The sequence below is a fragment of the Dromaius novaehollandiae genome, chromosome 1 (assembly GCF_036370855.1).
Source record: "Dromaius novaehollandiae isolate bDroNov1 chromosome 1, bDroNov1.hap1, whole genome shotgun sequence".
NCBI classification, from domain to species: domain Eukaryota; kingdom Metazoa; phylum Chordata; class Aves; order Casuariiformes; family Dromaiidae; genus Dromaius; species Dromaius novaehollandiae.
The window spans coordinates 125,456,915-125,598,193 of record NC_088098.1 but is presented as its reverse complement, the minus strand read 5'-3'; the positions used below and the strand labels follow the sequence as shown (position 1 = coordinate 125,598,193).

General features: G+C 53.3%; 1 protein-coding gene and 3 long non-coding RNA genes across 13 annotated transcripts; 3 read left to right on the top strand and 1 right to left on the bottom strand.

Annotated features, from left to right (window-relative positions):
• Positions 1-22,461: 22,461 nt before the first annotated feature.
• On the bottom strand, positions 22,462-104,159 carry BCOR (BCL6 corepressor). Of its 8 annotated transcripts, none has more exons than XM_064497552.1 (15): positions 103,961-104,159; positions 61,845-61,974; positions 60,204-60,282; positions 56,406-59,228; positions 55,667-55,720; positions 55,043-55,226; positions 46,681-46,962; positions 45,930-46,283; positions 40,374-40,702; positions 39,769-40,038; positions 33,801-33,967; positions 26,479-26,624; positions 25,231-25,308; positions 24,869-25,019; positions 22,462-23,585 (listed from the first exon to the last, which is right to left on the bottom strand). In XM_064497552.1, exons 2-15 carry the CDS (start codon positions 61,928-61,930, stop codon positions 23,291-23,293), a joined length of 5,298 nt encoding a protein of 1,765 aa, XP_064353622.1. In that variant the 5' UTR covers positions 61,931-61,974; positions 103,961-104,159; the 3' UTR covers positions 22,462-23,290. The 8 variants fall into 8 exon arrangements, with proteins under 8 accessions (XP_064353622.1, XP_064353635.1, XP_064353618.1 ...); XM_064497565.1 differs by lacking the exon at positions 103,961-104,159 and adding an exon at positions 89,205-89,606; XM_064497548.1 differs by lacking the exon at positions 103,961-104,159 and adding an exon at positions 80,010-80,697.
• On the top strand, positions 67,308-77,787 carry LOC112985469 (uncharacterized). Of its 2 annotated transcripts, none has more exons than XR_010385117.1 (4): positions 67,308-67,442; positions 74,593-74,684; positions 74,808-76,839; positions 77,525-77,787. It is a non-coding gene; the product is annotated as an uncharacterized LOC112985469 (long non-coding RNA). The 2 variants fall into 2 exon arrangements; XR_003259751.2 differs by lacking the exon at positions 67,308-67,442 and adding an exon at positions 68,211-71,929.
• LOC135323637 (uncharacterized) lies at positions 88,845-90,617 on the top strand. Its single transcript, XR_010385119.1, has 2 exons — positions 88,845-89,225; positions 90,132-90,617. It is a non-coding gene; the product is annotated as an uncharacterized LOC135323637 (long non-coding RNA).
• Positions 104,160-118,265: 14,106 nt separating the features above from the next.
• LOC135323631 (uncharacterized) lies at positions 118,266-133,027 on the top strand. Of its 2 annotated transcripts, none has more exons than XR_010385114.1 (3): positions 118,266-118,455; positions 122,651-122,776; positions 132,870-133,027. It is a non-coding gene; the product is annotated as an uncharacterized LOC135323631 (long non-coding RNA). The 2 variants fall into 2 exon arrangements; XR_010385113.1 differs by lacking the exon at positions 132,870-133,027 and adding an exon at positions 123,441-126,152.
• The last annotated feature ends 8,252 nt before the right edge of the window (positions 133,028-141,279 follow it).

The following is a 141,279-nucleotide window of genomic DNA, read 5'->3' as shown; positions in this document are numbered from 1 at the left end:
ACGCAAGTCCTGAGTTCATGGCTATGCTGCATATATCCCAAGCACTTCCTACCTAGCTATATACCTGCATACTTTACAGGCAGTGCATACCTGTATGGACATCTCAAATACAGCCCCTAAACCTCCACAGCAGTAACTTCCCAAACTCTCTGTTCAACTCAGGCACCAAGTGCACACTCACATATCCCATATGGATTTTCATGCTGTCCAAGTCAATAGTGCTTTGTTGCTGGGGCAAGTTACACTGTGGTTACCAAATCAAGAAACAGATCCCTTAAATCTTCATTAGAGGTGGATGCAATCTGCCCAGAATGGAGACTCAGGCTGCCTGGGGCTTTATTCAGCATATTCATTTGTCCACTTGTATTTAATGAATTAGCAAAAAGTCATTCTAATATTTATTTGCATTTTTGAAGCAAAACATATCTCAGGATCCCCTTGTACCTGAGTGCTGTATGAACAGAGATGGAGTTGGTCCTTTCACCAAACAGAATACATTTCGAGTGAGAAGACAACAGTGAGCAACTACTAGAGAGGATGACATTGTACACAGCTGTTCTCTTCTCTCCTCTTGCCTTATTCCATGAATTTACTTTCAAAATTTCTTATCATTCTTAACATTACAATAAACTGCTTTACACCTTCCTGCCCTTTGGACACTACAAAAAAACATTTTTCTCTCTCTGTTCACTGATGGCATAATCAGCTCCACCTTGGTTTTCCCTGGCTTCCATCTCCAGTTTCTGGCCAGGAGTGCCTTTGGCGAGATTTAACCCCACTTTTTGCCCTTTTCATTGCACAAGGTCAGGTCACTTCCTTGCAAGCGACCTGCTGTGGTCAAGGTTGTTTTCCTTGACTTATTTTATTGCCTTTTTAATGTTCTTGTGTTTTCACTGTTTCTCAGGTTGAGCTCAGGATGTTTTTTGCGCTGGTAAGAGGTTAGTACTGTAGAGCCTAGGGAGTGATATATGGATGGTTCATGCTTTCTTTTGGATTTAATTTTTCATCCTCTAGTGCTCTGTGGTGAAAGAAGTGTTTGCTGCTTGCCTAGGGAGACACCTGACATTTAGACTTTATCTTCTGTAAAGACTTGGGCCAAAATTCTCTTCTCTGACTTTGGGAGTGGCAGAAAAGGACTCACAGTGAAGGCGAGGGAAGGGATAAAGGTTGTTTTGCATCCTTTTGATCCCAGACTGCAGTAAGGAACTGTGCAGCCCTCAGACAAAAATCACTTGCTCCAATATATAGGGGTTTCTCATTCCTCTGGGCTCCCTGCAGTTTGCACTGTAGAAATGTCTCTGGTTCCATGCAACTCATGAGGCTAGTGGTGTAGAAGGAGAAAAGAAGAGCAGCTTGGGATATAATTTCCTAACGCAGTTCCAACACCAAGGGAGTCCCCAGTGTCCACTTTTTGGAGCTTTCACAGCCACTGCATAACATAACAAAGTAGAATTCAAGGGCTGATGAAAAGGGAAAGAATCTTTCCCTTGAATATTCTGTGCTCAAAGCACTGAAATGCATAGGTTTTGGGGGTGTTTGGGTTGTTTCTTTGGGTTTTTGTTTTGTTTTGTTTTTGGGTTTTTTTTGCCTAGACCTAATTTTGTTCTGTCCTAACCTGATTTGGCTGCGCCTGCCTCTGGCTCCAGCTCATGTCCTGAGTCAGTAATGTTGATTTATCAGAGAATGATCTGACAGGACTGAAAAGAACAGGGGAAGGAGCCATTCCTAGAGATAGCCATCCAGTGGAAAAGCGACAGGTGAATAAATCATCTAATCTCCAGTGGCACTGGGGAGCAATGATCTCTCCCTCCAGAACACTGACACCTCCCCCCCCCCCAGGAACCAAGCACACTGGCTTTTCCTTAGCTGTTGACTTACAGCTGCTTTGCTGGATGGGGCTACCCCCTAGAGACACTATGAGGGTGGCTGGCTTTCTGCTAGCTCTTCAGCTCCTGGTAGCTGCTTTCCCTACCCTGACCAACTGCAGCAGCGGAGACACTTCTGAAAGGCAGGGCAGCTCTGTGAGGCATATGAATGGTGGATGGTCAAAGATGCAGGGAGAGGTTTCTTCTGTGAATGAAAGCTTGAAAGTTTGTGTTTTTTCCTACTGCTGTGATACAACCATGCGTGTAGTCTGTACTGCTTGTGCCCACATCTGTGCCCTCCCCATTATTCAGATATCTGATCTGTAATGACTGATGTTCCATTAATAGCTAAAAAAACTTTGGCATGGTTGCTAAAAGAAGTATGAGCTTTCTGTAATTGGTACCATTTTACAGTTGCAGGAATAAATGCTGCTTAGCTGGTTTCCCAAGTTTAGACAAGGATTTTGTGTCTTCCTTGATGTGCTTAGCATGAGAAATCATCAGTCTAGTTGTGTTTTGTGGCTGCCATTGCTGGCCTGCCTATGGATAAGTAGTAACCATTTGCAGAATTGTAGGTGACAATCTTCTGGAAAAGTCTTTTGTTTCATCAGGTACAATAGGCTGTAAAAGTTAGACCTCCAGATTTCACTCCTACACAAGAACAGAGACTGAATTATGCTGCCCAATCCTTTTTAGCAGCAATTTCACTGGTGGGTTGTGTCTATCCAGTGGATTCTTCATAATTCAGAAAGGTTGGCAAGCTTTCCTTGTCACACTTGAAAGGAGGCCTGAATGTCCTTGGTCTGATAGAATTTAGAGTGTGTTTAATTTCCATGTCTCTGAAATAAAATAGTATTTATTTTAGAGATTTTGTGCAATACTGTTGTTGTTTGCTAGGCTGACCTTTAGAGGCTCTGTACTGCGTGGCGATATGTTGCCATGGGGATCCCCTCACATAGGTGAGAGCATGAACCAATTCATAAACATATACTGCGCGCTTTATGCTGAGCCTGTTCAATGGCACTGTAGAACTGGAAATTGCTCCCAGAAATCTGGAAGGCTGACTCATGAACACATAGGGAGAGCCTGCTTGAACTTACATCCCTTTCTTCCTACATGGTTTCGTTAGGGTAACTTCTTCATAAGTCACTTTTTTTCTGGTGGTGTCATACATTTTCTTCTACCAAATACAACTTCTAGTAAATTGAGGTTTTAATCTATATATATCTATGGTGTAATCAAGTACTTTCTTCTTTTTTTTTACTTTTCACATCACCTGCAAGGTAGAAGTATGTCAGTGGTTAATTCCTCCTGCAGAAATCCAATACAGCATTCAGAAATACTTTGCTGTTGGACAGATGGCTGAAAGGAAATGATTAATCTACTAACCTTGGATTTAGGAGATACGGATTCAAGTCCCTGCTTGCTGCAGACTTTCCATGCGACACTGCTGTGTAAATATCCTAGAATATGGGCATTAGCCTCTGTGCTTGAGTTCTCTGCCTGTAAAAAAGCATCACCCTGTCTCCCAGGGCAAGGTGAGAAGAGTGAAGTGAAGGCACATGGCCCCAGTCAGGTAGTCCCTGCTTCCTTGTAAGTGTTGCAGGCACAGCAGCAGGGTGAGAAGATGACTGGGGCAGCATCTGGAGTGCGTGTGAGAGAGAAAGGGATGTCAAAATACTTTGTTACACTTGGGGGGGGGGGCATACACATATATTACAAACTGTGAGGCTGTGGGTATGAATACCATACAAGTGCCTGGCAAAAGCAAGCCTATTTTCAGGAAGCTAGAGCATAATTTGCAGCTGCTCATGCTGACACAGATTCTTCTATAGTTTTGTGTCTTGAGGACACTTCTATTCTGTATGGGCATAATTAGTGTCAGTGACCGTCTCCCGAGGGAGTGTCTGAACTGGAATACAGCCATTCTGAAGATACAATATCACGAGAAGGTTATCTGAACAAAACAGGCACATCTTCCTAATCCCCCTACCTGTTCTCTTCCTCTATCCCCATCTCCCATATGCACCCTCTTCCACACAGACCAAGTACACATTAACTCCTCCTTAACACCTCTGAGGGAACAGGCCCAATGTTTGACAAAAAACTCTCTCCTTCCTCGGCACCCTACATGCAACATGAGACACATCATAGGCTGCCTAGGAGCACCACATCCACTCTTCCAACCCCCCTGTACAACTCAAATGCACAAGTCCCACAAAAGGAGTGTTTTCATGTGAAGCATGTTTGCTAAATGTGTGATGGCCCCTCCAGTGGCTAATCTACTGGGAAAAATGGTCCATGTTTGTTGTTAAAAGTGCTAGCTTCAGACCATCCTGAAAAGCAGAGTTGAAAGCACATAAACACGTTTCATGTAATCCCTCACACATCGTCTGCAAAGGCACTATCCCCCTAAACAGACTTTCTCTCTGCCATTTTGATGAAAAATCCATCATCAAAAGTATTTATCTGGTTTAAGTGAATCCAGAAACCAAGTCCCCAAGCTGCTGTCTTTTGCAATTTCCTGAGCCGACCCCACTTCTCTACACAATTCATCATCGCTTTCTTCGTGCTCCGCCTGTCGTACCCCCAAGAAACATTCAAAGACTTTGAGTACAGGCCTTAAAAATATACATGCCCGCACATGGCTGTCTCCACAAACCCTGAGGCTATATAGGCTGAATTCTCTAGGATTTGGAGTTTGGGGGAGAAATGCATCGAATGGACATGTCAGGAGCAGGGACTGAGAAAGGTATTGCTGGGGCTGTGTTTAAAGGTTGATTTGTTGGAGAGAAAAATCACAAACATTCCCCAGCAACTGGGAACATTACAGTCTACCTCCAAGAAGGGCTTCACATCTGGGAAGAAACTGCCTGTGGGTAATTGGGTTTGCTAGAGTTGCCTCTCTAATTAATGAGTGATTTGACTTGGAAATTGAAAATAATAGTTGAAATGATGGCATAAGCACAGGGGCATTGGGGCTGTTGCTGCTGTACTATTAAGAAAGGACTTTCCTACACAGTCTAATGACACTATATGGCAGTTTGAGGAATGTGAAGTTGTTTGCCCAGGAGACCAACAATGTGATAATATTGGCATATAACCTTCTAGTATTTGAGTAATTAGTTGCTTAGCTACTTTGGATAGGTCATTATTTTGCAAACTGGAAACATTTGCAAGTGGTGATATTTTCCTCCGGTATGGTGAAAGAGCTAAACCTATTCTGGCAGTGTTCAACTCCTAGAAATATATATGCATAAATTGTTTCTAATGAGACCATCTGCCTTTTATAGCCCCTTTGGAACTAAATAGTACCCAAAGACCACTCTGTCTTTTAGATATCTATGGTCAGAAAGCCTACTCCTGGCAATAAAAGTATATAGGTTTTTTTGCAGATAGAAAAGCTTCTTGATGCCTACATTTGAGGAGGGGGTGTGTGTGTGTATGTGCGTGATACTGCTTGTATTTGTTAAAATTATTAGAAATCACTGGCCCAAATCTCTGAAGAGATAGGATCTGGTTACTCATCAGCTAAATCAGTATTTTCAAAGACAACAGAAATTCTGATCTTTCAGTTACAGGGCTAGGGGGAGCTTTGGAAGGCTCCGTTACTGCGTCGGCATCTCTCCCTCTTTGCAAATACAGCAGCATTACTTTAAGGGACCATTCCCAGTTTAAAATCGCAGCTCCATCTCTGGGGCTGGGCACCTCATGTTGAAGCAGTCCCACTTGGCCCTGCAGTGCGGACGGTGACTTGCAGTGGGGGCCTCGGCGCACCTACCGCCCCCACCAGGGCCCAGGCCAGGCGTGGGCAGGCAGGGCGCCAGCGGGGGCCTGGCACCTTTGAATCTCAAAGCAGCTCCTGCTGCCTGGATTGGGCCTAGAGAACAAGCTGTTCCTTTTGCGTGTGCTCATAGCCACACACCGGTTAACACCAAAATCATAGGGTAACTCACAGTTCAGCGCTTGCCTCCCCCTGCCCTGCCCTTGGCTGGGGTGGTGCGGATAGACCTGGTAGACCTGGTAGACCAGGTGCTCTCCAACTTGCAACTAACTTTCAGTCCCTTCCCCTTCCAAGCCCTTATGTGGCGACGCAGGCCTTTAAAAAGCTTCCACTGCATGTTTGTTTGTTGTTTTGCTTTTTGACCACAGGGGTGTCTTGGCATTAGTCTGAGGCTTCCTGAAGCCATGCTCTGTGTGGTTTCCCTTTAAATGTTCATTGTGGTTTCTCATCGAGAAGATGGCCCCGCATGCGTGGGCTCTATCGTGCAGAGACCATTGGTGAAGGGGAACGCAAACAAGTCGTGCAGGTTTACAAGCAGCGCTGAGGGGGAGCTAATGTTGGTTTTCCAGGCGTGAACGCGGCATTCTTGCTTGGGCACTTAAAAATATGCGGCTTTTTTTTCCCCCCCTTTAATCCTGTTAACTTGAATGTGTACAGCATGGGCCTTGTCTGCCTCAGAGGACAAATACGACCAACCGCCCCTTGCCGCCATCCCTGTCTGCCACTGTCCCCATGGCACCAGGCCCAGCCATGGCCTCCCTGCAGCCCCACCTGGGCCTGCCACCTGGCTGGCCAATCACAGCACACATCCTGCCCTACTGGCCAATCACACACCCTGTGGGGCCTCGTGCTGGCCAATGGGAAGGCTCCGTTGGCTGGCCAGGGGGCAGGTGCCGAGGGAGAGGCAGGAGGGCTGCCATGGCAGTGGGGAGGGGCGGTTAGCTGCACCAGCACCCCCTCCTTGGGGACAATGGCAGCTGTAGCGAGAGGAGCCTGAAAATCCAGTGGATACATGGCCCTGGAGGCTCCATTATTTTTTTTCAGCTCAATTAAAAGCCGTTGGTGTCCCTAAAAAGGCGAGTGGGAGGTTTTTTAGGGTGCACCTGGGCGGTGACCAGCCCCGAGTCAGTCAGGTGTTTCCATGATAGTCTGTCTCGAATTAAATATTATCTGCCAGGTCACGTTAATTAACATTGCATCTGTCATAACGCAGCGGGGTACTGAACTGAGGAGGGGAGGATAAACACTTTCCTATTCACTACCCGCTGCTAATTAGTGGAAGAATTAAAAAAAGAAAAAGCCGCACTCTTTGTAAGGGACTGTGAATCAGTGCTTTATGGTAACTGAGCTTCTTTGGGTGAATCTGGGATATCAACTGCAGCCAAGATTAATCCAGAACTTTAGTCAGCGAACCTAGCACATGTCTAGTCTTAATTAAGGCCTGACATAGTCATGCTACAGCTCAGGCCAAATGCACATTCAAGAGGCTTCAGGTTGGAGTTTTTTCAGACATGATTTCTGTACACCAGGAAAAAAAAAATCTCTCCCTTTGAAATCTCACTTGCCCTATTTCCTCTCAGAGCAAAGTTTTTCTGGGAAGTTTGATAAAACTCCTTTGGTGTTTTTAGAGCTGTAGTGCTTTGAAATATACCTGAGAACTTTTTCTTTTCCTCAGCTCAAGCACACTCCACAATAGCTTGGTTTTGTGTACCGTGTGAGTAGGTTAACTAGCATAATAAGAATATCGATGAGTTTATGGTTTATCCTTTTTTATTTCAAAAGACAGCGAAATCTCATTTTCTGTTCTCAGATCAAGTGTTCAGTAATCGCCACGTAATTTGTTATTTTAACGTATGTTACTCCTAAATATTTCTACACACTTACAAGGGATAGTATTACATGTGGCAGTTCTTCTAAGGCAGACAGCTCTGCACTGCCTGCGTCCATCAATGCAGCCGTGTCAGCTGGGGAGAGCATCAGTGTGATCATGCCTTGTGTAAGTGTGCTGGCAGAGCCCACTGGTAGGCACCATTAGATTAATGGTTGCTGAAGCTGCTCATTTCCCTCCTTGGCATGGTTTTTATTGTAGTTTTATGCAGCTCAGCTTTACTGCTACACCTGCATTCACGATACAAGCACTTTGCCTGTACAGGACAGGAGTATTGCACTGCCTACCAAGCACCCCTAATGTAGATACAGTGCAACAGTGCTAAGAGGACAGCTGTGAGAAAGAGCTCAGTTACTCTTACTCTTTGTTCCAGAGATAATGGGATTTATAAGATACAGAGAATGAGGAAAGTTTACTCTTTTTTTTTTTTTTTTTGGTATAATGGCTGGACTTGATTTTGACATGGTTTCCAGTGAAACACACTTCAGAAGGCAACTTTTCTTTTTTTTTTTTTTTTTTTTTTTTTTTTTTTTTTTTTGTCAAGCTTGTTTGCAAATATGAGGCCTCTATCAGCAGGTTAGGTCTTCTGCAAATGTGTGTCTTAGTGTGGTTAAAGGCCATCCATACACAAAAGTTACCATCTGGTTTGTAAACCACAACTATAGGGATCAGAGAGGGACTTCTCTCGCAGCTTTTGTCAGAGCTCCAAGTCTGGACTCAGCTACAGCTCCGAGCAGTCGAAATGTCATTGAACATCTTTGTGCATTGCAGTAAAAATAAACAAAAATACACATCTTAATCAAGAAAAGACACCAGCTTTTACAACAAATCCACATCATGAGCAAATTGCTTCTGTTTCATTTAGAACAGTGTGGCCAGCATCAGCATTACGTACATGAATGAAATGCTATGTGCATGAAATGGCATTCAACCACAGGCAGGAAAAATAAAAGTTCAAAAGAAAATTCAAGATGTAGTCAGAGCAGGGAGCTCGCTCTCTCTTCCTGTGCAAAAGTGGATCGTCAGAGATCTACAGCAGGCAAGAAGCAGGGATGGGTCTGTGGGAAGTCTGAGGAGATGCTGTTTTAGCCCTTTTCATTCTAATTGTAATTTCCTTACGTGACAGATCCCCTGGAGAAGGAGGGAGAAGTAACAAGACAAATGACTACATTCATTTTCATAGGTTTCGGCGCTAAGGGGCGGAATCCAAATTCGCAGAGTAATCACTATCTTGTGGTATTTCACAGGTTAGTGGTGCAAGTAAGAATTTTCACTCCTTACCATCTCTATTATGAGGTGAGTTCACCAGAAAATACTTATCAGAGTGTCACTAATATCAGAGGTGGACAAAGTAAATACATTTTAGAAAACATTTCTTCTTTGTGCTGCAGTGTACCTTGTCTGTAATGAAGCTGAGAGGTTGATACGGAGAAATGTACACAAATGCTTGTGACTAACAGGCTGGTTTGGGGCATACATTTTTGGCAGTGTGTGACAAGTTCACCACTCTACCTGCAAGCAAGTGCTGTGCACTTGTTTGCCTGGTCTCACACCTGGTGTCTGAACACTGACAGGTGAATTTCAGCCATCAAGCAGAGAAAGATCCTAGATTGCTGAACTGTCTTGAATACCATTCCTACCAAGACCCAAATTTCAGGCAGCAGACAACGCAAAACGGTTTTATACAGAGTACGTCTACAGTTCAGCTTTGCTAGTTGGCCAGCTGTGGCTAGCATAATGCAATCACAATCCCACTAGCAGTGTTAATGGGGAAATGTTCTTGCAAACAGCTTTCTGAAGGTTACACTGGTAATCTTCCATCTTATATCCAGTCATGAGTAAACTGTAAGGAAGGAGGTGTATGCATTTTTGTGTGCATCTGAGCACAGAGATTTGCCTTTACTTTATTTCCCCTTCCTCAAGCATCCCCTTTCTGACATGTAGTAACTTAACTAGCAGCTTTTCAAAAGGAAAATTATATTTATTTCTGGCATCACAATATGGTCAGGAGGGAAAGTGGCTTAATCCCCACCTTACAGTGCAGGCAACATTCACAGACTACTGGAAACAGCAACACCTCCACTAAGTCCTGGTGTTAAAACGCTACATAAAGTACAATGACTGGCAGGATTTTCTCTTTGTATTCCCCTTTTGCTTTTTCTTCCTCGTCTTCACTTTTAGCTTTACCTCAGTAGTGCTGCTCTAGCTTCTCCTAGCCTCTTTACACAAAGAATGTTTTATTTTAGGACTTGTCCTTATTCCCCTAAACTACTTTTACCAGTTCCATCCCAGTCTTTTCCCTCTCTGACTCACTGCTAGGAAATCTCTCTTGGATCATTCCTCCTTCCCTAGTCACTACAGCATCACTCCTCCTCTGCCAGAGGTCAGAGCACGCTTCTCAGTACCTGTCTTCAAAAAAAGGGGCATCTCAGAAATCAAATGCCTGAGGGTGGGTCTGAGGTTGTTCCTTCCAAAAGCAGAGCAAACAGGCTTCCCCAGAATACAAAGGTTTTAGCCAAACTTCTCAAAACCTGCGACTGCCAAATAGCTTCTCTGCTGAAAGGAGAAGCGTTGTTAGCTTTTCTGCTTGGTCTATCTGCATTGTCCTTCAGATGCTAGAAATCTGACAAAAAGGACTGGGCACTGAGTGGGAGCTGGCATGCTTTTGACCACTACGTGCTCAGGGACAGGCTACCAGCTTCTCCCTGGAGCAGACCTCCTTCAAAGGCAGAACTTTATTTCTTGCCCTGCCTCCTGACATTGCTGGTGCAGTTACTCTCCATGTCCCACTAGTAAATTTTTTAAAAGCCAATAAATCCCCACTTCTTTTAATAATTTATTTTCATCTGAACAGATTCCAGGTGGGTGTTTAGACTCTCACTTTCTCCTGGGACTTTGTGGATGGCAAGGAATCTGGAAACTGCACCATTTAAAAATACCCATGCTGACACACCTGCTCACAGTCTCCATAACTGTCTGGTAATTGCTAGTTCGTCTGGCTGGCTCAGGCTGCCTGTCAGTAGAAGTGCTCAGTGAATCTGTGTCTTTAAGAGCTGCATCCTTTCCCAATGCCATGCCTTTGGGGCTGTGCTCTCCCTTCCCCAGACCTTAGATTCTCTCTCTGCAGGATGTCAGCCGTCCTCCTTGTCTCCTCCCTTCAGTGGGATGGCTTCCTCTGCTCTTACTGTGATAAGAGTTTGTTTTCTTCTCCAACACACCCTGGGCTACTACCGCTCTCTGCATTTTTCTGCTTTGATACCTGCATTTATGTTCTGATTTCTCTCTCTCTCCTGGGGCCATCCTGCTTTGCTTTTCTCACCCAAAGCAGCTCCGCTGTAAAAACAGGTATAACTAATAGCACTGGGCTCTGTCAATGAAGCAGAGTTCAATTTACCCTTTACAGAGATCATATGGAATCTGGCGCAGGCAAGAAAAGTTGGGCTAAGATTTATGTGGGACTGTTTGTCTAAATGGGTTCCTTACTTCCTTATTTCCATGGAGCAAGGAAGCTGTGGACATCTGCTCTGTGCCTGATACTGCTTCTGATTTCACTGGTAGAAACTTTCCCCAACAGACCATAGCAGGTAAATTCCCAGACTGGCATTTTTTTTCTATCAGGGGCTCCATTTCCATAAGGGAGATAAAGGCAGGGTTTGGGTTTGCTGTGCAGCATCTCGTCCTCTGCAGCTTACATGGGCAGTGGGAATCCTTCACTCTAGGCAGCTCACACACCACTTTCTCTCCGAAGGAAAGTGGAGATGGGTACCTTGAGGTCCGTGCTGTCAGAAATTGCCCACACCAGGCACAAGTGCAGAGCAGTTCTTGCTCTGCTCAGGCACTCTGTGTCTTGGCACCTCCGTCCTCCCCGGAGAGAAACCCCATCGTTGTTTTCATTGTTACTCTCGTGCTGTGCCAGAGGCTGATTTGAGATCTGCCAGGAAGCACTGATGTTTCCCTTACCCGAACCATGGCAGCACTTCCTCCTCCATGACAGAGCGCAGCTACTGGAAAACAGCTGTGGGGTCAGGGCAGGCTCTTGGCTTTTGGACACTTCATGGATTTGGGACTGAAGTAAGACAACAGCAAACCACAGACCCACAGAGACACCCAGGCTCCAATTAGAGATAGATCCAGTTTTATGCCTAAAGGTTATTTACGGCTTTGGAAATGTGTGTGAAAGCTCTTCTGTGTCACTTGTGGCCTTCCACACTGCTGTGAAATAGACCCAGGATTTTGCTGTGCAGATACTCGTGCCTTCAGACAGAAAGGGGTGTTCAAAATAATGAGAAATAGACTGACTGCATACGAGCCCTGTAACAAAATAAATTGAGGGGAATGCTTTAACTTTTGTTTTATTTAACTTTGCCAACTTTCAAGTCAGCTCTCAAGCACCCAGAAGGTTTTACAAAATGTTTAATCTAGCTCAGACAATTTCCTGAACTCCCTAACTGGACCACCCCATTTTCTGAAACACTGCCAAGAAGCCTTAGTTACTCACGGGCTCTGGCGTGCTACTCTTTCACAACTTCTTGCTATCCTCTAACCCCCACCCTCGAACCGTTGCACGCGCCTTAATATAGTCCAGAAAGAGGAACCTCCTCGACCTCGCTGTAAATGCCTGATTAAGCAAGCCATGCCAAAAGCCAGCAAGGGGCCTGTCAAAAGGACTGGCCCAGCGTGCCTCCGGGCTCACACACAGTGTGAGCGCGAGCCCGCAGCCTGCCTGTGCTACCGCACCTGCTCCAGGTGCGCTCTGCCCACCTCCCAGTTCCCCCTGCCCGTGGCAAGAGCTTTGTGCCTGTAGAAAGTGCACTGATGCTGTCTGGCACAGGCATACGGGGCCGCGGTATAGTCTCGCTTTGCCCTGGCTCATGTGCCAGGCTTGCTGTCCCAATGCCTGCTTTCAGTGGTGCAGTGTGGGCCCCTTCCAGCAGCCACTACCTGTGTCCAGCAAAAAGCAGCAGGGGCTCTTATCTCAGTGTCACAGGAGAGATACCATGGTGAGGGTCACCTGCCTCCTCTCACCTCCACCACTGCAGACTGAGTCTAGGCTGCTTTTCTGGGGCAGTGAGCAAAGGGGGTCGCGCGTGGCACACAAGGATGCTGTGCTGACTGCAAAAGCCCTCAAAGATGCAACTTTCAGGCCTTAAAAATGAACTTATTTCCAGCAGATCCAGAGCATAGTGCTGCTTTGGCACAGCTGCAGCTCGCTGGGGTATGACTAGTTTTAGTCACTCTCCCACTAAGCAGTGCGTGCTGTTTGGGGGCTCGCTATTGTGTTTTATCACTGTGCGATAAAAGTTTCCTCCAGAAACGAAGTTTCCTGCTCTTCTCCTCTGCTTCCCTCTGTCGTCCACCCACGCCGCTGTCTCCAAATAAGGGCAGTGAGCTCCCTAGAGCACTCCACCACCTACTCATCACCCCGCTGTCCTTCCTCCCCTGCCCACTTGTCCTGTTCCTTCCTGGTCACAGAGGAGGCGGGAGGACAGCAAAAACTGGCTGGGCTTTTACAGGGATTTCTGAAGGGATTTGCTCTCTTTCTCTCCCCAGATCTGAACCTGACTGGCCCATCTTTAAGATTTTTACTGAAAGAGGTGTCATTCAGCCACAAACCCAAATGATATAAGAAGATAGGGGAAAAAGGATAAAGACAGCAGTAAGAAAAGTGATGAATTAAACCACAAGGAGCACGTGTCTGTATGCAGCTCCTTGCTGGCTACAACTGGCAGAGCTCATCAGAAACCTAGCCCCGTGGTGGCACCCAGGGGCTGCCCGCCATGAGGTGCTCGCTCCCAGCACCTGCAGGAGGTGGGGTGGTGTTCCCAGCTCCCCAGGCAGGGCCTGACAGAGCGCTGAAACCCTCTCATGCGAAGGGCTTTCCTCCCCTCTACCCAGGCAGGCAGCGCTGCTGCAGGGGAGACCCTGCCGGTAGGGAACGGCAGCATCGGTAGCTTTCTAAAGGCAAATTTTTGCCAGGGGCAAGGAGGTTTCTGGGGGAAGAGCCATCTGGGACTAGCAGGGTTCAGTTTCATGTACTCAAGACGTCTGACTTGCCTCGGGACTTGTAGCTGGCATGTGGCTCTTAGGAGGTCCAGCCTCTTGCTGGAGATCTCTGCTGTGAGTGATGGCATGCAGGGTCTTATACAGCTTCAGAGTCAAGGAGTTATTGCTCAGGTATTATTTCCCTATCCTTCACAGAATTATTGCAGGAGAGAGAGGATTAACAGGTATGCAAATCATAGTAGAGCAAGGGAGGAAGATCTATGATAAAAAAATTAATAAATGCCACTGTGGCATTGCTTTGCAAGCTCTCAGGTGCCTTTTTTTTTTTCTTTTTTTTTAAGAGGAAACCTAGTGTGTTTGCAGGATGACTGCAGTGCCGATGGGAACAGGAAGCAAACATTCCCCTTCTGGCTCACGTGCTGGGTCAGGTAGCAGGATCTCCTGCAAGGCTGTGGCTAGGCATAAGCAGCCAGCACACATGCACGCACACGCACACACACCTTGAGGAATGGCAATGTCTCCTTGACACCCTGCATCTGGTGCTTGGGGCTGAGAAAGATCCCCGGCACTATGCTGCACACTGAGGAGGAGAGGCAGCAGGTGATGGCAGGAGCACAGTGAAGCCTCCCTGTTAAACCAGTGCCCAAGGGAGCGAAGGAACGGACTCCCCAGCATGTCCATCGCTGTTGGGACTGGCTGTGGTCCCTGACACGCTGGGCTGCACTGAGACCTTATGGCGCGCTGCAGCCCACACCGCACGCCTGCTCCTCCTGCTGCCGAGGGCCGGCACCAGGCAGCAGCCTGGAGGGAGCAGGCAGCTGAGTCCCTCCTTGCTTTGGGCACCAGCCCAGTCCCTCATGCCACAGCACCTTGCCCTCACCTAGGCCTGATTTAAACAGGAGGCAGCACACCTGCAACCTAAATCACCTAACATAGGAGCATGCACCCTGTTGGCTGGGGCTCACAGCAAGCTAGTGTTTTGGTAAGTCCCTTAGTGCTCTATCTCAATTTCTAAAGAAATCTGCTTTAAATTACATTGATTTATGTTTCAGGTATTTTTATTTGAGCAGTCAGCAATGCTGCAAAACCTTCAGGCACTTAAAGTGTTTCTAATCTCCCTGTCCTGTCAGATGGAGGCTTGTTTTTAACCCCTGAATCCACCAGCCTCTCAGCCAAGGCTCCCAGCACTGCCTCCAGAAAAGAGCCCGAAACATGTGTCAGCCAAGACCTAACACAAACCTGTCTCCTGGCCTGTTACTTGGGGCCTTCTGTTTTCCTGGCCCTTGTATATCACAGTGTCCCAGTGTGACCGGTGTGTAAATTACCCTGCATATCTGGGGTCTCTAGATGTCATGTGAGGGTCCCCAGGATTTACCTGAATCTAGAGTGAGGGTTTTTAGGACACTGGCTGTGACAGTACACAGCTCTGGGAATCTAAATTTTAACATTTGTACCAGGAAATCAACTCTCAGTGTCACAAGGTTAGACAAATACCTGATAAAGAAATAAACCTGTCAAATAAATTTACTTTACAAAAAGACTGAGCCCTGGAGAAGTCTCCACTGTGTACTTTAAAAAATGTCTTACACCTTCACTTACGGACTGGCTGAGACAGTGCATTCCTCCGTTCACGAGCGAGTGGTAACCAAAGAGGGGCAAGCTCAAGGGGACTTCCTAGGGGCCATTGGGTTGCGATGCAGCCACGGGTGAGGAGCAGGGACTCCCCTCGCTCTGCCTCTGAGGCGATAGCGGGGGCCCCGCCAAGCGCAGAGCACGCTTGAGCTTAACGCTGTTAGAAACTTAGCCGGATGTTTAAAGCTCTGGCAAGTCAAACAGGGGCTGAGCACAAAGCTGTAGTTTTGACCTGAGCTGTAGACCAGCAGAAATAAACATCACCTGGAGCTGGGCCTTCTGGAGTTTTCCAGTCTGCGCTGCCCCTGCTGAAACTCCTGCTGCGCTCTGGAAATAACCGAAGTACAGGCGTTTCAATCGGGCTGATGCAGAAGTGGGTTGATTTCCTTCTGACAGCAGTTGTTTACTATTAAATAACCTTGAAGACAGAGACACTGCTTTGTGTCCGCAAAGCCGAGAGCTGGTCTGAGCCACTGGTTTCTCCAGAACAACACACCCTTCCTTCTTTTAAAGCTTCCCAACATCAACAATTGTTGCTTGCTGCTACCGAGGGCATTGACTTGAAAACTAACAGCGCACCTTTTTGATGCAGCCTATTTGCATCTCTTTGTTGACTTTGCTAATCAAGCTTTGAAAGCAGCGGTAATCAGAGGCACGCTGGCTCTTTGGGCATGGCAGCCATTTCAGCAGAGGTAACCCCTTGGGGACCAGACACTTTTGGTCACTGGGCTGCTAACAGCTACATCAGGAGCTCGTGGCTGCTCCAAGCATCCAGGTTGCAGACACACACAACATGCTCGCCCATCTCTCTGAGGGAAGTTACGGGAGACAGCAGAGCCAAGCTAATGCCACACTGCCACCAAAAGGGCAGCTCAGCGCTGCCCACCCCTCCCCTCTTGCCCTGTTCCCCTGGCTGGGCAGATCGGCCTCCTTCCCATGGGCTGGATGCTGGGGGGTTCGCGGGCCCTGGAGGCCAGCGGGAAGCTCTCCTGGGTCCAATTTCTGCCCGTCAGCAAGTGCAATCAGCTCACGAGGGGAGCAGAGGACATTTGCAGCGGGCACTGCCCCCGCCCCGCAGCGGCAAGCCCTATCCTGCAGAGAAATCCCATAGGAGAGCAGCAGCTGCTGCAGCTAGACACCCGAATCCCTACATGCTTCCAGCAGCACCAAGGGTATCACAGGGAGGGTCCCCATGCTGGGGACTCAGCCTGGCAAGGCAGCTCAGTAGCTACAAAGCCACCTCACACACCTCGGAGCTGGAGAGGCAAAAGGATGAATTCCTCACTTTGTGCTCAGCTCCCATCCCACACTTTCCTCTGCATGCCGTCCTTGAAGGGGAAACCCAGAGCAGAGCTAAGCTTAGCTCTGCCTGTGAGCTGGCTTACCTCAGAAATGGGGGTTTTGTGTAGATTAGCAAATCTCAAAGTTATTCAAAATTGGTATTTCTCCTAAGATGTCAGGGAGTGGAGGCAGGTATCCAGCTTCAAACTATTCAGATTAGTACCCTCAGTGCTCTATACCCCTAGTTTCAGCAACACAAGGTTAATGGAGAGGCTGTACCTGGGCCCACCAAGCAGTCAGATACCTAACACCCATTATGTTCCTGTGGTCTTTGAGGAACCTTTCCTAAATGAGCACTCACAGACCTCTGATCTAACACGTGGCAATCAGAGCCCCGGTCTCCCCATTCCCGGTGATGGGTTCTGCAATTAAAATGTGGTGGTTTCTGAGCAGCCAGGCCAGGTTGTTAGAGCTTCTCTGAGTCCCTTCTGCACATGTTGGCCCCAGTGTTAAATTTGCATGCTGTATTTGCCAAGGGTTATTAGTGTTGATCAGCTGTTAAATAATCTGCCCTTTTCATTTCAGGAGGCCTGTCAGGACTTGCCTTCATGTAGGCTTTACTTAAACAAGAGTTTTCTGGCATATTGGAATAGGATTTTCATTAGGGAGCCTTTTCCTTGAAATTTTGACAGCTACAAATACTAAACACCATCTCTGACATCAGGAGTGTCTGCCACTTGTGTTGACTAACTCCGTACATCCGCAGCACATTAAAATGGCCCCAGCCGAGGAGCGGTGGCAACGGGGCTTTAGATCCGCTGACAATAAACAGGCTGGATTTCCTCGTTCTGCCAGTGAAGGACCTGACAGATGAGATGAAGATAACAGATCCCATGTCAGAAAATGAAATTGTTCCCTGTTAGAAAAGGGCGCTGAAAGGCTGGAATATACAGTCTTTAAAAACTGCTTCACCTCGTGCCTTACCTTTGGATAGTCTTTGAGTTTACAGCTGTGTCTCGTGCCCCTGGGAGAAGTTTTAGCTGTGTCTCTTCAGGGCCATAAACCCTTTGCGACTAGCCAGCAACAGAAACCCCTCAGCCTCGGGAGGCTGGGAGCACAGGGCCAACATTTCGGAAGGGGCGGCTTGGGACTCACATGGAAACAGCGGGACGGGGTAAGAGCTGCGTTTGGTCTCCTGGCTAGGCAACGCTGTTGAAGGCCACTGGAAAGTCAAGCCAGGAAAAAAATAACTTGAGGACTGACAGAAACTTTGCAACAACCAGCTGGTTCCCACACATGCAGTTATGCTCAGTAGCCTATAAATTGTTAAAAGAGCCCAAAAGGAATGAAAAACATGAGTGTAGCAGGGAGGCGAAGAGGGTTTTGATATGCACATGGGCTAGCCTTGAATAGGCCTGTAGGGGAAAAAAAAAATAGAGTTACTGTATGAGAAATGACCGTCACAGTCACCAGCAGGTAAAGGAAACCGCATGCTTCCAACACGGCCTCCGCCGCCCCCCTTCCTCCCGCTTCAGGGTTTGGACCATGGAGGCTTTCCCCCGGGCTCTGCGCAGCCCGGGCACCTCCCACCGCAAGGCTGCTGGTGCAGAGCAGCAGCACAGCGGTCAGTGGAGGAGACAAGGCGGGGCGGAGTGAGGAGGGCCCTGGGGAGCCGCGAGAGAGATGTTTCGCTGGGTTTCCCGGAGGTGCGAGCAAAGCAAGGCAGTGGGAACCAGCAGCGCCCGCTGCGCCAGGCGGCCCCGCAGCACGCTCATCCCTGGCGGCTCCCAGTGCCCTGCAAACCCCCCGGCCTGGCGGGGGGGAAAGGGCTTTGGCTTCTCTCCAACCCCTCGGTCTTGGGGGCGGACAGCATTGCAGCCCCAGGACAAAATAAAAGCAGCCGATTATGAAAAATAAACACTTTGACTCTAATTTCAGTTCTTGGGCATGACCCGTAAAAGACGTAAAAAAAGAAGAAGGAAAAAAAAAGCTCTCTGTTTGCTGCTTACTTCACTGCTAGGGTGACTCAGCTGTGCCCTTGCAGGTACTCTGCATTACTAGGCGACGAAGCAAGAAGTTAGAATTGATTAATTGATTCGTACATTAAACAGCTATTCCTGTTCAATTATTGACAAGTTTGTTAATGGATTACTGTTTAAACGATTCTGATGTTTTAAATTACCTGTTATTTTATAGCTGCGTATTTACTAAAAAGGAGCACCCCTTGCATCTATTAACATATTAAAGGGAAAATAAAACAGCCAGGCTGATATAATGTACAATGTGGCATTACTCTGGGTGCTTCCTAAGCTAGGAAAATCTTATTTGTTTAATAATAAGTTAGTCATGAATATGCAAATCTGCATCAGTGCAGTACCTCACTTCTGTCACTATTAATGAGTTGCAAATTAATGTGACAACAAAAGGAAAATCTATTTAGTGGCAGAATTGTGGCTCATACCTGGCTCAAGAGAGCAACCATTTACAGTCATTTCAGTCTGGTAGAGAAAAATGTGCACATGGTGTGGAGAAGGTTTGCTTCTGGGCTAGCAAACCAGAAATAACCAATATGCTGCCTTCAGCCCCAAGCCCTGTAGGAAGCACTGCCAGCCCCATTTTAGCAATCAAGGGAACAGAAGAGTAAACATTAGTGTGAGATGATGGAGAAGAGTGGTTTATATTTAAAGTCTGAACCTGTAACTTTGGTTATGTTAAGGATCAGAAACAACAGAAACGTTCCTAAAATAGTCTTTAGTTAAATCAAGGGTAAAAGGGAGCATCGCTGGTAATGATTCATCACACGCTTAACTTGCAGGGAGAGGCCATCTCTTCACGCTGCAATCAAGGTAAGCCCATGCAAAGCATGCTAAAGTGTGAAATGCAGAACTAGCAAGACTGCTGTAGGAAAGAAGACTCCCTGTGGGGACCTAGTTGCATTACTTGCAAAGACCCTCATCTACTTCAGATCTGTTAAGAGATTTTTTTTTCGCCTGACAATGCTACAGGCTTACAGAGTGAAACCTGTTGGATTCAAGCTGCTTTCTTCTCCTGACCGTCCTCCTAGCAGGGATGCAACAGCAAACAAGCAAACTGAGAAAAGACCAAATATATGTCTTTGTAATTGCAGCATTCAACTCACATCTTGTGTAGTGATGCCAAGCCCTCTCCTACCAACACTGGACCTGTACTGGGTCCAGTTCACAGGAAGTGAAAATATGATGCTCTGCAAACAATTTTAAACTGCTCTATTTGTCAGCTAACTTGCATCTGTACAAGTTTAAAGTAGTGATGCATGCTTTTTTTCCCGTACACACTGAAGTAGTGGTGCTGAATAGTTAACAGCAGTTCCACAGCGCGGGGAATGGCAACTGCCTGCATTTACCACTCCCTGACACCTTGTTCGTATTAATGCACAAGCCGTGGGTCTCATCTCTAGTTACCAAGTTTAGCACAGAAATGAAGGGAGGAGTCAGCTTCAAACTCTTTGATTCCTGGGGCGAGCTTGGCCCCTGGGAGCGGTTTAAGGACAATTTCCTTTCTGCCTCGTGATCCCGCAAACTAGGAGCTGGTCCAGCTTCCAAAGGGCATCAGGGCTCTCCCTTTAGCAGATTTACCCATAGAGAGCACAAAGTTCAAGTACGAACAAGGACCAAGCAGCTCCGGCCCTTGCCTGCCACGCTACCAGCGTCCTTGGCACAAGTTTCCAGCTAGGCCACTGGAGCAAAAGGGGGAAGATAACAGCAAACCAGAAGAAACAAGAATAGCACCTGGAGGGAGAAATAACCCAAATGGGAAACTTTCAGGGCTGCTCCCACTACGCAGAATCCAGCCCTGGTGGGTAAGGCAAGTAGGCAAAGGAGGTGTTCAGGATCTTGCAGTCCTCAGCAGTACTGCTTATCTCAGGTGAAACATCCTGGCACTGCCCTCGCTGTGACTTCTCTCCCCTGCCGTCTAGCCTGCCTGGAGCGGGGTATTTCCTGGCATTTCCCAGCCAGTATCAAGTAAACATTTAACAATGGAAACTCCCTCGAATGAGGTTCACCTGCCTGCTCGAGCCAGCAATGGGTCTTTCCCCGCTGCACCAGTGATTCCCCAGTACCTCCGTGGGGCTGCACAGCCCCCCACTCAGCCAAATCCAAGTAATAAGCAGGAGGAATTCAAGGAAGCCCCTTGGCAACAGCACGGTACTTCTGCCCTGCAGAAGGCAGCACGCAGGCGCTGCGGAGTTTTACCACCTCCAGAGGCTGCATTTCTAGTTCCTTATTTTTAATGAACCTGGAGCAATGCCAGCGGCGAAGCAAGTATCTTCGGCCCACAGAGGATGCAAGTGGTTTAGAGTAGAACAGCTCGAGTCCAGAGGCTGAAATGGTGAGGTGGCCAAGTCCCTGGCTCTGCCACAGAGCAGGATGCAGCCAGAGCTGCCCTAGTCCCCAGTGCTGCAAACGTGGCCAGCGCTTTGCCTTGCCAGGGGTTGGCTGCCCTGCCTACACTTGCTGTCACCAAGAGAGCTCCCTGGGGTCACGCTGCCATCTCTCCTCTCCCCACGGGAACAATCCCCCGGGCTTGCCAACTGCAAAACTACCTGCACAGAAAGCTTCTTGCGTCACAGTCTCTCCCAAACCACCCACAACGGGGTCAGCCAAGCTAGCCTCCTACGACGAGCAGCACAGGACGTAGCCCTGCTCTGTCTCCTAATCTTCCACACTCTCCCAAGCACCCTCGCCCAAGCTTAGACACAAGGAAGAAAAGCACATCCTAGAAGATAAAATGGTTTTGTTATGTCAAGGGACAGCACTGCAGTCAGGTGTTCCCCGCCAAGGCCCTATTTATAGAGAGCAGACGGGCCCTGGGGCAGGCACACACTTGCATTACAACAGCATTAGCTTGTTACTGTATTTGAGCACCGATGCAAGTGCCAGCATGGAGGAGGCCCAACTGTACTCGGAGCGCCTGTGGAGAGATAGTGGAAAGCTGACTAAGCGGAGACATTTGGGGAGCACGTGCTCGCAGTCGTTTGAGGAGGAGCTGGCCCGAAAGAGGAAGTTACGTCAATCTTCTGTTCGCCTGCGGGGCATGAAGAAAAGAAGTGAGTATCTGCCACACACTTGTGAAGTGGTACAAAGCTGATTTATGCTCGGCTCAAACCAGCCAAGCAGTATGCAGCAATCAGATAAACATGCCTGTAACAACTGCTTCTAACGTTCTCCCTTAATTTTTCTGATTCACCTCTCATTTCTAGGAAAACTAGGGAATAAAAGCACCCAGCGTGGGGGAACAAGGATGGCCGTGGGCGCTCAGTTATAGACCACCGGCTAAAAAGGGACTCCAGGAGGTGCATGTAAGCTGGCAGGAGAGAGCATCGCCTTTATCCAGAGTCTGGAAAAAAAATGTCGGTGCTCAGGTACCAGCTTTACTTCTTGTTCTCTGGGGCACCTTCGGGAATGAAGCGTCCTTCTCCCTTAGCTCCCATAATGAGCTGATCAGACCCTTAAGAAAGGGCCTGTCCAAGCCTAGGGAGTCCAGTCGCTTAGATTCAGAGTTCAGAGTGAAATTCTCTTCCGTGAAGAATTCTCCCTTTAGATATGCCCAAAGTGTGCTCATAGCCCTAAGGCTTTATATTAAAACTAAAGCATTTACCCTCATACTATTTTCCCTGCTCTGTAGGCACCGCTGAAAAGAAAATTCAGTCAATTCAACTTAAAAAGATGACAAAGGAGGAAAAATAATTGAACCTATTCACAATTCTTTAACTAAAAGGTAATGCAAAAAGTATTGTTGAATACTCTTTTAAGCCTCTGTCCCATAAAAGGCTCCCAATGTTTTCTTGTAACCTTGAATTTAGAAGGGCAATGTAGATTCTACATCAGATTTCACAAAATGCTCTCCAGCACCTGTGCCAGCTCTACTCTGCTTCAGGAAATGCAAGCAGAGCCTCCTTTTATAAACATTAACAAGTCAGAGCTCATTTCACAATCGTGCACAGAATTAATGGAAGTCACTTTAGCATCTTCATTTCTCAACAGTTTTATTGCCTTTAAGAAAATTTTTGTAAAATATAAATACAAAGGCAGGAGATTTACTTACAAAGTTAAAACACAGATCTCAAACATAAACACACAATTCAGAAAATTTAGTTTATGTACAGTTTCAAGCAACTTCAACATATGTTAGTTTTTCAATATTTTACAAGGTACAGAAAAAATAGTTCAAAGTCTTCTTTAAATAAAGAGCATAAAATGTTTAAACATATATAAACAATCCGGTTTGATGTGTGAAAACTAAATTTCACAGCTTTTAAATTAGGATATAAAAGTTCTTACAATTAGTTGATGCATATGGATATGGTTTAATTTATATTACAAACTATTGAATTATATTCAATAGTGCTTACCTGGCCAAAGCAGGTAATTCTGTAAACAAAAAACAAAAATAATATCACGAAGTGCCTTACCAAATTCTATCTCCCAAACAAGCCACATGACTTTGATCACATCACCTATAAAAAGTATGTTCTGTGTAATCAGTGCTTTGTATGAAACAAAGTCAATGTGTGGGTGTGTTCTTTAAAAAAAAAAAAAATGTGTTCCAAGTAATAACAAACTTATCCCAAAGCCTGTGTGCATTTAAAGAAACATTATATAACAATTTTGTAAAAACTGATTGAAGTTAAAAAAAAATTCTTCCAAAATCCATCCAACTGGAATTCAGATCTCTTATATAAAGGAAAGATATTTTCATATTTAATAGTGTCCTTTCTTTACAGAAACAATCGTGTTTGAACACATATACATAAAGAAGTAACTGTATATAGTACTGTACATTAAACGGCCTGATGGTTCACCAAAGGATATCGAAGGGAGGGTCCTCATGTGGATGCAACCAGTGAAGCGAGGAGCCGAGCAAAGTCTTGAGTTCACTTGTAAATTCTACCAAGTCCAACAGTTCTTTGCTTTCGGGGTTGAAAGCTTCGAGGTCCTTAGCACAAGAGAACAGCTGACTTAGAGAAGTCTGTTTGTAAAACTCTGCCTCTGTGATTGTGACAACTTCCAGATTAGGGAAGTTGCAACGGAAGATGCGAGATGACATTTTTAGCCTCTTCACCACGTCTGAGAGCAAAAGCCAGTTTCGTGGTCTGTGGAAGCAAAGGAGAAAAGGGCTCAAGTAACGGACACTAAGTTACAGGCTCCTCGACTAGTCCCCACGTCACAGTGCGGCCAACCCCTCCTGCAGCGCTCGCACAAATAATCCCGCTGAAATCAAGAGCGCTGCCCATGGGCTGGAACACAATGCATTTTGGCATGCACGTATTTACTTATTTACTACCGTTACTAACAGCTTTGTGCAAACAGGAGGAAGAGGCATGCACGGTGCTGATAAGAGACACTGGTTTCGGTCCCAAGCCTATAAACCCAGGGCACACGAGTGGGTGTGACAGTAGCCACACTGACAGCTAGTCACACGTCTAAGGGATCGCCTGACTAAGCCCGACGTTGCATGGTGCAAGCTAGGAGACAGCCAGTAATTATAACTGGAAATTTCAGCATCTCTGCTTTCAAAGGTGTCTGCATTAAATTAAGTCAACAGAAGATTTCTTCCAGATTAAGAATACATTTTTTTCCATTCAATCTTTGAACGCCCAAATCTGCACTTTTGCATGATTAATATTTTAAACTGTTTTGCCCACACCTATCATCAAAATTGGTGCAAATGGCAAACAGTAGTTGTTTACTGAACTGATTTATGTATTGAAAATAACATACAATAAAACTTTTCAGGTCTTTGCTTATTATTAAGTATCTCAGCATCTTCTGTACGATGTTTCTTTATTTGTTTCATCCAAATCAGGTGTTAAAACCCATTCTGCTGCAGAGTCTTGAACAGCAGTAATGGTGCCATTTTGTCATCCACAAAACCGTGTCCAATGAGCAAAACAGAAAAGAATATTAAATAAAATTAAGAACACCCTAAAAACATTAGATTCAAATTAACGTGCCAGAAGCACGTGTTTTGCGGAGTCTTATTATCAAGGTGTCTGTCTAGATAAGGGAACGGATTCTGATGTTTTGTGTTAAACCATCATTCTTTCCTCTCCGGAACAGGCTGCCCCAAAACAGCACTTTTTATGCTACTGGCATTTTGTAAAGCATATACAATCACTGGAAGTTAGTATGAGCACAACAGTTACAATCAAACTTTTTTTGTGCATTTTATACACTTAAAGCTCTGTGAGCATGAGTGAGTCAGCTGCCTCCCCTTTCACCTCCTGTTAGGTTATTTCCAAAAAGCCCCGCAGGTATGTATTGATATCTAATTTATATTAGATAAATAAAAATGTGTTTCCCACAGATGCAACAGCTGCCATTCTAAATAGATCGGTTCATCCATTTTTACCCTCAAACTTGTATCTGTTCTTACCCCTGAGAGAGACACACTTGAATGTTGTAACACGGCAAGGGAGGCTCATCTGAAAATTCAAATTCAAACACATCGCTAAAGCCGTCGTCGTCTTCATCACTTGGGCCAGGAGGATTTGCCAAGATGTCAAATCCAGATTCATCTTTTGGATCTAAACAAAAAAAGAATACAGATACCAAGTCAGCATTTAAGAGACTGCCGCAGGTCTTGCTTTTTCTTCTAATAATGTGATCTGTAAATAAAATCACTTTACTTCCTTTCTAACTTCCTCTACCATAAAAACAAAACAGCTCCCACCCCCATGTGCTGCATGTTTTGAAACTTCTCCACGTATAAAGAAATAAAGGGTAACATTTGCTCACCGCACACAGAGCTGCCATAGAAATCCCAGTACACACCAGGGTCATCAACACTTCGACCTTGCAGGTCAGTTAAATACTCTGGAGAGGAAAAAACAACAACAAAAACACACTGATGAGAACAAAAAGCTGGCAAGTTTAGCAGACTGCGTGTCACAGGGAGTCTTGCTATGCATACTTCATACCTTCCATCAAAGAAAATCCACAACATATTCCTGGTGTACATGCTACAAAGAACCACATGCACATACTCGTCTTGCAAATATTCCTGGAATTCACTTCTCCCCTGCATCCCTTCTCCCATCACATAAAATAACCACTCATCACAAAAAATAATCACTCAAGGTCTAACAGGGACTGACCCAACCTTAAACTTCAGAAACTGAGAGCAGCACTTTTATTTTCCCGAAACACAAGATAGGCCACACTTTTTATCCTGCACAGTTCTGGACACCAAACTTGGGGGAGAAACAGTGGCCTTAAAGCAAATGACAGAAAAGGTTTTTCCACAGAGATACATTCAGAAGCTGAATTTTCTACAGACTTAATTTGAGAAATTTGCTAGTGGAGTTGATTTAAAGATACTGGGATTCAAGGCACTGACAAGTCCAAGACACTGAACTTTACTGGAGTCCTGATATATGTATGTGTTTTGCAGACTGTACCATTTTAAATGGATACGTGGATGAGTATTTAAACTCAATGACTGCGACTATTACAAACATTTTTGGAGGTAAAATTATTAGGGAGTTCCAGTATCTTTATCCAAAACAAACACAAAAAACTAGGAACATATTAGAATACGGACATGTGTAAGACAAGAACATTTAATACAGTTTCACAGCACTTCAGGTATAAAATGAGGCTGAACTTGCAAAAAGACAAGTACTACAAGGATAAAAAGCAAGACCACAGGAAAATATGATTATGCTGAACAAACAGCTATGAGATTTGGCAAGTTTCTTATTTTAATTTCAAGCAGAAAATGAAAGGCACTGAAACAGCCCAATGACCTCCTACCTACCAAATCTGATAGCAGCATAACCCTTACATCTAATTAAAAGTTTCAATTAGAAGGAGTCAACACCCATAGCTGTGCTTCCCTTCTCAAATCGCTGGGGTCTCACACACAAAGACAAAGCTACTTAAGGATGCTCTAACGCTTGCTTGCACGGCCGAAACAACCCAAAGTTGGGTCATTTGGACTTTGGGGGCCAGGAAACATCAGCAGGAGAGCCCTGGCGAACACACCTGTGAGAAACGTTTCCATGAGCTCGCTGTGGGTCATCTTCACAATGGTTCTCCCAGAGTACGTAGCAAGCGTTGGATCAGCACCATAGGACAGCAATAAGCGGACAATTTCTAAATGGTCGTTTTCTACTGCATCATGGATTGGTCTAGGGAAAAAAAGAAAAAAAGATCCCAGTGTTACATTTTGGCACAATAGTATTACACAAATGTGTTTGAGAAGTAATTTCTGACTTCAGATCAAGGTTATTTATAGCAAATAACACTATTAATACAGCTGTCAATCCTCTCATTGTCATTTTTACTTGCACATCATTCCCTCCCCCTCTTGTCTTTTCACAGACAGGCTGCTTGGGGCAGATATTTGTGTTATATCGATTCACTGCTTTACATATTTCTAGGGCCACTACAATAATTACACCACTGTAACAGAAGGCAGGAGTTTGTGTTAAGCCTCAAAAATATATTTTGCTTCAAGTCACTCCACCGTTCCAAATCTCTGCCAATTTAACATGTTGAGGAGTGAAGGCTCATTCAGCGAGCCTCTGGGCAGACATGCAAACCAGTTACCCAAAGCTTCTAAATTATGTACATAGAAGTAAGTTATGAAAATTTGCTAGGAATTAAACTACCACGCTATATCCTCTTTAAATAGTACTTGTGGAGATATTTGCAGCACAATTCAACCATTCCATTTGGAGAATATCAGAACATGTTATTTTAAGTTTAGTCTTTACAGAAGTCCATACATATTTTATGTTAGCAAACATCAACAGTATATATATACAAGCTTAGCCATACACACTGTGAGCCTACAGCAGGATTATTCATTAATACACACGCCTGCAATTCCAGGGTTAGAATTCCTTACAACTAATTATAAATTTCATTTACTTTTGCCTTAAAATTGATTATATATAACTGGAAGTTGTCTGGAAGTAGAGCATATTAAACTTCAGACTAATGAAGACATGTTCAAATCCCATCTTTTCCTTAGAAGGCAATGAGCTGGGGACTGAACACTCAAAGGGGAGTCAAATTCAACAGCCAGGGCTTATGGCAATTCAACTCAATTCTATAGTTCCTCTTCCTTTAATCTGCCAAGCATAAACACTGCTGCCCCCCAAAAAGACTTTCAAGTCTGCTCAAATAGACATATTGGCACACAAGAAAAAATAAGGAAAGACAGAAAAATAAGGACAAGAAGGAAAGAAAATACTGAAAAGTAAAGTAATAAGGAAAGTAAACTGAAAGCATATTGAGTGTACCCATCGACTCAGCACCCCAACCTGCCAAACAACGCTTAGAAGCAACTAGGGATGAAATTCCCTCCTGCACGGAGGGCCGTGTCCCACCAGTGCTTCTTCTGCTCCACACAGCAGCCTCCCCCCAGCTGACCACAGCTTTGGTCTGGATTGGCATCCAAGTGAGCTCAGGACAGAGCACAAGAAGTAAAGCGAAGCAAAGCAAGATCAGGGTATAGGAGGAGCGAGAAGAAAAAGTCCACCACTGTTTTCCCCTTCATGGCACAGCTTTGCACTTGAAGGAGGACTCAGTGATCCAACTTAAAAAGAAATATGTTCCAGGTGTGTTTATTCCAAGTACTTTCCAGTAGGCTGCGATTTAGGGTGATTAACGTTTTCCACATGCAAAGCACTCGCTCCCGTCCTGCTGGAAAGCTGTACGTAGTTTTGCTTCTAGCATGTGCGCACTAAATACTGACATGAGGATGTGCACTTGGGGAGCCTAAGGCTTGTTCCCTATGGAGAGAGGACTTACCCCACACTGCCTCCCTCCTGCGCATGCCAGGTCACCAACACAGTAGACAAGCAGATGATCCCAGAGCTGCTGATCGCCAGTTCGTGCCATTTACCAGACCTCCTGGGCCCAGACACCAGAGCAGGCAACAAGTGCACGCCTGTAAAGCCCACCTTGGCATTTCTTGGAAAAGCAGTATCAAATTTTAAGACCAGAAAGGTCCAGGAGGATCATTTGCAAAGGGTCAGAACATCTTAACGATTTCTTAGGGAAATGTGTAATGTAACACAAAACTATGTGACGTGCTCAAGCAAGCTTCACATGCTGGAGAGACGGCGCTACGTTTTCTCGCGTTGAGAACACTGTATTACCACAGCCCTCTTGCACGCCTTACCCTCCGGCATCTACCTGTTCTCTCAGTTCTCCAGCACAGGGGTTGTCTCAGTATTACGTGTCCGGGTGTGCAGCACCTAACGCACTGGGATCTGGCCTGTGCTAAACATCCCAACCGATACGATAAAACGAGTAACAAATAGGGGTGCTGACACAGGAGCTGACGAAGTATCAGGTGTTTCTGGCTGTCAGCAAGCATCCAAGGCCCGAGCTGTCAGGTCACAGCACTTTGTGCATTTATAGCAGGAAAGGTCACTCTTGCTGAAAACACTCGTGTCCCCCACTGGGCATGAAGCATCTCTTGCTGAAAGTCTGGCAGCGGGCACAGAGAACAGACGAGAGTTACGGCTGTCTCCAAATGTTGACGATGCTTTTCCCCCCCTTTACTCTCTCATTCTATTGGAGTCTTTAATTTTGAATCGTTTTCCATTTTATTTTAGAATGAGGATTTTCTGGTTTCATCTTCTTAGGGGGGAGGATTGCGGGTTTATTGGTTTGTGGGTTGGGTTTTTTTTTTTTTTTTTTTCCTTAAACTGACTTACCTAAATAGCTTTCAAAACAGTAATGAATTCAAGATGATCCCTTAATTTATTAAAAACAGCATCTGCATCAGCACCCAGCGTTTGAAGTGACTTAACAGGACCCGGCCAACTTTCTCCAACAGAGCTTGTGCCTTGCCAAGGAAGGAAAGTCACAGCCCCACCGGCTGTAACCCCCGGGCAGGACCCCCTTCCCTGCTCTACAGCTCACCCCGACTGCAAGAGCACGTGTGGATGGGGCAGAGGCCGGGGACCCCCCGCCACGTGGCAGCGCCCGGCTGCGATACTGCAGCAAGCAGCTGCCCTTCGGCCCCGGCTTTTCCGTGCACGAGAGCGCAGAGCCGCGGGGAGCAGGCTCCTGCCCGGCCAGAGAGGCAACTTAAAAAAGGGTTAACGGGAAGGAAAGGCACAGCAAAGCCGCGAGGAAGGAGGAAGAGCAATAAATAGAAGGAAGTGAAGGAAGGAAAGAAAACAGAAATAAAAAGAATAAAGAGGCAGAACCCCACCTGCAGATAAGACAAGGGAAAAAAAGCAATAATAAAACACCGACAGACTCTTTCCCCCTGTTTTACTGGCTAGCATGGCTTTCCAGCAAGCCCGTGAGCAGGACCATCTAAAAGCACAGCCAGGCGCCAGCGCTCCCCCTGCCAGGGCAGGCAGCGGAGGGGATCGTCTCAGTCGTGGCAGAGCTTAACCCCCCTCCTCGCAGGGCGCAGAAGCGACCGTGGGAGCTGGTAACTTTTCCGGATGGTGAGGAGGATGCCTTGGAACCCTCTCCCAGGCTTCTCTGCCCAAAAATCCCCCCCTCCCCCAAGCATCCTGGAAAGAAACCATCTCCGTGCCCGAGGGTACCGTTAAAGGTAGCGCAGCTTGTTTTTAAAACAAACACTTTGAAAGGCCCCAAAAGGATCTGGGCGCATTCGAGAGCTGTAATATCCTACAGGAGACACACATCTCAATCCTCTCCTGTATATTGTCAAATTCTTACTACTATTTTTACCGCTACTAGAATTAGGGAAACATTTCACTAGGGGTTTATCATTTCGCTACCAAAATTATAAACTATTCAGACCAGCCAGGGTTTGCTCTCAGCCTTGCGGGCACCATCAAAATTTTCCTTGCTGCAAGGAGAGGCCTCACGATGCATCAAGCAACCCGGTGTCTCGGCGTTATATTTTTATTCCCACCTCCTGCGTTACACAAGGCTGCCCCATAGAAGAGGCCAGGCATGGGTTGCAGGAGGGCAGCTCCTCCAGCTGACTCGTCTTTAACACAGTTAGCTGCTAGAGGGTTATCGCTCTGCCAAGACCAACGAAAGGACACAGGAAGAGAGCCGTTTTGGCATGGTACTCCTTGAGGGGGGAGGAAAAAATAAAAATAATAATTAAAAAAAAAAGGCTGAGCTCATCCGCCGCCAGAGAGAAGAATAAAACAAAACGGGCTGCGGAGAGAGCTCTCGTGCAAGGAGCACAGCATTCGAAGCGAGGCAGAGACCTCGATAACCGGCAGGAGATGCCTGCATTTTCAGCATATGGCTTTGTTTTTTAAAGCAGCGTCGTTTCAGCTAGGGTGTGCTGAGTAGCTACAGGATGAAGAACGAGGCAATATGGCCAAATACACCCGCAACCACGCTTGCTAATACCAGGCACCGGTCTTACTCCCCCCCGCCCTTGGTGAGCAACTCCACTTAACCAGCGTTCAGTCAGGGGAAAAAGCGTTCACCTCTTAAGTACGGTCTGCTCTTATTTATAGGTAAGACGATTAAGAGCCCTTAGCGACCGCAGCAGCTTTGAGACAGGTCTTAAAGCTCTCGCCCCGCTCGGCAATAATCTTTGATGAGCCGGTAATTCAGCAGCAGCGCGCTGGCGCAGGCAGAGCCCGCACACGCTGCTAACAATGGCCTCGCGCCTGCGGAGCACGGCCGGCGCCAAGCCGAAGGGGGAAAGCGTTGACGAATGCTGTATTTAGCCCGGGCCAGATGCGCTGTGAATAGGGCCGACAGAAGGATATTGTGCTCCGCGGGAAGCATTAGGTGCGCGGGCAGAGCGACAGCACCGAACCAGGAAGGCGGGGGAGAGCGGCCACACAATACCTCCGCCGCTGAAACGTGGCCGCTTCATTTCCATTTCACTACGATCTGGTGCTTTGTGAGGTGCTTTTTTTTTTTTTGGAGTTTGCCAAGATTTCTGAGAGTGGCTCCTGGGAGGCTGAAATTCTCACTTATCTACTGCCCGCTGAATGCAACCTAGACCGGTGATCTAGGTGAACAACCTAGATGAACACCACCCAAAGGAAGAGGAGTGAGAGGGCATCTCCCACTCGGTCACTTGAAGTAACACAGATCTCCACTTCGCGAAGCTAGGATCAAACCGAAAGACTGTCACGCTAACAAAAATGGCATATGCAGTTACATCACAGGTCTTCGACGATTTACAGTGACAGTCTGAGGGGAATTCTAAATAAATCAGTTGTTACTGTCCAGAAACTCGAGAACTCCCATCACAAGCAAAAATGTCTTTGGCTAGTGGTCTGGTGAGGTGGCAGAGGGGACAATAAGGCATATTCAGTGTAGCTAAAAAAGCAGGGGAGGGACACAAGGCTTTTTTATTATTAAAAATCTGGATATCTTTCCAAGTGGGTAACAGGCTCAGGAATTCCAATTAAAAAAAAAAGCAAAGAAGTTGAGGAAGACTGACACTTATTTCCTTCCCCCTAAAAGCTAAAAGGAGAAAAACTTATTAAGGCTTCAAGAGAGAAATGGGATTTGTCTTATGAATGTCACAATTTATTCCACTGAGATACTGAAGTCTGGTCACAGCAAAAGGCAGGGGATAATGCTGATCTGAAGTTCCCTATGGAAGCCTCTGTTCTCTATCCTGCTAAATTCTGGGCAACTATACCATCTTTCATCTGTATATTAGACGTGTTTGGGATTCACGCTGTCCGTTGGGCAGCTTTTCAAGAAATTAAGTCTGCTATCAAAAAACAAAGGGAACCACAAGCTGAGTTCTGACATTACCATCTATGATCAAATTATTATGATGTTTATTTCTAAGACGCATTTTCCCCGAAAGAGCTTCTCAGGGTCCACAAGCCAAGTTTCTTTCTTGAAATCAGCTTCATCTGTGAGCTGAAATCAAAGGTGGACTCCGAACTCACAGGTGCTTAAAACTGTTCAGAAACTTTTTGGGGTTATTTTTCTACACAGGTTGTTCTGGCAAGCGAGACAAAAATAATTTAGGATTCTTTTTATGGCAACTCATTGCTATTACATAGGTCATGTATTTAAAGTTCGAGAAAGCAGAAAATGCAGTGCTGTTTCTCATCACTCTACATAGTTAAGACTTCTCCCTCTCTTCCTTTTTGTTCATTTTAAAGAAATGGATGATGGGGAAGGAATCTGACAATCCAGCCATAGTTTCAATCTTTCTCCAGAAACATTTCCTTTCTGTAGTGATGAGCTGGTAACGACTGACCATCATGAACTTCTAATGGACCATCTTTACCAGACCCCTTGGGACTTTGTTTTCCTGACTCCTCCCTTCCCAAGTTGATAAATAAAGAGTTTAAAAACAAAAGAAGTAGACTCTTAGTTATGCTAATTTTACCTCCCTGGCTATTTGGATGGTGATAGTGAATGTGATAAACCATTAAAGATAACAAGCTGCAGGAGCTTCACAGAATACAAAGTGACCTGCCCTCAAAATAAATAGATTGAATAAGGTTCTGCATTTACTGAGGAAAAGTTATCCCAAGGTCAACCCCGCAGAGATGGTCAGAGAGGTATTTAAAAATCGGATAAAGACTGTTTTTTTAATTAGGTTATACACAAGAAGCTTTAAAAAGATGCAGAGCAGCAGCATCTATATCCACAAAGCAAAAAAAGCTCAATATCTCTTACGCCAGTACAGGAACTAATCACCCCTAGCACTGTGTGAAAGAAAGCAAAAAGCCAACATCAACATGAAAAGAAAAAAAAAGATCAAGCCAAAAAAAAAAAACCCACAACCGAGCAGATGCAGCTAACAATTAAACAAATCAACATTTTTATGTAATATACAGAGAATTTGCACACCCAATCACAGCAAAAGCCTGAAGTGCTTTTAAAAGTAACACTACTGCTGAGGCAAACACCACTCTCCTGGCACAACTAAAAGGACCTGGCACGTATACAAATAGGGCTGCAGCTCAAGTGTCATTCCTTCCCGCCGATCAGTTGGGAATTTCACAAACTCCAAAAAATAAAAATAAAAACAAAGAAAACAAAAAACACTTACTAAAATTCCCAGAAGAAAAAAAATCACATTAAACTCAAGTCACAACAAAAACATGCCACCCGCTTTATTAATCCGAGAGAGGAGGAGTTCACCCAGCCCCAAACCTTCCTGCCCAAGGACCGGCAATAGGGAGGCCACCAAGCAGGTGGACCGAGACAGCGTTACCAGCTTTTGAGGTTTTTGGGGGGGTTTTCTTTGGGAATAGGAGGAGGATAAAGAAATAGCAGAGAGAGAGGGAAGAGGCGCCTCCTTTAATTGCTGCGGCAGAAGAAACTAATCTCAGGTACTGGTGACATTTCCACGGCCACGTGCGGCGGAGCTGGGGCCACTTAATCTGAGTAACAGCGGAGTTGCTAACCTGGTCCCATCCTGCGCGCTGCAGTTCACGTCAGCCCCGTACTCGAGGAGGTGTCGCACGATGCTCAGCCAGCCTCTGGCGCAGGCCTCGTGCAGGGCACAATAACCGGCGTTGTCACGATGATTTACATCGCAGACCTTGTTTTCCAAACAATACAGAACCACTTCCTGGAAATAGGAGAGGAGGAAAAGCAGATACATCAAATTATTTGTTACTGGGGAGATGCACGGATTTTTCTTCGTTTAAAGAGAAAAAAAAGTGGGGGGGGGGACAAACAAAATCTGTAAAATATGCAAAAGTTATCCCTCTTCCAGAAGGGACAATCAAAAGGAAAAGGTGAAGTTGTTTAAAGTTGCATTTCTTCAGGAGACATAGCAGAGACCACAATTCCTCAAGAGCAAGCTGTTACACCAAGCCACACTGAGTCTGTGTCCTGTAAAGAGATTTTCCCACAGTCGCTAATGTTAGCAGTCGTAGTAGGAGAGGAGCATCATGCAAATTTCACAGAAAAACAAAAAAGAAAACCTTAAGCGTCCACTTTTCAAAACTTCCATATGTAAAACCAGTAGAAAGGTTTCACACTTATATCTGTTTTTTTTTTAAAGCACAAAACGCTGCAAGCGCAACAGCAGCATAGCCAATGTCGGTTTAATTTTAAAAAGGAAAAAAAAACACGTGACCAAAACACATTTAAGCACACAAAGGACATTTTGCTATCTGAAAACAAAAAAAGCCTAGCTCTATCAGGATGAGGGAAATCCCATTTTCACCTACACTGATTTCCTGCATGCAGAACTAAAGCCAGATGCCAGGTTCCAATAACTACCCTATCGCTGTGGGAAGCCATGTGAATTTAACACAATTCATCTTCCAGTCAAATGTGCCATGGTTGAGAGCCTGGGCCAGACTCGGTGCTATGCTGCCGTGCAGCCTTGAAACAATGACCGCTCCATCACTCAACCAAAAATTTGGGCTGGTGCAAGTCTTCCTCAGTTTGCATCAGATGCAAAAAAGCATTTTAGATGACACCGTAGGTATAAAATAGCCTGCACGTTCCACGATCAGCTGCAAGCCATTAATTTTGCATTTGCTACCTTCAAAGGTTAAGCAATATCCCTGCGAACCACCACACTTCTATCACAAAGCGGCGTGCGCTTGAGGGAGCCTGTTTGCTTTGTCAAAACAAAAGAATAAAATAAATGCTGCGTGTGATGCATTTATTCTCCCGGTTTCAAAATCTACCGGAAAGCCCACAATAATCTGTGCTCTCGGTATACCTGACCTGAGAATTGGTATCTAGGATACAGCATGAAGCTGTTCTTTTAGCAGGCCCTCACTAACCAGACTAAAGTGGAGAGCAGCAAGCTAATGAGCTGTCTGTCCCAGGCACGGAAAGCAACCCGGTCACCTGACGCCAGGATCAAGTGCATCAACCACTTACAGCCGATGCACGGAGCAATTTAACCCAGGATCCCAACAGGCCCCCGTCTCACCAGACAAGGGCTTTTCGCGTCCCTGCTAATCATCCGCAAGGCCAAAAACTGGTCTGAAAGGGATGCTCTTTACCCTGCGCCTTCGCCAAGCTGCGAGAAAGGGCTGCATGAAATTACACCCTGCAGGTACGAATTTCCCTTCAAAACTAGACCACCCCATGAAGCAAGTGAGCTGAGGGATATAAGCAGCGGAAGCGGCTATCGCACTCAGCTCCACTTTTAACACGCCATTACCATTTAAAATAGATCCTGAAACTCAAAAAAAAAGGAAAGAAAACCACTTTCATCCATTTTTATAATATGGAAAGGCTTGTTCTAGGGCAGAATACCTACTACTGGACAAAAAAGCTAATTCTGTCGGGCAATTCTATCTATGTTAAGAGGCTATAAGAAGAATGTCATTAACCACAAAATGTAACCATAAAGACCATAAAAGTCTACATTGTTAATTAATTAAATGCCTCATTAACTTTTTTTAACATGATTTATTCAATTTACAAAAAAATTAGCCATCATTGCTGAATACAGGAACACGTGGTGCCGCAAACACTCTTTGGTTTCGTAAGCGTCTCTCTCCGTTAGAGAAAGGCTGCAAAACTGCCACGGGGCAATTTATGTCTATTTAGGTGTTCTATTTAAACCAGCAATCTGAAAATCACTCCGAGTTAATCCGAAGAGTCAAGCTAGCACGTCACCAGCGAGATCTGTGCCACCGCCGCTTCTGCTGCCTGCAGTTCGTTAGCCAAATTGCAAAGTATCGTTGAAAGGCGTGTGCAAATACGCACGCGGAGCACTGATCTGCCAAGGGGTGCCCTCCGCTGCAGGAACATGCGTCAGCCCCGCAGGATGGCTCTCCCGCCCACGTTTTGCAGAAGAGCCGTGCCCCTTTTCCAGTGCATCTTCCCTGCACAGACCGCATGCCCTCAGCGCATATCCCGGCAATAATAATAAGCGTTACTCCTCTCCGCTCAGCCCCAAAACGAGCCCCCTGGGCAAGACGTTACAGCTCGAGCGCGTCCCTCTCCCCCGCAGCGCCATGCTGAACAGCAGAGGCGATGCTTGTCCCCTCCCGGGTGGGGAGTCCCTCGGGACTGAGGACAAGCAGCTGTGCAGGCAGGAGGCTGCGCGGGAGCTCCAGCTCCCACCGCAGGAAACCCTGGGCCAGGCCCTCGTGCCAGGCTGAGACCTCTCCCCCTGCCTGGATATCCCAGCTTTATGAGTATTTAGCCCCCCCACCCCCACCCCCGGAAACAAACAGCACGTTTTCTCCACCCCTGTCACACACCATGCGTGCCTCCAATTTCACTGCCTTCCCAGGCAGGACTTAATCCCAAATTCCCGAAGAGTAAGAAACTTTCCAAGTCCAAACACTGACTAAAAAGCACCAAGCCGCACAAAGACAACCAGTGTTTCCTCTTGCATCAAATTCATTACGCAAGCCTTCTGTAATTTTTTTTTTTGAGAAAGACTTTATACTCCCTATAATTCTCCCTCCTTTTTCTCCCTCCACAAAAAGTAAATTACAGTTTTAAGACAACTATTATCTCAAGTCATTTGTTTCAAATGGAGAAAACATAATGGATTCAAGAGCGAACATACATTGCGATGGGCTGCTAATATCCTGATTAAGCAAGACCTGACGCAGAAGTCTAGCAGAGACAACGCAAAGCTTTCCAATGTCTTCCGTGGGGCTTTGCTCAGACCACACGGCTTTCCAGAGCGGAAGACCATTTGCCGCACTGTCTTCGAGCAGCCTTGCTAGCTGCAGCCATGCAATTTATCTGACTAGATGCAGGCCACGTTTGTCCTTCAATGTTTCGTGCTCACGTCAGCTTTTACGCACAAAATCACCGCTACGTCCCCCACAACGATCTGGGGCACGTCCCCACCGTGCAACTCAGACTGGGGCAGAGGCACCTAAGCTAGCAGCATTTGGGCTCTCCATGGGTCTGGGAGTGATATATGCAGCTCGCCACTCACAGGAAGCAGCTCAGAGAAAAGGGCGGGCCAGGAATATTACCCACGATGGGGGGGAATTACTTTAAGCCTCCTTCTGCAAGCCGTGCCGTCAGCCGCCTCTCCAAGCCGGAGGAGTCTGCATGTGGCTGGCGCAGGGGCCCGCAAGGGCACCTGCTATTGCCCAGGGCAGCGGCAAAAAGCCCCCACGTGCAACGCAGAGCTCGCGCAGAGCTTGCGTTGCATGGGGGATGCCAACGGGGATGGCATGTGCAGGTGCCACAGTCCACACTCCAGCCAATCAGCTTCACCCACCAACCCTTTTCTCTTTTTTTCCCCCTCCCTTTTCTTTTTTTTTTTTTAAGAGGAATTTATAACTTCTTGAATACTCTGTTTTTTCCAGCCCTGCTCCTAGAATTTTTCCAGAGACTGAGAGAATTCAGCTTTCTACTAATTGCAGCAGGCTGCTCGCTGGCAGACAGGGGGGAGCACCGCCACACAGTTTCCATGGCTGACCAAACTATCACAGTTGACCACAGTCCAAATTAAATTCTGACAGGGTGGTGTGACCACCCACCACTCCAGCCCTTGAAAGGCTCTGCCGATGCCAAATCACAACCACAGCTCACACACACCAGATTCTTCCCGTGGCCCCGCAGCCTTGCACTCTCGGTCAGTAACAGAATCCGTGCTGACATTATTAGTTTGGCCTAATAATCAAGGCAAGCAATTTGAATAATTAAGCATATTAAAAACGTGCTGTTCACTTGCACTTTTGGATGATTTCAAGTCAGCTGCTAAAGGACTGCCCTTGTGATCAAAAATTAAATCCCCTAATCAAACTATGGTGAGAATGTGTGGTAAGAGCACAAGGTTATCCATGGGCTTCAGGACCTTCGCCTTGGTGAGCTCAGATATCCCTGGCTTTCTGTGACCCAACAGCCGCTGCTGCAGACGGCTCCCTCTGCCAGCAAAGCAATCCAAGAGTCCTCGGCCCCTGTTTGAGCGAGACCCCTGTCCGTAATCAAGTTTCGGAGCTGTGAGTCCTCCCTTTGACCTCAGTGGGCTACGTCGGGCACAGACACAAGGGTCCCCGCGCAGCCGGCTACGCGCCAACAGTCATCCCAGCCACAGACACCGCGCAGGAAGAAAATTCACGCCGACAGTCTGGAGCACACGTACGCTCTGATTTTAGATCCATGGGAAATTTTAGATCCATAGGAAATTAAACCATGTAAATTATGAAGATTACCATGGCAACATTGTAACAACTACTTCTCCTCCTCCTCGCTAGAGCAGAAAGTGCCCCGAGTTAGCACAAGCCTTTGTCTAGGGTAAGCAAAAACCTTTCCAGACAAATCCTGCCTTCCAATGCTGGGGAAGGCTTCCCTCCAAGCTAAGCTCTCTAACTACACCAAGGGTATTCCAAGCTTTCAACAGGTCTTTGAGGTCAGACAGGCCCCCACCGAGGCCTGGGCGGATTCAGCCTGCCAAAGCAGGGTGCAAACCCCACTCTGAGCTCAAACTGGTCCTCTTCCAGCCAAGACAAACTTTGCAGCTGGGACTGACATCAGGGACTGATCTCTGGCAATCAGTAATCCCTCTTAGCAATGAAACGCTTCTTTGCAAGATCTGACAACAACAATGCTCATACCTATAAACCCGTATTTCCCAAATAAAAGCGTGCTGCAAGCCAACAGAGCTGGTGGATTCATCAGTTACTGAGTTTTGTAGCAACAGGGGGTCTGCTTCATTAGACAACATTGTTCCAGCCATGCTGGGACTCCAGACTCGAAGCATAAAACATTTAGAGTGCTCCTATGATGCACCTGATCATGCAAGAGGCCACATTAAGCTTTACAGTCTGTGTCACAGAGGAAAAAGAAAAAGAACAAAAAATAAAATCCTTCTAAACTACATGCTCTTCACAAACAACAAAAGCAAAAATCATACAGCTCCTTAAAGATCACCATACAGACCAAAAAAAACCCGTATATATATCATTCTGTTTGCAGATGGTTTATGTTTAAACAGAAGCGAGTGTTACTTATAAAACTTTACCCATTGCTTGTTCATTCAGGATGCTGCTTACCCTATGTTCCCCCCAGCTGCTCTGACAGCAGCAGGGACACATTCCCACAGTGACCTGCCACAAGACCTGGAGGAACCGAGAAGGAAGTGTAGTAGGAAAGGGGGAACATGCAAAAATTCAAAGACCAAACTCAAAGCTTCCAATTCTCAAAATTCCCTTGTGTAAAACTAGGAAAAAGGGTTGTAATTTTACATCTGCAAAAAAAAAAAAAAACTAACAAAAAACAGTGCTCCCGGACAGTCCGGCTTCCCGCAGGCCCCCTGCCTCACCTTCCTTGTGCTCAGCAAGACAAGGCGCTCCCTGGGCACTCCCGCAGCACGCTCGGACCGCGCAGCCTGGCACCTCCAGAAAAACACATGGCACACGCGCCTACGGCGAAGGAACAGCCCCCGCATCCTCACCGAGGCTTTTCGGAAAGGCCCCTTACCTCATACCCCAGGCGGGCTGCCCTTTGCAGGAGCGTTTCCCCCGCGTTCTTATTGACGATGAGTCTCCGTGCTTCGGGTGGCATGGGGCGGCTGGGGGTGCTCTCCGGAGGGGGGCTGGCCAGCGGCAGCAGCGCGGGCTGGTGGACAGGCAGCAACGAGGGAGTCTGCTGCAGGCGCTCGTACAGCTTCTGCTCATACAACTTGGCTGGCGAGGAGTCGCAGTCCGAAGTAGGCTCCGGTCGCTTCCTGACTTTCCGCACTACCATGACCTGTCAAAAGCACTGTTATTGGAATTTTTCTCCTCCCTCCTCGCTTTTGCAGTACAGCGATGGGGTTACATTTTGCTAGCCGAGAATTAGTTTTCCACTCGTATTTAATTTTCTTAAGAAACATCTACTACGGCTCTTAAGTGCAAGATTTCTCAATACCTGCAATAGTGGCTTAAACTCAGGCAGGTTAAGAGAAGCAAATTAAAAATGTGCAAACCACACATGGAAAAATTCGAAAGAAATCACTGCTACCCTGCATGACAGCACATTAGTTTTAAGCAGGCTGGCTCTGCATTCGGTGATGCTAGTAGACAATTAAGTCTAAATAAAGATACCTTATCTTCAGCATTTTCGATATCTGTGGTGTCATCCCCTGTCAGAGATGACCTCCTTCTCCTCTCCTGCAGTGCCAAGTGTTTTGTTTTACACTGACGTTTCCCTGATGGCTTCTCGCACTCAGTGTATTTCTGCAGCAGAGATGCAGGTTGGAAATCCTCCTCTTCATCTGTATACAGCCCATCTGTCTTCCGGCTTTCTTTAATTTTCTGCTGTTTGGCAGCCAACCTCGAGGCTGGAGTACAGCTTGGCTGAGCCTGCCTTTTGCTGTTTGCATTGGTGGATGAAAGGCTCTTCATGTGCGGAGACACTGGGAATACAGGCAAGCCTAAATAGGAAGGAAAGGCATTACACGTTGCATGGTGTGTTAAAAGGAAAACATATTGCTAGCACTTAACACAAGCTCCTCAACAGCTTAAGAGATCTACCAATTACATTTTCAAATCATTAATATTTTAAGTGTTCCACATTCAAATTGTAAATAGCATCTTGCAAGTTAACATAAGTTAATAGTTGTAACAGTCCGATAAAAATCACTAAATGAAATTCTCTGCGACTGGTGCCTGGGTACTGCAAGGGCCGTACAGTGCAGCACTGTGCCAGCTCCGCACTGTGACAGCCAACCTGCAGCGGCAGAGCAGAAAGCTGCAACCGAATTTCCTTGCTTTGGGAAAACGCGCTTCCTTACCTGGAACTGCCTTATCTGAATGGGAACCAACTTCTCCCTCATCCTGGGCCCTACTGAGCTTTTCTGCCTTTTCCAGGTTTAAGTTCAGGGCAGATATGTGAATTGTAGGGGGAGGAGGGAAAAGAGAAATAAATAGTAGCATGGAAGAGGTCTTAATGGGACAGCACTGAGGAAATTTGAGCTTAGCGCGTAAGATAGCAATAAGATAGCGAGCATCTCTTTTGTAGCATTTTTACTTAAAGAGGAAAAAAAAAGAAAACAATGGCTACTTAAGGAGCCATTGCTACAGAAGTCCTGTGCAAACTGTCTATCAAAAGGTACAGGTATTTCACAGAAAAAGCAAGTGGCTATGTTTTCCAGAGGACTCTGACTAGCTGCACTGTGAGACTGTAAGGTAGTGGAACGTCTCGGACCAGAAAAAGCCAGGGCTTTGCAGCCCTTTGCAGAATACTCACAGGACTGGGTTTTCTCCACGGATTCGTTCTGTACAAGCTGAGTCTCACAATCTGGGCCACATGCAAAAAGCATGGTTATTTTTTTCAGTCTGCAAGCAGGTTTACAACAAAACAAGAACAAGAAAAGTTGACTTTTTATAGTCTGAATTTCCCCTGGGCAGAGAATTGAGGTGACCTCAGAACCAACTCCTTTGGAGAAAATAAATGAATTAAGGGTTGCTGGAAGGGAAGGGACACTTCATCCAGACAATACTGTATCACTGAGGGAAGGTGCAGAAAAACCCAGAGCACTTGAAAGAGGCTCCTTTGCTCTAAGGAGTCTCTGAAGTGATGCTACTTTCAGAACAGAAGAGATGGCAGAGGCAAATACAGCACACGGCTGCCCAGTGAACAGAGACCTTGATTTAAGAAACTCAATCAAGTTGGCTGGCAAAAAATATAAAACAAAAATAAAAATCTGGAATCGTCTCAGTGGGCAGCTTCACACTTTTGCCTCCTTTTAAACAGAGCTGAGAACACGACCTGCAGAAGGCTTTCTAGATTAAAGATGAAAACAGAAACCCTCAAGTTCTTTAGAACCACTTTCTAGAAAAAGACGCGTAATATGGCTTGCCAACCAGATGTCAGCAAATTTATGGGACATATGATGTGCAGACTGTTCAGCAAGAATCCAGTCTTTTCCGTTTTTAGGCATTATAATCATGAAAAAAACCCTTCCAGTTGTAGCCTGATGCAAGGTTGTCTTTCCAACTCTGCAAACAGCATGAAATAAAAAGAGTGTTTCTAATTCTCCTGTTTCCAACTAACCTAATTGGAGTAGCACATAAAAAGCCCAATTCCAATACAGAAGTATCATCATTATCTCCTTAATCGTTTACGAAAAAGATTGTGAAGATGGAAAGCAGCAGCAACGAAGTCTGGTGAGTGTGAAGGGAAGGGAGAAACCGCTGCACATAGAAAAACAAAAACAGAGAAAAAAACAGGTCCAGAGAAGGACAAAAATACAGAAAGGCTGGGGGGAGGGAAAAAAAATCACAGGAAGAGAAGCATATCTCAAAGAACTGCAGGCTTTCCCATTCAGGGAGGCCGAATGAGACAATAAAAAAGTTTAGCCACTGCAAAAAATGTGAACTCCAGCCTGCAAACTTCGCAAACTCTGTGCTGCACTTTGACCCTCCGTGGCGACAGCAGACACCAGGCTAAATGCACACCACCGCTACGAGATGAGGAGTGGCAACTGCAAGCCTGGGAGCTTTGGGATCAATGAAGTTGCAAGAGGCCAGCACTATCCGGAGAAGGCACGAGCTTCAGCCTGGGAAACGCAAGTGATGCAGGCCAAAAAGAGGCGAGCGATTAATCCTCGAATCCCACCCCACCTTTCTGACCACTGCATATGGTAAGGTGGAGAGAAGACAAACAGAGCAGGCAGGAATCTCCCCAGATGTCCATGCAAAGAAAAAGCCGTGCCGGCGACTGATGCGGGCTGTGGTGAGGGTGCCTGAGCAGGCTCTGCCTCTCCTCCCGCGGGCTGGCCTGGCGGAGAGGTCCGCAGGGAGAGGCGGCCACTGCCGTGCAGCCTGAATGCATGCTTGTTCGGCTCCCACATCCTCCGGCAGCCAGCTCCCGCCTGCCAAGTCCGGCGGCCGCCGAGCCGGCTGTAACCGTACCCGGCTCCGAGGGGCAGGCGGTGGCTTTCCAGGTGCGCCGGAGCCCTCCTGGCTGCTCCCCGCCGCGGCTTTTGTTTCCACACTGCCTGCATGGAGGCGATTAACAGAACCGCTGGGTTTTCTCCTCTCCCCCTATAAATGGCTGCAGCTCCCCGGGGGACTATCAGAGGAGGCCGGCTACTACACCGCTCGCAGCTTGCAGCGCCAGGTTATTGCTCAGCTGGGACTCCGGGAGAGACCACTGCTGATACTGCATTAGCTGCGGGGCCAGGTGAGCGGCGCAGCAGGGATCACTGTGCCAAGGGCTCGCGGAGCTGCTGCAACTGGGAGAGCTGCAACGGGCAACGTCACCACCAAAATGGGAAGCGGCAGGGCCCCAAAACAATTTTAGGCAAGGCGAATCCCACATCTGGCAGCTCAGCTCCTCAAGGATGACCCTCCAAGGAGGTGACAGCTAGGAGATGTCCAGCTAAGGACATCTCCAGAGGCCACCACTTGGTCATCCAGCCACAGGGCACAGACTGGGGGAGAGAAGGGGTGATTGCTCAGTGACAGCTTCACTTGCAACAGATGACTCCTCTTGCAACAAGATATCACAAATCCCTTCTAAGAAGGGGCACACTTAAGAGAAGTTTGAGGACTATTCCTGGGCAAGAAAAGCTAAAAATCTCCTTCCCTATGCAAATGTCACGCAACAGGGAAAAAATTCCTCATCCTAGTGAACTAAGAGAAAGGAGATTCAAAGGTTTACACTTCAGTGGGGTTGCAAGAGCATTAGCAAAGTGAGCTGAATGATCTCTAGTGCCTCTGCACAATGGATGGTGACGTATAATTTAGTCAGGTTTATGGTTTTATAGAGGCTTCCAAAACCAAAAGGTTTTTCATAGCCATGGGGCAACTGAATCTATGCCTTTGGGAGCAGTGCGTAAATCGGGAGCCACCTTTTTTTCTGTCCTGAGGTCATGTGTTAGAGAAGTCTGTCACTATCGTGGGAGGCAATGCAGAGCTAGAGCATCCTTACACAATGCAGCTTCTTGTTAGTGACCCTCCTTTAATCTCTACAAGATATCTCTTTCTGAAAGTACAAACGGGAGCAGGTGATGGGCAGGGATGTTTGAGCTGATACCATGCTCACCAAGGCAGCACACAAAGCAAGGGAATAAGAGTCAAAGTTCCTTTTCGAGTAACTTTTGATCTTCTGCTCCACAAGTCCTTTTGCAGAACCTTCCCCATCAATAAGCATCAAAGTTTGGGGTTTTCTGCCCTCAAATAATCCTACCAAGGGGAAAGATGGGTGAGAATCTTTAGGACAGAAGGTAAGTCAACAGTTTTGTCTGCTATCATTTCAGAGATGTTACCCTGGAAAATTCTCACCAGTGTAGGATGACCTGGATTCAATGCTTTCCTTAAGAGATTCTGACATGGGACAACAGGATCTACTTTCCTTATGCTTCTTCCTCTTGAAGGTGTCTCAGCTACACTATAGGTAAAGCCAGCTTGAGGGCAAAATGTTACCAGTTTCATGAAGTTCACAGGTCTCTGAAGGAAGGAGTCCAAACACTGGACTCTGTTCCCCTTCCACAGAAATAACTTTTCTTTAAAAGCAGGCAGACAATTTGGGGACAGAGGGAGAGCTAACAAGAAGAGAAGAAGGAAGAAAAGAAAAGAAAAAATATTTGTAGTCATTTGTCTGAAAAGCCTAAAGAAAACTATCTGCTGTGCTTAGAAGGGGCAGGGATTCATGGCAAGGTGGAGCAGATGTCCAAGCAAGGCCAGCCACATGGACCACGTGCTGTCATTCCCCTTTGGCCCTCCAACGATGTTACGGCAGCTAACACGGCAGGAAGGTGGGAAAGACAACCGAGGACGTGCCAGGGGCAGCCGGCATTGCTGCCCCAGTGGGCAGGCCAGCGCAGCAGGGGGGCGGAAGCGTTTCCTGCCCACAGGAAAGAATTTGACAGACTGCCTCAAAGCACTTCCCCAGGATAGGGACTGGGCAGCAGGGAAGATGAAGAGGAAGGCGAGTGAGGGGGGAAAAGCAGCCAGACACAAATCAAAGAAAGCTGACGTACTTTGAGGAAGAGACCCCCGCGGGAGAGAGCTACCAGGAAGACCTCTGCATGCCCACATAGGGCCAGGATGGCAGGCAGGAGGGCCAAAGGGGTTGACAGGAGACATCCAAGACAAATCGGCAAGGCATCCTCTTGGAGAGGAGGATGAGGCTCTCTTGCAAGCCTGCCTCAGAAAAGGCCAGGAAACTCAGCAGTTCCCGGGATGATGGAGCCATTGGATTCCCGAGATACAGAACTCCTAGCAGTACTTACACTGTTTTACAGGTCATACCCACTCAAATCTCAGCTGTGGTTAAACGCCCTTACACGAGCTAATAACCTGTTTGCATTCTTCCTCACTCAGAACCATTTCTGCATTAAATGCCCTCCCCCCCAGATCTCTTCTAGAGACATAAACTTCTTTTCCAGATATCTATGACAGGATTATTTAAAGTCAAAACACACACACAAACACATACAGCTACACACACATACACAAACATATTTTCTTGTCCGCCAAATATCAGCTACAGTGCGTTTCTTATAGTGGAGCTGTCAGTCCTTATACAGATGGACATCTACAGAAATATATTAAAAAATTAAAAAAAACTCTCAACAATTCCTTAACATCGGTGGCAGCATGCGTCACTGTAAATGCTAAAGCCAGCTGGTTTCCCTAGTAGTCTCTGCATACCTTGTTCATTGTCACTTGTTTTGAGGGACTCTTCAGACCAACTTCTATTGCTTTTGGCCTCTGACCTTTTCTTGGTGTGCCTTTCTTCTGTGAAGTCTTTGACCTTTGCAGTGGCCTCTGGCTGAACAGCCTCAGCTAAATCTTTCCTGCTTTGCCGGCCCAACTTGCCGGACGGGGATCTCTCTGGTGACACCTGCTGCTCCCATAGTTCCCTAAGATGCTGCAGGTGACGCTGCTTTTTGGGATGGAGCCCTGTTAATTCAATGCACACCTTCAGGTTGGTCACCTCATTACAATTGGGCTCTTCTAAGTGGTTAGAGGAATTGTTTGTCATTTCCCTCTCAGGCCAGTCATCTAATGGAAAAATAACTAAAAATTAATCAAAAAGCCCCCTCAACTTAAAACAAAAGCTACATTTCACTTTCGGGGCATATAGTCTCAGCTTTACCACCACACTATGCATTTTAAAGGTTCGCTCATTAAGGGTTACATGCACTACAGTAACTTGCACTGCTGTGGCTACAGTGTCCAATGACTACTGCTTTACCCTTATATACCAAGGTTTTTTTTTGAGAGAGAGATATATACATATATATATACATACATATATATACATATATATAATTTTAAGTGAAATGACAGTGCTCACATTAGTAACTATCAAGTTCATAAATGGAAACACATTAAGCCAAAGGGACGGTCCTTTCACAAGACATTCCTTGAGAGAGACCAAAGGAAAATGCTTATTTACCTTTGCAGATCTTCTTCTTTTTTGCCTTTGATATAACTTCATCCTGCAGTTCATCCATAAAGTTTTCGTGCTGGCTGCCATCGTTTTGCACTCTCTCACCAGAGTGTTTACGCTTCCTGTCCAGACGTGGACATGGATGTTGGCCAATATCTTCTGTTGGCTGGTCTTCCGCTTTTTCATATATAGAATGTCTCTCTAAATAACATTTCTCATTTGAGAGATCTTTTTCCTCTGGAGTTTCAAGAAAGTGACCTTGGTTGTTTTCTGTACTAGTAAAGTTACCTAAAAATAAAAGACAAGACACAATAAATACAACACAATGCATTGTAAGAAAGCTATGCTCTCTGATCTCTTCCATGTCATCCCCTTACCAGCACATCTCCATCACGACTTACGGTTTACAAGGCATGCAAATAAACATGAAATTGTACTTCAGCTCAAATCTCCTCTGGTCAGCCTAAGACAGCAGTTTTCAACAGTTAAGTACTAATGCCCCCCAAATGCACATGCTTTGTGTTGTTTTTTAAAATCAATATAAGAAGTACACAATTCACAATACACATATCCATAGAAACATCAAAATATGCTTTTTTTAAAATTAAAGAAAAACCTTCAGATATCGAAAGCACAGACCCTTTTCAGAAAGCAACCTCACTCCCCAAAACCCTTGATAAGTAGTAATCCAGGCTTCATTTTGCAAGGACTTTTTTAATAAAGACTTTCTGATGATAATAGTCTTTCACTAATTCAGAGTCTTTCTCTGCTTCTTGCATCAAATGCAGATTCTGAGTAAAGGCATTTGCCCCTTCTGCTGGAGATACAAAAGGGAAATACAACGCACACGCACACGCTTACGCACACACATGGAGGAATACCACTAAGAATAGCTATAATGTTTTACAAAAAGCACTATTTGAATTTAAGGTTATAAAAAGGCTTCCTCACTTGAAGTAATCAGCCTGTCACTGTTATCACATGATCTCTGTCACCTCCTTTTAAAACAGACCGCACTTATGCAGGGTGTATTTCCAGCAGCAGTGACCAGGTGAGGCTTGAAAAGCTTACTAGAAACAAGCCTCACGAACTAGCACAAAAATGCCATGCTCGCTGTGTAACTTTCAGCCTCCCCCCCGAAAAATCTTCCTCCCCCAAATTTAGAGACAGCTTAAGCAATTTTAAATGGATGCTTGACTTAAAATGGTATTTAACCATCATCTTGAAGAGGTATTCTTTCTTGGGTTAAACCAAAGTAGCTGAGACACGATTAGGCAGACATGCCGTACAGAGTGCAATGCTCTTCATCAGCTTCCTATTTACAATTCTCACCAGCAAGTTAGTTTTCCCATGCTTTTTTAGCCCTCCTGGCTAACTACTATGTTCTTTTCACACGTCTGCTGCTGTTTGGCAAATTGTCTCTATTCTCTATTCCACTTCCCAAGGGCTTAACATCCCTTTTCCTTTTCCTCCTCCTCGCCATTTCTCCTTCTCTCACTTCCCTTCCTGCAGATTCACTTCCCTTCCTGCAAACACATCTGCTGGTTTGCTCTCTTGACTAGCTTTCCCACTCCTGGCCACTCTTGACAACTCCTTTTTCTGTCCCTTCTCCCTATCCATCCCCCTGAACCTTACTCGGCCTCCTCCCCCCTTACACCCAGCTTTCAGCTTTCGCTCGTCCCCTTGCCAGTACAGTCACTGTCCCCTGCCACCAGTGGCCTCCTCTCCCCTCCTGCCCTGACACCCCATCAGCTCCCCCCACCACTATCTAGGCAGTGGCAGCCCCTGGATAAGGTCCAAGCATGTTCACGCTTTTGTCTTGAGAGCATCTTCCTAAAGCTCTGCCAACACCTTCTGGTTTCATGACCATCCCCAAAATATCTCTAATAAGCAATGGAAGGCAGAAAAAGCCCCCCTCTGATGAGAATTTTCTTCACCACAACTTGGAAAAAAGCTCTGTGTAGTGTCTAGGGCCCTGGAGATGTCTGCCAACACTAGAAGACACCACAGAGTCATTTTACATTGCTTGACAAGCTGCCTGTGGCGCTACTTTAAAAAGAGTGGCAGACAATTTGGCCAAGAAAAAAAAGAAGTTGACTTTTTCCAGGCGAGCAGGACGCTCAGGCTTTGGCCATTCTTCTCTCCGTAAGTCCATTGGCTGTAACACCTGCTCACTTTAAGACTTTAAAATGTAGATTGTCGCAGTTCTTTTGACCAGCAATGCTGTCATGTTCCTCTATAAGGGTAAGGTGTCAGAAGAGGAAAACAAGTATCTTAGTAAATGACAACCATGCCTTTAAACAGCCAGCATCCCCCCAGATCAGAATGAACCTGTAAACACCACGCACTTGCACATCTGGCACAAAGATGCTACACAACAGCTGTACGCTATAACCACACCAACAGCAAGATCAATTTTGTTTCACGCAGTATACAAGAAGCTGGACCAGCAACATTTTAAGTATCATTTCGGAAATGCTTCTATCAGATTTCATTTTACAGTTTTAACACAATCTGCTGTCCTTGCCCCCTTACCTAAGGAAACATGGTATGCTCAGTATCCCTGAACAGATCAGGTAAGCGTACTCCCTGCCATGCTCCTCATGTTTGCACTCTCTAGGTCTCCAGCCAGACCAGAAACTACACATCACAGTTCACCCCGAATATCCCTAATTGGGACAGTTTTCCTGTTCGCAACACTGCCTAGCCTGAGAAAAGGCAGGCACATTCTGACTTATTCCCAGAGAAGCTTTTGAAGGGTCAGGAGAAGTAGCAGGCTATACAGGGTTTTGATGGTCTTAATCTTTTGGGCTTGCAGGAAATGGCCATCTAATTCCATTTCGCCACCATTGAAAGCAACTGACTTCAGATTAACTCCTTTTCTATTTGCAAGAGGACCTGGCAGAGGGATGCAGGCTGCCTGGTTCTTCACAGATAGTCAATGCTAAAAAGTAAAAAGGAGGGGAGAGACATTTGCTTTAACCTCGTTAACAGTTCTTCGCCGTCATCATTTCTTCTGGGGCATTGCATGCTGCAGAGAACAGCGCACGTCTATTGAAGTTTGTCCAGAAAACAAGTGGTAGGTCACCACTGACAGCAGTGCCCCTTGCTGCCACCGGCTCTGTAGTACCTTTGCCTCTGCCACCTGGAGTCAAGAACACAGTTACATCCTTGCCTGAGGCCCCCTCAGATGATCGCATCTCCACCGCTGCCAAGCTAAAACAGCCCCTCAGGGACCACCTACTGCACATGCGTTTCTGAAATTAGGAACATTATATGCACACGTTTCTGAAGTTAAGACCATTAGATGAGTGACATCTCTGTGCATAAAACCACGTTGCACGATCATCCTGCATCGACTTTGCAAGCCGGAGAAAGCAATGCCGGGGAGCAACACAGAACGCTTAGCTGCATATCTGCCCTGCTGCCTATATTTCCTCCCTACCCTACTGTATTTTCCTACTCAACTGTATTTTTGCAGTAAAAGAACAAAGGTTAGTTTCTGTTTGGGACATCGTATAACCCACGTGCAGTTATGCTTTTCATGCAGCTTGCAGCAACACGTCACTGCTACGCTGACCAACGGTGTTAGGTGCCTGGAGGTTTCTCTCCTCGGCACAACCGCAACGGCTTTGTGGAGCACAATGAACTCTATTAATATTTTACCACCAGTTTCCACTCTGTCCTCAAACTGTTTTGCAAGCAACCGGGATCAGACACAATGTCTCCCCAAATTAAGATATAAAAGTCAACTCAAAGCACAACAACGTAAGCATATCTCGCATGCCCAACAAGGACAAGGAGAATTTATTTGCTTTTATTTCCCCTTCCCACATATATCTACAACATCCGTTTCTCTGCTCAAGGGAAAAAAAAAACCAACAAAATACTTTGAGTTTTCACATCATCACTACTCACACAGCGAAGAGGTAGCCAGAAACATACTAAATGCCAAGTTCTCATAGCAACACACCTCTCCGAGCAATGAGATAAACTCTTCAGTGCATTCAGTTCTCACCACTCGAGAACTTGCTAGTCTTACAGCAGCTGTGAGAACCAGCACCAACAACTCAAACCCTTTCTTACTGTCCTATAAAACTACAAACAAGGAAGAGTTAAGAAGATGCTTCTTCACATAACATTTCTGCCTGAAGCAATATTTCCTTAGTGCGCTACTTAAGATCGCAGGAGAAACAGTTATAGATACACACACACATGCTATGAAAAGAAAAGAAAAAGATACAAACTTTCCTTCATTCTTCCATCTTCCTGTTGCTGTCAGCAAAAGCCCTGTTTGCGAGCAGGGTCCCCCCATGCAATGCAAACAAGGAAACGCATCTTAGTATTTAAGCCATGATTCCTTTGTCCAAATAACATGGCAGCTAAAAACAGCTTTTCCTCTTCCCTTAAGCAATCTCTCCCTGCACTCACTTATGCAAGGTACCTTTTATTTTTTATTCATCATTCCAACTTTTCATTTGTTAATGACTATCCAAATGCTAAAAACCGGTATTCAGCATCAAGCTCACAGCACAAGTAAAATAATTCAGTAAGTCACCTTCAGCATCAAATTTTAGGTATCTCATGGGGCAGAGGAAATCCAGTTGATTTTGTTTTCTGTTCAAAGTGTCTTTGCTTGGGAACTTTCCACATTCGTTTCCTTCTGCCTAAGTCTACTGCACTGAACAAACATGCAACCACCATCCTGCCAGCATGGACTACTTTTTTTTTTTTTTTTTTTGCACTCTGTCCCATTGCAGGAAGGTGACACTGACCAGGGCAAAGGACATATTTACTGTTTCAGCCTTTCACTTGTCCAGGTATACACACAGACCAGAAAAAAGCAAAAGCAGCCTATCACCACGCTACGTGCCAAGGGCCACTGGCGCGGAGCTCCAATGCTGAATGTGTTCTTAAACGCTCTTGCACATCACCGCGTTTCACTTTCACACACAGAAACTGCTCTAACTTCTTCCTCGTAACCCCATGTCTCAAGGCCAGGTTTTATTTTTTCTCAGTTTAGGATTAAGTGGGCAGCGTCTTCCTACTGTAAAATTAGATAAACGGGTAATTAGGCTCCTTGATCAAGAAATTCACAGCTTGTAGAATTTATTCAATCTTTCACACTTCACTATGATTTTCAGTACTGCTACGAGAGCTTTGCTACATACCAACACGCGATCATCACATGCCCGTATTGATGTGAACGCCTATGCCAATAGCTTAAATCACTTGTTCTCTGAACAATTCTGTGACTCACGACATATGCATCCCATAATTTATCAAGTTTGTGCTATGGAAATGCACCATAGAAGCATTGCCTCAGCAACATTTACAAGTCACCTTGGCAACAAAGCAGCTTCGCTGCTGTTCTCCTAATGCCCAGCAAATCCTAAACAAGATGGGAGAGAATTAAAACACTTCAAGTTTACCCCTTGGCTTACATTTCTCATTAATTAGGTAATACAGCTACCTCTCTTAAACCAAGTGTGAATCTTTTCACCCTTCTCCAGAAGGGAAGATGAAGCTTAAGACTTTCTCAGTCCTGGAAACTCATGCTCTGTTAAGCCAGAGAAAAAGTTCAGGGAATCGGACATTGAGCAAAATCTTTCATTCGCTTCAAAAAAAGTCAGTATGTACACTATACAACTAGGAAAATTACAAAGTCCCAGGTGAAGCTCGAAGAAGAGCTTGCATACGATCTGATGGCTCTGTAAAGCATCATCCACCTTTGTTATTTAGCCATTTTTGTAGGAAACGCACAGGTGTCAAGGGGAATACCAGCTGTTACAGCCCCAATCCTTTGCTATGGCCCACATACAGGGAGGGCAACTGTGCACCGCCGGAGCAGACGAGCCCCGCAAGTCCGTTGTGTGCGCTACAGAGTGAAAAATCGCAGTTTCTGTTGTGGTTTCCTCTTCCCCATCGACATCAGCCAGGTAAAATGCTCCCAGCAGGGGTCATGTGTAACAGCTAGCCAGCTCTGATGCTAAATTCCCCGCTTACATACGTAAGATAACACTGCTTTACTTTTAGCCAAAAATAGATGAACGCTACATAAAACGGGATGAAACACCTTCTCAGCATCGAGATCCCATGCAGGAGGCAGAAAGTAAAACGAGAGGTTACAAACCGTGATCCACTTCAAGTCAGAAAGCTTTAAAGCCAAAGACAACAGAGTGGCTAGAAACTGGAGAAAAAGGGAAGAAAACAGAGCTTCTCCCGTGAAAAGTCATGCTGGCTCTCACTGGTGATAAGCTAAAGAGACCAGCTGGCAGCATGTATCGCCCTTTTGCCCATGAGCTGGTTAGAGATGCGTCAGGAGCCCGCCGAGCAGCTCAAGCTACACCGGAGTGCCAAACCACTATACTAGAGGCATTCAAGAAGTGTGAAACTCAGCTTCCTGATTTATCATCTGCTATCCCGAGGGGCAGAAGGTGAAACACCACGATAAAAAACTTTTTACTGAGAACTGAATCTGTACCTGTAAGTACGAGCTGCTGTACGGCTGGGCATAGGAAAGAGCAGCTCCCTCAGCAGAACAGATCTGCACTTTCAGAAGTTTAAAAATTTGGCCAAACTACGAAATATCCTACTCATTCAGAGCTCGTTAGGAGAGCAGGAGAACGAACTAACATCAGACTGAACATACTTTTCCCTGCTTCCAACAGTTATTCAACAGTCTCAAACACATTTTAACCAGCAGACTCAAGAGCTGGAGACCTCACTAAATGATGAATTTAAAGATGCGCCACATAATCAGTGCAGCGGGTTAAAGAAATGCTGATCCTCTCTCAGGGCCCTCCCTGGAGCAGGCTGTGCCCTGCTGGCCCAGCAGCCCCTGGCCCCGCACACCGCCGGCCCCTCTCGCTCTGCAGGGACCCAGCTGCTGCTGTGCCCCAGGCTTTGCAGCACGCTCGGGATGGAGGACCTGCCCAGGACCGAATCAAGGACATCGCAGAGTCCTCCGAGGCGCAAGGAGGGCTGCGGCCACCCGACCGCAGCTCCGGGGTGCAGCCCGGGGACCGCCAAGGTGGCGCTGCCTTCCTCCCCAGATACCTTGTACACCTGAGATGAGGGACAGTGCGGTCTGCTTCCAGCTCAGCCTCTCCGTTTCCCACACTGGTACTTGCTCCATCTCAACAACTAAAACATTCCCTCGCTATTTGCCAGGCCAACTTCTGTTCACACCGTTACTTCGGCAACAGCGGAATACCACAAGTAACCTGATGTAGGTGAGTTACCAAGCAAGTACAATCGACCAGCATGCTCTCTGCCAAAAGCATTCAAGAAAGACCAAAACAATAATTCAAAGTTATTAAATTGCCTGAATGAGATTTTCTACTAGCCTTACTCGTGAATCTCCACCTGCAGAAGAGAGCGCCCAACCACTAAGTTACACAAGTACATGCTCACACATACACACGCGCGCGCGACAAAGTCTGCAGTGTGTTTCCTCTTCTTTTGCAACACTCAGCATAGCTTTTTTTTTTTTGGCGTGGTTAGAAAAAAAGTAGCAGAGAGGGGAATTGAGCTCCTTAATTATTTAGGTATAAGAAAAACAGTGTAGAAATTGATGGAAGCCAGATGCTTACCAGGAGCTCCAAAAAAAAAAAAAAAAAAGGGATTTCACGTACATAAATCAAAAAAATGCTAATACAGTTCATTTAAGTTTGTCTTTCTTTTCAGACAGCGGTGGTAGCAAGAACTTTCCAGAGTCCTCTGACACCTTGCCACAGCCTGGAAAAAACCACCAGTCCCACCGGCCCGATGGGGAATTTCGCAGCCTCCTGCCTGCCCTCGAGGACCTGTGTTTGTCAGGCGCGCCCCCAGTCACCGCACCGAGAAGTCATCCAGGCAAGGTCATAGTTTGGAGTTTTACAGCCATAAGCAGAGCAGGTAGGTTATGGGCTTTCCTGCTCCCTGTCCTCCTTCTCTCCTTTCTCCCTGCTTTGCCTCCAAGTTACGCTATTGGTATTTCACTGCATTACGGCATCTTCGGGAAGATAAACTCCTCGTCACTCAAAGCCTCCCTCTCTTCTCCCACCTCTTCTCTTTTCTGCATTTACAACATACCCTTAGATTTCTGCTTTCATTTTGCTTGGTTGATGAGGTACTTCGTTATTAAAAGGAAGATCTCTTTAAAGGGTGACAGTTATCGTCCGAAAAGCAATAATGCTAACATCCAACTGTAACCAGCAACTTAAAGACCCAAAAGTAAGCGTGGAGAGCAATGGATGTCGCAGAGGTGCCTGCACCTACGGAGACCGAGCTTTGCAATCTCATACGTTACTTATTCTAACCGATAACACCCTGACGATACAAAGATTACGCTGCACACTTCAGAAAGCCATCCAAATTCGCTTACATCTGTCATTGTCATTTTGGTCAGCAATGCCATCTTCCAGAGCGACAGACTTTGGCTTCTTTTCACTGTTTCCTTTCAAGTTTTCCCAGTCTGCCTGGCTGAATCTGCAGACCTCTGAGTCTTTGGTAGCTGTTTGGCCTTCTCTCTCTTTCATCTCCAACTCTGAGAAGCGCATCATTGCACGCTAGAAAGAGAATTGATATGAAAAGAAAAGTCTTGCGATAAAAGCTACTTCATTTACCTTACCTTATATGAAAGTATTTCCAAAGAAAAATCTGCTCAAAATCAAGGTTTGAGATAGATATCTAGTGTAAGAGTTTAAAATACCTGACTTGTAAAACAGTGTAATAACTTCTAGTATCTATATGCAAATATCCACACAATTCTTTCATATATATGTATATATGTATATATAAATATATATATATAAATGTATACTGTATATAAAAACAAAAACATTCCATTTTGGAGGTAAAAAGAGACAAAAACAAAAACAAAAAAACACAAAACTGTACAATGAATAAAGACGACCATGGCCCACAAACTTCCCTTTGTGTATTTGGAAATGAAATTTAACTCAAAGGTTTATGTAAGAGTCTAGTAATAAAAATTGGAAGAACTGACCTCACAGTAAGCAGCAGGTAGACATAAAATACTGTCCTCTTGTAATCCTTCCATCTATGTAATTAAAATGGGCACTCAATGGATCATTTAGATAATTTCATCCATTTTTATAAGCATAAACCAATTCTTTTCTTAACAATGCAAAACAATTTGGCTTAACTCATCTGTTCATTAAAAGTAAAATACCTTAAGGATATTCGTATACAGTATCTGTCTGCCATCCCTCAACATCAAACTTCAATATTTCTTCTACGTATTTGCTCGGTGAAAACCTTGCATAAGACCCACTAATACACGGCTGCTACTCCTCTCTGCAAAACGGCACGTTTGGCATACTAATCAGAACTTCTGGATATGCTTCGCTATCTGACAGTACCGGCCAGCTGAGAAATTACAGCAATCGCTAGCTCTAACATAACATGCATTCCTTCTTGACTCCCCTCCATAACTGCAAAAACATTTCATACATACATTAACATTTTAATCAGATTTCATTAAAAGCCCTTTAAAACTTACTAGCGAATACATATATAAAATCCATATATATTATTATTTACATAACCTAACTTTAATTAACAAACTTGTTCTGCCTTTTAAAGCCATTTCTGACCAGTAAGCCCTAAGCAAAAAAGTCTCATTTCCCCACCTGCGTTGCTTTTATCAACTTTAATACTTGACTGCGACTTACAACAGAGAAATAATTAAAAAGCGCTTTGGTTGTTAAACCACGTGGACTCACCTGTAACGCCCGCTGCTCTCGGCTGAGCTGACTGGAATCTGCGTACAGTTCGGTTGTGACACACTTGAATCGATCACCTACATAACCAGCAGAGTTTGCAATTCTTTTTGCCAGTTTAGAAGGCTTGGGTTTCAATATTTTGCCATCAGCAGATTCTGCATCATCAGTCCCATCTTTGGTATACGTCTGATTAGTTTCAATACTCGACTGTGTATTTCCCATACAGAATTGTTTTGCATCATCCTGCACTTTGCCAAAAGCCATAGCTGGGCCATCGTTCTCATGAGCAGTTTCCAAGAAAACAGAAGAAGGCTGAACTGTTACTCTCTCTTTATTTTGGCTTACAGATAAATCTTCTTTCCTTAAGCTGAACACTGATGAACTCTGGGCTTGCTTAAAATTATAGGTTTCGTGAAGATCATTATTTCTTCCAAACTCCTCTCTCATTACAATAAAATCCCTGTGCTGAGACGCTTGCTCTACCTTGTGCTTTGTAGGGTCATTAGTCTGATTACTGCTTTCAGTAGCGAAGCCGGTTTTCGTTAAATTTGCTTCACTTTTAGCATCTTGCTCATCTCGCAAAAGGTCTGGGAAGAGGTGTTTGTCACTTTTGGCAGAGTTTTTACTGTGGCTGGAGCTTTGGTGCAATTTCACGTTCTTGTCGTTGGGTACCTCGAAATGCATCTTCCCGCTGGGTTCAAGGAGCTCTGGCAACCTGCTTCTCAGAGCCGGATCCTCGTAGCGGAGCCTCTCGTGAGATCTCGACCTCCTTTCTGATTTCTCGTCCTTGTTCATCTCCAAAGCCGAATGCTGCAACAACATGGGATGCACCATCCCCATCCCCAGCGCGTCTTGGTAGGTCATGAACTCCCCCCGTCCCGCTGGCAGGCTGTAGGGGAGGCCAGGTTTGGGAGCCAGGTGTCCAGGGAAGAGGCTACCGTTGGGCAATAAAACTGGATGAGGATACACAGGTCCTTTTCCATGTAGGGATAAAGGGCTTATAGCTAGACCCTCCGGAACCGGATACGGGAGGTAACTTCTTGGATAGGGCAAAGGTGGAGAGCGAAACGCCTCGTTTGGTGGCAAAAATATGGGACTCGATGCAAGGGCATTCTCATTTGCTTTGAAATTAGCTTCCTGACTACAGGATTTCGTCACTTTATTGTTATGCTTTGCCGATGCCGCCACAGGCTGCCCTATATGCTGTATGACAGAGGCGGTGCTTTCCGTAGAATTCCTGGTTGTCTTAGTGCAATCCGCGTTAGCATTTGGAGCGGGTGATGCGGACGCCGGCCGACCCCCAGTCGTCACAGACCCTGAACTACTGCTGACAACTGCCTCCGTGCCACCCATCCTGGGGCAAGAAGAACTTCGCTGTTGCGGTATTACCCAGTCTAACGCTTTGTTTTTCAGCTGCACGTTTTTTCCGTTCTCCTCACTGGGACTTGGGCCAGGAACAATCCAGGAAGATGATGCCGTGCTGATTATTTCAGGTCTATAGATGGGACAACCATTTCCAGGAGGAAGAGTTTCTTTCTGAACATCGCTTCCAGGTATGAGCGACCCGCCTCCAGCCCTGCTGTGAACCAACACGGTTGGTGTCATTTTTTTAATATGGTCCGATTTGGTGGTTTCTGCATCGACAACTTTTGCCGACAGGTCTAGTGGTTTGTCTGTAACATCTTTGGTTGGAGTCTGCTTTTCTAGGAGTGGGGGCGACCTGCTGTCTTTCCGGTCATGACCGGCTTTCCTTACGTGCGGCATAGCTTGTTGCGGGATTTCACCAGTGTCACTTGTTTTGGGAAGCTTCCCATTAGGCAGCCTCGAAGGTGGGAACTCGTTACTTACATTCATGTATGGCTTTGGGAGCGTCACTGACGAAGAGGGAGATGTGGTAATTCGGGGAAAGTGTTTGTGAAACTCAGCATAGGCGTCTCCGACCTGCGCGGGCAGAGGGACGCGGGGGGACGGCCGGGGCGAATGCGACAGCAGGAGAGCGGGGTCCGTCGTTATGTTTGTCGGAGCCGTCTTCGCAGCAGAGACTCGGGACTGTTTGCTGTTCTGGATGTGCGGATAGGCGTGCGCGTCAACAGGGCTGCCGGGACTGACTCCCATCTTCCACGACAAGCTCTTGTCCGGACAGTGCACCAAGGGCGGGATCGCCGGGGACGCCGAAGTGGCCGAGATCCTCATGGGCGATGCGAGGGACGAGGGGATGTGGGGGGTAACGTAATGGGAGGGGGGCAGGTATAAAAAACGTTCACCGTTCGTACACACGGGCGAGTAAGCCAGATGTTGCGGTAAGCTGTAAGTGGACTGCTGAGGTAGCAATGCCTTGTACATGTTCAACGAATACTTGTTTGGTGAGTCAAGAAAAGGATATATAGTGGGTGTAGCACCCTCCATATACGGATTTACCCAGGGGAGCCTTAGGTAACTAGCACCATTGACACTGAGAGGACTTTGCTTGTCGCTCGCGGTTCTGTCCAAACCTAGCGTCTCTCCTGTTGGGACAGAGTTTTTTTGTATTCCAGGTGGTGTTTTGTATATAGCGCTGAAGCCATTTGGGGCTTTTCCAGAGACAGCTGCATTTTCTACTGCTTCAGGGGGGTTAGATTTAAACTGTATCTCTGGATTTCTTTCAGGAGTAAATCCAAGACCAGCTATAGAACTTGTAGCATCCCGTGATTTTTCCGAGCCAAGTCCACATAAACTGGAATAGACAATACTACTGGGGACTCTGAGTCCTTCTCGCATAAGTCCAGACCTGTCCATACTCAGAGCCGCGAGACTGTCAATGCGATGTGCTGTAGTGGCATCCACCTTTACAGAATAAGAAGTATGTTACTTTCACATTTTGCTAAAATGCTACTACTCACGCACACTACAGATATGCTCCGATTTTGAAGAGAAACAATACCAATGCAAGTACATTGTCCACTGTGGAAAAACTACAGAGGTTGATTGCATGGGAGAACATGAGAACGGGAAGCTACAGAACAATATGCATCACCACAAATCTCAATACAATCTTTCCACATCCAAAATTCACTCATTAGAAACAAAGGCTTGAGGACTTATAGCCTATCCAGCCTAGATGCCAGAACCAGCCCACGGACGATCATCAGTGGCACCGCTCCCGCTCGCAGCATTGTGCTGCGGCTGCCTCGGACTCCTGGGCCCCAGCCAAGCGAGAGGATATGGGCTGGGGACGGGGAGAGCAGAGCTTGCAGTAGAGAGGATGGGGAAGGAGGGGAAACCTCTCCTCCTCCTCCTCCTCCTCCAGGACCTCCCTCCTCTGCAACTCTGCTTCGGGACTGGCCAGCGGCACGCGATTCGCAAGGTTAAGTTTTCTAAGCAAACAACACAAAGAAAAAAATCCACCGTCGCTCGATAGCACAGCGCCGAGTCTCTTTTCCACTCGTTGCTCCCCATGTGCTCTCGAAGAAGGAGAAAACTGCCAACTTTGCTGAAATACTGATACATTTAATGATGACATGAACTATTCTTGTTAGTCACGTCGGTATGCTACATGACATTATCCGTAATGGAACAAAAGTAAGAACGTGATGTCATACGACAACATACACCACAAAGTCAAGAGATCAACAAGATAAATAAGCAAAGTCCGATTTCACTGTTTCACGGAAACAATTTGTATGTGCCCAAGCATAGTCAGAACTGCAATAGGAAGGTACTTTAATCATTTCTCCAAACGGATCATCTAATAGCAAGGAGGGGGATGGGAGGTTGGGAGAAGGGTTGGAGCCGATACAGTTTCAGCTATTAATTTCTTACCACACTGTGATTCAGGTGATTTTCGTCCCTCAACTCCAGTCTGCTTTTCGGTGCATCACCATCATTAACTGGAATTTTCCTATTAAAATAAAAAAAACCCACAATCCTGCTATTTGAAAGTATCCTGTGCATTTCTTATCATACAAGATTACATCACTGCCATATTTTGATTTCCCTGGAGAAGTCCCATATGATACCGTATTTATCCTTCTGTGTATTAATGCACAGTGACTATTTTAGAAAGTAAGGACCATTTGGAAACAGGTATGAAGTAAAAAGGGCTTTGACACTATGAACACATTGAGTATATACATCTCTGAGTGACCTCCCAACGCAAGGGATTTTTGTTAAGGCTTCCCATTTTGGCCCTCACCCCCCCCCATTTTTTCCAAGGAGATAATATACCATTTTAAACATACCCTCTTCATGTGCCATCCACAAACACTACAGAGGAGAAAATTAGAAGACACACACTAATATCATACAAACGTCAGCTGTTCCATGCTAAAGAGGGAGCTGCACATCTGTGCCATACCAGTGTTGCAGCACTGGGACTTGTTATCACAGAAAGCACCGATAAAGAATATACCTTAGTGCCAAATTTCAAATCCCAGGGATAAAAATCGCTGACATGTAGCAGAAGGAAAGTTTCATCATTACCCAAAAGAACTCCCTTCAATCAAAGTACTTAAAGGCACATCATCACCCTAAATCAGAAGTGCAATGTTAACCTATTTGTTTATTCGTTCTTAAAAGATCCACCTTTCCTGCAAGTAGCACGTAAGATTATTACACCTAAACAACTGGGAGGGAAGCTGGGGCTGGAGGGTGGTGAAGGCAGAGGGAAATGTTTGGCTCTTTTCCTTCAGTTTGCATTTGCAAAGAGTTTTCCCTCCAAAGACCAAAAACTTTCCCTGGCTCCCATGAGGCTTTTCACACAATGGTGAGAACACGGGCTTAAAGAAGAGACGGAAAAACACTGCAAAACCACACAAAATTGGCACAGAGATTTGAGAGCGTACCTGGAACTTCTGCTGTGTTGTTTTGTTTTTTAAAAAGCTGGATTTTAAGGGAAGCGGACACTGCCAAGTGCCTGTGTCATCCCATTGAAAATTATTAAAGAGTATAATTTTAATCATCAAATGAATAGTATTCAGAAGAAAAAAAGGCAGAGACAAAGAGAAATTCACTCCTTGGAGATGAAAAGGCCACTGTCTCAATTTCACAGGACAAGCTGTTTGTTTGAAGACAGAGAGCGTCAAGTCACATGTATGAGCCCTCCCAGCTTATAGTTACTAGAAGAACATGCTTATGGTTTAATTCTCCTTCCTCAATATGAAATACCAAATTAATTGTAAAAGTGCATTTAAAGGCTGCATTGGGGAGTAATCTCTTTAAAGGGCATCCCTGCCATCCCCATTCACTGACCGAGGTTGCCTGTTAAACAGTAAATCACTGGCTGGTCTACCACTCTTGGGCACGTCTTGTTGGTCTCCACCACCATCACCCCCCTCCAACCGGGACTGGTCTCGATGCACAACAGCAGCTATCTGCTCCAGCATCAGGGAAGCGAGCGAACTCTGAAACCTCACGCTGCAGAATTACGGCGTGGTTTAACTTGCCAGAAGCTTAAATATTTACCTGTCTTCATTAATTCCACACATGCGGACCCTTTCATTGCTCATCCAGCTATGAACGTTGCCATACAGGGGAGTTGCAGAAAGCATGACGTCTTCTTAAAAATCGCTGCTTTTCTTCACGGTTTTATATTCTATTAAAAAGAAAGAAAGGAATAAAGAAAAAAAAAAAAGTTGAGCAGATTTGTCTAGGAGGAAGTGCAAACATCACAGCAGAGCAGCCAGCCTCCCTCCGGGTAATTAATAATGAATGCAGGATTGGTGCGGGGAGTGAGCTGCCTACGTTAACCGCTAAGGGAGATACCCGACAATAAAGGAGCAAATTGAGGGCATTTATAGGTCAGAGGAGATGGATCTTTTCCCCAGCGCACATCCAGAAAATTAAGAATCATTCCAGGCTATCGACAAATAAAAGTTCCTCCGATGCATTTAATTTGAACAAGAAACGATTCAGACGGCCAAGTACATACCAGTACCCAAACGTCCGTCTTACGCAGGCTGAAACAATAAAGGGAGACCCTGCGCGCCGGGCGAACGCTGGAAATTGCGCTCGCACGCACACACGCTCACAAAAGACCTGCATTAAGAATGCACAGGAGCAGGACGTGCATGGCAATAGCACCACGGACCCTACGCATTAGCTAGGCTGATTGCTGATAAAGCTTTTACGTGAGGACTTAAAACTGGAGAGGCACTTCTGCAGAAGGGATCTAAGTAAAAACCTCCCCTTTAGCGTCTGCACATGACTAACTTGGAGAAAGGGGTTAAAAATAGTAAGTGGGTTGGCGAGCTCCCCACCCCTTGATTTGATTAAGCACCAAGCCCTGGTGGCTTCTGCATTGGAGCTGCTGCTGCTGCGAGTGCTTTCAGTAATTCAATGACGCCTGCTCACTCCAGGGAAAGAAATCATTAGCGGGCTTGCTGGAGAAGTATTAGCAGTCCGAGAGGATCGGCGCTGTGTGCAGTGGGAGAGGCAGGTGAAAGGTAACCGCATTTTCGCGTCCAGTGACGGAGGGGGAATGCCTCTTCCTCCTCCGCACCTTTCCTCACGCCATCTCCACTCGCATTAAATTCTAGTTTGCTGCATGAGTGAAGTGTCAGGACAAGCTGCGTTTTATTAACAGGATTATCGCAGCACATGATTTATTCCAGTGCAAGATTTTAATTGCTCTTCAGAGGTTGAGTCGTTTCTTTTGACTGAGCTTCAGCCTGCATCCTGCTGCTAAATGCTGGGTTAATAAGTAGGGGGAGCCTTTAATGCACAGGATATCCCTCAGCTCTTCCTCTCTCACAAAAATAGAAGCCTTTAAGCGGGAGGCATGATACTCCTTTTACACACACACAAGCCAGTAACGGGTGACTGACCACTGGGAGTTTAATGCATAACGTCTCCCAAAGCATACATGCTTCTCGAGCAAACTCATTTCCTTTGTTAGGCTACAAAATATGCAAATGATCACTTCGGCATTTAATAGGGAAGAATCCCAGATTGTGCGTTTAACACAATACTTCACACACGTTCAGAGAGATTTAAGAACTAAAACGGCAGGAAAGCCGTGTTCCCGAAGACTTTTTTCCCCCCTCAGAGGGGCCTTTTGTGCAAAACTCCACGTCTGGAACAAATGTATATTAATGAAATGGCACGTTGACCCTCCTCTCTCCAGAACGGTTAGCTTTCCGTAAGGAAGTCCACAAAAATTGCTGTGAGGAAACAAAAATCTGCGGAGATTAGATACCGCGCTATCATTCAGAAGGAGTTATTTCGCTGGAAAGATGGTTTCTGGACAGATTTACTGTTTTCCAGATGCGCCGCTCGTAATGTTTTCAATAGAGGCAGCAGCAGCATGGCGAGAGTGATTTAAGGTTTTACATCAGGTTAGTAGCTGCCCTGCATGCTGTCTCGTCCATAAGGAGCGGACACCGGCCCCAAGGAGACGGTGGACCACCGGGGCGCCAGAGCCTGCCACTTTCGCCCCATCTTCCGTCAGGGGTGGCCGGGAGCGCCCAGCAGAGACGGCCGCCTTGGCGCTGCCCGCGTCCTCGGTGGAAGTGTACCATTAAGATAAGGCACGGGGCCTGAATTGGAGCCTGTCAATCCCCTGACATGTGCAGATAACCCAACGCTGGAGTCGCACGGGCGGCTGGCAGCGCGGACAGCCAAGGCCCACACAGGGCAGAGCCCGCAGCCCACCGCCCCCCAAAAAGCCGCCCCTTGGGGCGCGCTGCCCCACAGAGGCCGCGCACGCATTTATAATCGCCGCCCTGATGAACTTCTTGTGAACTGTTTAAAAGTGGAGGTCTGCTGAACGAGCAGCGGCGCCACTGCCAGCCATAATTTCATTGCAACGAGCAACAGACTTTTAACTCTTCGCACGCCCCTCTCCTCCTTTTCTCGCCGCCGGCGCGGCGGGGGCGCGCAGGCGGCCGCATGTCCAGCCCGGCTGCGCAGAGCGGCTCCCGACAGCAAAGCTGCCGGCTCCGTCAGCTCCCGGGGCAGCGGGGGCACCCTCGTATTTAACCCCCCATGCCTAAACGTCCGCGGGGGTGGGGGCGCCCCCGTGCCGCCCCGCCGTCTCGCCCCGCCGGCAGGCTGAGGCGCCCCGGCACTCGCAGCGCGGTAGCAGCGAGCGGAGGAAATCAAGGACACGTTTCTCCCCCCCCCCTCCTCCCCCCTCCCCCTGCGCCGCGCACGCCAGCCCACAGCGGGCCCCCCCGCCCCGTCCCTCCCCGGCAGCCCGCCGCCGGCGCAGACCCGCGGCCGCCCCCGCCGCGGCCCGGCCGCCTGGGAGCGCACGGCATTTCCTCCGGGAGGTGTCTGGCCGATAAAGCCATTTGCGGCTAAATATAGACAGTGATGCGCGGCGGGCGGCGGCGGGGGGGCGACACGCAGCGCCGCAGCGCGCAAGCAGCCGCGAGCGGCGGCCTGCCCGCAGCGCGCACCCCCGCGCACCCCCCGCGCCGCGGAGGCAGGCACAGACACACACGGTACTGTTTGGGCAGCTGATTAAAAAGGGAAACGTTTGGGTCTCCCTCGCAACGTCAACAGACTTTTGGCAGCCATTGACGCCAGCAGCAGCAAAGTTTTGTTAACACGCTCCTGGCGTGGAAACGAGAAAAACCCGATGCCCGCAGGGATGGGGGGAGAGGAGGAGGAAGAGGAAGACGACGACGCCGCTTCTCCGCGCCCGCGGGGGAAGGGGGGGGCAGCGGAGCGCCTCCGCGCCGGGGCAGCCGCCGGCGGGCAACGGCGGGGGGGGGACGGGGCGCCCGCGCGGGGCCGGCGGCTGCGGCGAGCCAGGAAGAGGAGCTGGAGGAGGAGGAGAATTGCAGCGGCGCACGAGTTCCCTTTTGGCGCCTTTACTCTTTCCACCTCCGAGCTCCGCCTGGCAGCCCGCCAGTTTCCACTGCACAAGCCACAGACCCATCATCAGCGCAACGGCAGGCGGCTGAGAAGGCTTCGCGGGTTAAAGTCTGCAAGCCGCGGAGTAAAAAAGCCCGTGGCACCGGCGGAGCGAGAGGCACTTAAGCAAACAACCCGGCCTTTCGGAAATTAAAAACAATGCAATAAATTACCCGGCTCGGATTTTTTTTTCCCTCCGTTCGGTTCCAGGCCACTGAAAGGATCATTTCTAGATTTGTGAAAATCCCTGCGAGGGGAGTGAAAAGCAATTGGGGACTCATAGCAATCTCCTTCGATTAGCCCTCAAACCGTTCATCTGGAGTTTGATTTAAAGGGCAACACTTGTACCGTATTTATAAGCTTAAATACAGGCAGCTGCTTATGAATGTGTTTAGCTCCCTCGTTTATCTTCTACCTCTGACTTACATATTTACGAGTTATAAAAACAATGACCCGTGCCACCTCTGGAAAGGAGACTTTAAAGACACCGTATAATTGCACCGCTTACAATGTGCCGTATAAAGCTCTGGCAACAGCCCGCGATCTAATATTAGACGAGTGTTTAAAGAACCGGGGTGGCTGGGCTTTTTTAAAAAAACACCTAGGGTTATTTTTTGCAGTCTCCACACGGCATCACCGCTAGTGACACATTCTGTAAACCAGAGGAGGAAGCAGCAGACTAAGTAGCCGCCGCACGGATCCGCGGATTAGAGAAGAAGTTTGACCTTTACCCGGGACGTGTGGCATTTCATTTAACCATAAAGCTAAGCACAATGCGCCAGCGAGATCGCTAAACCGATTTAAAATACATATTGAGTCATGCGCGCCAGCAGTGCATTTCGGTTTAGGCGGCGCGCACGCAGCGCAAGGGGGTCGGCGTCTATTTTTAGGGCTTCTGCCGCAGCCGCTCCCCGCCTCGCCTCGCCTCCCCCCGCGGCTCCCACACCGTCACGTGTAGGACGGCGACCGGGACTTTCTGCCGTGTAAACACAGCGCGCCGGAGCCGGCCGAGGGCAGCCGGGGCCGCCGCGCCGCTCCGCGCCAGCGCCGCGGCCCTCCCCGCCGGGGAAGGGGGGGCGGGGGGGGCTCCGCCGCGCTGCTGCCCGCCCAGGCGCCTCCGCGCACGCCGCGGGGGCCGCGCGCTGGGGGGCCGCGCCGCAGCCCTCCCCCGGGGTGGGGGGGGAGGCCGGCGCCCCCCCGCCCCGCGCCGTCTGTCACGGCTTGGAGCCGGCACAGCCAGGCGCTGCGCGGCGACGGCGCTTTCCCCCTTTCCCATATGCTGCGAGGCGAATCATTGCCTCGCTCTCAGCGCCGGCTGCAGCCAAAAAGGGAAGGGGAAAAAAAAAGAAAAGGAGAGGAAAAAAAAGTTTTCAATTAATGATAAGCCTAACTGGGGAAGGGGGTGGGGGTGGAGGCCCGCAAGGGAAAGTTAAAATGGCTGGCGATCCTTCAAATAACCCTAGCCGCCTTCCTCCCGCAGCCGGCACGGCGCTCGCCCGCGCTGGCGCCCCGGGGGAAGCCCCGGACCCCCGGCACGCTGCTCCGCGGGGGCGGCCGGCGGCAGGGACCAGGGCCAGGCCAGGGCCAGCCTTTGAAGGCTGTGGGGCACACGTAGGGCAGAGGCCCCCGCTCCCATCTTCTTCCCCCCCCCCCAAAACGCATGGACGCGGGGGCTACGACGACTCCAGCCCCGCCGGCGGGGAGGCTGCGCCGCCGGCACCCAGCTCGGCGGCGGGAGGTGTTTCCCGGGCACTCGCGGGAAATGCCGATCCCGGCCCGGCGCCGTGACACCCGGTCCCCCCGGCCCCGGGCGGGGGTTTCCTGCCGCTGCCCCCGCCACGGGCAGCCCCCCGCCACGGCTCCGGCGGCAGCGTGAATAAAGCCAGGCGGGGGGGGGGAACCCGGTTCTGCCGGAGAAACCCCCGCGCACCGACGGGTCCCCCCGGCGAGAGGCGGCCGCCCGCCCTCCCTCGCCCACCCGCCGTGGCATCTCCCTATCCGGCCCGGCCGCGCCATTTTAGAGACACACTCACACGCACTCACACTCTCACACACACGTACGGGAGCGAGGTTTCCGCTGCCGCTGCCAGAGACAACAGGCAGCAGCCGAGCCCGAGCTGCGAAGGAGGAGCGGCAGCAGCGGGAGAGGGGGACACACGCACGCACGCACACACACCCGCACCGCGGAAATGTGCATTTCAGGTAATTTCTGCCAACACCGGCTACGCCGCGCGGCGACGGGCATCGCGCAGGCCCGGGCGCCCTCCCCCCCCCAACCCGCCGCGCACTCCGCACCCCGGGAGCCCTCATGCTTCCCTCTATTCCGACTGCCTTTTTTTTTTTAGGGGGGGCGAGAAAGAAAGGTGGAAAAACAAGAAAAAGGGCCAGATGCGCAGCCCCGTCCCCATTGTTCGGCCGCGGGGGGCTGGGCGAACGCCGCGCCACGGGCTCGCCGTGCGCCGGGCTCCCCCCACGCGCTTATTTTAGGAAACTTCCCGGGTTGGGCCGCGGGGGGGGGGCGGGGAAACCCCCCCCCCCCGCACGCACATTGAATAAATGCATCCGAGTGCTGCTGCGAGAGAGAGTGGAGCGAGAGGCTGCGCTCGCCTCCGCAGCGTTATCCCTGCAGAAATACCGGCGCACGGCCCCCGTTTCCTCCCCTCCCCCCGCCCCCCCGGGGGGGTGATTAATGGGCCGTACGCCCTTGGTTTCCCTCCGGCCACCCCGGCGCACCGCTCCCCAGCGCCGAGCCGCCGCGGCACGCCGGGCGGGGGCGGCCCCCCCCCACGCATCCGTCGGGGACGTTGGGAGATATTGATCACGGACGACTTCATTTTGCATAATTGCGGCTGACAGGGCCTGTGGTTCCCTCATTTACGGAGCAACAGCTTCGAGGGGGTGATGGATGGGGAGCAGCTCCCGCCGCTCCCCCCCCCCCCGCAGCTCCCGCCGCTCCCCCCCCCCCCCCCCCCCGCAGCCCCGCCGTGGGACGGCGGTTCCGCGCTTCATGCAGCAAATGGCCGGCACACAGCGGCGAAATATTAAATTTAGGTGCCTGCGTCCCTCGGGTTGCCCGGGGGGGCCCCCGCTGCCCGCGGCGCTTTGTCTGCACTGCCGCGGCGGGGGCTGCGCGGCCCCCAGGTGCACACGGGCGTGCGGCGGCCGCCTGTAAAAGGAAAAGTGCTCAGCAAGTTGGGGCTTTTTCTTTCTCCCCCCCCCCAACAACAACCGAGCAAACAGCTGGGTTTCCGCTAAACAATGCGTAAAAAATTAGCCTCGCCCCGAAGTTGATGTCGGGTTTGCAGCGCTAACGTTGCTCCCGGATGGGAAATGTTTTCCGAGCACTTTTGGAAAACACTGGCGATTCCTCAGTTACGAAAGAAGAATTACAAGCACGTCCGCAGACCTCTCCGCGGCTACGTGTCCCGAGCCTCACATCACCTTCTCCAGACCTTTTGAAGAAACGCACGTCCGCACCCGGCACGGTCACCGCCGCACACCGCCCGTCTCATGTAACGCCAGCAGCCGCCACCTACTCCTGCCGCACGGCGTGCGAAAACTACCGCCCGCCCCCCCCCCCCAAAAAAAAAACACCAGCAACAACAAAGCTCGGCTTTTTCGTGGGGGGAAAAAGGAAAAAAAAAGAAAAGTTGTCTAGCGCGGCGGTGCCCTCCAAGAAAAGCCGGATCCCCGGTGGAGCCGCGCACGGGCGCTGCGCGCAGCGCGGAGGCCGCTGCTGCCGGTGCTGCTTTCCCATCGCGGAGCTCCGAGCCGAAACAAAGCGGCGAATCAAGTGCGATGCAGATGGGCGGCTGTGAATTTTTTGCTGCTGCTTAGAGCTTTAATTACTCGTTCTTGATCCGTGGGACTACGACACGACACCGCCAAGGTTAAAATGCCCTGAACAGCTCTGAGCAGATGTGAACGAGTTGGCAGACGCGCAAATGAGGTCTGCCTCTAAGCATGATAACAAGTGACTAATACATTGCATATCGCTGAAAGAAAATTATTTTTCTCTAATTTGCATTAGCTTTTTTTTCTTTTTTTAACGCCAGCGACATTCCCTCCTCAGAGGCAGCAGCATAATCCTGAAAATGTTACTCCGTGACTTTAAAAGATTTGGAAGGAGGCAGAGATTGCCAGTGTTTTGGCTATGCAGACTTGTTTATCTTTCCGCCTTTGCTCCAAGGCGAAACTAGTTTCGCAAGCAGTATTCTTGCAGAAAAACGGCACATGTCATATAAAACACCAGTTTATAGGAACTGATGCTAAAATTGTTGAATGAGTACTGGCGTACTTTCGCCACTAATAGCACAGCATAATCCATAAAGGACCAAAGGGACGGTCAAGGCCAAAAGGAAAAAAAAATAGATTGACTGGAGAAAAATAGATAAAGGCAACCCATCGACCAAAATTACAAAAAAGGTGGGGAAAATAAGCATTTCCCCGTCCTCACTGCTTTCCGCCCCCAGAGCAGCCTCGTCAAAAAGACAATAGTACGTGGAGGTCACTTACTATATAAAACAGAGCGACTCTCGCAGGTAGCAAAACTGTGTCAGGTACAAATATAGGCCGGAACCCAGTTCTCCGAGTTCTCTCGACTTTCCAGAGGCTCTTCGGAAAGGGCCGAGAGCGGTTTGGATACAGGAGCAAACTTCAGGGACGGGGAGCATTCTGTATCGTGCTCCCAAAGGCGTGAGCAGAAGGCTGGGACGCGGAGGCCGGGCCGAGGGGCCAGTGGCTCAAGTTATTTATGCAGGCGCAGTGCTGGACCGAGGAGCTCCTCCCGGGGCGCCCGCACGGCCGGCTGGATCGAGGATCGCGCCCAGCGATCTCCGGAGATAACAACTTCTCTTGCACCAGCACGTGCTCGAAAAACAAACACACGCTGCCGTTCACCAGATTGTCAGGATACGCGCTGCCGAGTCGGGAGACACCCTAACGCAATAAATTACTCCAGGCGGGTTTTGGCGTTCACCGACGGCGCTGGGTCAGGCGCGGCCCGGCGGCAACCCCCCCCCCCGGCCCCCCCGCGTTGCTCCCACGCCGCGGACCCGCTTCCGCGGGTGCTGGCGGTGCAAACCCGCTGCCCCGTCCACGAGGAGAAACGCCGTCCCGGCAACAAACTCGGCGGGGGTCGGACGCGGAGCCGGCGCAGGAGCGAGCCGGCCTGCCGGCTGCTCCCTTAACACCCGGCGCTTGTAAATCAAGAGGCGGAGAGGCGGGAGGCAGGGCCGGGCTCTGCCGGCCTCGGGGCGCTTGCCCGAAGGCTGCCGCTGGCGGCGGGGACAGCGCTGCGCAGCGCGGCGCCCGGCGGCCCCGGGGCGCCCCGTCGGGCCGGGAGCGCCGGGCGGCCCCAGGGCTGCCGCGGCCGCAGCTTTTGTGTGCGAGTGGCGAAGAGGCGCGGGCTATTCGCGCTCCAACAGCTGTCACATTATTTGCACTAGCTGCAAACAGCCTTCGCATTCCCCCCCTTAGCACATAGTTAAATCCAGACTAACAATCCACAGTTAGAGATCAAACCAACAACAGCAGCATTGTTTCTGCCTTCATTGCTTTACCATCAACTACTGCAGCTGGGTTACTCGAAACAAGGAACACCCTCTGCCTGCCTCCCCCGCCGCTGCCCCGGGGGGAAACGGGCTCGTTGCGGGCGAGTGTTCAGGCGGAGGAGCCTCGCCGCTCCGGGGGCTGCTGCGGCACCGGGGCGGCGACGGGGGGGTCGCTTTACCCCACCAGACCCACCGGTTATCTGCCGGGGTCCCCAGCACCGCGGCGTCCTCCCCCAACTGGGACGGGTTTGCTGCCCGACAGGAGTTTCGCCGGGACTTGAGCTCGGCTCCCGGGCCGGCTTTTTGGCAGGCAGGCCGTGGCGGGTCCTGCTCGCCGCCCCCCGGGGCGAAATCCTCCCCTCCGGGCACTGAGCTCCCCCAGATGCTCACCTTCACCTTCCCTCTGCCGGCTCGCAGCCCCGCTCTACCTGTTACCGCCCCAAACACAGCCCGGCCGACGCAAACCCACCCAACGGAGCCAGGCCCCGCATCCGTCTCTGAAAGCGCCCACTCCACCCACCTCCAGCCCTTTCCCTAATAATAATAACACTAATCATTAAAAAAAATCAGCAACCTAAAGGGTGAGTCAAACTTTGCTCAGAATACGACAGTCTGGCAGCAAATGAGTGTGTTGTGCATGCTTGCGCTCTTTTGTCGGGCACAGCTGGAATTCGAGTATAAATCCCAGAACCTCTTTCCCTGCGCTCGTTTATATTTCATATTAGCCGCAAAGTTAGAGGAGAAGTGGAATTTATCGAACAGAAGTGAGAGGAAAATAAATCAATCTGAGGAAACCTTTCCTTGCCTACAGCTTGACTCCCAGCACTACCCAAAACGTATATCTGTACAGGAAAATCCTGACGGGGCAAATTTCTCTAAAAATCGTGTAATTGGATGAACTCTTGAAGAGACCACGGGAACTCCAGTTACGTATGAGTTTCTAGATGCTTATACATCGCTTTGGAACCGGCAGCAGCATGGGAAAAGGGGGATTTTTCGGAAGAACATTTCCACCTCAGCCTGACTCTCACTAAAGGGCAGCATTTCCCAGACAGGTGGGGTGCCTAGCACTGATGTGCTGCATCTCCGCTAACTTCTGAATCACATTCACTGACAAATGATGCCACGAATTTGCAGGTCAGTATCATCGACTGTTCATTGCCTATATGTAGCTAGAAATCTGCTGGCCTGGTAAAAAACACCCTGCTAACACAACAATGTCAGCAAAGGCTGCAACACATTCTTGCGAGAGACCAGCGATTCGTGCCTACCGAGGCTCTTTCAGCACAAAGGCTTTTAGAGGAAGAAGAGAGAGGGAGAGGGAGAGAAAGAGAGAGAGAGAAAAGGAGGGAGGGCTCTCGTGTTTCAGGGCTGCTGTCCCCTGGGAACCAAGAACCAAGTGTAGCTTCAATCAAATGCTGACTTCTCCTCCGGGAGCTCAGTAGGAAACCTGATCTCACTAGCTCATGCCTGCCTCCATGCATATAGGCTGGGTTTTCTTTCATACCAGCAATTTGTATAAAGGGGAGAGCCAATACAGTTTATTGCAAATGAGATCTTGCAGTAACGGATCTAGAGAGATATTTCTGTAGCTAAAATAAGACAACCTTCAGCTGCCTGCTCAGGGCAGGCCGCACCGCAGCCACCCCCAGCTCCCCACGCGCCGCTCCGCTGTGGGCGCCCGTAGTGCGCCGCAGCACGGCACAGCCTCCCACGCATCTCCCTGAGCCCTGCATCCCTCCCCAGCTGGCAGCAGCCGCTCGGGGTTGCGTTTTTTCGCAACGCCAGGTTACACTGCCATTAAAACGTTCACCCCGGGGAGATCGCTTCCTGCTGCCAAGCGTTGTTCCAGCTTCCCCTGCTGCCCGCAACTTTAGCTAGAGCTATTTCCCTGCTTGCCCAGTGCTGTGCGGAGACCCCGGGGAGCATCTGCCCCTGCCCGCGGCCCCGGCTGGCCCCGGCGCTGCAAAGCACAGCACAGCACAGGGGGCTGCCCGGGGAGCGAAGGTGAGTCATCCTGGTGGAGCTCGGTGTAACTTTGCACAGGGCCACTTAATGCTGCACGGGGCTTCGCTAATCCACTTTGTGCCTGGCTGCTGAAAGGCGAAGAAAGGAAAACGGCAGCACAAGCAGGCCAGAGCAAGGTGAGCCGGGGGGGCCACGCATTGTGGGAAGGGCTTCCCCCAAGACACAGCCCAGCCTCCTGCTGCTGCAGGCGAGCCGGAGAGGCTTAGAGCACGACCCAGCACCCCTGGCAGCCCGCAGCGTGGGAGCAAAGGGGATTGCCTGGAGATCAGAGATCCTGGCAGGATCTCTCCATAGCCAGGAGCTTTCACGTGGAGAAAGTTCGGCTCACACGAGGGATTTGCACTTGGAAAGGAGAGGCACTCAGGCTGTCCCTGCTCTTGCCGTTAGCGAGTTTTCTGGGAATTTCAAGGAGAGCTGACAATACGCCCCTCGAGCTTTGATTTCACTCCCCTGCCTCCACCTGCAGCTATGCACAAATGCCTTACTCATCTCCGACCCTTTCCAGGTGAGCTGCAGCCAAACGAGGCTCACGAGGCTCTCCTGCCCCTGCCGGAGACCCCAGCAGCCCTGGTGCCCTGCTCCTTGCAGCACAGGGGAAACACGCAGCAGTCCCAGGGCAGTGGGAAAGGGACAGGCGGCCCCACAGTACCTGACCCCCAGATGTGAAGGGACGGCCGTCAGGCTGTGCTGGGCATGGGGGCTGCTGCCTGTACAAGTACGGGCACACTTCTCCCTGCTGAGCTGAGCGCCAGCTACTCCGATACTCCTGTGGAGGAGGAGATTTGACTTTTATAGCTGAGGATACAGGCCCAAATGTTTTGTAATATGCAAATACTTATAAGGCCCCTAGGTGAGATATTCCTGAGTGTTAAATTAACACCCGGGGTAAGAGCTAGAGCTACCTCACTTGAAACAGAAAAGCAAAACACGCTCTCAGGAATAACCTCCTGACTGGCAGCACTAGCACATCGCAACCCATCGCAGGCCGTCCAGCAGCACGCGGGGAGTGAGCACGCTGCGGAGCCGCCTCGTCGCAGCCCTCAGCCGTGCACTGAGGATGCAGACAGAGCCGCTCAAGGGAGAGGGCGTTTCACTAACAGTGCTGTTGCCCCTGCTCGCAGAGCAGCCCGCAGCGCACAATGCCAGGCTTCCCCGGTGCAGGCTCTGCAGCGGAGCGCAGCCCCGAGCCTCCCCCTCTCCCCAGCGGTCTATTGAACACACTCAGCTCTTTATGCTACCGATTCCCAGTGTGGCTGGTGGATTCTGTGCTTTCCACTTTAATTGTCTTATCCAAATAAAGCTTTGTTTTCCTTAGCACGACAATCCCAACATTCAGCCCAAGATTTTCATTGGACAGAGGAGATATTTTATTCTCCGATTGTTTGGAGAGCCAAGGCTTACACAGAGCAGCCCCGGTTTGTATGCCTCCTGCTCACAATGAAGTCTTTACAGCCCCATTCTCGATGATGTAGATTAATTTTCAGGAGTGATTGGGAATGGAAGGATTTTCCTCTGAATTTCCCAGCGCTCCAACTCTACCCCGGACTTTAACAAGTCTTTCAGTTTGCACCTAGGCAATAAATTTAGTTTAATTTAGCTTCCGGTCTTTAATTTTAGCAGGTCTTCTTTTTGCATGCAAATCAATATGGCAATTACCATCTAAAAGCTCGCCCAGCCCCAGGTCAATGTAAATTGATCATTGTCCGCCTTCTACAAAATAACACCGGGAGTCTGTGGTGCATAATGAGATTATACTGGAAACTGTCTTTCAGATCACAAATTATATTTCATGCTGTCAGGATCTTCTCCAAGCGGACTTCCTTGCATGTCTAATCACACGGCACCGAATCTATTATCACACAAGGTAGGTTTGGGGTGCGAGGAATGTTTGTGTGTGGAGGAGAAGAGTACCAGATAATTCGGACAACATTTTGTGAAAACACATAGGCAGGTACCAAAGCATGCTCTCATTTGCTAACTTTTCCAGTGGTGAAAGAGAAGATGGAAAAAAGTCTCCTCTCAGCCAAGAACTGCTGTCCAGCAAACAAGGAAAAATGAAATCTCTGCTGGAAAGGAGCAGAACTTTCCTAAATCTGCATTTGCTACGAGTTCTTGGCCTCCCTCTTTCCGTCCCCACCTCGTCTGCTCATCCATTCGAAGGCACGCATGTATCGAAGGCACGCTACACGCTCCAGAGAAACCCTCACAAAACACGCATTGCCTCCAGAGAGGACAGCTAATTCTAGCCACGGCCTCGGGTCCCGAACCGCTCGGAGGGAAAGGTCGCTCCAGAGTAACATTCGCTACAAGCCTGCTCCGTGAAAGGACACCAGGATTAAATGCAAGCCAGGGCTGCTCACGGCCGCGGGAACTCCCTCTGCCTGCAGCCGAGGCCTCCGTGCTGGCTTCTGCCTGCGCGCACACACACGCACATACACACACAGTGAGCGAGAGCGGCTCGGTGCAGTTGAAAGCGCTCAGCCCACCTCTCCGAAGGAGCCTGCTCGATTCTGTTTAGGTGCCTGGGTTATTGCAAAAGCACGAGATGGGGGACCAGGCCCGCTGTGGCTATCAATTACTTCTAAAGCGGCGTCGGCCTAAGGAGTAAATATTAAACTCGGCTTTATGCTGCTCTTCATAAGCCCGCACTAAAATATGATCTATTGCGGCATTCGGGGGAAAGATAGCGTATCGCATATCACCTGTGCAACTGAACGATACTGCGGAGCCCCAGCAAGAGCCCTGTCACCTTTGTACGCACTCCTCCACAGTCGGAGCCCTGTCCTCCTCCGCGCCCAGCCCTAGCAAGAGCCACACTTGTTCCGTGGGCCACACGGCTGCTAGAGCCACGACACAGTCTAGAGCAGGCCCTTGGCCTGTCTTTTCAAGGGCCACTAACTGGTAACAGTTCAGAGATCTTTTAGACGACAGCCACAGATCTGCTAAGGCCACTTTGGTATGCGCAGCACCAAGCAGGTCGTGCTGTGGTGGCCTCAGCCCGTTTTCTCCACAAGCTGAGACCCGAAAGCATGTCAACAACTTTGTGTGGTCTCACAGCTGTACAGCTCCGCAAAGTTTGCTTGTGCAAACTGCTACAGGATCCTCTAACGCTCAATAGCCTTGCCTCTGGCATCACGCTAAGGGGACTGGATTTGGCTTCCTTATGCTCTTGGCCTCAGAAAAAGTGAATTATCGTGGGGTGGGGGGACAAGGAGGGAAAGGGGACAGTGGTTTTGAGCCGCCTGAAAAGCTACAGCTCTCAGCACATCCTGGTAAAGGCAGATGCAGTGCGTGACATGGCGCCTGGATTGTCCACCAGCACAGGAATAAAGCCAAGCCACCAGTATTGTTTCAAGACCCAGTCCATATTTGGGCATACGGTTCACACATTCTAAGTATTGCTTTAAATATTAGAACGGAGACAGTCGCCAGTGGGGTTCATAACACACACCAACGAGAGAAGTCATTTCTGCTCAGTCTCAGATTACTAGTTTGGTCTTGCTGGTCTTTTTTTGGGGAGGGGGGCGAGAAGAGAGGGAAACCCTGCTGAGTCTGTTTGTACTGGTCTCTATTAGATATGCAACAAATCTGCCGTTTCCGGCGTTGCTTCTATCTAATTAGAGATGTATTTAGATGTGACGTGTAAATAAGCGCTGAGCTGCCTGCTGCCCTGGCTCGGCGGACGGCTCGGGAGCATTTCCAATAAGGCTGTAGCGCCCGGAACCAGGGCTCAGACAAAGAGGCACGGGAATGGTCTGCGCTGCAGGCGACTCCGACAAAACCAGCTTTTATCTATCGCTCGAAAGCTTTAACTGCTTTTAATCTGCACCGCCCAGGCCTGCACGGCACGATCGCATCTCGTCCACCGAGGACGCCGTACTACAAAAGGAAACGCACACACGGAGCAAACAACCCCAAACCCACCCCGGCCGGAGTGCAAGCCCTGCCCTCCCGGCCTGCCCCGCCGCCCCACGACGTGCGCCCTCCGCCAAGCCCGACGTGCTCCAAAACCTCCGGAGGTAGGTGCGCACACGCCCGGCTCCCGCGTCCGCACGGAATAAGCCGCGGGCTTCCCAGCGCCGCAAAGCCAAACCGCCCCCCCCCCCCGCTGCACCCCCGGCCCGCGGGGGCGACGGGCTCCGCGCCGGGGGGCGGGGAGGAAGCCGACGGGGGACGAAGGCGGCCGCGGAAAACCGGCCCCGGCCGCGGTGTCGGCCCGGTGGGGCGGCGCGGTCCGCCGCGGGTTTCCGTCGCAGCCCGCGGGGAGGGCCGGACAGCGGCGGGGCCGCCCGGGGGGAGGCGGGGGGCAGCGGCTGCGCCGGCCCCACCGCCGCCCGCGCCGGCCGCCGAGCGGCTCCGCGGAGTTTCCAGAGAGAGGAAACTTCTGGGAACGAAATAATCTGGCGCTCGCCTCGTAAACTCTTTTCCTGTTGTGGGAAACAGCTCTTTAAAAGGCAATTAGATGGACGGGGCAGTACACCTCGGGCCCCCGGAGCTGCCCCGGCGCCCCCCTCCTCCGGCAGCATCCCTCCGACCGCTGCTCCCGACTCCCTCCGAGCCGGAGCTGCCGGCCGCGATCCTCTCCTGGCTTTAAGGGTTAACAACCACGGCCACCAAAAAAAAAAGAAAGAAAAAGAAAGAAAAAAAAAGAAAAAAATATCGCGGTGACCTTTTCCTCTCCGACTCCCCCACTCTCCCTTTCAGGCTCCGGTTCCTGAGCTCGCAGGGAGCCTGAGCGGCTGTCTAGACCGATCTATCACAGACGGACAAACAATACCAGGAGAAGCCCCTGCCCGGTCCCTCAGCCTCCGCCACTCACCTTAGAAATGGTGAAGAACAGAAAAGTGACCGCGATACAATCCTCCCCGGTATATTTATAGCCTTCCACACAGCCCACCTTCATGCCTGACAAATGAGATTTTGTCTGCTCGCTCCGCGTACGCTCCAATAAACACACACACACTTTTTTTGTGCCTGTTTGTTTTTGGTAACATTCCGGGCTCGTCCCTCCGACCTCGCGGCGGGAGAGGGCCCTCCACGCCCGGGCACGGAGGCAGGTTGGAGGGCCGGTCCGGGGGGGCTGGGCAGGGGGAAGAGAAAGGCGGACCCGGCCGCTCGTCCGCACACAACCTCCCAACCTGGAAACTTCAATGTCCGTATTAATCACGGCCCTGCGCACCCACCCCCCTCACCCGAGGTGCTCCCTGCTCCTTGCCAGCCCTCCGGGTTACGTATTAAAGAGGTACGGTGCGAGGAGCCGGAGGTCCAACGCTGCAAAAGGCTGGGGAATAACTAATGAGCTGTGCAGCCCATTGATCCAGTGCATACTTCCTAATTAACTCTGAGTCACCTATTTGTGACAGCAATTCAAAGAACTGCACCAGGGATAAACTGCAACCCCGGCGTGCGAAGGCAACCGGGGGGGGGGGGGGGGGGGGAAGAGAGAGGAATTTGCTCCTAATCCTCCTAAAAGCAATTAGGGTGAGCGCTGCACTGTCTCGCAGAAAAGGGGAAAAAAAAAAAAAAAAAAAAGGAACACGCAGCGGCTTCGGAAGAAGACCTGAAAGGAAATGAATCGGTGTGTTGCAAGCGCGGCGGCACCGGGCTCCAGACAGACATGCAAGCGGCAGCGTCTCGAGGGCGAAACTGGGCGCGAGCGGCGGCAGGAGGAAGCGGTACAGCGGGGCTCCGCGACCGGCGGCGCGCACAATGCGCCGCGCTACGCGCCGCCGGCGGGGGGGAAGGGGTGGCCGCGCCGGCGGCAACCGGGCGCCGCGGAGCCCCGGGCGGCGGGTGCGGGCGCTGCCCCGGGGCCGCCCGCCTCGCCCCGAGCTTTGTTCCCCCGCGGCTCTTCAGTGGGGCCCGGCTCTCCCCGGACGCCCCCCGCGGCAGGGCCACGGGGAGGGGGGGGTGAAAAAAAGTTAATAAAAACCCTTGGAAAATCCGGGCTTTGCTACAAGGCTGCACGGTGCGGGCAAGACGCTGCCCCCCCCCCTTTTTTTTTAATACAAACAGGAATACAAAAGCTGCAGGCTCCGGAGAGCAGATGAAAGCAATGAACGGAGTTTCTGGAAAAGATTCATTAGCGGGAATTAATGCTGCAAGGAGCTCCGAGGCGATACCATTAAGCGCAGTCCTCACACTTTGTCAGTTTTACACCGCTCGCTACGTCCGGGGCTTTTTTTGTCGGGGGAGAGGGGGAGGTGCTCTTCGCCTCCCCCTCACCCCCTCCCCGAGCGCTAAACCCTGGATCCGACAGACATCGCGGAAACGAGAGAGAGGGAGGAAGAAAAAAAAACACACAAGAAAGAAAGAGGAACGTGAACGCTCCGCAGCCCTCGCCCCCGGACTCGCTCCGCGAACATCAAATGCATGCCTCATATGCTGCGCAGAGCCGCCCCACTTGGCCCGGGCTTCACAAAGCAGCTCCGCTGCCTCCCCGCCTGGCCGTCCCTCTCCGACCGGCCCTTTGATGGCAAGCTGCGAGCCTCCCTCCGGCTCGCTCTCCAGCACCAAACTGCATTTTAAGCCTCACTAAACTTCCGTGTCACGCCGGACCTCACGCCAGCGCGGCTCCGCGCACGGGAAAGCCCCGCGCCGCCCTGCCCCACGTGCACCGCGGCGCCCGCCCCGCCGGGGAGGAGGCGCGGGGGGACGCGGCGCCCCGCCGGCCGCCCCGGCCTCCCACCTGGCCGCCGCCGCGCAGCCCCCGCCGCCGTCGCGCAGTCCCCGCTGCGGGACAGCGGCCGCCGCGGCCGCTCCCGCCGCGACTCCGCTCGCCCGCGCCCCGGGAGCCCCGCCGGGGCTTCCTCCGCGCCTTCCACATCGGAAAGTGAGAGACGACGGGAACACCCCCCCGCCCCCTCCGCCGCCGCACCGGAGCCGACAGCCCGGCCAGCACCCCCCCCCCGCCTTCCCGCCGCCCGAAACACGCACCTTTGCAAGCAACTGCCTCCAAACTTCCCCTCCGACGCCGCAGCCCCCGAGGCGCACCGGGAGGCCCCGCTGCCCCCGCCGCAGCTCGCCCCCTCCCTCGCAGCCCCGCTGCCCCGCGCCGTAACTTTCAGCCCCGGCGCTGCCGTGCCGGCGGCGGGGGCGAGCGGAGCCCCGCGGCCGCCCCGTCGCGGCGGGACGCGGCGGCGCCGGCAGCGCTTCCGCACGGGCGCTGCGCGCGGCGCGGAGCACTGACCTTCCTGCCGCCGCCGCGGAGCTGCGGCGTGCGCGGTCCGCGCCGCGGGTCCCGGCGCCGTCAGTCGGCTCGCCCTGCTGCTCTCCCCGGAAGGGCAGCCCCGTCGGGGGGGGGGGGGGGGCGGGAAAAGTTTCCTGGTCTCCCTCCCCCTGCTCTCCGCGGGTGCGTGTGCCGCGGCTTGTCCCGGCGCGGGCAGGCCGGCGAAGGGTGCGGGCGGGCGCGCAGCTGCGAAGCGCGGCAGCGCGGCCTCCGCCGACGGGGCAGGTGCCCGCGGGAGGGCTGCGCGGCGCTCCGCGGCTCGGCGCGGCGCGGCTCGGCTCGGCTCAGCGGCGGGCGCGGGAGCAGCAGCCCGCGATGCTCATTCCGGCTGCCGGCTCGGGTTTGGCAGCGCCATGTTGCTGGCTTGCTCCGGGCGAAGTTCCTGTGCTGGCGAGCGCGGCGCTCCCCACATCTCGCCCGCGCCGCCGTCTCCCGTGCCCTGGCCGCCGCGGCTTTGTGTGTGTGTGGCTGGGGATTTAATTCTCCTCCTCCTCTTCTCCTCCTCTCTCTCGCTCTTTTTCTTCCTCTGCCCCCCCCTTCAGTCCGCCGGGAAAGCCGCTCTTCCTCACCTTGCCGCTGGGAGACCGGGCTCCGTCTGCTGCACGCTGCGCTCCCCTCGCATCCCCCCTCCCTCTCTCCCTCCTCCTCCTCCTCCTCCTCCTCCTCCAGCCGCCGCCTCCCCTCCCTTCCCCTCCCCCCGGGCAGGCGCTGCACCGAGGGAGCCGCCGCCAGCAGCAGCGGCAGCAGCAGCGCCGCCACCGCTTTTTCCCCGTGCAAGTTTCCCCCTCCCCTGGCTGCGTTTCCCTGCCCGGGCTGGGCTCGCCCGCCCCCCCCGCCGCGCCCGCACTAATTGATTTGCCCCCCCGCCGCCGCCCCGCTGCCCGCTCCCGCCGCGGCGCAGGTCGCCGCCGAGCTGCGGGCGCCCCGGGGGGACCCGCGGTGCCGCTCGGCCCGGCCGCGGGAGGGAAGCCGCCCCCCGACGCCCCCCCGACGCCCCCCTCGCTCGCTACCCAGAAGGCCAGTGGAGAACCGCAATTACCATAAAGCTCCGCTCACTCCGCTCCGCCAAGCTGTCAAAACCCCGGCGGCGGCGGCGGCGGCGCTGCCAGACATCGCTGGGAGGCTCCGCGCCCGGCCGCGCCGCCGCCGGCCGCCCCCGCTCCGCTCCGCTCCGCCGCTCCCGGCGGCCGCGGCTCTCCCCCGCCGGTCCCCCCGGGGCGCCGCCGCCCGGACCCACACGCCTTCCCCTCGCCCCCCACCACCACCCCCGTCGCACGCAGGCGATGCCCCCCGCCCCGTCTCTCCACGGGACCCCCCCCCGGCCTCGCCGCCCCCCGCTCGGCGCAGCGCACACGGACCCTCTGCCTCGCAGCCTCCCTTCGCCGCTCCCCCCCCGCCGCCCCCAACTTCCCACAGTCCGCGGCTCGGCCGCGCTGCTTTGTCCCCCCCCCTCGCCTTCTACTGGCTCTAAAATCAGGATGGAAAAAAGACACTCGTTTGTCAACGTCTGCGCTGGGCAGGGGGCGGGGGGAGACCCTATTACAGTGCCTTTTCGTCCGGTCCGTGCTTGGGAGCCCTCAGCCCACTTTCTGCTGCGTGCGGACGCGGTGGTGAGGGAGGGTGGAGTGGCGACTGAAGCGCGGTCTTCCTCGCCGGCATTTCCACGGCCGATTTAAGATTTCTGCCCGGGTTCAGGAGCCCTTTAATCTCCGGGTTGGTAGTTATCGGCTGCATCTATTTACTTTGGCAAGGCAACTTTTGGCTCGCGGAGCTCCACTCGTAAATTTCATGTTCATAACGCCCATCCCAGCTGCTCCTCCCGGGTCCAGTCCGCGGAGCCCGCGCAGCGCCGCGCGGAGGCTCCCGCGCCCGCGGCCCCAGCTGCAGCGCCCCGCCGACCCGCGGCCCCGGCGCCTTCCCGGGCCGGCCGAGTTTGGCCACGTCGCTGCCGCCGGCGCCGCATCGCGCCCTGCTGCCTGCTGCCCGGCGTGTGAGCTGCTGCCAGACACGAGGCGATTAACGTGGACAGCTCGCCCCGGGGGACTTTTAATCGCCGCGTCCAGGACCCGGCGCGAAAAGGCGCAGCGAGCTGCAAACCCTTCCTCGCCGAGAGCAGGGAGCCGGCAAGCGGGGCAGTGAGCGCTCAGCGCCAGAGCAGCACTGCTGGCGCTGCCTGCCTGCTCGCTACCGCTGCTGATTATCTCTGGAGATGGAAAAGCAGGAGTTTCCTAATGCCGTTTGTATCAAAGTGCCCCCCCCAAAAAAACCCCATAAATTGCTAATCTATAATCTAAAACACATTAGGAAAAACACCGGGGCCGCCAGCTGCCCAGGGAGGTGTCTGCGTACGCGGAGGACATGGCGCACACGCACACACACTTACACGCGCGGGCGTGCACATGGCCGGGTCACGGTCGGGGGCTGCGGAGGGGGGGGACGTTTTATGAAACCGCCTTCACGGGGCTTCGGTTTCTTGCTACGTATCTCTTAAAAAGTCGCCCGGCTCAAAGCAGAAGTGAAATATCCACCGCCTGAAACCCGAAACTCCAGCCGCGCCGCTCGGCATCCCCGCCCGGGAGCTGCGGAGCCGCGGCCGCCCGGCCCGGCCCGGCCCGGCCCAGCGCGGCCCGGCCCGGCCCGGCGGGTCACGCGGCCCGGCAGCGCCCAGGCTCCGCCGATCGCGACTTTGCGGGGCGTGCGTCTGAGCAGGGTCCCACACGTTTTTTTAATCGCCGATAACAAGCAGAAGGACACCTGGCCTATTACGCTGTAAAGCTATTTTTTATAAAGACGTTTTAGGGCTAGACATTAAAAGTTATTAGACTGAACACACGTGAGTTACAGACACACAGCTGGAGGAAAGGCCTCTTTTTTTTTTTTTCCTAGGGAAAACCTCATTAAAATTGCTTCTTTCGCTAGGAAAGCAGAACTATCGCGTCTCTCGGTGAGGTGGCCCCAGCCGCTGCTTCCCGGCTACGTTGATCTCGGCTTTGTGTCTCCCCGCAGGCCGGAGCCCGCGGTGCCGTCGGCCCGCACTTGAATCGCCAGCGTCGCCGGGTCCTTTCCCCGGGCGGCACAGCCCGGATCACACGCGTGCGCCTACAGCGGGCGGTTTGTAATCCCCCCCTCCCCTTCAGCTAATGACTCCGAGTTATCTCGGGGAAAACTCGCTCCACTTTTATTTTTAACTGCCGTTAAACTTTCTTTCTTTGCGGACGCAGTTTCCTCCGCGGCTGGCAGGAACAGAACCGCGCTTGTTCGCCTCTGTGCCGTTTTTGTTCCCCGGGTGCCCGGGCTTTGCGGCGGGAGGCTGGCGGCTCCCGGCGAGCACATTGGGGCTTCAGTTCGCTCCTCCCGCGGCCTGGCTCGGCCCGGCTGCGCGCCGCGCCGCCCTCCCTGCCGCGGGTGGCGGCACCGCCGCGCCGGCCCCGCGAAACGCGGCGCAGCCGGCTGCCTGCACAGCACGGGGCCGCCTCCCCCCCCCCCCCCCCCCGCACGCCCCGGGGGGAGCTGACCCGCGGGTCAGGCCTCTGCGCGCTGCTCCATCCCCGGCGGCGCGGGGGGGTTGCACGGCGGCTCTGCGCGCAGCTGCTCGGGGCTCCGCGCTGCTGCTGCGGAGCACGGCGAGGATGCGCTCGCAGACAGGGCTGCTCCGGCAACGCCGAGCGCTCAGCCTCCTCGCAAAGAGAAATCCGCTGTTCCGGCTTCTCGCAGGAGGCTCCCAAACGGGATGGCTTTGCTCCGGCTCTCGTTCGCCTCCCGCGCCCCGCGCACCTCTCTCCGCGGCTCGCCCCGGCGCGGGGGCACCGCCTCTCAGCGCGGCGCTGCCGCTCCAGAAAGTTGGGGGTTAAAACGCCCGAGCGGCAAGGCTGGGCCCCCGGCCCCCTCCGTTCCTCGCTCCCCTGCTGATAAAATGGAAACCGGAGCACTCGGGTCTCCTGGGCATGGGAAAGGAGAGAGGGGAGATGGGCGTTGCGAAGGTAAAATGAATTAATGCGAGCGAGGTGCTCAGACAGCCTGGTGATGAGTGCTAGGAAAAGCCTATAAATAACAGATCACTGTCCTAAGCTCTGAATTGCCCTGCTTGAGTGTGTCTTAAATCAGACCTTTATCATTGCTTATTGTAAGGCTGGTTTTAATGGAAGTGTAGAAATCTGAATAACAAAACAAGACAAGCCTCAATTGGCGTTATACAGGGTCTGCAGCGCTTTCAGACCTGACACGGTGCCAGCATATTGTTACACCGCCATGCAAACTCCCCGTGCAATCAAGGGGATTTTGCATAGCAGAAGTACTATAATTTTACTTCGTAGTTCAGGGCTACTCTGTTGACAGCAGATCCATTATTTTCTCTCCCTCTCCCCAGAAGAGCCCGAGACGCGTTCAGTTCACGGACTAAGCGCCGCTATCTTTCTTACAAAGGGAGAATGACAAATCTCCCCGCTTGTGCGCGCCCGGCTCCGCACCCTTCCCCCGCTCCACACAAGCGCGGCGATGCCCGGGGTCCCCGGCCCTGCGCGCAGCTCGCAGCACGCAGGCCGCAGGGACACGCTCGCGCACACACACACACACACACACACACACACACACACTCCTCGGCCACAGCCTCCAGCCACCCGCCTCGGCCTGCTGCCGGGCCCCGCCGCCCCGCGGACCTCGGCGCGGGGCGCAGCCGGCAGTGCGCAGCGCCGAGCACCCGCGGCAGCGGGGCACCGCCGTGGGGGGGGGTGGGGGGGGTGCAGGCACTGCCGCTGCCCCCGGGCTGGACGAGGGGGCCCGCAGGCGCAGAGCGGGGACACCCGCCGCCCCCATCTCCCCTGCTCGCGTACCTCGGCCGTGCTGTCTGCTGGGGGGTCCGAGGGGACCCCCGTGCGCAGCCCCCGCCGGGGGAAGATGCAGCCGCGAGGCGAAGCCCCGCGGAGGGAAGTCCGGCAGGAGCAAAGGCAGCAGCGGCGCGGCCCTGCTCGCCTCTCCCGCGGCGGCGTGGGGCACCGGCGGGCGGCCCGGGGCGGGGGGCGGCGGGGGGGGGCCGGGGCCAAGCGGAGCCTCGGCTCGGCGGAGCGAGGCGGCGCGGCCGCGGCGCGGCGGCGTTCAAGTACGAGCCGGCGGCCGGGGGAAGCGCCATGGTTTGAAGGTGTGTTTGTGCAGACTGCAGCTTGTATGTTAATAATTGGATACAGTCGATGAATCACCTCCGTCCTCCTTCTGGTTTTGTTTTTGTGTTGTGTTTTGTTTCAGAGGGGGTGGGGAGGGAAAGCGAGGAGACGATGCCGCGGCTCGGCGCTGAATACCAATTCCGCGGCCGGGCTCATAAACACTGGGGTTATTCACGCCGCCCCAGAGGTGACCGCGGGCGGCGGAGGCCTGCGCAGCGCCCCGGCCGCGCGGAGCGGGATTTGCGCGGCGCCTGGCAGCGCAGCGCGGTGCGCGCATGCGAAATGAGAGCGGGCAGCATCCAAGCGCCTGCGGAGCGGGGGCAGGGAGGGGCGCGCGGTGTGCACTCGTGTGCGCTTTTCCAGAGAAAAGCCCCTAATTTTTCAAGTAGGATCTCCTTTCTTTTTTTTTCCCCCCCTTCCCTCTCGCACGGCAGACACGCGGAGAGATTCTTTAGTCCTGTACTTAACACTTCACAGTGTTTTTAGCAATTAAGGCGAGAGGGGGGTGGGTATAAAGATAAGCCACTTTTTCGCCCTGCAAGTGTGAAAGATAAGATAACAGTAAGCTGGGGCAAAACGTCTGCTTACAACCTCCCCCCAGCGATTCTGATCGGTCACCTCTTATCGCAGAAATGTTCATTTCGAAAGCAGCTTCAGAAAGCCACGGGAAAATAGAAGTATTTTCCGTTTAAAAATGCCATTTAAGCCCCAGCTTTCACTTCGTGCTCCCCTCCGCCGCCGTCGCTGTAGCGAAAACAAGGCACAAGTTGTTCCCTGGCGTGTGTCTCGGAGGCCGAGTGGGGCAGGTAATCGGGCGGCTGGAAACTGCGAGGCGCCGAGATTAGGCGCGCGGCCGGGCCGCGCGTCGCCGGCCGCCCGCGGAGCGCGCAGCCCCAGCGCGACGTGACACGTGGCGGCGGCCGCGGCGGCAGCGCGGCAGCGCAGCGCTCGCCTCTGCAGGGCCGTTTCGCCGCGAAAGCCCCGGCGTGAGCGGCGCGGGGGCGGGAGCCCGGCCGCGGCGGTGCTGCTCTGCTCGCCGGCCTGCGCCGAGCGCAGTTGCAGGATCCCCTGTCGGCGGCGGCGGCTCTCGGCGTCGACTCGCTTCTGCTTCCTCCCCCCGCGCCCCCCCGCGCGCTTCCGACCCCGCGCCCGCCCCCGCGCACCGCGGCCTCGCAGGCGCACGCAGAGGCCGCCGCCGGCGCGGGCGGCTCCGCGGCCGCGGGCGGGCACGGCGCCCGGCACACACGGCGGCGGCGGCGGCCCTGCCCTCCGCGGCTCCGGGCAAGGCCCCGCGCCGCCCGCGGGCAGGATGCGGCCGCCGCTGCTCCCCGCCCGCCGGGCAGCGGCGCTCGGCGCGCCCACGCGTGGGGCCGCACGCCGCCTTCTCACCCCGGCGGCCGGAGTTTCCCCCTCCGTCCTTGCTCCGTCGCCGCTTGCGATTAGCCGAGGTGCCGCTTCAGACAGGCGCCCTTGCCCTTCCCGGGCCGTGTCCCCGCTGCCCTCGGAAAGCTCCGCACGGGGTTCACGCGAGACCGCGGGGGGCGCTTGGGGGGTCCGTGGGCGCCCCCCCCCCCAGCGAGGCCGCACGCGAGCCGGGACGGCGCGGACGGGCCGCGGCGCCCCGCGGAGCCCGGACGTGCCTGGGCCGCGCCGGGCGCAGATGGGGCGGCCCGCCGGTGCGGAGGGGGGGTTCCCCGGGGCCCGCCGCAGCCGCGTCGCCTCCTGCCGCCCTTCTCAGAAACCCGTCGGTGCCGCGTTTTCGGAGTGAGTGGGTCAGCAGCTGATGACACGGGGAAACAAGAAGAAGAGAGAGAGAAGAAAAAAAGAGAGGAAAAAAAACCCTCCCAAACCCTAGCCTGGCGCGATTACTCATCCCCAGAGTTCCCCTAAGTCAGAGAAACTTGGCCAAGTCCCAACGCCGAGCCGTTAGCACGGTCGGAGGCTGCCCGGGCACCTTCCGCCGCGGGCGCGGGGCACGGTGGGGCCGGGCCGGACCGGGGCCAGGACCGGCGGCCGTGCGTGTCCCCAGGCTCGGGGCTCCTGGCGCACCAGTTACTGTGGAGCGTTTTATCTTCACAGTCACATCGGCAGCTAACGAAGCTCGGCGGCTGCAGCCCACACGACTTTGGTTCTCTGCATTTATCCTTCAATAAAAGCCGATTCCTTTATTAGAAACAGGAGACGTGTCTCCTACCGCCCCTATCAAATCCCAACTGGCAAGGCGCAGCCGACACCTCCCCCTCAGCCCCCCCGCCAAAGAGGGGCAGACAGCACCACCCCACGGCCTACGCCCCCCCCCCGGACCCCCCACCGAGAGCATCCAGCTCTCCTCCCCCGGCAGCCCCCCACGACCAGGGGCAGTCCGTGCCCCTCCATTCCCGTGGCGGTCAACGTCCCCTCCCCCGAAATGCCCCCCCCGCCCCGGGCGGGAGCAGCTGAGACGAGCTGCCCCTCGCCGCTGCGCGCCCCCCGCGCCGGCACGGGCAGCCGCCTGCCCCCCTTCTCCCCGCCAAATCAATCGCCCCCGCCAGGCGCACCCACACGACTTTCGTTCCCCTCATTTATCGTTCAATAAAAGTCGTTTCCTTTATTAGAAACAGAGGAGACGCTTCTCCCACCGCCCTCACCTCAAGCCCCCTCCGCGGGCGCAGCCGGCGGCCCCCACTCCACATCGCCCCTCGCCGAGCACAGCCAGCCCCAGCCCCCCTCGCTCCCACCACCGCCGCCACCTAAAAATAATAACAATAACTGTAATAATAACAACAATAATAACAACTGCCGTCCCCAGCAGCCGCGGCAGCCAGCCCCCCCATCCCCCTCCGCCGAACCCAGCCACCCCCTCCCCTTCTCTCTCAAATCCCCCATCGCTAGGGGCAGCCAACCCCCCCCGGCCCCCCGCCCGCCCGCCTTTCCCCAGGCGCAGCCAGCGACCCAGCAAATCCCCTCGCCAGGCACGACGCGGCCCCCTCCTGCCTCGCATCCCCCCCCGCCGCCGGGCACCAAGCAGGTCTGCGCGGCTGCTTGCGCGACTCCGAGCCGGAGCTGCCGCCGCCGCTGACAGACGGGGAAAGGTTTCCCCGGGCGCCGCCGGGAAAGCCGGTGCTCGGAGGATGCCAGCCTCCGCGCTGCTCCGCGCCCCGCCGCGGGCAAAGCGCCCCGCGGAGATCTGCCCGGGCGCCGCGGCGGGGCCGGGCCGGGCCAGAGCGCGCCCTGCAGCGCATTAAATTAATCGCCCGGCTCCGGAGGAGGCAGGTGATGCTGCCCAGCACAATGAGGGGTTTGAGCGCTGCGGAATAAAGCGCCGTTCATGGGGCCGCGGGCGGCCGTGCCCGGCTCCGCCGCGCCCCGACGGAGTCCCGCGTCCCCCGCCGGGGGGGGGGGGGGGCTGCAGCCGGCAGAGCCCCCCCCTGTGCGCCCCCCCGGGGGGCAGCGAGGCTGGGAAAGCGGTGAACATCGTCCTCCGCTCTCGGGGGGTCACCCGGAGACCCCCCTCCCGCAGGGGAGGCGGGGGGCGAGCGGCGGGCCCCCCCCGCAGCCCGTGGGACAGAGCAGGGCAACGCGGCCGCAGCGCGGGCCCCCCGGGCGGCCCCGGCGCGGAGCGGGCGGCGCTGCCCGGGCTGAGGCCGCGGCAGGCGTTGTTTTCCTCGGAGAGCGGAGGAGGAGGAGGGGGAAATCTCCGGGTTTTTAATGAGGGGGTGCAGCAGGGCTGAGCGCCGGGATTACACGGCGCGGAGACGGAGCTGCGGGCTGTGCGTGCGCGCAGCGCTGGTAGTCTCCGCCCGTCTGCCTGCTAATCGCACGTTTTCCGCTGTTAAAAAGAAACCGAGACGCTGTGGCCGAGCCCGGCGCTGTCTCTGCGACTGTGACATGAAAAGATGGCGCTCTCTCCCCTCCCCCAGCCTCCCTCTCGGCTTACACTTCCTCCCCGGCAGCTTTTGCCTCCCGTTTTTTAAAGCCCTCTTTTCTCCTCTCCTTCCCCCCGTCTCCCCCGGCCGGATACCGCGAGCTTCCCCGCCGATCGGTGCGTCTCCTCATCGCGATCGCGGCGCTTTCTCTGCCGTTGTGTTTTAAACGCCACCTCGCTATTTTCGCCTCTCCTTTTTCCCGGAAACCTCGCTCTCCCTCTCTTTATGCCTCGGTCTCCGGTGAACTTCTGCCGCTAATGGGAGGCAGTTTGCAAGAGGCGGAGGAGGGGGGAGACTTACCGAGCTGCTTCTCCCCCACCCCTCCTATTTCCTCCCTCTCCCCCGAGGCGGCAGGGGCAGGAAGGCGAGCCGGGTCGCGGCGTGTGCGTGCCGCCGGGGCGGGAAGGCGCTGCGGGAGGTGCCGGCCCGCGCCCCGCCATAGCCCCCGCCGCCGCCGGAGCCCCGCGGCACGACGTGACCGGCCGGGAAGTGATTCACGGCGCGGCGCGCACAGGGGTGGCCCGGGCTCCCGGACCGAGTCCCGCGGTGCCTCTCGGAGGCAGGGGCTTCTCCGCCGCCTTCAGCCTCTCTCCCCGCGCTCATCACCAGACTGCTCCAAGTGTTAAGATTTTTTTTTTAAGCCTGCAAATTAAATTCAGCGCCGCTCTCTCCTATTTTAGTGTCTGTTATGTTAATTGCACTTAGCGCTGGGGCGCTGCTCGCCAGGGATGCATGAAGGCCTCGGAGATTAACCGCAGGCTCCTGCTCGGACTTTTCTCAGCCAGCAGCGAGTTGCGAGCGGCTGCCGAGGAGTTTGCACGATAGCGTGCGCTCCCTGGGCGGGCTGCTGCGAGCCGGCCGCTCTGAATCCAGGGCCACCGGCTCTCCGCTGGGAGGCCCCGGTGGCAGCGGCTCGGCGTGCTCCCGCGGAACTATTTGCGTAACGATTTGCATTGCAGGAGGACAGGTATTTTTCCTTTCTGTGGATGGTAAAAATGCAAAATTAGCGCGACTGTTTCTAGGCAGAGACGCCGCGATTACGTGATCTCGCTGAACCTGTCTGTTGTGCTTTCTGGAGAAGCAAGGAAACCGGACACCTTTAGCAATGACTTCTGGAGCCATTCTCCTGACGCTCGCTCTATTTATCGCCATCTAACCCGAGATAGCCCGCGAGTGCCTGACCAGGGATGTTCGTGTGGCCAGCCGCGTCCTGCAGAATTACCCTGCCTCACCGCGAAGGACCGGGCACGTGTGGCCTCCTCAAACTTGTCCTTTCTGCAGCGCGCAGTTCATCTATTCGTTATCAAGGGACAGTGTGTGGAGTGACTGAGCCTAATAAGTTGTCCACTTGTTCATTTCGGGAGCATTGATTTCTGGTTCCAAGGCACTCTGTTCTAGCACTGGCTACAGCTGCGGGGCATTTCGCAGCTGGTCTTTCACCTAGACAAATATCAGCGAGAATGTGAGCGTTATTAGCCACATAAATAAATCATTAACGTGCACACAAATGTTATTTTAACATAACTTCCAAGGAGGAAAGATCCCAGCAGACCAGGACGCAGAGGCGCATTGTGCGCGCCGGCCCGCCCGGCACTCGCCTCCACGCAGCTTGGCCGGGGGCCGTGAGCGGGGGGCGCCCCCCACCCCCCACCGGCCGAAAGGAGAGGCGCGGACCCCGGGGCCGCGAGGAGAGGCACGGCTCCGCTGCCGCGCTTCCCGCTCCGGGTTGAACACTAACCGAGACGGTGCGCGGCGGCGCGGCCGCAGGCCTTGCCCGACAGACCTGTGTCTGCTCCGCTCGAGCCGCGCGGCAACCGCGGGCACTTTTCTGCCCAAATGCGATGGGACTAATCAGATTAGCGCCGGGCCGGCCGCGGCTGATTTTGCGAAGCGCCGGGCGTGCGGGCTGGTCCTGGCGGCCGCGCTCTTGGCTCGGCGCAGCTGGCGGGGGCGAGCGCCTCCCGGGTCGTTAGCGCAGAGGAAGCGGCAGAAATGACATTTGCGTCGGCCGCCACGCGAAAGGGCTGGTTTCGCTCTCCCCCGCGGGGAGCGACGGGGGAAGCGGGGAAGGGCGGCAGCAGCGCGGGGCCGCGGCGCGGGAGCGGAGCGCCGGGAGGGGCAGCCGCCGCCGCCGCCCGGGCCGCGCTGGCCCGGCCCCGCGGATTCCCGCGGGTGCCAGCAGAGCCCTGCCTGGGAGCTCTGCCAAGGCGGTCTCGCTTTGATATTCCGCACCACGGCCGCTCCTCCGCTTGCTCCTAATCACGCAAATGCGAGCTCGCTCCGGCACTCTCCGTAATAAACACTGAACACATTTCTCCGGGCTCCCAAAGTAAATATTGCATTGGAGGCGCAGGGCTGCGCCGGGAAGCAGAAATCTTCCACTTTTTAGCACTTAGCAACCGACTGAAGCGTTGTACGCTCTCCGCCTGAGCCAGGCTCGGTTTGATTTACTTTCTGGTTGTGATGCAGATATTCGCTTGTCAGTTCAAGGGCAGGACAGAAACTGTGCAAGCGGAGTCTTGCGAACGGAAATCTCCCGTTTATGAGGCTCTGCCCCACCACCAAAAGCTACCCCCAAGCACCTTTGTTCTGCGCCCAGCTGCTTTTATTCTCTGCCCCCCGCCCCCCCAGCCGCATCTCCGTCCGACCCTTCTTCCCACGTCTCGCTCCTCAGATGGATTCCCAGCCTTTTCCCGACTGACCCTGGGGGAGGAGGCGGCGGCTGAGGGAGGGGGAGGGGACCGGGAGAGGTTGATTATGAATGACAAGGCAAATGATAAGCGCCGGAGCGACAGCAAAGCAAACAGAAGTGGTCTCTGCTCCCTCGCAGGGCCCGGCCCCGCCGCGGCCGCGGGAGCCGTGCCTGTGCCGTGAAAGCCGGGTTGGCCCCTGCGCGCAGCCGGGCTCCTCCGGGCCAGATAAACACATTTCGGTCACGTGGCGAGCCGATATGGTGCCGTGCTCGTGTTTGCCTGCCCCGGCCGCTTTTCACAATAACGCGCCCTCCGCCAGCCCGCTCCCCCGCCAGCCTCCCCTCCCCGGCGTCCGCGCGGCCGGTGGGGGTCGGAGCCGCAGGTCCCGGGGGGGCGGGCTGCACCCGAGTGGGGCCGGGACAGGGGCTGGCTGCACCCCGTCTTTGGGCTGTGGCAAGGGCTGCTTGCACCCCGAGCTGAGACTGGGGCTGGTCGCACTGCAGGCTCGGACTGGGGCCGGGGCTGGCTGCACCCCGTCGTCGGGCTGGGACAGAGGCGGCTGCATCCCCAGCCGGGGCGGGGGTAGGGGGTGGATGCCCCCGACCTGGGGTTGAGCCCGGCTGCACCCCGGCTTTGGGCTTGGGCGAGGGCCGGTTGCACCCAAGCTAGCACGCCGCGCTGCCCCCGGCGCCGGGACGAGGGCGGCCGGCTGCGGGGAGAGTGTCGCCTGGGGGCTGCAAGTGCGGGGCGTGTGCCCGGCGCTGCGGGGCCCGGGGCGGGGGGAGCCCCGGCTCTCCGGGAGCGGCGCCCCCGGGAAGGCAGCGCACGGCGGGGCGGGCTCCGCCGCGAGGCCCGGGCCGGGCTGCGCGGCGAGACGCCAGCGCTGCCGCTTTAAAATGGCCGAAAACGGTGTCCCCGGGCATGCCCCCGCGCCCCGGCACCAGCGCGGAGCCCGTTGCCGTCGCCTCGAGCACCGCCGCCCGCCTCGCTGCCGGCCCCCCTGCGCGGGTCGCGCCGGCTGCGCGGGTTTGTCCGGGGAACAATGAGCCGGCGCGCAGAGGCACCGCGGGCGCGCCCGGCTGCTCCGCGCTGCTCCGGCGGCAGGGCCGTGCCCGGGGGCGGCCGCGGGGCCGGGGGGGGAGCGGGGGGTAGGGGGCGGGAGGCGGGCGCGGTGTCTCCGCGGCGGCTGTGCGAGCGTGCCGCTTAATCCCTTTATCCCCGGTCGGCCGTGACGCTGCGAGCCGCGGGGCCGCCGAGCCACCCGCCCGCCGCCCGCCGCCCGCCTCCCGCCTCCGCCACGGGCTCACTGCGCGGCGCAGATGTCGCCGGGTCCCCACCAGCACCACGTGGGCAGCGACCGACGGGGGGTGGGGGGGGACCGGGAGGTTTGCAGGCTCCCCGCTGCCTTGGGCAGCCTGGGGACCGCTGCCGGCCACGCACCGGGGCGCGCGGGGGGGGGGTCTCCCCCTCGCCTCTCGGTCGCAGCTGGGCCCCCAGGGCTCCCTGCCGTCGGGCACCGGAGCTGTGCCGCAGCCCCCCGCTCGGCGCCCTGCAGCTTCGGTGCCCCCGCTGCCGGGGCAGGCCGCCCGGTTCCCCGCTGGAGCACGGGTCTGCGGCCTCGGCTCCAGCCGGCCCGGCGCACCGGGCGGGGCCCGGCGAGGCGAGAAGCAGGCACCGGTGTCGTGCCCAGGTTGGCTAGCCGCCGCTCGGCTGCCCGTGCTCCGAAATCCGGCAATTATGCAGATGTCCGGGATGCTTCCCCCTTTGATCTGAACTTCCTCAGAATGATCCCTTCTCATTACGGAGCATGAAAATGCCTCTTGGACATGTAAAGTGAACTACAGAGCTCCTTTCATCCCCTTTTGTTGCCCGCACAAGGCTCACTTCTCCAGCCCTGCCTTCCCCAAGCGCCGCGGCACGGGCAGGACGCGGCTCCCGGGCCGCCCGGCCCCCGGGGCTCGGCGGGGGCGGCGGGGCCGGCTGCCCCCTGCGCAGGGAGGCCCCGGCTGGCTGCCCGGCGCGGGGAGCCCTCGCGGCGCTGCGGGCGTGGGAGCAGGCCGGGCTGCCGGTTGTCATGGCGAGTGCGAGCCTGCTCGCGAGTTATGTGCGACTAATGGGTTTATGCCCGGCTCGGCTCAGGGTTCACCTCGCCTCCCGCTGCTCGGCTCCCCGCCGCCCCCCGGCCCGCGGGCTGCGCCCCGGCGACCAGAGGCGCCCCGCCGCCCGCCCCGTCGCGGAGCCGCGGTGTCTTCCCGCCCCGACCCGCTGCTGGCGGGCGAAACGCTCTGGGAGCTGCAAGCGACGGGGGGCCAAGCCTCCCCACGGCGGGAGCTCCGTCCCCGAGCGGCTCTGAACTTCTCCTTTTGTTGCGCTGCCTAGCACCTCTCGCTTCATTTTCGGTGACTGGGACCAGCTAGGCGCGGAGCGTGTCATAGGTTCAGTACGTCCACGCAACCGTGGGTTTCATTTACAAGGCTCCCAAGAGACTTGGCAAGGATTGTTGTTGTTGATTTTTTTTTTTTTTTTTTGGTCTTCTAAGGGATATTAAGGAAGTTTGGGCTGTGTCTTGAAAACTGCTCCAGTGTAAGGAAAACATTCTGATCTGCTACAAGACCATTTGCTGGAGGCCATTTTATGAAACCTCAAGATGGTTAATAGCTTGCATAATTTCAGGAATACTAGGTGTCTCCTTAATACCTTTCCCCTCTCCCCTGCCATTCATTCAGACAAGCTACAAACTCTGTAGGCCAAAGACTAGCTTTGCTGGACAATGGATTCCCACCTATATAAATGGGCTTCACAAGGGAAAGGATGAACTTGTTCCCTACTCCACTTATGTGCAGTGCACAGAGAAAGCCTGTAACACTCCTGTGACATGAAGGGATGCATATAAAGGAGGGTATGGAGTAAGAGGGCTATCCAGAGTATGTGTGTTACTTATTTCATTTTGCTGGAATTCAAGATTTTGTCTAGAGAACCAATGGCTGATACAGCATTAATGAAACTCTGATGTTGAAAAACAAAGCTGAGCAAATGGGAGAAGAATCAGTTAAGCTGTCTAAAAAATGTTGTCATGTTTCTTAATAGCTGTTTAACAAACACTTTTAAAAAGTTTTTAAATGAGGAAAAGAGGCAATATCCCTGCTTGCTTACAATTAAATGATGACAGCTTACGAGGCATTCCTTTAAGACCTCCACTAATATCAAGGCTCAGGAACTTGGAATACCTGACTCATAGATTCTAAAACCAAGAAAGGACTGTTGCGAGCAGCTGCTCTGACCTGCTGCATAACAGGGGCCAGCAAATTTCAACGAGACATTCTTCTATCAGACTGGCAAATTCTGGTTGAGCTTTTAGCCTGGCATGCAATCTTGCTCTGAAGACTTTAAGTAACAGAGAACCCACTGCTTGTCTTGGTTGTTCCAGTGGTTATGTCCCCTCGCTGGTTTAAAAAAACGTGCACCTATTTCTACTCAGAATTCATAGAGCTTCATTTTCCAACATAGGATCTCATTATGCTTTTGTCTGCCACATTAAAGAGATCTCTACCATCAGAAATCTCCCCATAGAGACACTTAGGGCACTTAAAGACTATGATCAAACCAAGTCATAGCCTCCTCTTGGATAAATTAATAGATGGAATTTCTTTATTCTTTTGCAATATTATGTGATTCCCAGGCATTGAATTACTTTTGTAGCTCTTTTCTGATCCCATACTAATTTGCTGATGTACTTTTAACATACAGACACCACAACAGAAATGGACACAGTATTCTAGCAATGGTCTCATTGATGTCATAAACATTAATAGCATCATTAAGTTTACTTGTTTAAAACTCTATGCAGGTTACCTTTATAGATAGCCCTAGCAATACTGACTTTATTAAAATCCCATTTAAAAAGTTGCCTGTCTTCATGCAGACTAGTGTTGTTCATCAAATCCAGAACGCTGAGCGTCGCTTGACCCAACTGCAGAGCATTAGTGTTTCTAGCTACGGCTTTTCGGTGCTTCATTAGCCCTAGCCTTCGGTAGAGCTTCGTATTTTTTTCTTTTGTCTGTAAGAAGCAACTGCTACACATACTCACAATGGCACTAACCCCGGTTATCCACTAATAGGCATGGAAGTGAATGCACAGCGCTCCACTGCAGAATTCCCTCATTTCCCTCTTCCTCTGCTGAAACACCGAAGCACCAAGTGCCAGCAAGACTCAGGGAGTTCAGATTTTCAGCAGCCATAGTAGACCTTAGTTTTGGGACATTTCTCCCCAGATAGTTCACAGACAGCTTACAGTAGGGCTTCTTCAACAACAGCAGAGAGTCTGCTTTCGTAACCCACTCCACCCCTCATCTCCCTTCACATGAATGTCTACTCCAAGGGAAAGACAGTAAGCAGAGTAGAGCTGTCCCATCAGATACCAGTTGAAACATGCCCACTGGCAAAGAAACAGGAGCTGTCCTTGCTCAGCCCATCCTGATGATGCCCATCCATTTTTGTCTAACTCAGCTTCTGAGATAGCCTAACGGTGCAAAGACAGTGTGCAATGGCAAGGTCTTGGAGGGACCACAGTCCACATGTTACGGAAGTATTTGCTATGCGGCCCTGGTATTTTCCCAGCTTTCATCTGCTCCGGCTACACCAGGGGCTTTACATGAAACACTGTGTGCAAACTTCTGTGCCACCTCTCTGGCTCCCGCAAAACTTGACTCTGTTCTGTGTAAGAGGCTGCTTGAGTTCTGGGTTACAGGCCCTCTATTATTTGTGTGAGAGAAGTTCCCAGACACCTCAAAAATAACTAGGACTGCATCACATTAGGCCTGGTATAAAGAGGAAGAAACAATCTCTGCCCCAAAGATCTCTTTCATATCATGTATATCTTCAACAGTAGAAAATCGCTCAGGACAGACATGGTCTTGGAAATGACTACGCTTCAGCTTCTTATATGACCTCTGTGTCTTCTAGCTGGGCTGACACTTAAGCAACACTCATTTATTTCATTTTCTGCCACGTGAGAAGTCTCTTTTTCTGAACAGATTCCATAGGCCCTTTTGGAGATTGAAGCTGATCATGACATTGTGGTCACGCATCAGACCAGAGATGCTATTCCCACCAATAAATGTTCCTACCATCGAATGACGTCTTCTAGCTCCCTCGGTTCCCCAGGCTGTTCCCACTGACATCTCTGCCATAGCAGAGGGCATGCATGCACTGGAGCCCAGGTGAATGTTGTGGGCCTGCACCACCAGCATGCTGTTGTGGGAAAGCAGCTATGGCCTGCCTAGGCAAGATGTTTCCCCTGTAGGAGTGGTTCCCCATGCACACAAAGCTGACTGAGGGACCCTTACATCACTTATTCTGCTCCTGCCTACAGGGTCATGGCACCAATACCACGCAAAACCCACATAGCTATGCTTTCACCCTGGGATGATCTTTGAGGTTCTTCTTATGTCAGAGAACCTTGAAGATGCTACTGTAACACATGGAAAAGACCAGCTTGCATCAAGCAACACCAGGATGAGGGCAGCACAGGACTGAAGGTTAAGCTGCTTTTGTGTGCATGCCCCACTCGTGTTCTGTACTATATAGTTGTGCCACAACTCCCCTTTAAGTCTAAAGTATCCCCGGAAAATTATTTTTCCCATGACACGTGGCACAACCTTTAGGTCCTAGTAGTAGCAGCCCTCTCTTTGTTTATACTTTCCACATGCCCTTGTTTTACTATGAGTCAGACACACTTGCCCTCTCTTCCTATGACTTACACTTTCCTACCTCAGAGGACACGTATGTCAGATCATCTCTCTGATGGCCCAGTTTATGGATATCTTCTCATACAATTGGCATCAGTCCCTTCTGAAAACATTGCTAGATAGCCAATAGGTTCAAATCAAATTCTCAGTTAGCCCTGACTATAAAAAAGCGAGCACAAAAAAAGAGTCACCTTTGCTGTAACAAAGCAACCTTGAGTCATACATAGTTCTGATAGGCAGCACATTATCCTCACATAGTGTACCAAAATGCAATTTATAATTTAAAAAAGCAATATCATTCAAACCATCAGACCTGCAGCTTTGAGTCACTATGTGACACTCTATAGCATTGTTTCTATTCTTCCTATTTTGCTTGCAAGTGCATAGTCTAGCTGCTCATTACAACGTGTCCTTTCTTCCAGGCTGCTGCAGCCGACTGTGTTTGGGTCTGAGTGACTGTTTGGGGGTCTGCTCTCCTCAGACTCTCAGAGGATTTTGTCATTAGTTTTCGTGGAGAGCAGAACGGGGCTGTATGTGGAAAACCAATATTGACATTTCCTTGTTTAAATATCATACATCAGAAGGGGTCACAGGAGCCAAGGCCACGAGAAAGGGTTCCCCCACAAGCTATTATTTCCTTTTAAAAAGCACCAGGGACCCAGCAGTCTCAACTGGGCCTCACACCCGCACGTCTGCTCTTCTGTGCAAGCTGGCTGGCTGATGCCAGTGCCACTTAGCAAATACAGATGTTCAGGCCTTTTTCTTTTACCACGGGTCTCACTCATTGCTGTGTGGAAGCCTGGTACTAAACGAGTGCCTCGTTTCAGTCCTATTTTCAAGGCTATGTAAAATACACACCCCTGCACTCACCTTAGTCTTACAAAAAATACAGCACTTCCCCATCAAATTTGGAATAAACAAAGAGCATCCTAACTTATTTTAGAAATTAATTGAACCAATACATTAACAACATTCATATTTCCAAAGCCTGCATGGCTCTTGCCTGAGAAACTAGAACCAGAGGAGACTAATTCTGCATTTAAATCAGCAAAGATCTCTTTTTGTGTGAGGCTGCCTTTGGTCCCTTTGCAAGCCAAGCAGTCTGACTGGAGTTCAGAAAAAGAAGAACCCATTTGGTGTCCTGCACCTACTGCACACCCAATCTCCGTGCCAGGGATGGTTTCACAGGGGACACTGAGGGTGTCGCCGCCCCACTAGCACCACGGAGCATGATTGGCTCCAGCTGTGCCGTAGATGGGTACTTCTACTCCCATAGGCTCCATCTCCCTTGGTCTCCCAGGCACCCGAGCTACCCCTGGCCCTCTCTGCCTTCCTTCCTCCTTATGTTTTCCCTCTCATCCCGGTGTAAGACTGCTTCATTCGGAGAGTGGGTAGGCTCCCAAGGTGAGATCAGATGCTGAGCTAGAAAAAAAGTGTTTCAGGACTGCTCAGGGAAGGAATCAGAGAAAGCAATAGAAGACATGCCCTTTCCCAGTGATGGAATGGCTGCAGGATTTCTCTTTTTATCTAAACCCCTGAACGGATTTGCCACTAAAGGAAAGATAATCCACATTATGTAGAAACAAAATTACATTCACATGAACACACGCATACAGACACGCACTGTTCTGCTCCAACTGCAGGATGTGGGCTCTGGGCGCAGTGGCCTCCAAGACCCACAGCAAGCAAGCCCACAGACAAAGCTAGGACCATGCCTGCCTCCACGTACCTCTGGAATGGCTCTTCCTGTCATTTGTGGTGGTAGTTTTTACAGTTTTACTTCTCTTATTTGGGCAAGCAGGAACAATCTGCCTTCTGCGCATACATAGTTCCCAGCAAAGTAAAACTGCTGTCAGGTAGCACGATACTTGTGAACATGGTAAGACAAAATACCAGAAATTTACGTGATGCCTCCAAGGTAGCATACATCGATCCCCCCCTTTATCTCTATGCATCCTAAGCTTCTCCTTGCCCTAGTACAGAATTTCACTCCACCATTATCTGTTTATCCACAGTACATTAGAAAACACGAGGAAGAGTCATGCCCCAAAGAGCTTACAAGTCTAAACAGACCCAGACAGCCACCGTAAACAGAGGCTCTAAGAGTATCAAGCCATTGTTTAGGTGGTCCTGTAGAGGTCCTCAAGAGTTCTTGGTGACAGGATTTTTTTTAATCATTTCCCTCCTTCCCAGGAGCATTCTGAAGACAGTGAGACGTTAGCAATCAGAGAAAGAGAGAGACAGTGCAACGTGACAAACTGTTACTGGGATCGTCAAATGTGTAAGTCTAGCTTCAAGAAGGCTGCAGGCTGCTGAGGATGGGACGCGTGCAGCCTGCTATTGCTGGCAGAAAAGGGCCATGGTTACGAAGAGAGGCTGAGCTGTGCTTTTGCTACAGCACCGAGCTGCTCCAAGCTGAAGCAGCCTTCCTACCTTTCAGTGTGCCTGCTGGCTGCTCTGAACTATCAGGGTTGGCCCCTTCTGCTTCAGTAGTGTTCTTGACTGTTTTGTTTCCAAGGCTTAGCAATCGCCACAGAAGAGCACTTCTAAGAAGGTTTTAAAATGCCTTCAGTGCATCAAGGGACAGCAGCAGGAGGACGATCTGAACCATTTTGGTCAGAGACATTTGGACTTAGATGCATCCAGGCATTAAGTCAGTGAAAGCCGGGCAGGATCAGGCTGAAACTGGCATTATGCGCTGTTGGAAGCAAATCCAGTTCACATAGTTTTAAGCACATGCAAACTGTTTTCTATGGGGATGTGGAGTGCTTTACGAGAGCGCTCAAGGGACCAGGTGACTTTTAGCGTGGTGAATTTCTGTAGTGTAACCAAGGCTTAATGCTGTGTCCATAGCCCTCCCTGAGCTAGAGGGAACTGCAAAGGCCAAGCCAAGAAGTTTGAATTTTTTCTTCCTTTTCAATTACCACTGTCTTATTTTCTGCTTCTTGTTATGTATAGTGCTTCAAGAGAAAAGCACTATACCTTATCATCATGACGCAAGCCTCTGTTTTTGCATCTCTGTTAAGATGTTGCAGGTTCACAGCGAGAGAACAGCTCTGTGCATAATATCGATGGAGATGCAGAGACCCTGGGGCCACCTTTGCCTACAGCTCTTCAGATTGCTCAAAAGTTGTGGTCCTACCTTCTCTTGGTGAACAACAAGGCCCAGGCAGTATATAACACCTATGTGATATTTCTCATGTGACAAGGCAGGGCACATAGAAAGCGTGGGATGGTGCAGCTAGATACAAACCTCATCAAGACCCTGACAAATCTGTTCCAGTATTGGCCTGCCACAAACGTTGCCCCAAAAAAGGGAAGAAGGACCTCGTCTCAAGCCAACCTGAAACAGCTGCATAGACACACACATATCCGCTGTTGTCTCATTCTTTTACGCTTCCTTCAGGTGCTGCCTTGCTGTGGGAGGGGGTGTCCCCAATCCCTCACTTGTGTATACTCACAGGACTGCTTCCAAGCTGCAGCTTTCCCCAGATAAAAGTTACTCTGACATCTTCATGCACACGCACACATAGGGGTCTTTCTGAATGCTGTGGGCATGCCCCTTTGCTCTCCTGCTTCCCAGCAGACTTCTGCTCAACCTGGTGAGTCATGTGCCACCACACACCTGGGCCCCACGTTGTGGCCAGGGTCTGTTCCCCTCTCCCACCACTTCCACGACTCGGGCACCAGCCACATCTGTGGCACCAGAGTAACCACGCAGGGTGCAACAAGGGCACATGAGTCATTTTTCTCTTAGCCAGCACTTGTCTGCTGTGCTCTGGTGGGAATGACAGCGCTCTTGCTCTGTCTTCTTAAGCGATGTACACAGATATGGGGCACGTTATAGATTTTTGCCTCTCTGGCTCTCTAGCTTACTAGCGGCACTTTGTACTCAGCGGGCCTTGCTGCCTGCTCGGCTGCACGGGCTTCCCACTCGCTGCACTCCCCCTGCCCTCCCCCAGCCCCCAGCGCATTAAAACCTCCTCCAGGCTACCGGGGGCTGCAGGCCAGGCCAGGCAGCCCAGGGGAACCGGGGCCGGCCCAGTAGGGTGGTCCCCAGGCCAGGAACTGCCCTGGAGGGCTGGTAACCACTGTGAAAGTCGCCCGCCGGCTCTGCAAATGCAGGGGGTCGCGGGGTGAGACGGTGTCACTAGCACCGCCCGGGGCCGGGGACTGCCACGGAGTCGGGGGGGGGCAAACACCCCGCTTACCTCTCGTTGGGTCCCCACAGGGCCGGACATGGATGTCGGCCCTGGATGGTGGAGCCAGATATCGGCCCCAGCCCCGCCGCTGCACTTCGCTGGTTTCACCAGGGCAGCGGCACGTCTAACCGGGACGTTTCCCGGCCCAGCAGCCCTGCCGGCGGGCTGGCGTGGTGGGGCACCCGGGGACCCCTGCCGCCGCTGCCGCCCCTGGCCCCGACACCGGCCTGACGGCGCGGCCCGGCCTGCCTCCCTGCAGCGCTGCGCCCCGCGGCTGAAATCGGCCCCGGCCCCGGCCCCGGCTGTGCACGGCGCCCTGTGGCGGGGGGGGGCGGGCACGACCCGCCCGGCCGAGGGTAGGGGCACTACGGAAAAACGCGAGTGCGTGCTTGGACTGCATCAAAGGTATTTATTTCGATTGTCCCTCGGCTGTAACTTCCATCGTTCCTCTTTGTTTTATAGCTGCTCAAGTTTACTTGCAGAATTAAGACAGATTTTGGGGGGAGGGGGAGGAAAGGGGTAGGAAGCCTTTGTTCTCCGGAGTGTGCTTGTCTTACTTTTACATCATGTGGTCTGAGCACCCCCCACCCACTCCCCCGCCGCCCCGATCGTATTTACTCTATCTCGAGTGAGTCCTTTGAAGGAGAGGGCAGAGTCGTCGTTAACCCTCTGCGCGCCTGCGGGGCCCGCGGCCGGCGGAGCCTGCTTGGGTGAAAACGCAGCGGGCGCCGAGTCCCAGGGCCGCGGGTGTCGCTCTGACGGGCGGCATCACCCCCTGCTCCCGTGTGCACACACACACTCGCACACACACACATGCACAACCGGTCCTCTCCCGGGCGCGCGTCTCGGACGGAGCCGCGGAGGGGAGCGGGCAGCGGCGGTGGGCCTCTCGGAGAGAGCCCGGGGATACCCCCTTGATCACTCGCAGGCCAGGCTGCTTAACACGAGCTCGGAGATGCCTACAAACTCGAAACAGCTGCTGGGCTTTGCTTTGGCCTGCCTGCTAAAATACGCCGATCTCCTTTTAATCTGTTTCATATTCACAAATTAAGCACTTAGCCTAGGTAATAAATCATGAGGCAGTTTACGAGGCTAGCAGGAGACAAACAAGTGGAAAGGGAAAACAATCGCCTAAAAGTGCATGCAACGTGACTGCAGAGACGCGCTCGGAAAAACCCTGCCCGCGCTCCCCAGGGCAGCGGGGCGCGGAGCAGAGGCCGAGCCGCCCGGCGCGCCGCCGCCGGCAGCCGCGGCCCCGGCTGGAGCCAGAGCCGAGCCGAGCCGGGCTGCGGGGCTCCGGACCCAGCCGGGGCTCCCGCCTCTGTCTCCCCACGGTACCGGCCGCCCGCACCGGCTCCACCTGGAAGAGACTCTCCCGGCAGCCGGCTTGGAAATAATGACTCAGGCTGGCGATAACCTTGCCTCGCACACCCACACCGGCTTGGCCTCGGCTGGGGCGGGGAGCAAGAGGGATGCTGAGGCAAATAAAGTGCGGGCTTGCCTGCCCGCCGCCGGAGCTGCTCGCAGCGCCCGCGGGGACGTGGCGCTCCCTGAGGTCCGGGGGGAAGGAGCCCGGCGCTCCGCCGTCCCAGCCCCGGGGCACACGGCTCCGGGCAGCACACGCGTGGCCGCTCCGCACCGGGGCTGCCGGGGGCGGCGAGCACCGGGAAAGCGGCGCTTTGGCCACCGGGGTCGCCCCCCCCCCCTCTCGCTACCTCCAGCGCGGCGCCCCCGGCCGCTGCGGCCCCGCGGGCAGGACGGAGCGGCGGAGCACGGGGCCAGCCCGACCCGAGGGAGCCGGCGGGGAGTCGGGAGGCGGGCGAGCCGGCCGAAGTGCGGCCGGGCGCCGCTCGAGGGGGCCGGCGCGACGCGACCCCCCGGCCGCGGGACGGCCCCGGCCGCGGAGCCGGCGGCCGCCCCGGGGGCCGCACGCGGAGCCCCAGACAAAAGCCGCGGCGCGCAGAGCCCTCCCGGCGGAGGCGCAGCCTGCCCAAACTCTGTCGGCGGAGACTTTTCTCCCGCCGCGGGGCTCCGCGCCGCTGCCGAGCCAGCGGGGCCGCCCGGCGCGCCCGCACCGCACCGCGCTGCGGGCAGGGGAAGGGGAGCGGGGGGGCGCCACCAGCGCCTGGGGAGGTTGCCGGGGGGGTGGGGGAACACGGGACGGAGACGGTGATTTAAAGGGACGCCCGCGGAAGGGAGCGACACAGACCTGCGACCGTCCGCCTAGTGAAATCTGATGAGGTCTCGGTGCGAAGAGGCGCTGTCAGAGGCTATTTATCTCTCGCCAGAGCGGAGGCTCCGGTTCCCACATCGCCTGTGAGTAACAATGGCAGCGATCAGCAGCTTTTCACGCGCTTCAGTGGATGAATGGATTGCGGAAGATGCCTGCGCTCCGCTCAGATGGCTCGCTGGTGCATCCCTCTCGCCACTGCCGCTCCGCCGAGAGCGCCGGCCCGCTCGCCCGCACATCGCCGCCCGCCCTCCCCCAATTTTCCATTTTCGAGGCTTGGGAACGGAGCCAGAAATGTCAGGAGGGGATGAAACTTGACACAGAGATCTCAAACCAGAGCGATTTCCTCCCCCCCCACCTTCCTCCCCCGCCTCAGTCCCGAGCCCCTAAGTTAACTTTAAGATAGTTTGGCCATATTTCAGTTTGAGAAGAAGGGGAAATTGCAGGTCACTGGTGCATGGTCGGGCCGGGTGAGTTTTTTTAATTTAAAACGGTAGACGCCGAGGCCTGAAAAGCATCTGCAGCCCGCGCACTTTAACCGCTCTCCCCAGCCGCGGCTCGGTCAACCCGTGTGTGCCTCGGCCGCCAGCCCAGCGCCGACGGGATCCCCGTGCCGGGCTCCGCACCCCGCCGGGAGACTTGGGACCCGCCCGGGCAGCGAGCCCGCGGGTAGAGCCGCCAAGCGAGGCTGCGCTGGCGGCGCTGAGGTTTGCACCAGCCCAGCTCCTGCTGCCCTCCGCCGCCAAACTTTCGGGCTGGGTGGCAGCAGCCGGCAGGATGCGGCCCCGGGCGTGGAAGGGGGCGGCCGAGCGGCAGGCGGCCCGTTGGGGAGGGGGGTGGCACAAGCCCGCTCCTGCCCCCAGTGCTGCCCACCCCAGCGGTCTCAGCCCGGCGCCCTCGCCGCGGGGCCGCGCCGTCGGGGGCCGCGGCGGTGCCCGGCCGCGGGAGCGGTGCTCGGCTGCTGCCGCCGCCGCCGGGCCCCGTCGGCGGGCAGGGGGTGCCGGGCCAGCGCGGGCAGCTCCCCGCGGCGGCTGGCCGGGCCGATAAGGGCGGGCGGTGGGGGAAGGGGAACTGGGCCGGGCTCCGGGGGGGAGCTGCTGAAACGAGGAGCGCAGACAGCGGAGCCCGTGCTAACTCCGAGGAGGATGCCTCAGCACTTTCTCTATTATGCATTTCCAGCACAAGGAAAGCTAATTCCTCCGCTGAGGGCCTCAATCAGGCATTTATTTGACACTCGTGATGCATGAACGGCTAAACACTAGTCTAAGCGGAGGATCAGCCGCTAGTTTATAGCTCGCGAGTTTTTTGATGCAGGTGAATTATGTTGATCTCTGAATGCCTCGTTTTCCTGGGGGGAGGAGAGAGAGCGGGGGGGGGGGAGGGAGTAAAAGAAAGAGGGGAGCTGAGCTTCCTTAGGCGCTTCAGGCTTTAGGCACACCCGGGAAACTCTCCGGCTGGAAGTTTTGGCTGGCACCGCTGCCCGCCCCCTTCGGCCCTCTCCCGACCCTCGGGCCCCCCGTCCCGCCCCTGCGCGCTTTGTGCTCGCCCGGCTGAGCGCGGCGCGGAGCCCGGCCGGGCCGCGGTGCAGCTCCGCGGCGGGGAAACGCTCCCTCGGGGGCGAGAGGCTTAACATGGAGAGGGGAGAGTCACGGAGACAACATGGAGGGGGGAGAAGAGGAGGAGGAGGGGAGAAACCATATGTAGCAGGAGGGAGGGAGGCGACGCGGAGCGAGCGAGCCGGCAGAGCAAGGAAGGCGGCGGGAGCCGGGCGCCCGGCGCGGCCCGGGACGCGGCGCTGTGCGGGGCGGGGGCGGGGGACAGCGGGCAGCGGCCCCCCAGCTCCGGGCCGAGGTGCGGAGCGAGGCGGGGGGGGGGTCCCCCAGGCCCGCGGCCCGCGCCCTCGGGGCGCCGTGGTTTCCCCCCGGCTCCTTCCTGAGCACGGCCCTTAATTCCCCCCATGGAGGATTTTTTTTCCCTCCTCCTGGCCCCTTTCCAACTGTTGTTCCACGACCGAAAAAAAAATAACAATTAAGTAGGAGTCATGTCTTGTGACTTGCACAATCTCGTCTAACGCCTGAGCTCAATTTTACACAACATTTAATACAAATATTAAAAATCAATATATCAAGGGGGTTGTTAATGAAATGTTACAGTGAGTGTGTGTCACCAGATAGAATTTCGGTGGGAAACGTGTCTGATTTAGCAAAGCTGAATGTGGTTGTATGCTTAATCCCCCCTGCTAAAAACAAAAGATAAAGGTGTTCATTAAATCATACCAAATCGAATTAAACTCTATTGGCGGGTCCTTCCAGCAGAACAGGAGTCTGAAAAGCAGGGAATGGAAAATGAATCTCAATGCATCTCTTGACAACGGAACAGGAATCGGAACGCATTAAAAATAAATCAGAGCGCTGCTGTAGGTCACAACACAAGGATTAGACTGTACTAGAATAATGGGACGGGAGACAGAGAGACCGAGACGACCCTGCAGGCATACCCTGCCTCTAGAAGGGGAAGCCAGGTTTTTTTAAGCAGTAGGCCACGCAATATTTCTGAGACGGACAATCTTTGCCCATCCAGGCTCTCCGCTGCTTCTCCATCGCCTCCTCCCCGGCTCCAGGACTGCAGCGTGCCCCAGCCACAGCCACTCGGCACGCTGACAGCCCAGCATTTTGCCAGCTGCTGGCTCTGCCAGTCCCTCCCCGCGCTCTTTGCACCTCTCCCTTTTCTCTGTGAGTAACGCAGGTTCATCCCGGGCCGGTCCCGGCTTCCCCCGCTACCCCGTCTGCAGCTCCCTTTCAGCCCCCTTTCCAGCCCTAGCAGGACTTCTCTGGAAACGCCCGCCGAGCGACCTGCCAAAAAAGCTGGCAGCTGCCGGAGCGGTGAGGGGGGCAGCGCCGCTGCCAGCCCCGCCGCTGCCCGCCGCTGCCGTCCCGGTCACGCCCGGCGTTGTCTCCGCGCCCAGCTGCGCGCCGTGCCCCCCGGTGCAGGGCGGCCGCGGGGACCTCTGCCGCCGTGCGAGCCGCAGATAGCTGCAAGGACAGCGAGCACGGCCTCCCCTCGGGGCAGGGCGGCCCGAGCCGGGGCCTCACTCCGTCGGCGCCGGGGAAGCCCGGAAACCTGCTCCCCCGCGCAGGGAAAGGGCTGCCAGCGCCGGGCCCGCCCGCAGCGGGGGCGGAGGTTTCCCGGCCTCTGCTCTTGCGCGCGTCCAGCTTCCCGAGCCGGCGCTTGGACTTCGCTCCCAGCTCTCCCCGCTCAGGCCCACGGAGAGCGGCTCGCTGCTCCCTGCGGGCTCGGCTGCCCTCCAGGCCCTTCGCCCCGGGGGAGGCACGGCTCCTCCAGCCCGGCACGTCGGGTCGTGTTAGACGCCCATCCCCGCCGCTCCCAGGGGCGCTCCCGGCTCCGCGGAGGCTTCGCACAGCCCCTCACCCAGCTCAGGGCCGCCTCCCCCCTGCGTGGGCCGAGGGCAAGGCGGGCGGGGGAAGGCGCTGCCGAGGTCAGGCCGCAGCCTGGGCTCGGGGCGCTGGCGAGCGAGCAGCGGGTCCCCGAGGTGCAGGCGGGGGCAGGCAGGCAGCAGCCGGGGCCGCTCGGCCCCGAAACGCGCAGCCCTCGGGAGGCCGCCGCGCCCCGCGGTGCCGCCAGCGGGGCCGGAACTGCAGCGCCGTTGCTGACCCGGCCGCGCAGACGGGGCCCCGCTGCTCCCGGCCCCAGCGGAAACCCGGCGCGGAAACCTTGAAAACGCTCCAGCAAACGCGGTCGCGGCGCTTCGCCCTCGGGCTGCTCCGCTCCCGGCTCGGCAACGCGCAGAAAACTCCCCCCCCCAATCCCCGCCTGCTGCCAGCCCGCGCCGCGACGGCCCAGAGCAGCGCGGCGAGCCGCGAGCGCGCAAGTCCCGCGCGGGGCCCCGGCCCGGCCCCGCGGCCGCGCAGCTGCCTCCGCGCCGCGGCGGGAGCGGGCCGGGGGCCGCGGCCGGGCGCCCCGCGGGGCTGCGCGGCCGCCTGCGCGCCTCGCAAGCCGCGCCGCGGGCTCGGCTTGCCGGGAGCGCAACTTCTGCTCCGATCTGAACTCGCGGCTCCTCTGTTTGTTTATGTCCCCGGCCGCGGTGGCGGGCTGCCAAGCACGCGGACCTTTCCTATTAAAAACCCATTTTTCTTGCCCTGCGCGGAGCAGCAGTTTGCTCGCTGCGCTCCGTTGTTCCTTTAAAATAAAAGGGATGCGAAAGCTGTTTACGTGCCGGGGGTGCCCGGCAGCGGTGGGGGCGGCTACTCCCAGCTCCCACGGCCCCCCCGCTGCCGCCCGCCGCGGAGCCAGCGCGGCGCGCACGGAGCGGCCCCGGCGCTGCGGCCGCCGCGGTGCCTCGGAGCGGCGGCGGGGCGGCCGCCTTCGCCCCCGCCGAGCCGCTTCCTGCCCCGCCGCGCAGCGCCGCGCCGGCAGCGCGCTGCCCTCGCCGGCGGCCAAGCGGTAGCCGGCTCTGGCTTGGGGAAGGCGGGCAGCGGGGCAGGGAGGGGAGCCGGCGGCGAGCTGGAAAAATCAACAAGCGGCCGCGGTAGCAGAGGGCAGCGGCTGATCCCATTAGCTGCGCCAAGCCGGAGCCCGGCTGAGCCGGAACAGCGGGGGCAGCGCTGCCCGCAGCACTGGCGAGGCGATGCCCCGCGGCCGGGCGGGCGGCCGCCGCCCCGGGGGCCCCTGGCCCTTATCGGCCGCCTCGGCAGCGGCCCGGGCTCCCCGGCCCTCGGGCAGGCGCGCAGGGCCGCCACGACCCGGCGCGGCTCGGCCGCCCGCCTCTGACACCCCAGGGCGGCCTACTTTCGCTCTCCCCGCTAGGAAGATCTAAAAGTCGGCCGAACCGAGCTGCTTTTAGAGCAGATACAACAATAAAGTATATTGAAATAAGTCTGCGGTTGGTGAGTTTCCAGCGATACTTAATGGCACTCACAGTAAACAGTCACTCTCTGTGCTAGCGGGGAAAATCATCCAGACACAAGCACATTCCACCCTCTTTAGGGCTCCCTGGCTGTTATTATAGTTATTGCATTACTCTGGTGTAAGCCTTTTGTAACTAAGCTTCTATAAAGCCCCGCTTACAAGCACCCTGATTAGAATTTTCCTTGCCAGTAACCAAAGGCCACCCGCTTTCCAGTGCTATACAGAGGGAGCCGTCAACAGCCACCCCTCTGAATGTGCGCTTTGTTCCTGGCAACAAGGAAACGAGTGGGCTTCTCTTCGGGAGAATGCAACCCCTCTTTTAAATATTGCACAGCAAAAGCCGATGGGGCAGCGGGCGCTGGAGGGGCCGCGGCACAGGGAGAGAGCTGCCATGGGGTCACAGGAGCACGGAGTGACCAAGCCCTAATGCTGCCCACCAAGAGCCCGGCTGCCACTCAGCCGACGGCCGAGGATCATCTGGCTGATCCCGGCTCAGCGGCGGGCGGGGACAGAGCCTCGGCCTGTCTGGGGAAGGAAAGCAGGACACAGCCGAATGGCCTTGCTGCGATGCACACAGCCCCAGCACTCAGGCGTCATCCGCATGTCCTCAAGAGACACAGGCCCAAAAGCACGGGGAGGCTTTTTGGGGCGCCCACCTGCCACAGAGGTCCACCACGCCTCGCCTTGCCTTGCCCAGGCAGCCCCCTTGCCCGGCCCAGGGCCCCTCTGAGGATGCTCGGTGCCCTGGGAAAGCAAATGGCAGGTGGGGAGAAAATTGCCATTTCTGTAAACACGACTGGGCTGCCGGGCACCCCTCGTCTCCAAGGCGGGGGGATCAGTACCCCCCACAGCCCCACCGCCCCCGGTGCAGTGCCCCAGGCTGGCCGCAGCCGCAGGCCAGAGCGAGCGGGCAGGCGGTGAGCACGCCAGCCTACCCCAGCTGGGTGCTGTGAGCGCCGCAGAGCCGTCTCGCCCGGTGCGAGTAATTACCTCTGTATGTCCAACGTGTATGTTAGTGACATTACTGGGGAGGTGAGAGCTTGGCGCTTGGAGGGCCGAAGCGCTGGGCTTTCGCTTTCATTCAGGATGTGTGTAACACAGAGTCTTTTCTCAGCTCGCCTGATTTTTAACTTCCTCTAGATCTCTTTTTTTTTCTTCACTCCGAGAGCAGCAACGAGAGACCGAGAGGAAACACGCTGCTGCTGTGCAAAATGTGGACCATGTGTGGGAACTATTTACTCATAGTGCAACTGCAGGCACCAGGCGAGGGGCTGGCAGAGCCGGGGGGCGCGGTGGAGAGAGAGGCTACATCTCTCTCGCTCGCTCTTTTTTTTGCCTTCCCTAAAGCCAAACCACGTCGCTGTGTGTGTAACGGTGCATTTTACTGACTTCTTGCTGGGCGCGTGTTGGGCTTTTTTAGTCCGAGGCTCTCGCAATCTGCTTTTGTGCTCACCCACCCCAAGTCTTTGCGGGCAAAGGGTTAAATCTTCGGAGAAGCAGCTGAGTTTCAACAAAACAGAAGAAGAAAAAATGAAAGAAAAGAAAAGAGAAAAGAAAAGAGGAGAAGAAAGGAGTGGGAGTGGGGGAGAGAGCTGCATGGTCCCCTGATTGTCCCTTTGGCTGCTGTAGAATAATAAAAATAATTAATAACAATAATAATCCTCAGCCTTTCTTTTCCGTTTGGTTGTATCAGGAAGTGCCTCTGGCCTTGAAGCTCCCTATTACCTCTCTTCCTCCCCCCCCCCCGCCTTTCCTTGGGAAGTGAGAAGAAAAAGGTCTGCAGCTGACAAATATTATCCATCCTTTTCATCGATCGGAGCATATACAGATGTGATAGCTCGATGTACACTGCAAACCGGCTGATCCATCGCTTTCTCCCTCTCTCGCTGGCTCTGGTTCGGCCCCCTCCTCCTCCCCTTTTGTTCTCCCCCCCCCCCCCCCCCCGCCTTTCCCTCTCTTTAAATAGATTTCAAGGCGCTGCCTGTTGGAGAGCAGCTCTCCAGAGAGAGCGAGCTATCGCTTCCCTGCCGATAGCCTCCCCCCTTTCTCCGGTTCCCAAACAGAACGCGATTCCCGGTCCGAGGGACCTGCGCTCGGGCTGCAGGAAGGAGTTAACGCGGCAGCGAGCCGCGGGCTGAGCAGGCAGCTCCCTGCCCGATCTCCTCCCAGCCCCGCGCAAAAAATAAAATAAAAGCAGCACATAAAGACTCCCCGCGGTGCGCAGTCCCGCCGGGAAGGAAGGGGGCAATTTCGGCTCAGCCGGCTCCCGTCCCGGGCAGGGGCTGCCCCGAGCCGCGGGCAGGAGGCGGCTGGCTGCGCGGCGCGAAAGGGTTAAGCCTCCCTCCACCGCCCTCCTCTCGCCGGAGAATAAGCGCTCGCACGAAGCGTTTCTGGGGAGGCAGGCTGCGCGCAGGCCTCTCACTACGGATCCGTGGCTACCTAGCTGTCTGTCACTTAAATTACGACCCTCCCTCGGTGCCCCGTGCGGTCAGTACAGACTGTTAACAGGCACTTGCAATCAGTTTTTCGAAAGGTTAGCCAAGGTCCCCGGCTCTTGCAGACGGGCGGCATTACGAAACCGCCTTTGTATCTGCAGGCGCTTACATAAAAAGGGAGAGCGGGCGAGCGGGAGCGGGCAGCGCTGCCGGCCGAGCAAGGAGCCGGGTCAGCGGGCTGGGGGTCTCCCCGCGCGGCGGCGGGGGCCTGCGCGGCTCCTTCCCCCGCTGAGGCCGCAGCTCGCCCCGCTCCGCGCCCGCGGAAACGCCGGGCTGGCGACCAGCCCTCGCCTCCGGCCCACCGAAGCCGTGCCCGGCGCTCTGCGTGCGCTGCGGAGAGGCAGCCGGTGGCAGGGCTGCCGAGGCGAAAATGGAGTGGGAGGAGGAAAAAGTGCTACCCAGAGAGATGTTGTGACAGATGCTAAGCTTTGCCCTACGCGTGCTGGTGAGAGAAGGAGTTAAAAGCAAGCTGCTTTTCGATCGAGCTGCTTCCCCGAGCGTCTGAAGGAGCGGCTTGCTAGAAAGCCGTCCATCAGCAACCAGTCCAACCTGCCCGTGATAATATGCGATCAACACCAAATCACCCCCGCTAGGCACGATCCATCATCGCTACGATGCAATGGGCCCTTGTATGGATGTGTCTACACGGGGGGCGGGCGGGGAGAGAAGGGGAGGGAGCGGGAACGGCAGCGTGTGTGTGTATTTGTGTGCGTGTGTGGGGGAGGCTGCATCATCCGCCGGAGCGGGGCTCTCAGCCTCCCCCGGCTCCCGGCGAGCGGAGCTGCCCGAGCCAGCGGAGCCCGAAGTTGCTTGGCCGGCGCTGAGCAGGGAGCCTGGCGCACGGCCCCGCCGCCGCCTCCGACTGACATCAGCCTCCCCTCCCCCCGCTCCTCCTGGGCAAGCTTGACTGGCGTAAAATTAATAATTAATAGGGTGAAATTGATTAAAGGGCTCGGCGCGCGATGGGGGCGCTCCGAGAGCCGTCCCCCTCCGCGGCCGCTCCGCAGCCGCGTCCCCGCCGGCGGCGGCCCGGGAGCGGGGCCGCGCCGGGGAGCTCCGGGGGCAGCCTGGCCCCGCAGGAAGGAAAAGGGCGGCGAGGACCGGGGAGGGGGAGGAAGGCGGCGGCTGCAGCAGCAAACCCCGCTGGGCAGCTGACTGCAGCCGAGATCGGCCGCGTTAGCAGCGGCGGCAGCGGCAGCAGGCGGGGGCTGGCCCCGGGGCTGGCTCGGCTCAGCGCAGCTGGGTGTGCGTGTGCGTGCGTGTGTGTGTGTGTGTGTGTATGCGTGTGTACAAAGCCGGGTCCCGGGAGCTGCCCGAGGGCGGTGCTCGGCACCGCAAGGCCGGCCCCTCTCTTCCCTCCCCCCCTCCTTTTCCCCTACCGCGATCAGTCTCTGCCACGGAGGGAGTGGGGAACCGCAGGGGACGCGGCCGGGCCAGCGCACGCCTCAGCCTCCAGCCCCGCGGAGGTGGGAAAGGGTTAAGCGTTGGAGGGGGACGGGGGGGACGGGGGATGGGGACGGGGAGCGAGCGGAGGGGAGGGGGCTGCCGAGCGCAGCGCTGAGCGCAGGGAAACCACAGCGCACCTGGGCTCGGCTCGGGAGCCGGAACGAGCCGCCGCCTCCTCCTCCTCTCACCCTCCCTCCCTCCCTGCCTGCCGCTCGGTGCCTGCCTGGCCCGTATCGCGGCTCGATCTCTGCAGCAGCGGGAGCCGAGCTCCTCCGCTCCCGTCGGCGGCTCCCTCTAACCCCGGTGACCCAGATAAGCGCGGCGCCCTCCGCCCCAGCTCGCCGGGGGCCTCGGCCCGGCTGCCCCCCCTGCGGGCTCCGGGCGCTGCCTCGCCGCGTGCGGCCGCACGGGTTCGTCCCGCCGCCCCCGCCGGCCGGGGCAGCAAACCGGGGCCGCCGCCGCGCTCGGCCCTTTTCGCCGCGGCGGGGGCGGCGCTGCCGCCCCGCCCGCGCCCCTCTCGGACGGCTCGGGGGCGCCGCGCTGAGCCCGCCCGCCGCCAAAATCATAACGAAAACCAAAACAAACACCCCGATCCGGTCTTTCCTGGACACGCGGGTCGGAGCCGCCGCAGCCGGGGTGTTGTTATTCCTGGACTGGAAATAGCCCTGGCTCCGCCCTAGACAATCGCCTGTCAGAGGCCTCTTCTCTCCCCTCCCTGGAGGACCTTCCCTGCCCTGGTTTATTTACTTTTGAAGTGTCTGGATTGATGGAGAACTGCGAACGGTACTTTCTTCCCCTCGCTCCCTCCTGCACGAGGGCTCCGGCTGATCCTGTTACTGCACCCTGCGCTCCGCGCCAGCATCGCATGACCCAAGATAACCCGGCCCCGAGGAGCGCGGCCGAGCGGGGGAGGGCGCTCAGCCCGGCCAAACGCATCGATCCCTCCCCAGCAAGGGCCGGGGGAGCCGGGGGCGGTGAGGGGGGCACCCCGCGGGCCCGCCGCCCCGGAGCGGCCCGTCCCCCCGGACATGGGGGTCGCGGCTCCGGCGGGGGTAGGCAGGCGATCGCGGTCGGGCCCGTAACGACACGAGGGATGAACACCAAAGTTATCACCAGCCGTGACCAAAATAAATGCCTGTGATAAAAAAGCCCTGACAGGATGATCCATTATGCGGGTGTCACCGCGTACAACGAGGTTCAATCAGATACGTCGGTTGCTGTGGACAACGAGGGAAGCGGCGGTACCGGGCTGCCTCCTTCCCCGCGAAGGCGGGGGGGGACGGGACGTGCCGTGCCACAATGGAGGTCAAACAATGCGCTTTGCATGAGGGTGGCCCGGCGCCCTGCCGGCCGCTTCGTCCTCGCCCCGCCGCCCCCTCCCGCGGAGCGAGGCGGGGGGCTGCGCTCCGGGGTGCGGGGGGGCACCGGGTGCCGGCCCGGGAGCGGTCCGGCCCCGCGGCACGCCTCCGGGGAGCAGCGGCCGCGGCGAGCAGACCCTGCCGTCGGCGCCGTCGCCGCGCATTTCCGCGGCTCCTCCGCGGCGGGGGCGGGCGCTGCGCCGTCTCCCCGGAGAGGCGAGGAGAGGCGCGGCGCGGTGCGGCAGCCCGTCCCCCGGCCGCCCCGTGTCCCTCTGCAGCCCGGCGGCGCGCTGCGGAAATCAATGAGCGTTTGTTCCGCGCAGCGCGGCCGCCTCTCCGAGCGGTGCCCTGTTATTAGCGGGGAAGACGGCGGGGGGGGGAGCAATGCTCCCTGCAGCTCGATGCTGCACGTCCTCGCCTCCGGCAGAGCCGTGTGCAGGTGCCGGGGCGAGGGGCCGCGGGAGTGAGGCTGGCTGGCGACGCCGCCGGCGGAGAGCCGCAGCCCGGGGCGCGGGGCTAATCACAGCGCGGGGCAGCTCGGCGGGACGCCCGGGCCCCCCGGGGACCGCGATTAACGAAGGCTGAGGGACAGCGGGGAAAGCCCGCGGAGCGCTCCCCCCGGCGCCACATGCCTCCGGGCTGCGTTCCGCCGCGCGGGGAGGCGGCGGGGGTGGCGGGGCGGGGGGGTCCCCGCAGCCTGGCGGTGCCTTTGGGCACGGCCCCGCTCCGCACGCCTCGCCCGCGGGTCTCCGCCGGCCCCGGGAGCCAGCGGCCTCGGGGAACCGCGGCGGGTCCCGGGGGGGGCACGGGGCACAAGGACGGGCCTGAGCGCGGGTGCCCCCGCGGCGCCCCGGTGCGCGACACGCGAGCCCGGGGCTCGTTTGGGGAGCGAAACTTCGCGGGTGCCAGCGGCGGGTGGCTGCGCCGCCGCAGCGCAGCCTCCGGTCCCAAGCTTTCCTCCCGAGAATAAATGTGCTTCCCCCCCCGCCGCCACCCCCTTCCCGTCACGATTTAATGCTTTTCATGTTCTTCGGCAACTGCGTTTCCGCAAAGAAACCCCGGCGCGTTCCCAGCTCCGCGGCTCAGCTGTATTGTGGCGAGCTCAGGCACAGCCGGAGTGAATCCATTACGCCTCGATCCTACAATACAGGTTTATGCGGATACCCTCTGATTTACATTTAAAACAGTGCACAGGCATTGTCTGCTAGCCTGAAAAGAAAACAGCCCCGTAACTTCAAATGACCTTCAAAGAAATGCAATTAACTGCTGTAATTATCGGTACACGCCTTTCAGAAGAAGACACAGGTGCTCGCCTCGGTGCCGTTCCACCTGGCTGAGCAGCCTCGTCCTGCCGCCGCGCAGCCCCCACCGCACCCCCTCGCCGGCCCCAAATCCGGGACTCGCTCCGATGCTGCTACATTTCGAAATCAGCCTTCATCCTCCCCTTCCCCCGCCCGCCGCCTCGGCTGAGGGACAGCTTGCTCAGCGCTGCGAGGCTTTGTCACACCGACACACACGCCGCGGCGCTGGCTGGTGCCGGAGCCGCGCGGCGCGTTGGCTCCGCGGCTCCCACAAAGCGCTGCCCCCCCCGCGGCGCCGCCGCCGCGGGCGGACCGCGGGCCGCGCACGTACGAAATTCAGGTTAATAGGATGGGCTTTGATCCGTGATCCCCTTCGCCCTCCCCTCACCCCGAACGACATCGATCTGCTACATTTACTCCGGCGTCGATCGGCCCCCAGCGCCGCCGGAGTCACGGTCTGAGCGAGCGGAGCTCATAAATATCCCCGCATAACTGAGCGGCTGGCGGCCGCCGGCCCTGCCCCTGCCCCTGCCCCGGCCCGCAGCATAGGCGGCGGGGTGCCCACAAGTGGCGGCTGCATGTGCCGTGTCGCGACGGCTCCGGCGGCCGCGGGCAGAGGCGGGCGCCCCCGGCCCGGCGGGGGCGGCCGCCCGGGGCACCGTGGGGGGCTGCCGGGCCCGGCGGGCCCGCTGCGCCCCCTCCCCTTCTCCCTTTGCGCGCGCGCACACACGCGCACACACACACGGGCGCGCACGCACACACAAAATAAATAAATAACGAGGCGGCTGGAGCCATCTGGGGTTGGATGGCTTCTCATCTCATTACAGAGCATTAGGAGAAACAGGCAAATATACAGCTATTAAAATTAATCGCCTCGCGCTGTCAGCTGAACATAATGGAAATTATTTATAGGCTGCCTACGATGCCTCGCTCGTCACGGAGGCTCGGCGCGGAGCGGCGCGCTCGCGGCTCGCGGCTCCCGGCGCGGGGAGCCGCCGGGCGCGGGGGCCGCGAAGTTTGGGAGCTCGGGCTGCCGCGGGGGGGGGGGGGAGGCAGCAGAGGCGCCGCTTTTAGCGAGTTAGTTTTTTTTTTTCAGGTGACTGGAGGGGAAAAGGCAGGGGCGCAAATAGGGCAAGGCGAGTCTCGGTGTCCCCCCGCCCCCCCGGGGCTTCTCTGGCGGAGTCTCGCCGGGGCGGTGCAAGGCAGGGTCTGGGGGAGCGGTCGGGCTCCTCCAGAAAGAAATCCCCCCTTAAAATAGCTTAAGTGCATAGTAGTGGCCCGTGTGATACGGGGAGGGGACGCCGCGGAAGGGGGGGGGCATTCACTTCCCCGACAGCGTTAGTCTCGAGCTGTCTGCAGATCTCCGCCAACAGATGAAATGTTAATTGTCAGCCCTTCCGCCTCTCCCTTCGGAGCAGCCTTTCGGAGATACGTGCTTCTGCTCCGGCAGAGGTGGGGGTCTCTTCCGCTCGGGGGAAAAAAAAAAAGCAATCGGCTTCATCAAGGCAAGCCCTACTGGCCTGTTTTTCCGAAAGGGAAAAAAAGACAGCGCGTTTCGGAAGCAGGGAAGCGCCGTCCGGGCTTTCCCCCCACCCCCGCCAGCCGAGACCGGCGCTGAGGCTGTTTTTGGAAGCGGCTCGCTCCCGGCTCGGCCGGGCTAAGCCGCCTTCCCCGCGCCGCCGCTAAGCGAGCCGCGGTGCCCCGATGACACGAGGGATGCGGGCGAGCTCCGCTGGGGTCGGGCGGCGCCGGCAGCGGCGTGCGACTGCAGGAGGCAAAGTACAGCGGGCTCGGGCGGGCAGAGCCGCAAAACCAGCCCGGATGACACAGGCTGGGATGGGGGAAGGTGCGAGAAAGCCCGAGTGAGAGGCTGGAAGCGCTGCTCCGCCAGCCTTGAGAGGTTAATAAATACACCCGTCCCCTTTCTCCAGCCCGCCTGAGGCTAAGACTCGCAGCTCAGCGGGTAATTGACAGTCTCAATCCAAAATTGAAACATGTGTTAACAACAACGCCACGCATCCTAGGAGCTACCCGGGAGATCGCCACCTCACGGTCTTTATATATTATTTGAATCCACCAGAGGAAAGTGTCACGAGGTTTTCAGAGCACGTTTCGCCCCTACCTGTAAATCAACTCTTATCGCGGCGTGCTGCTCAGACGGAGCCAGCCTCCGCTCCGCAGAGGCGGCGGGGGGCGAGCCGTGCCCCCTCGCCTCGGCCCTTTCAGCTCTGCTTGCGCTGCCTCCCCCGGGCCCCGGCTCCTTCCCGCGCACCGTGCGCGGGCTGCGGTGGAGCGGCGCCACTGCGTCCCGAGCCCGCGGGGCTGCGCGGGGCGGCCGAGACGTGGCTGCCCGGGGCCGCACCACGGCGGCTGCACCGAGCCAGCGCGGCGGCTCCCACCGGAGGAGCCCGCGCCCCCGGAGCTCGCCGCTCGCACCGGCGCAGCAGTGAACGCCCGCTGCGCCCAGCCGAGGCCCCTCTCCGCGGCGGGCTGGCACGGCCGCAGCGGGGTCGCCTGTTCACTCGGCGGCAGGGAAGCCACGGAGCCCGCTGCTGCCCCCCCCGTCGGAGCCCCTTTAAGGGCATTTGCTGCCCCGGCAGGAGCGATCGGGCCGGGGCAGGGAAAGAGCAAGCTTGTGCCGGAGCGGTCGGACGTGCAGAGGCAGGACAACACTGGCAGGGTTCCCCGGGAAGGGCAGGTCTCCAGGGCCTCCCGCCGTCAGCTCCATCCCTCCCTTCCCCCCGCGGTCGCCCTCGTCTTCTCTCCGCTCCGCCAGCCTGAGCGAGCAGCAGCAGCCTCCCCCGCCGAGCAGGCGGCGGGAGCGCTCGCAGCCGCTGCAGCGCGACTCCGCGCAGCCCCCTGCGCCGGTGCCGCCGAGCTCCGCGCGGAGGTCGCGACCGGCGGAGCGAGCAGATGGAAAATCCCAGTTCCTGCCGCACGCAAACAAGGTGGGGACGGGCAGAGCGGGCCGTGGCGCTGCGCGGGGGGGGAAGGGCCTGGGGTCCCTCCTCCCTGGCCCGCTGCCCGCTCCCTGGCGCCTCTCGCCCCGGGACAGTAGGCTGCGGGGGGGCGGCGGGCGGGGGTCCCCCAGCAGCTCGCACCTACGCGGGCTCACACGCCGGCTCCCGCACGCCGTGTCACACGTCCGCGCCGTGCCACGCACGCTCGCTGACTCTCTCGCACAGTATCACGCACCTCCCCCCCCGTATATCGCACACTCTTGACTACCACGCACTCACTACCTCTCACACACCCCACTCGCGATGTCACATCCTCGCACGTGGGCTGTCGCACAGCCGCGCCGCCTCTCTCACGCACACACGCGCGCAGCGTTTCCCACGCAGACCCAGGCGCACCGCCCCTCCCGCACGGCCTCCCACGCGCGCGGTCTCGCACGCGCCTTCTCAGTCCCCCCCCGCAGCCGCCTCCCACGCAGCCCCGCGCCTCCCGCGCCCACGGTCCCTCCGCACGCGCGGAGCGTGTGCTCGCCGCCACCAGCCGCCGGGGCGGCGGCCAGGGAAACGCCAGGCGGGCTCCGCGGCCGCGCAGCCCGGCGCGGGGAGCATCACCGGGCGCGGAGAGGGGCGGCGCCGGGAGCTACACCTGCCGCCGGGCACCCCACCCGGGAGACCCCCCCCCCCTTCCGCCTCCCGTGGCCGCCGCGGTTTATTTCCCCCCTCCCAACCCAGGGCTGCGCCTCCCGCGCCCGCGGGGCCGGTGGCCCCGGCGGGGACGGCGCTGCGCGCTCGGCGGCTCCGACGTGCGTGCTGCGAGCGCCAGCCGGGGAAAGGCCAACAGCGCCCGAGGCGCGGGCAGAGGTAGCGGCTGATCTCTTGGCAGCTACGAGAGCGATTTGGCCGCCACCGCCGGGAGGCCGGCCCGGATTATTCATCACGGGCGGACGAACACAATCCTCCCCCTCCGCCAGCCGCGGATATTTTGTCCCAGTCGCGCAAACAATATTCAACTTGTATCCTCTCCCGCGAAGGCTCCGCGACCCCCGCGGCTGCCAGGAGCCGGCTCCCGCGAAGCGCCCGGCGGCGGTATCCCGTCCGTCCCCGCGCAGAGCCGCCGCCGCGCCGCGAGGGAGCCGGAGCTTCCCGGGAAGCGGCCGCTTTTCGCCCCCGCGGCCGCCCGGGGCCCCGGCGGCAGCCGCTGCTTTGCAAACCGCACGCTCGCCGCTCCCCGAGGGCGGCCGCCGCTCGCAGCCGCCGCACGCCCGGCGCGGCGCGGCGCGGCCGTCCCCAGCCCGCTCACTGCACGCCGCTGCCTTTCGGCAGCGAAAGCTGAAATCGGAGAAAAACCCCTGCGAGCCCCGCCGCGGCTTGCCGGGCCTCCCCCTCTCCTTCTCCCGGGCGGTCTGCAGCGCGGCCGCGGAGCCGGCGCCCTCCGCCCCCTGTTGGAAAGCAGCGCGCAGCGCGGAGCCGCGCTGGCTCCCGCCCCCCCCCGCCGCGGGCATGTCTTCCGCCGCCCCGAGCGGGATCCGCCAGCGCGGCCGGCCCGGGCGCCGGCAGGCGCCCTTCCTCTTCCTCTTCCCTTTCCCCCCGCTCCCTCCCCATCCCCGCCGCCCTGCAGCGGGCCGTCAAGAGGAGTTTAACAGCAATTCAGCCGAGTGCATCTTGCTCTTAAATCAAGCCTGGATATTTAAAGCTTAACTCCGGGTTTATTTTCGTACTAGACCAAAGGCGCTCGCTGCTTATGCGGGAAGCTATTTAAATACTCCTGAAGTCTACCCTCGAGGCTATTAGTGTTTGCTGTTTGGGAATTTCAAAAGGGTGTTTGGTGCTGTCGCCTCTTCTCACCAGGACACGTCCCGGGCGCAGGGAAGAGGGCTAGCGAGAGCATTTTTAAGGGAGGGGTGAAATGTGTTTGTGGCGCTGAAGGGAAAAGACCTTTTTTCAGCGAGAGAATCGCGGTGCTTCACAGTCACTTCATGGTTTATTACTACGGCAGAAATCTGTTTATAGTCAAACAGTATTTACACTGGGCCGTATCGATTTTTAAGCAATACTCCCCACCGATTTAATTGTTTTTAGGAATGTCAATTGCAGCTCTCATGTTTCTTGAATTCATCAGTGCTCCAGTGATAAACCTAATCATCACCCTAAATCATACCGTAATCCCCTAGTGACTTGCTGTGTCCCCTCCCTTCCCCGGCGCTACGCACCGGCCGGACTTCACATGTCTCAGGCCGTGATAAACTTTACGTGGAGTCCCAGCAGAGTGCTCCCACTTCTCTCCAGTTCGTAGCCCTCCAGTCCGTCTTTTAAGTTTCACTGTGTTTAAATGAATGCCCTGAAGAAATACAACCCTACGTTAGTCATGGTTCCTAGTTTCGGGTTCTGCCGCTCAAAATCCCCATTTCAGTTCAGAGAAGACAAAACAGAAAAGAAAAAAAAAACCCGCACAGAAGTCATCGACTCTTTAAAAAATAACCAGGAAGACGAGCGAGCTGAAACTGCGGCCGACGCGCTGGAAACTCCGCGCCGCTGCTCGCCGCCGCACGCTGGCGCAGCAGCCGGTGGCGGCGGTCGCTGCCGGGGGGAGCAGCCGCCTCGCCTCGGCACGGCAGCGCCGGCGGGGGAAGGTGCCCCCGAGCCGCGGCCGGCGCCGTGCCGGGAGCCCCGGTGCGAGGTGTGGGCGCTCGGCGCGGCTCTGGGCAGCTCCCGCCCGCCCGGGCTGCGCTTCCTCCAGGCACGCTCAGCCCGCCCGGCGGCTTCCCCCCGCGGCAGCTTTAAGCAGGCTCCTTCCATCATGCGCCCGGCGCGGTCGTTCCCAGAAATATAGTTAAGCGCATTAAAGGCGAGCAGTTTAATTTGTGCTACAAAGTTATTTGCTATCGCTCGCGGCGGGGGGAGGGGGGCAGGGCTGTAGCATCGCTGGGAAATTAGCTGGGAGATCAGAAGCCGGCTGCGAGCCTTACAGCGCCGGTATTTACAGAGATCGGGGCTTAGCGAGCAAACCGTGGGCAAAGCGGTCACCCTCTCCCGGCCGTGACTTTGAGATCCGCCAGCGCGTTTAAGGAGACGCCGGGCCGAGGTCTGCCCTCCGCGAAATGCAGGCAGCACCGACCGCCCTGAACGCGACAGCTCCGCTGCAAACCCGGGCAGAAATGCCCCCTGCAGCCGCCTCCCCAGCCGAGCAAAACGTGCTGGCAACGCTGCTCTTTAACACCCCTCCCCCCGTAAGTTTCTGCACAGAGAGGACGGCCAAGCAACACACATCAACCGCACGCACTACCGGGGGAAAACCCCCGGGCCTGAGCCTGCTCTCCCGCCAGGACTTGACTCAGTCCCGCTCTCTGCCACCTCCTTGCACAGCAGCAGCGCCCCTTACCCCATCGGAGCAGCCGCCCGCCGCAGGCAGGGAGGGCGAAGCGCCGGCCCCGCTCCCCCCGCCGCCGGGGCGGCCGCGCAGCCCTGCGGAGCCGCTGGCACCCCGCACCCCGAGGCGAGAGGCCCTGGCGGCCGCGGGGGCTGCAAGCCCGGGGCATGTGCGTTGCGCCGCTCCCGCTGCGGCCCCCGCTGGCCCGGGGCCGGGGAAGCCGCCCCCGACGGCTTCAGCCGCTCCGCCGCCCCTGGCCCGGCCCCGCTCCGCGCCGCGGTGCCAAAGCGGCGGCGGGGGTCAGGTGCACCCCGCGGGGCCGGGCTGCGCCCCCGCCGCCCCCCCTTCCGCGGCGAGCGGCGGCCCCGCGGGCTCCGCGCCGCCCCCTCCGCCGCGCTGCTCTGCGCTGCGCTGCGCTGCGCCGCGCCGCGCCGCGGGGCGAGCCGGGCCGCCGGCAGCCCTCGGCTGCTGTTTATTTTGTTATCAAATCAATTAAGCTGCTGCTCTCATATAAAACGGAGGCGGGGGGGGGGGGGAAGGGGAGAAGGAGGAGGGGGTTGGAGTAAAACCGTGGCCACTCCTTTGACATCGCCTCTCCAAGGCAAAGAGCTCCTCCTGTTGGACAAAAGCTTTCCTGTCGGATGGGAAACCCCCCAGCGCGCGCGCGCACCCCCCCCCCACACCCCCCCCCACACCCCCACACCCCCGCTGATTTATCTTATTTTATATGGCATTATTTAACTTCAGTTTATTTTGTTTTACTTTATTTTATTTTGTTTTACTTTATTTTACTTTATTTTATTTTGCTTCATCCATCAGTGGTCCCTGCGCTGGAAATCCACATCTGCTCTCTGCTTCAAACGCCTGCGTGGCCGACTTGTCTACCGCCCTCATATCTGGCCCCCGCGCAATTGGGAGGCCTGGTCAAATCCTGACCACAAATCGGTGAGCCCTTCCTGCGCTCCGTGTAGGAACAAAGCGGTGCCCTGACAGTACTCAGCACGTTTTAAATAACGTTTAGCAAATGCAGGATTTCTTAGCTTGATTCTACTGCAATCAGCAGAAATCAGTATCCCTGCCACTGGAAAGACTCGTGTAGACTCTTGGAAGCTATAAAATCAGCTCTTACACAGCATGCTGGTAATTTTTAATCTCTGCACTACTAGTTTGCATTAGTACAGGCTGAAATGTGCAGGATTAGCTCAAGGTTTTTTTCTTTTTTTTTTTAATTTACAGTTTACATTAAATGAGCTAAGCTGAATTGGGTAGATGTTATAACCATAACTGGCATCTTTCGGGGCAGCCTTGGTGGGAAAGCTAAGTGTTCGATGAGCAGAAAAGCTAAGCATTAGATGAGCACAAAGATTCTCTCAGAGCCTTATGATTTGCTGGGCAGCGTGCCTCTGGACTCAGCGTCTGGGTGGAAGTATTGATCTGGCTGCCCAAGGAGAGCACCTGGCCATCCCGTGGTGTTGAGAGCAGGGCTGTGGGATTTCAAGCAGACTCTTGTGCTCCTTACACAGTTCTGCTCTTACCTCTCAAGACGGTGCCAATATAAGATTGTACCCTACTAAACAGTGATACATGATATCATTCGATTCTTTTATAGCACTGAAAAGAGAATCATGATCTCACCACTCACAAAATGCTATGGGTGAAAGAGAAGGCATTTAACCATTTCCCTCTCTCTTGGCTGATCTGATCCCACCTGGGGGACCAGGACCTACTCCCGGATGACTGTCCTGAGCTACATGCTGTATTGCAAGCTGGACCGTCCTTTCCCCAAGGTATAGGATCGCTCACCCCAACAAAGCCCCTTCTTTCCCTCATTCCCTTCCTGGAAGCCACAGATGTCGAATATCTTGGGGATCTCTTCCGCTTGGGCATGCTGTCGCGGGGAAGGAGGAGCGTGCATGGAGTGCTCCCGCAGCTTCTCAAGACTAGAGTGGGGACGCTACGCTGCAGCTCCGAGGGGGAGAGCGGGACTGCGGCAGGGGAGTTTGGGGAATGCAGAAGCACGGAGGCACAGCAAGGCTGGGCAGTGCAGAACGAGGCTCAGTGGCAGGGCAACTCCAGATAGCCACAAAATGAGTATTGCTGATGCCTGTCTGGCACCAGCTGTCACCTAGTCACCACGGATCATGCACATTTTGAACTGTGATATCACCATTGCATCACATTGCCCGTTACAAATATCGACGGCAGGAGAAAACTGGTGTTCCTGCTCCCCGTGTTACAAGTACTCTGAAGACAGATTCCAGTCCAATGTATAGGTATCCTGTGGGAGACATTTTCAAAAATAGCCACTAATTATGAAAGCCTTCATTTTTGGGTCACTCAGCTACAACCCTGTACTCAAAAGTGGATACACTTAGAATCAGCAACTGCTTAAAAAAATCCTAGTTTAAATTTGGTTTGTCGAAAATGGATAAAAATAATAAGACAGGCAGGCTATGTGCATTGGAGGATGGTGAAAATGGGGAGTAGAGGGTGCACTTTAAGACATTTTCTACTGTTCTGTACAATGAGTTTACCCATTTTAAAATGATTTACTTTGCTACCTTGGCTAAGTACAGTTGATGTTTGTTGTTTAAACAATGATTGCACTCTCCCAGGCCATCTGCTCCTCCTACCCAATCCTGCAGTGGCCTTGTGCTTCGTGTGGCGTTACAGATACTTTCTAGCCAGTGCACAATATAATGGCATAAAACCACCATTATGTATTCACACCAAAATGGGGAGAGAAGTGAGAAGGGGAAAAAACTTAGCAAAGCCAACAGCTGTGACATGAAGGTGTCACCAAAACATCCAGTTTGGAAAGGATTACGAAAATACATTATTTTGTTAAGTTTCCCTGGTCACTTCTTACTGCTACTCTTGTCCTCTCTCAGTATTTACTGAAAAAAAAGACTCACCTATACAAAGCACCGGGAGAGCCAGTGTGGCCCTCAGCCAGCTCTTGCAATCTGCGAGTGTGATTTCACCTTCTCCACATTACGTCAGCCACATCCACCACCCACAACCCACATGCCTCCTCCCTGCAACCCCACACGAGACAGTAACTGCACACTCAGAGCGTGCAGCGTGGTTAGCGAGAGCAGTGATTGCCTGGCATGGCGATGCTGTTGGAAGTAGCTGGAGTTCAGGGGCTATGTTTTCAGCTATGGCTGAAGGGCATCATGTAAGAGGATTGCGAATGATGCAAATCATTTGTTTGTAGGTGGGAATCGATTCTAAGAGTTTCATCACCCTGTGAAGTTATCCTCAGCTCTGAGTGATTTAGGCGGCCTGGTGAGGAAGTATGGTGCTGCATTTTGTTTTCTTGGCAGGGAGGTTTATGCACCGAGTTAAGTTTGCAGGTTTTGGGTGGAAATAGTGGGAGGAAGCCTGTGGTTCTAGGAGCTGGTGTGGTGATGTGCTGAAGGTGAAACTATGGTTAAAGGCTGCAAAACATGGGTGAAGGCTTGGCTAGGGTCTTCATGGCTCTTCAGTGTTTTTGTTGGTGGGATGTGCCATGAGCAACTTCAACAGATTTCTAACAACATTTTTGGTTTGGTGGGGTTTCCGTGCAAACATTGACAGATAGCATGGGTACCAAATGTATTTTCATCTCCGTGTTCCTCCCATAGAGTCTTGCAAAGCCCCAGATCTTCACACATCACCTTTCTTTCCACATGACCTCTTCACTTGACTTTCCCTCTCTGTCTCCTTTTCCAGATCATGGCCTGGATTTTTTCTATGTTCTGTTGTCCCTAGAGCCCAGACTACCTCTTTCTTTCTTTCTTTCTTTGTCTTCCTCCCTTCCTTCCTCCTTCTTCTGCCTCTCAGGGCAGCTATTCCAGCACCCATTTATACAGGTGAATCACTGCAGATAGCCACGTGAGTTGATAAATGTGGGCACTGAGAAAAAAATCAAATGTGGCAAGGGAGCAGGGAAGGAGAAAGAGGTTGCATATAGGGTGGGAAGGAGTGGCAGCATGTGAAGGGCTGGTAAAGATATTGAAGTGTAGGAGGGGCTTGTTCATAATGTGCTCTTGGGCCTGCAGGACTAGCAAGCTAAAAAGAGGAGGGAGATGTGAAAAAGCTGCTTCTGTAGCCAGTCTGGGCCTGAGGAGGGAGAGACAGAGGAACTGTGTGCTGACAAAGCCTGGACAGCCCGCCTGCCCCCTGTGAGCTCTCACTTCCCCATGCTTCCCCACACAACCGTGTAGCCGACTTGTCTCCCTGCCGCCCCTGCCACCTGAGCTTGCCCTGGTGCTGGTACACTGGGGGAAGAGACCGAGGGAGCGAGGACAGAAACAGCACTGAGTCCCCAGAGTGGGCAAAAGCCCGTGGCTCTGTGCGGCTGCGGGGGCAGCGCTCAGAGAGAGCCTGCTGCGCTTGCCTCAGCTTGGTGGTGTGGCGAGGCATCAGGCTGGTATGCAATGCAGAGGTGCTCCTCTCGTGGCATGCGCAGGTGGAGGACGGACAAGTGGAAGGGGATGCAGGCGCACATCTGCAAGGAGGGCTGTGCAAGTATGCCGGTCTAGCGCAGTACCTCGGGGCCAGGCTTGATCGGTCCTTTCTTCCTCTACTGCAGGGACATTGGAGCATCTGGAGCTTACCAGGGCTGAACCATTTACCCACACCCAGTGCTCAGCCCTTTGCATCGAGTGCCTTTCATGGCACGTGCACACCCCCCCACACACACATATCCTAGTCTTCTCATTCCCCTGTTACCCCAGAAATCCACCTCGATAACTTCTATTAGCAGGTGCACGATGCAAGAGACTGAAGCCTTGTAAACCCACATTGCCGACAAACCGAAAACAGTCCCGCTGGCTAAACTAAGCGTAACTCAGATCTGCCACCCAGAGTATGAGGAATGAGTTCTGGTGGTTGGAATTTCTGAGGTACAAAGCAACAGAAATGTTAAGGTGCCATCCAATCCACTGCGTGTAAAGTTTGGTGTTTACAATTATTTGGAAAGAAATGTGAGAGAAAGTGAGCAACATTTAGAAATGTAGTAAACATGCTAGAAAGCAATGTGTAAGAAAAAAATCCTGTCTTATGCAAATGCTAGATAAAATCTGGAGATTAAATTCAACCATAAAAGTTTTATACAGAGGGATTTGATTCCTGTTTTGGCTGCAAATTCTGAAACAGCTGTAACTATGGCCTCAATACAGGCATCTACCCTTTTATTAGATTGAACACAGTTTATTTTAGCACGTATGCACAGCAGCTTCCCCTAATACGAATCCTTGTCATAAGGAATCACTGACATCCCTTAGAAATGCAATGCACTTGAGAGCAGACAAGATATTTCAGATAGAGAATACAACTGAAAAGGGGGCATGGGAAAAAAAAAGGATTTAAAATTTAAGCTGGGTTCTGAATTCTCCCGGTTACGGAGGCACGGAGAGTGACAGCCTGCCCGTGGTTAGCAGTATGGTACACAGCTCTGCAACGACTGCAGTTGCTGTAGGCTGGAAGTGGTGCAAGCCAGAACAGGACCTGATCCCCGCTTTTGAGCAACAGGCTGTATGTTATCAGGATAGCAAGGTGGCCGGTTTGTTTATACAGTTCCAATGGAGGTGATGGATTAGCCAGCCTTTTGCACCATACTTAGGCTGAAATGTTTCTGACCTCACCTTAAAGGAGGAAACTGTGTGTTTTGCCTCCACCTTCAGTGTTTTGAGCCACATGACCGGAGCCAGACAAAACACAGGTCTAAGTCCAATTAAAATGATTGTAAACCTCTATGACAAATCATTTGAGTAACCTTTTCGCCTCTCTTCCCACAGCTTAATGTTGCTATAGGCTTTAGCCTGCAAGAGGGCAGGCACTGTTTAATCAAACATAATTTTAAAATGCCAAACTCCAGCAATTTTAAACTTCACCAGGTTGTGGAAGACTGGATTCTCCTTTGTTGGAGGTTCTTACTAAGGCAAATATTAATGGCATTCATGTCTGAAAATACTTAAGAAACCACTTCTTAGGGGAGAATATAGACTCCAGGAATCTCACCACAACAGTACATTGCTGTCAGCGACACAGCCTGCACGTGTTTAGGGGACCTAGCCTTGCCCTCTGCGAGACAAGGTAGTGGGTTGTCTTGGGGTTCATCTACTTGTCTCGCTGTCATCTGTCATGACATGTTCATATGGGACGCAGCTGCTGAGGCTTACACGAAGAAAGAACAAACGTGGAAATAATTGGTTGCTGTTTACGTGGTTCCTTCGGCTACACCTGTACAATCCTTTTTCAGGGCTCTTTATGTGAAGAATCATTAACCTTACATATGCTGTCCTAGATCTTAAGTAGTGTGCCCTTCTACTGTTAAATCTTAAATAATGCATGCGCAAAAAAAGCTTTGTCACTACTGAGCACCTCCCAGTAAAATCTGGCCATGGTTTAATGTCAGTACTAAAAGCATCATAACATTTTAATAAACTTCTTTCTGAGGTGAGATTGATCCTCCTAGATTTTCTGGGAGATTAGAAATCTTTCCAACTCAAGATTTTTAGAAACGCTTATCACTGAAGCCAGCAGTCTGAAGCTGGTGAAAGCTCTCATTCTGAGGCTGAGCTTGTTGAGGGCCTGCCACCAAACTGTGCAAGACAGAAGGAAGTCAAATAGCATCTCACCACAGGCACCTACCCCAGACTCACTCCCTGCAACAGGGGTGCTGGGGATCCTCTGGCAATGTAGTGGCTGTCATGGTGGGCCCTGCCTTCTGCAGTCCTGTGGGAAGAGAGGGCACCCAGATCCCTTCGAATCAGCAGCCTAAGGGCACAAGTCTCAGTGAAGACAGTGAGGATGCAGGTACTGCGCTGCATACAGGAGTCATCCTGGAGGACAGAGGAGAACACAGGTTCGGAAAAGAATATAGCAGTGGCCACCTCCCTCTGAATGGTCCCAAAAGGTCCAGGCTGAACGCAGCTGTGTCGCTGTAGTAACAACAATAACAAAGCAATGACCGTTGATTTGGTATCTCCAACACAGCACTGGGTCTTAAATAGCATCCTCAACCTGGCTGATATAGATACAGAGAAGATGGAGTGCGTACCCACCTTCTTTCATTTAAGAGACTGGTTAAACTGCAGATGGGTAGCTACGGAAAGAGATATTTCAAACAACAGTAAGGTCCTCCCCTCCAAAACACAGGCATCTGGTGTATCCACAAGAAAAGCACATTGGAGACTGCTGAGGAGCTTAAACTATGAAGGTGAAACAGCCTTACTGGGTATTGCTTTACACGAGGACAGTTGCTTGAATGATAGGAAAGAGAAACCACGTGGAAGGCACCAGGGAAGTCAGCAAGCAAGCAGTAAGCACAGCACCACTCGTAGCCGGATTGAAAAAATGCTCAGAGAAAGTGCACTGGGGTTAAAGTGCTCCCTGAAAGCTGTGGGCAAAGAAAATGTATTCTGTTGCTTGATTCCTCCTGCGTTCTAAGAAATGGGTGCTTGCAAATAAACAGGATTGCACCAAGAAATAACTCACTGCTTTCAATTTCTAATAGGAATGGACTCTACATTTTAGCCACTGTGCACATCAAAAAGGGCACCTATGCACCAAAAAAGGGACAAAAATGTAAACATGTCTTCAATGAATGAAGATTTTCCCTGTACCCTGTTTATAACTTCCGATTATTCTGGAGATTGGGTGTTCTGTGAGGAAAGAGCAGTGGGAAAATCTCGCAGGCTAATGATAGAGCAAAACATCTGTATTTATGGTCTTTGAGGGCCAAGCTTGCAAATACAGAGACCCTATCTATTCTAGAGACCTGCCCTCTGAGTACCGCTGACACCGGTTCACGGCAAGAGAGCACAAGCTCTCGTGCGCACACGGCTCTGGCTGCTGACTGAGCTTAGCGCTGCCTTGGCCAGGTTTTCTCCCAGCAGAGTTAGTACCGTCAGCAGTGTTGGCAGCGCCTCAGCTATGCTTGGGTTATATGCTTAGGCAATATGCTATGTATATAGGAATGTGCTATATATATACTTGGTATATGCTTAGGCAATATGTTACTAGTATTGAGAAAGGCTTAAGGGGGAAAAAAAAAAGCGTGGTTCCTTAAAATAGAGATTCACACAGCAAAGAGCCCTTTAAAAGAAAGCCCTATAGCCCTGGAACACAATTTCAGAGAATTCAGAGAATTTCACCCTATTGTTAGAGGGTAAAAATACAGTAATTAGGACTGGAGACCAGTTGTGCTCTATTGCCAGAGAAGATAATTTAGATAATGTACAGCTAGCTCTATTTTTATTCTATCATGTCTTTTTTGAGCATGCTGAAAACTCGGAGAAGAACGAGTGGCAAACAGAATTCAGAGGTCTGCAAGTAACGTTGCTTTTGAGCAAAGCATAATCCATCAGGACACCATTTACAGTCTCTTTTTTTGGTAAAAGCCCCCAAAGTTTAGTTCTTGCAAATTAAAATAAATATTGATATAATGCATAACATAGGCAACTGGCTTCTGGATTTTACTGTGCTATCATCTATCACTGTAAGTAGTTTTTAATGGAAAAATGGAATATACATTCTGCTGCTGCTGCTGCTTATATTTTGTGCAAGGTTGGTTGTTTGACTGTTTTTAACCATACTGTGTTGGATGGGGAACATGATTTGACCATCAAAGGGCGATGTTGTGTATACATCTTCTACAGCTGCCAGCCTGAGAGACTTCTTGTGTGAAACTGCGTTAGGTTGGACTGTATTGTGCTTGGTGCATACAATCAGCTAGTCCGAAACCAAGGCAGGCAAACCCTCGCATAGCAGGAGAGGGAGAAGATGCTAATTTTGTCCCTGCTCTGTTTTAGACTTGCTGAAGGGTGATGCCATAGCTCCCGGGAGTGGTGTGGTCCTCTGGGAGCCCTGATCCATTCGTTCCTGCACCTTGATCAGGCAGCCACAATTCAGCGCCTGCCTGGCAGAGAAGTTCAATGACAAGCTTCAGTTTTGGTTAGCTTATTACCCTGGCTCATGGATTAGCAGGCTCTGCAGACAGACCATGGCACACCGAGATGTGCACTCCTTGGAATGAAGTACAGAATAGGGCCACTCTAAACATATCCAAACATTATTTTTGGCCTCAGCGAAAGTGTTCAGTGAACAAAAAAGAAACAACACGATGCAGAAAAACAATTAAACTAAGGGAACTTACAAAAAGTGCTGAAATAGCAATATAATTCTCACATGAGCTGAACATTGCATTTGCATTATCTGAGCTACTTTTTTTTTATAATACAATCACCCTTGACCACAGCCCAGAATTAAAGCTTGTCAAAGGCTGTGCTCCCCACGAGTATGTTTCTCTACATAATGACTGCTACCTATAGCTTCTTGTGGTGTGAACAGAGAAGACAGAAGACTTAGGCATAGGGAGCCCCGGTTTCACCCAGCACTAGCATTTGGGAGGTAAGCGAGAACAAGCTGCATCTGGCCCAGCATCAGTGGGACTGTCAGAGACACCTTCAGAGAGATGGAGAGCAGCTTCAGAGGGCTGGACAACCAGTGGGACATCTACGGAAAACTTTCAAAAGGTCCAGGCAGACACTCTGGAGGCAGGTTTATGTGGCCGAGGACACCCAGGAACTGACAAGGGTCCTGGTGGAGTCATCTGTGCCGCCCCGCACACATGGGACACAGCTTTCTTCTGTGATCAGGACCAGAGCTGCAAGGGCACCTTCACAAGCTTTCCCAAACCCTGAGGATTGTCTTGGTTCACTGGATTAGAGATATAGCATCTTTTTTAATTCACTGGATTTATTTTTAAAGAGAAGTGGAAAATGCTTCTTGCTTTCCTGGCCAGGACAGAAACAGACCATCTTCTCTTCTAATCACCATTTGATAAAAATGGAAGAGCAAATGACCTACTTTTTTTTTCACTGTGGTGTGCTTTGCTTCTTTTTGTACTTTTCTCTCTGGAAAAGAGTACATATCCCTGTGCCCTCCACTTACCAGGCTTTCCTGGCAATCGTGTGTTATTGTGGGAGCAGCACTAATACCAGGGAAACTTGAAAGCAGCCAGAGAAGTCTGTAGGTTCTCTCGGGTATGAGGGATGAGTTGTTGCTCTTCACACCTCCTTGTTGGAAATCCCGTTTGCTGTTGTCACTCATGAAAAGAAAACTCTGCCCTTTGGAAGTGTTTGGATCAGCCAAGGGAGAAAAGACTCTGTGCGAGGGCTGGTTTTAGCAGCAGTCAGAGAAGGGATGAGTCTGCTCTCTCTGAGAGCCCTCACTGCAGCTTCATTATCCTTGGGACTTGGCTTTCCTACCCACACCGTTTCCCATGCCAGGCAAGGGTCCGAGCTGGGCACTGTGCTCCCACCCCAGTCCCTTGCCAGAGCAGGGAATCAGGCTTGCCAGGCTGGCCAGGTGCCAGGTCAGCACCGGGTGAGGGGCTCGTGAGAGCGCAAGTTCTCAGCAGAGACACCTGGATTCCTCTGAAACTCTGGAACCTGCAGGGATGGAAATGGGCAGCTGTTCCCCACAGTGAAAAATCTGCCCCGGTTGGGCCCAGTCCTGCTTCCACTAACACTGACAGGAGCTTTGCCTTTGGTCTGGGTGAGAACAGGCTCCAGCCTGCTATTTTCAGAGCTCCTTGCTTTAAGTTCAGGCTAGTTAACATGAGTAGTCCAACCCATCATAATAGTCCTGTGCTCACCGACCACGCAAAGAGCAGCTTTCCATTGGCATAGGCTTGTGATTTGCAGTTCTTCAACCCAACTTCGTACACATGCTCTTTAGCCATTTTTTCCCCCCACAAGCCAGTCATTAAGGGCTTTTACTATTTGTTATTCTCGCCGTATGGCTTTTCGCTACCTCCCACGGTATTGTCTGTGTTCGAGGACTGACCTGATCTAAGCTCTCCAAACCGGAACCCCCTCTCTGCTTCCAGATTGTCCAAAAACATGCTGAATTGTTCACTGAATCCATTGTGCTCCCCAGGGGGGAAAAAAAAGGGGAGATTTCCAAAACAGCTGCAGAGCTACTTCCGATATGAAGGCTTTCACAGGCACAGGGTCATGCCAGCGCGTTTTATTTCCCACAGACATTCCGGGGAACAAAAAACTGACGTACCTGGGCACCAGTGAATAATCAAATAAAAGGATGGCAACTAGCAGCAAAGTTAATAAAGAGACTGGTTCACTGGACTAAGGTGAGAGCTTTTCTGTAGCATTCACCCTGCTGACATAGATAGGACTGTGGAGTAATGCTAAAAACTAAACATCCCTCCCAGCCAGCACAAACCATTTAATAGTACATTACGTACACTTCCTGAAATAGCTGCCCCCTGATTCCCCAGCCATGCTCAGGGAGGAGGTGGGAGGCAGTATGTATGGATGGTAAATGCCATTGCAGGCTCCCCTACGCAGGCATCCCCATCGATGCCAATTTTTGATCCAGCAGCACAGGGCGGATTAGCAGTAGAAGATTAATTCCTTCCTGTCATCTCCCCGGGGAGGTTAAATGATCTCAGGAGCAATTTCTCTTGCTTAAAACACTGTAATCCAGAAACAGACTGCTAACTGCTATGGTTTATATGGAGCTTTAATGGTAGTGAAGAAGTTCCAGGTTTGGAGAAGGGTCATCAGCCAGAGATGGTGATTTCTTGTAGCCCTTCTCTCACGTGAGACCTGTAGCTCAGAAAAACAGTTTGAGCCACTTCAAAAATGTCTGAAGGAGAAAAAGCTTAATTAATTAAAAGAGAAGTCCTACCGCATATAACCGTGGAACACAATCCATGGACTTGGTGTCAGCTGTGCATGCTACCAGTTTGTGTCCTTGCCCTGCTTAGTCAACACAGATATCTGAAAACGAAACTCTGGTGTAAACTTTATGGTTTGCTCATACAGTCTCTGTGCATTCATGGTTCCCATCGATACGCTCCTCTGTAGCCTGCCACACCAAACCGCGCTAAGCCTGGTCTCCATCCCTTGCTAGAAGATGGTCCAATGAAAGCAGATCAGTTGAGACCTGCAAGCAGCTCTGTGACATCTCTGCTCCTGTTCTCCTTTACTGGATGCCTCTCAACACAGGAGGCTGCCCTGCCAGCAGAAAAAGAGACGTGAGTACACACCGACTGCAGAATCTGGGGTGACTGCTACAAATTCATTGTGATGCTGTCCTGTCCACTCTCCAAAGACAAGGCACCCTCTTCTCCAAGCCACTCCTGCTCTGCTAGAAGCATGCCGCCACGTCATTTCTACAGCACAGTAAGAACATGTGGGTCTTCCCTGTCCCAGAACTCTTACAGACAAAAATAAAACGCGGAACAACAAGTGAATAGTTAAGGAAGAGCTGAAGAAAGACAAGATGAGAGGAAGGCTTCTGGTAATCATGGGTTTGAAAGACAGCCTCAAATAGAGACGGTTCTTGGCAGCAGGAAACAGAAGACAGTTTGAAGTGGAGAGTGCTGCATGAGTGACATACAAATTTGAGCGTGGGAGAAGGCAATTGGGGTGGCTGGAGCAGCTAGGAGAGAGGGAGGGGGAGTCAAAGGGAACGAAAGTGGAGCTGTAGGTGGACTTACCATTATGCCTGGTGCTGGAGGAAAGAAAGAGGAGGATGAACAGAGGTCTTTAGGCACTTTTATTGTTAGAAGTACCAGAGTGTGGCTCTGTGGTATGTGAACCAGTCTGAAACACTGCCTGTGTGCACGCTTTAGCTCTGAGAGACGTGCAAGGTAGCACTGACAGAGACCTGAGGTGCATTGTATTCACTGCATGTACCACTGGCTGAGAGCATTGGCAACCGGGTAAATTACTATGGAGCAGCTGATGTGCCGTAACTCATTACCCCACTGCAGCCTGCTCCTTTGTCAGAGTTCTTGTTCCAGTGCCCAACTTCAATTTAAACCTGGCTCACAGGAGTTTAATGTGCACCTGTAAATTACTGGCTATTTAGGGCTTGTCTGTACATAGAATTCATACCGCTTTAATTTAAATCAGATGAAAAACTGGTGAAGATCTCTCTGTAGATAGGCTGTTTAAAGCAGATCCCTAGGACTTGTTTTGTCCTGGACATTTCCAAGTGTAATGTAAACTTGTGTAAGACACACTTCAACTGATATGGGCCCATTTGTGGAAATGGATCACCATAACTTAACTGGCTTGTCATCCCACCTTTGGAGAAACCATGACTGGGAGCATCAAAACAACAAGGATGGAGGAGGGGGTGGGAAGCAAGAGTATTTTGGAGTGAAAAGCAGAATGAGAGATGGAACAGGGATTACAGAGGTGAAAGGAAGACCATTAAAACCATGCCTGATCCTATCCCTGCATGGACTGTGAGGAATTAATAGCAATAGTTTCACGTATCTTGTGTGTGGGTACGAAATCAAGTCCACATGGCAAAGGATGAATTTTAGGAAGATAACCAGCAGCAAAGATGATGGCTCAGAGGGCTTCTTTGCTAACCACGTCTTCAGTTCCAGTCACCATATGCACTAATCCAGCAGAGCAGTCAAATATGTGCTTAGTTGTAAGCATGTGAGCAGTTTCACTGATTGCAAAGGGACTACTCGGTTGTTTTAAAGGTAAGCATGAGATTAAGTGCTTTGCTTCATCAGGTTTTACAAGAGCTGGGGACACAGCCTCTAAATCAGCACCTTAAATGGCACCCCAACGCTGACACAGAGCCACTGAGAATGAGAATGGAGGGAAATGAAATACATGCAAGGTGGATGCTTTTTAAATAAATTGAATAGGATGAAGGTGAACTTCCTATTTATTAGCAATTCATTCAAATGGTTTACATGTGGATTGCTCTGGTAAAGTTGCAAGATTGCTGCTGTTCTGTTAACCTCACAAATCAATAGTGGCACCCAGTGGCTAGAAGGGTTAATCAAAAATGTACCTTTGGCTCTTATGATTCCCCTTGCACAAAAGTTAGTGTTTAAAGGCAAATGCCACTGTCTTGGTATTACAAATATTAAATCCAGGCATTCCTATTCTTGAGTGAACTTTCACCTGGAAGGTATCTGCTGAGTAAGGATTACAATTTCTGTTCACAGAGACGTTAGCCTGCATAGGCTTCCTAAATGCTTAGGCTTTGAATACAGCACACAGCAGACTACAGAACAACTTCGTTTTGGCGCGGGTGTGGGATAGTTAATGCTTATTTATTCTGTGTGAGCACTAAACCTGCACAAATGAAAATTATGCCTGTTGTAAGAGTTCCAGGACTTTCCTCCAGAGAACACTTTCCAAAATTTGCTGACTTTCAGTACTTATGGAATTTCAAGAGCCAAGTGATCCATAGGAAAGTTAAAACCCAGCTAGTAAATGAAATGAGCAATTAACCAAACTGATGAGAGGGAACGTGAAAACTCTATATCTGTAGTTTCTGGATCTTTAGCCTCTACTTGGAGCATATATAATGAAAAATATGTCTTATAAGAGACAAGTAAAAATGACCTAGTTTATTGCTGAATGATACATTAAATGGGTTTAAAGTACATGTCTGATCCTGCAGGCTGCATTAGTGATTTCAGCAGGACAAATCGTGTGACCTGCATTTGCAGGGGCTTATTTATTACAGGGTGAGGTTGTGCATGGCAGCAGAGGTTTGCTTTTCCTGCTCATTTGGTGGGCCGTGCTGAGGAAAAGCCTGTTTAGGCCCCCCATTTGCTTCTTCTGCCCTCGTCTCCCCCAGCCCGTGGCTCACTGCGCTTCAGAAGTGCCTCGTCCCTGCCCGATTCTTTTGCTACCACTCCAGCGACAATTTCTATTAAAACTCAGAGCTATATCTCTACTCCCCCATCTCCCTGTCAAACCCTTGCACGGCAGGAGAAGGAGAAGATGCTAATTTTGTCCCTGCTCCGTTTTAGAGGCAGGAATCCCACGTGTGGTAGGAGGATAATGCTGGGGGCGCAGTTGTGGGGTTCCCTGCGGCTCCCTGCGGTGCTCCGGGAGCAGAGAGGGGCATGGGAGCTGTTTCGCCAGCACCTTGAGAGATGGAGTGGCTGAGCGGGAATCACACTGCCAAGCCCCCCACGGTGCCCGAACAAGGGCCACGGAGGTCGCTGCCAGAATGGCACTGCTGTCTCATTACTCCCAACCGCCCGACCAGCCTTTTGGAGCCAAGGCGCAATCACATATAGACCAGAGCAGCCCTGTGGTAACCTGCCATGGCAGGGTCGGCCAGTTTGTACAAGTCGACTACGAGAGAGAAGGTAGAGAGCAATGCCCCGTTCCTCATGCCGCAGGACGGCTGGTTGCTGCTGAGGGCTTCTGGGCCAGTAACAGCTGCTTTGCCCGCAGGGTGATGTTGTGTAGGCTGCTACAGCTTCAGGGAAGCATGGCCCTAATTCTCTGTGCCACCCTCCCAAAAGATTTCCTTAGGCCATTCAGACCTTGCTGGACCCGCGGTAGCAGCATAGTGGCCATCTCCATATGTGTTTCTGCCACCATATGCCTTCTCTGCCACCACAAGGACATAGGCCACCAGTTATGGCCTTTCTAGCTTCTTTTTACAGCATACTATGTTTGTGGCTGCTGGTAATTTACTACAGTTTGCTACGGGTTGCTGGGATGTGTTTGTGACCCTGGTGCCCGGACTGGATATTTTGCAGCTCCTTCCTATGTCTGTATTTTTGGCTTTTCCAATACTGCAAACAAAAAATAAGGAGAAGTGTAGATTCTTGGGCAGGAGCTTCCTGGGCCATAAAGGCCAGTTCTCTGCAATCACAGATATCATATATCATTAACATAAATTGATTTTTCCTTGCAAAAACCAAACAACTGCCCTGTGCCTCAGTGTACCTACCAGTAAAATGGGTACAGCGTCAGGCATGAATTTGAAAGCAGGATGTCTGTGCTGTGGGATTACATCATTTGCCAAGCATTTTGTGATCTTTGATTGCAGGGGAAGCGCAGGTTAGCTTTAGAAAATTACCTACCTTTCCAAACAAGCTCCCTAAAAAGTTTCTGTGCTACCGCGATCACTTTTGCCTCTCAGCACACTCCATAGCTGAACCGCATGGTGTCGGCTTCCTTCCTTCCTCACCCTCCCACCCTGCCCTCCCTTCTCCCACGGCGGGTATGAAGTGTGTATGCAGCAGAGTGTTTGGTATGGTTCATTGGTTTTTGTCGTTTGGTTGCTTTCTTCTCTTTTTCCCCAAAGGAAGGAGCAAGTGGAAATGCCTTTGGTGATATAAAATTTGCATGCCAAAGAGAGCATACACTCATCCCATGTGTGCTGTTTAACAGAAGGCTGAAAAGTTTTTGGCGGTTCTTCTTGCCCATGCAAGAAGAGCTCCTCGCCTGGTTGGTGAGTTCAGAGTGTAACCCATGGGGATGTACTGGTAGGACAGGGTTCAAATGTCCTTTGTGTCATGGCAGCACTTCGTACCCCAGCCTCAGCTATGTACTTTCCAGCCTTTTCATTAAGAAGTCATATTTCTGTGTGATGCCTCATGTTTGGAGGTGGCTAAAAAGGCCTGTCAAGCAGCAGCTTTTTTCTTAATACAATAATTGAACGCAGAAGTGCTAAACCATTAATTCTACAGAAAATTGGTTCTGTTCTGTTTTGTTTTGTTTTAAACCCCAAGAGTTTAAAATCCAGAGAGGACTTAATACAATTATTCCTAGGGGATGGTGTTCGTATATGTTGTGACCATCTGGGCATACAGCTGGCTAAACATATCCTCCACAGCCTCCTCCTCCAGGAGGGATCCTTGGGAGGGCCAGAAAACAGCTAAAACCAATCTCTTTGCAGCAAAAGCACCCTCCCTGTTTTGGAAGTGTTGATCGTTGGGCCTTCCCCAGTCACTTAGGCTGTTTTATTGTGTATTTATTACTCAAATGAAGGCTGGAGCCGTAGTTCCTTGGCCCATTTACAAAGCAATTGAAATGAGACGGCTCCGTTGCGCTGTAGTGCTTGGAAACTGCTCACCCGTCTCGGCAGCACGTACCCGCGGCAGCACCCTGGGAGCTACCCCAGGCTGAGGACGGGCCAATTTATGGTTCACGCGCACCTTAAGTGCAGAGCCCGTGCTGGGATTACGCGCGGGACCCGGGCTGTGCTCGCAGAAGGGCAACGCGGTGCTGGAGGGCAGCGAGTGAGTGCACCAGGGACCCGCCGGGGACCCTGGGGGAGGCGCTGCCATCTCCTGCCTGCAACTTGGGGCTGGAGCTGCCCCGGCCCCCGGCTCTCCGTCCTGGGGGGCTTTTGACCCTCGGGAGCCACCGGCGCACGCTTCCTGGGTCGAGCAGGGCTGGCCGGCCCCCCGCGCAGCCCCGGCGGGGAGGGAGCGCCCTTGCAGAAGAGGAGCGCAGCTCATTAGCGGGGCGACGTGAAGCAACTTGCACTCGCCTCGCCGGTGCAGCTTGTGCGCTGGAGATAAACGGGCGACGCCAGCTTTTCAGGCTGCCACCTTTAGCGCAAGTGTTTCGCTGCTGTAATGTCCCGCAGGGGGCAGAAGCCCCAAAGGGACCGGTGGTCGCCCACCTCCCCAGCCGTGCCCAGCCCCAGCATCAGCCAGCCAGCCCGTCCCACCCACGGGTGCCCGATTAGCTTATCGGAACACCTCAGCTGCACTGGGCCTTTGGCCTGCAGCTCCGGCTGCATGAGAAATGGCACCAGTCCAGCAAATTCCACAGCCGGTCATGCCTCACCGTGAGCTCGAAACAGCCCTGGGGGAAGCATAATTTGAGCCATAAACAAGTTAGTAAGGAACAAAAGGATACACGGACAGATCATCAGCTGCTCTAAATCACCAGCCGAGACTAATTTACACCACAGAAAATCTGACATGTACGTTCCAGCCACAGAAGCCCAGTAATTAAAAAAAAGTCCAATCTGTTCCGGCTTACAGGAATACCTTTCTTATCAGGGCAATCCTTCCAAATCTGGCAATCACCGGCTAAGCCCAAATTCACCATCAATCCAAATTCAGCTCTCACCTGCCTTCTTGCATTGATATCCTTCCTTCAAGGTCTCCCACACTTCCTCCTCTGAACACCAAACCCCAGCTTGATTCCTGCATCTGCAGCCTAGCTAGTGTCCCAGCCTCCCAGTCACACCAGGCACTCTGATCTCCGTGACAGTGCGATTCAGGCACCTTTCTGGCAGCCAGGGCTGCAGAGGTAACCTTGTGTGCCATCCTATATGCCTAAACTGAGAGGAACTAGGTTTTATGGATGAGATAGAAGAAAGTAAGACCTGCTGTGCCAGGTCAGATCAAAGATCCATCTAACCCAACATCGTGTCTGCAGCAGTAGGTGACAACAGCCATGTAGGGAGGAGTACACAAGCAGGACAAGCACGCGGTGATCCCGCTCGGAAACACTCTCCAAGCCTCCAGCAAACTGTGGCTCAGCAGCTCCTGCCCCACAGCTATTGTCTTTGCGTATTTGGCTTTCGGGTAGAGAGCAGAGTGATGTCATTGTAAACACAGGATTAAGGCCAGAAACTACTACAGAATAAAAAGGTCAGGTTATCCTAAATACAGAAGGCCAGTGGTAGCCAACATCACCTCCATGGTAGGAGGCCCGTGTGAACAATTCCAGCCTGGTGGTGCCTCCAGAGCATGGTGGGCCCTGGTGACAGAACGAAGGAAATCTGCTTGCTCAGGCAGGAAAGAAGGAGAGCTTCGTGCTGCTTCTGCATGCACCAGCACAGGGACAGGCAGACGTGAGCTGAGCTGGGAGGAAGTGTATAACTATCATGCCACAAGCATAGAGCTCAAAGCACTGTGAAGGGAACACCTAGGGCATTTAGCCCAAGATTGGTTTTGGAAGCGCTCCACACCTTGGCTCCACATGCAGAAGATGGATTTTGTGTCCTTTTGTAATAAAGCCTGGTTACTCCTGCCATTCATTAAAATCCTCTAAGATTTATCCAATAACTCACATGATGCCACACCTTGTGACTGCACCTATGGGGCAGTACAGAGCAAGATAGGCTGGTGTTAGAATAACTTCATATCATGGCCATAGCTTTTGAGGTGAACTTCCAAGGAAAACAGAGTGTGTGTGCACATGTGAGTGTGTGCTGAGAGTGGGGGGAAGGAACACAAACATTATGTAAGAAAATAGCCCAAAACCTTGGTAGAGCTCTCCTCTCCTCTCCTCTCCTCTCCTCTCCTCTCCTCTCCTCTCCTTTCTCTCCTCTCCTCTCCTCTCCTCTATTCTCCTTTCTCTCCTCTCCTCTCCTTTCTCTCCCCTCCTCTCCTCTCGCCTCCCCTCCCCTCCTCTCCCCTCCCCTCCCCTCCTCTCCTCTCCTCTCCCCTCCCCTCCTCTCCCCTCCCCTCCCCTCCCCTCCTCTCCCCTCCTCTCCTCTCCTCTCCCTTCCCCTCCTCTCCTCTCCCTCTTTCCTTCCCTCCTTCTCTTCCCCTCTTCTTCTCCCCTTCCAACACATTTTAGTTTATCCAGTTTATGTAGTGCAAAACACTATGTTAACAGAAACCATTAGGGCTACATAATTAACCTGTTAACTTGAAGCCAGGAAATATGAGA

Excerpts from the sequence above, each read along its gene's own strand:
- BCOR (XM_064497552.1), bottom strand. The coding sequence starts at position 61,930 with ATGCTTTCTGCAACTCCCCTGTATGGCAACGTTCATAGCTGGATGAGC. Across the intron at positions 46,284-46,680 it reads AAAGAAGAAGATCTGCAAAG|ATGACTGGCCTGAGAGGGAA; the intron begins GTAAATAAGCAT and ends TTTTTCCATTAG. Across the intron at positions 26,625-33,800 it reads AGCGCGCAGGATGGGACCAG|ACCAATCCATGATGCAGTAG; the intron begins GTTAGCAACTCC and ends TTTTTTCCCTAG.